At 44.0% G+C, this 112,660-nt stretch overlaps 3 protein-coding genes across 25 annotated transcripts; all 3 read left to right on the forward strand.

Moving 5' to 3' along the window:
* The first annotated feature begins 7,081 nt into the window (after positions 1–7,081).
* STIL (STIL centriolar assembly protein) lies at positions 7,082–52,645 on the forward strand. Of its 3 annotated transcripts, none has more exons than XM_010984716.3 (17): positions 7,082–7,602; positions 9,639–9,725; positions 12,732–12,839; positions 14,621–14,733; positions 15,036–15,223; positions 16,183–16,430; positions 18,796–18,879; positions 20,169–20,255; positions 24,048–24,198; positions 25,955–26,064; positions 28,819–28,933; positions 30,091–31,056; positions 36,352–36,517; positions 39,670–39,901; positions 42,978–43,191; positions 44,485–44,735; positions 51,142–52,645. In XM_010984716.3, the coding sequence occupies exons 2-17, from the start codon at positions 9,682–9,684 to the stop codon at positions 51,929–51,931; spliced, it is 3,867 nt and encodes a 1,288-aa protein (XP_010983018.3). In that variant the 5' UTR covers positions 7,082–7,602; positions 9,639–9,681; the 3' UTR covers positions 51,932–52,645. The 3 variants fall into 3 exon arrangements, with proteins under 3 accessions (XP_010983018.3, XP_010983020.3, XP_064349678.1); XM_010984718.3 differs by having other exon boundaries at positions 42,981–43,191; XM_064493608.1 differs by lacking the exon at positions 7,082–7,602 and having other exon boundaries at positions 9,592–9,725.
* A 7,928-nt stretch (positions 52,646–60,573) lies between these two features.
* Positions 60,574–81,374, forward strand: TAL1 (TAL bHLH transcription factor 1, erythroid differentiation factor). 20 transcript variants are annotated; one of them, XM_064493611.1, is made up of 8 exons: positions 60,574–60,716; positions 62,749–62,887; positions 63,256–63,342; positions 64,549–64,740; positions 69,380–69,538; positions 73,001–73,441; positions 74,758–74,852; positions 77,756–81,374. In XM_064493611.1, exons 6-8 carry the CDS (start codon positions 73,002–73,004, stop codon positions 78,208–78,210), a joined length of 990 nt encoding a protein of 329 aa, XP_064349681.1. In that variant the 5' UTR covers positions 60,574–60,716; positions 62,749–62,887; positions 63,256–63,342; positions 64,549–64,740; positions 69,380–69,538; position 73,001; the 3' UTR covers positions 78,211–81,374. The 20 variants fall into 20 exon arrangements, 7 of the variants coding, with proteins under 7 accessions (XP_064349681.1, XP_064349682.1, XP_064349680.1 ...); XR_010383852.1 differs by lacking the exons at positions 60,574–60,716; positions 62,749–62,887; positions 63,256–63,342; positions 64,549–64,740 and adding an exon at positions 66,710–67,782 and having other exon boundaries at positions 77,756–80,415; positions 80,605–80,691; positions 80,957–81,374; XR_010383851.1 differs by lacking the exons at positions 60,574–60,716; positions 62,749–62,887; positions 63,256–63,342; positions 64,549–64,740 and adding an exon at positions 66,710–67,782 and having other exon boundaries at positions 77,756–79,987; positions 80,365–80,415; positions 80,605–81,374.
* Positions 81,375–96,461: 15,087 nt separating this feature from the next.
* On the forward strand, positions 96,462–101,965 carry PDZK1IP1 (PDZK1 interacting protein 1). 2 transcript variants are annotated; one of them, XM_010984714.3, is made up of 5 exons: positions 96,462–96,614; positions 97,271–97,444; positions 99,449–99,557; positions 100,972–101,067; positions 101,600–101,965. In XM_010984714.3, the coding sequence occupies exons 2-5, from the start codon at positions 97,378–97,380 to the stop codon at positions 101,667–101,669; spliced, it is 342 nt and encodes a 113-aa protein (XP_010983016.2). In that variant the 5' UTR covers positions 96,462–96,614; positions 97,271–97,377; the 3' UTR covers positions 101,670–101,965. The 2 variants fall into 2 exon arrangements, with proteins under 2 accessions (XP_010983016.2, XP_010983015.2); XM_010984713.3 differs by lacking the exon at positions 96,462–96,614 and adding an exon at positions 96,921–97,043.
* Positions 101,966–112,660: the final 10,695 nt, after the last annotated feature.

Genomic DNA, 112,660 nt, shown 5'->3' on the forward strand with positions numbered 1-112,660 from the left:
TCACAACTTTGTTATTATAGTACGAAAGCAGCCTCAGACAATATGTAAACAAATGAACGTGATTATGTTCCAAAAAACCATTTCTATGGACACTGAAATTTGAATTTCACTTATTTTGCACATATCCCAAAATGTTACTCTTTCTTTTATTTTTTTTCATCCATTTAAAAATGCAAAAACCATTGTTGGCTTCTAGTTTGTACTAAAACAGGTGCCCACAGGCTACAGCTGCCCCTGCCTGGCAGAGTGCCTGATGTTAGAAGTCCAGTCTGAGCTCGGAGGAAGTCCTCAACCCTCCACCTGCCAGGGAGGAGGAGCTAGGACGTATGTCAGCTGAAAATAAGTACAACTGGTCATATTACTAAGAGGTAATAGGAGTACAAAAGAAGCCATATTAAAGCAAATATGCCTCTTTTCCTTTCTGTATGTTCTCTTAAGTGACTTTTATGTATCTCTTCTGGCATAATGGCTAGAGCTGAAAGGTGCTAAAGGTATGGGGTCTGTGAAAAAGGGTCTAGGAAGCAATTCTTTGACTTTTAATGAGGCCTTGTGCCCTATTCACATGGCTTAGGACAGAGACAAAAAGTCTTTTTGGTTACCATGATAGAGGCCACCAGAACTAAGGATTCCACACAGGAGTCTGGGTTCAGAACTTGTACACTTATAGCTACATGTGGTGACGGTCCTCTCTGTGATGCCCTGGACAACTTGACTACAGTGGGTTTAGTACTTATTACCCTGCACCTTGCCCATGTCCTGCCAACCATGCTAGGCAACTAAGGAAAATACTACGGAAGAAAGATTTTTAAAAAGTGCAACCTAGATACCCATCTCTGCCAAGGGTTTTCTGGGGGAATTATTTCCAGGAAGAACAAGGGTAGGCAAAAAGAATGTTATTTGTTGGCTTTTCGTGCATATTCTGGTTATCTATTGCTATGTAACAAACCAACCCCAAAACTTAATTGCTCACAATAACAAAAAATGTTTGATGTGAGATCCCCACCCCACCATCCCAAATGTCACACACATTTGGTGGCCAGAAGTGATCAGTGTGAGCAGTGATATGAGGAAAGAGAGGAGACACGTGTAAGAGTTTTTCCAAAGCACCTATTTTCCACACTAGGCAGTCACATGGAGCCAAGCCAAGGAGGCTAGGATTCATAAAAGACATCATGCACCTCTGATCTTCAAATATTTAACCCTGTGCTTGGCCACAGTGAAAGGTCTAACTCTTAGCACCTTGGTCCTGATTTGTCCCCAGAGAATTCATTTTGCATTAGCCTATATCAGTGCTTCTACTCCTTGGAGGTGGTAGAGAAGCAATGAGTTCCACTTAAGATGCAAACAATCAGACCCTCAATTATAATAAGTCCTAATAAGTATATATTGAATAAATGGCTGTCACCTAGTAAAAGACCATTCCCTATCTGAACCCACAGATTGACTCCATATATTAAATACATTTGATTAATACCTCTTGAATATCCACTGTGTGCCAAACACTTCACTTACATTACTTATTTTTTGAGTGATTTTCAAACTTTTAAATCATTGGTACAATCAGAATATTTGTAGAGATTTCTGTGCCAGGATTTGCTCTGCCAGAAGTAAGTCCTCTAATTGCTGGATCATGAGGTCCTGGGTCCTGGGTCCAGGGGAGGGGAAGGGAGGAGGGTGCTCCAAGTTCTCAGGGGAGTAGCTATATCCAACTTATATGAAAATAATTCAGTTTTAACCACGAACACAGTCTTACCAGTTGTGTGTTAGCTAAACATCAGCCTTGCCTTATAAAATCCTCATAGTGCTGTGAAGTGAGTATGGTCATTTTGCAGATGGAAAAACAGAGCCAGGAAGTGGAAGTACTTTGTTCAAGGCCACATAGGCAGTAGATAGCAAAGTCAAATTCAAACTCAGCCTGCGTAGCTTCAAAATATGCATTATTTCTATACAATACTGACCTTTTATGAGATAAAAATTTCCATACTGACAAAATCCCTTCAAAGTAAGTTCTGTTACAGATGAGAAGACTGATCTCAGAAAGATGCATAACAAGAGCTATCCTCAAAATCCACGCCTACCCATATGTGTTTATTTCTCAAGTACATTAGATCTTTGGGGCATGTATTCAATGTATGCATACTATTCCCAGAGTATAGCTATGTTCCTAGCGAACTCTCTAGGCACTTAAGAAATAGGGCCTTGTCACCATGTGTCCTATTTATCGTAATTGCCCTTTAGAGTTCCCATACTTCCATTTTCCCATTCTTGACCACACCTCTTTGCTGGGATGTGCTTTTCATTTTTCAGAATTCAGCTCAGATTTTCCCTCCTCCAGGAAGCTCTTAATTCCCAAGACTGGGTTAGGTACCCCTCTTTTGTGCTTCTACACTCGCAACCTCCCACCACACTTACTCTATCCCTTCTTTACTTCTGTTGTACTGTGCTGCATTGTGTATCTCCACACCAGATTTAGAGATCCTTGAAGGAAGGGACTATGTCTGATTACTCTTTGTGCAGCATAACAATGTGTTATTGTTACAATATGATTCACTCTCTTAAGGGGACACTAAGGTCCTTGAAAGATTTAGAGTACGTAACTTGGTTGCTGCTACGCAAGTTCCACCTACAGTGGTCTACCCAGAAATACCTTTCTTGAGTATACCTAGGATATACTCAAGAAACCTACTGATCCTAGGTTTCTAGGATCAGTCTGGGTGATGAAGCCAAGACAGGGCATGTGAGTGGCATAGGTGGGTGTGTAGCAAGCCATATTCAGTTTTAACCACCAACACAATCTTACCAGTTGTGTGTTTCGCTAAAAACCAGCCTTGCCTTTACATTCATGCCTTCATAGCCATCCATTATGCTGTGATCTATTTCCTGGAGGGATGCTTAGCCAATTACATTACCTTATGCTTAATGGAGTTTCTAAAATGAAGATTCCTGTTACTCACATTTACATGGTTTTTCCTGTAATGCTTTATCAAAGGACCTTTTATCAAAGATTCTGAGAGCATTGGTTAAAGGAAGCTGATGTGCCATATCTGACAACAGACAATATATCTACCGTCCTGGGAGTGACTTTGTCAGCTGAGTTCAGTCCATACTGCAGAATGGAAGGCTGACCAGTGAAGGGAGATTGTCTTTGGCAGATTTTACAGTAACTTTGCCTGTTAACTTTGCAAGCCTAGGTAGTTTCGTTATAACTACAGTTTCCTTGTCTGCAAAATCAGGATCACAGTAAAAAAAAAAAAAAAAAAAAATCAGCTAGCCGATACGTTCAGAGAATTTACTGACATGTGTTATTTGGTCATTCTAGTCTTTATTCCAAACAACCCAAGCTTTAAAAAATAAGTAAAACTAGTCAATGTTACTTGAGAAATAAATTGTTACTGTTACCTCCTCTCCCAAGAGGTTTGAGTCTCAAAGGAATTTTGCATAAATTGACAGATTAACAATCTCTCTTAAATATATGATGTTCCTTAAAAGCAAAGCTGCAGTTGTTTTTAAAAAGTAGTAGCCCATGCTGTACACCAGAAATTGACACAACATTGTAAACTGACTATACTTAAATTTTTAAAAATCTGAAGAAGAAAAAAAGCAGTAGTCCAGCTTATCTCAGAAGTGTAAATAGAGAAAGGGAAAGTTGGGTGTTTGGAGAAATTTAGTAAATAAGGGCTGAACTGGTAACTGATTCCAACTTCCCTGTTCCTGGTGATAACAATAGCTCTTTAATTCCCATGACTAGCCAGTTAGCAGGCACATCAGGGTTTATAACCCTGAACATTTACCAAGTCTAATCATAATGACCATGCCACATGGTTAGGGACTGAAAAGGAATAAGAAAAAATGAAAACAACTGATAAATTAGGATGTAGAATTTTGGTTTAATTTTTCCTTTTACATTTTTTTCTTTGTAGCATTGTTTGTGCAACAAATTCATAAATTTTGTTTAAAAGTATGACATACTGGAGATGGTTCTCTGTGAAGCAAATTAAAGTGCTTAGAAATTTGAAAAATAAGATTAGTAGCTTTTCTGTGTGAAGTCCAATAGCCATAGCAATTCCATGATGTCCTGAAATGACATAAATATATATATAAATGACATAAATATATATAAACATAAAATATATATAAACAAAGAATAGCACAGTATATATTCAGTCTATTTAAACTGGCCTGCAGTCTAACAATAATTCAGATTTGCTTTGGATAATTACCTCTTATTACCCCACCTATAAAACTGTGCCTTCCTTGTTCTGTGCTTGTCATGTCCTTCCATTTCCCCATGCCATCTAGTACAAAACTTAATGTGTAGTAGCTCTTCAGTATCGCATTTATAGATTTTATTGCACTAAGTTTATTCTCTTTCTAATTTAATAAATCCATTCCCTTAATCTCTATGTGTGTACAGCAATGCGTTGCTCACTTATTAACACTGTCAGTTGTCAGTACACCTGGACCAATACTATATGGGCAACCTTTTAATTAACTTTCACACTCATTATGCTTTAACTTTTTTTTTTATGATAATGTACCATATGCAAATGAGGAAAATCAGTCTAAGAGATTTTAAATGGCAAAACCGGGGCCAGATCTTCAAAGCCAATGCTTGTTACACTATACCATAATCCAAAAAAAATTTTAATGTCTAAGGAATAAGCCATTTATAAAGCTGAGTCATTCCAGTCCAAAAATGAAGTCAGTAATTACTTTCCATTCAATTCAGAAATTATCTACTCTATGAAGAGCATTTAATATATATCCTACTTAGAAGTCCAGTGGTAGTAAAATGTTTAGTTTAAGTCTTTGGTTTTTGAGTTATTATTAAGCAAAAAAGAAGGCATTTATCTTATTGTTGTTACTCAAAAAATTAGCATCTGCTTCAACTCTCCTCTTGCCCTTTCCTTTCTTCCTTTTAACAGACTTTATTTTTAAGAAGATTTTTAGATTAACAGGAAAGTTGGGAGCATCATACAGAGTCCCCTTATACCCCACACAGAGTTTCTCCTATTAGTAACATCTTATAGTTAGTATGGTGTATTTGTTACAATTAACTATCTAATACTGGTACATCATTATTAGTTAAAGTCCATGGTTTATTCAGATTTTCTTAGTTTTTAACCTAGAATCATTTTCTGTTCCGTGATCCCAACCGTGATACCACATTAGATTTCATTGTCATATCACTTTAGGCTCTTAGCCACTTTCTCAGGCTCTGCTTGCTTTGATAACCTTGACAGTTTGGAGAAGTACAGGTCAGGTATCTAATAGGATTCTCCACTATTAGAATGTGTCTGATGTTTCTCTCAGGATAAGTCTGGGTTTATAGGTTATTGGAAGGAAGACCACAGAGGGAAAGTGCCATTTTCATCACAGCATATCTGTCAAGTATACATACTCTCAGCATGACTGTTGATGTTGGCCTTGATCACCTGGCTAAAGCACTGTTGGTCAGATTCCTCCATGATGAGGTTACTCTTTCCCCTACTCCTTTATGTCCTGTGCACTTTGAAAGGATGTTACTATGCCCAGCCCACATCTAAGGAGTAGAGAATTATGTGTTATGCTTGCCCCTTTTTTTTGTCTAATTCATATCATCTTACACTTCTCTTTCACATATTTTAAAGCAGTTCTAAAAAAAATCATGAGAGGCTCACACAAAATCTTTTTCTTTTACATCCTAAATTCAATCTGTAATCAAATCCTATTGAGTCTACCTTCAAATACATATACAGAATCCAACAACCTCTCACCACCTCCATTGCTACCATTCTGGTTCAAGCCATCCACCTCTCCCTTAGGTTATTGCAGCAGCCTTCTAACTGGTCTCCTTCCTTCTGCCTTTGCCCCCTACAGTTTATTCTCTATGTGGCAACCATGGTGATCCTTTTAAAACCTAAAATCAGATCTTGTCAGTCCCCTATTTAAAAACTTCCAATTAACATCCTATCTAACTCAAGCGTGTAGCTAAGTCCTTGTAAGGCCCTATGTGATCTACCAACACTTCCTACCCCTTCAACTGTTTATATTCTCCTCACTCACTGTGTTCAGCACATACTGGCCTCCTGCTCTTCCTTGAAGATGCCAGTGAGCTCCCACCCCAGGGCCTTTGCACATAATGTAACCCATGGCAGCCGTCAAAGGGTGCCACTTGACTCTCTTTCCATTAAGAACTTGCCAGTTATCTGCAAAGAGTACACTTGGCTGACAGCTTCTTGTGGCTTTCAGGATCTGCCTTAGCTTTGGTGCTTGCTCTTTATGGGAAGCCCCAGGCAATGACTGAGCACAGCAAGGGTTCTAGTCATTTCTGCCTAATGTGGAACTCCTCTAATGGGCAACCTTTGCTCCAGAGTTCTCTACTGGGTCAGTTACATTATGTCAGACATGCATAGCTTTCTGAAGATCTTCCTAGTCTCACATCGGAGCTGAGGAACTCAGTCATTCCCCTTAAAATGTGTGCCCCAGATTCTAGGAATTTTTTCCAGGAAAGCAGAGAATGACAATCTGTGCAGCATATATTTCTTGGCTAGTTTGACACATTTTTCAGGATAGGGTTTTCACTCTCTCAAAAGGGTGGACACCTTTTCAGAAGACAGCCTATAATTGCAGCTCAGACTTCAAAGTACTCCCGTAATGCTCAGCAGACTAACAACAGTCTAGAGGAAAGGAAGTGACGTTTCGAATCCAGACTCTATACTAACTAGCTGTGTGATCTTTTACATTTCCTCACTTGCTAAATAGGGATAGTAATAACTACTTTGGCTGTTAGGACAATTGCATAAGATAATGGCAGAGAAGGCATAATTACCAATAACAGTTGTGGAAATAATTATAAATCATCACACTAATATTAATATTATATTCTGTATATGTTATATATATTATCTATATGTATAATACCAATACCATAATAATACCAGTATTTGTGGAGATAAATGTGAATGGCTTATAAATTTAAGTCACGTTCTTTTCTGCTCAACAGGAAGGAATTTTTTAAATTTTATGTTATTGAGAGGAGAGGACGCTTCTTATGAGAGAAACTGGAAGAAATATAACTTCCCTTCTCCTTTTGACAGCTCCTTTTGACAGTTCAATCAGTGTTTGGTTCGCTTCTAGTCGCCTAGCGACAATCACGTCAGGGAGCACTTCCGGCTGCTTCTGCCATCCTCTCACCAGCTAGGCTGGGCTTCTCATTGCGCGTGCGCAAGGCCCGCCCCACCCCGGAACTCAACCGTTGACGATATTGAAGCGTTTAAATCCTCCGGAACCTGATCCTAGAGCGCCGGTGGCGCTTTTATTTCTCCACGGAGGCTTGGGATTGGTCGGGCGCGGAACATACGGGGCACTGATTGGCTGGCGCACCAGGGCGTCTCGGCTACTGTGCATGACACCTCCTTCCCCCGCCCCTACTCCCTGACGGGTTGGATTTCTGACCAGTTAGCAGGCGTGGCGCGGGCTTCGGTTTCACGAGCTTGTGTTTGCCGCCTTGGTTCCCGCGACCCCAACGTCTCAGAGGCGGGGCGGAGTTGGCCGAGGCGCTGCTTGGAGCTGACCTCTGTTCCTGCCCAACAAACCAACCTTGGCTCCGCGGAGATTGCGGTGAGTGGGTCTTTGTGCTTCGGTTCCCCTGAGGGGCTACAGCCAGGCCTGGGGAAGGGGGTTGAGCAACACTCGGGGCCCTGTGGTGGGTTCTGCCCTCCAGGACCCTGGACTGATGACTTGAAGGGAAACTAGTAGGAGAAATTAATTAAGCGGACCACGAATTCCTTGGGAATCATTTGAAATAGGTATGGGAACGAGGTTTGCAGTCAATAACGCGCCATTTAAAGTTTTTACTGTGAAAATTTCTTGACTGAAGCCTTGTATGCTCGGACAGCTACGTAGTACCGGATTAGTTAACTTTTGAAGTTTGTTGTCTGTGGGAAGTAAAGTAAAAACAACAAAGTGTGAAAATGCTGTGTGTGTGAACACAGGCAGTAGTGGCAGTAGTAACATCACCATGGTGTCTAAGAGATGGAGAGGAAGTGACATTAGGGTTGGTTTGTGAAGGATGATGGGGGGTTACCAGGGCATTCCAAGTAAAGGGGACAGCCTGTGTGCAAAGATTCTCAAACTCGGAAACTGCAAGTAGTTCACTTTTATCGTGATGTAGGATGAGTGAATAAGGGATAAAGTTGGAATAATAGGATGGGGCCAGATTATTCCGTATAGAAAAGAAGTAGAGCCATTAACTCTAAGGAGGAAAATAACTTGATCAGATTTACTTAGAAATGCCTTTCTAGCAGCAGTGTGGAGACATTTCAGTAAATCTGGTGAGAGCTGATGAAGTGAGTAACTAAGGTAATGGAGATGGGAAGACAGAATTTATATGAGGAAGGAGGGAGAAAGGAGAGGTAAGGATGATTTGGTGGTTTCCATTTGATACACAATGATGCCATTATCCACGGAGAATATGTTTTGCTAGGTATAAGTCTTACGTGGTTTTTGGTTTCACTAGTTTTAATTGCTTGTGTGTTACTGCCAAAATAAACTGTCTCATGTGTATTTTCTTAAATGAGAAATAGATCGATTATCTTTTTACCCTAATGCATAAAGGAAGAAGAGACGAACAGAGTTTTAAGACTCGTTTAATGAAGAAAAAAAGGCACTTTACTACTTCCTAGAGTTACAGCTATCAATCTGAATATTGTCATCCATGACAACCAAATAGTGTAGAAGGGCTTTAGAGTTTAAAACATACATTCCATAGAAGCTGCATGAAGTCCGGATACTTCCAAGAGGGGCTTTTTAGTCAGCTTACAAGGCACTTTCAATAGGGTTTTGTTCTTGTAAATATTTCCAACTTCTGACTTTAAGTAAAAAATTCTTCTAAATGACTTCTGCACCAACATGAATAATTCTTTCCTTCCTTATCCTACTTCAATTCTTTTTTTTTTTTTTTTTTTGCTAGCAATGAAACTGAATGTACAAGCCCTAAAGCTTAACTCTAAGACTTAATAAAAACATAGGAAACAATGAACTGTAAAGAAAGGACCTTGAGGCCTGTATTTTGCTTAGATAATATTTAGATGGAGATATACAGTGGGCAATTAGAACTATGGGCTTGAAACTCAGAATAGAGGTGGAAACTGGAAGTTTGCTGTATACAGATATGTGTGGAAGCAATGAGAGTCGATGAGCTTACTCAGAGAGGGCATGTGGAGCCAAAAAAAAGACTATTGACTTTGCACTGATACAAGTCAGTTTATGGGGATGCAGTATTTGTCTTCCACTTCCACAAGATTGAAAATTTGTTGACTTTATTATAGATTTGATAAATATCTAGCCCAAGTTCTTCCTATTTGTTGCTTTGTGGTTTTCTGAATATTATGAGGCTTTTGGTCCTAGTTTCATATATTAAATCTTACCTGTGCTATCCAGCTTACTAAGTTAATACAATGATCTGGGGGCAGAATATGTGCTTTCATTAATGAATTGATATATTGGTGGGTTTTGCTGCCTAGCATAAATACTAACATTAATTTATAGGTCAAATGACTATAAAGTATGAAAATGATCAGAATCTACAAGCATTTTTATCTTGTTAATCTATGGATGAAGATGCTTCATTAGTAATATTCTCTTTACTTCTTTAGGATACTGAGCATGTGAAACTGAATAAAGCATTTACCAACTGTCATGCAGCCTACGTATCCTCTTACAGGGCCCCAGATGAATACCAGGTATAAAAACATTTTTACAAAATATTTTTTCACAGCTGCTCACATAACTTGGAAAGGCAGGTTGGAATAGAGGGAAAAAATAATTCCTAGAATCAGAAAATCTGGGTTCATATCCCAGCTCTACCACTTATTAGATGGGTGACCTTGATCAAATTAATTAACTTCTCTAAGCCTCAATTTCCTCACCTGTAAATCGGGCATAGTAATCTCTAACAGAAGATTATTGTGAAGGGTTAAATAATAAAATTCCTGAACCAAAGTGACTGAGACATAGTAGGCACTCTGTAAAAGTTTCATTTCCTCCTTCCCTTATTTTAGTTTCACAGAGGGTCTTCTTACTGATAAAAGATAGTACCTGAACTTTTGAGACTAAAAATCACATGCATATTTATTTACATTTTAGACAAATGGGAAACCCTAAACACTAATTCCATGATGGAAAAAAATTTGCATTGTATACACCAAGTTTCCTAAATGTCCCTAATCCTCTTCCCACTCATGTGGAGTAGGAAGGAGGAGCTAGCCACCTGTCTCCTAATTTTCTCAGTCTGTCAGTACTTTTGAGGACCAGGAAAATTAGTTTGTGTTATTTGGCTCTTTGGATGATTTATTGTTCTTTTTTCCCCCAGAGAAGAACAATTAATGCTGAGATGTGAATTTTTTCCTTCTAAACTAGAATTGTGTGCATGAGTTACCTTTATTTGCTCTATTATTTTCCTTTGTGCCAGATGTTCTTGATGAAGACAATGGGAAACATGACCCAGAGAGGCTATCATATTCCTTTTGCTTAATTTTAGCCCTTCTGTTCCTACTGCCACCTCTTATTCTTTGGAAATTTGTCAACCTCTATTCTCTTTTTAATTTTTTTATTGGGTCAAATCCATTCCTTACATTCTAGGTAAAATAACATACTCATGTGATCTAAACTGATTATTCCTGGTATATTCAACATTAGTTTTTAAAATTCATTTATTGAACTCTGGTTTTCACTAATCTATGGGCTTTAGGGCAGCAGTTTTGAATATTTCTGGCTAGAGCCCCCTTCGACTATCTGATAGGCATGAATCTCATTCCCTAAGGAAAATTACTTGTATACCTACATGCAAAATTTTGCACCCAATTTTGAGGTGTTGGGTCTCTCTTGCCTCCAAAGTCTACCTATATACCTTAGATTAAGAAAAAGACTGATAACAGCATTTATTGAAGTCTTGCTCTACCAGGTTCTATGCTAAGCACTTTGCATGCATTACTCTTCTTTAAACCTCATAACAAACCCATGAGGTGTAGGTACTATTATCATCCCCTTCATTTTTTTTTTAATGAGGAAACTAGCATAGAGGATTAACATTAACCAACCCAAAGTTATACAGTTGGTAAATGGTATAGCCAGGATTTAAACCCAAAATGATTTCTACTCTGTACTGCAAGGAAGTAAACATGAAGTAGTGTAGGTTGGGTTTTAAAAGTGCTATAGACTACTGAGAGCAAAAAGAAATAGCTAACATTGAGCTCTTACAATCAGCCAGGAAATTTTATAAGCATTTTATGTATATTGACTCATTTAGTATTCAGTATAACTACCAGGAGATACTGATATTATCCTTTTTAACAGATGAGGAAACTGAGGCACAGAGGGCATTAAGTAACTTGATCAAGGTCACATAGCTATCAAGTTTTGAAGCCATGTTTTAGACCTAAGCAGTTGATTTCCAGGCTTTGCTCTTAACCCCTATATTATACTGCTTCTCACCAATTGGTAAATAATAAATATATTAGATATAGAGACATAGATAAATGGACAGTTGTCACTTGCTAGCTTTTTGACCTTGAACAGATTTCTTGATCCCAGACTGTGTTCTCATTTCAAAAAAGGGAGTTTAAAAAATCCTTTTTATAGATATTATCAGCTCAGATCAGACAAGGATATGAAAGCATATAGCTAAGAACATGGTGGAGCCAGATGTTGAACCCAGACTCTAAAGCACTACGTCATTCAGTTTCTAGAACTATAAGTGTTGAAATCAGCCACATTTAGATTCAAATTCCAGCTCTGCTACTTATTGCTATATCAAGTTATAAAAGTTAATAAAGTGTTTCTGAAACAATTTTAGAAATATTGTATATGTAAAGTGCCCAGCAGGGTGCCTGGTACATAGTAGGTGATCAGTAAACTAGGGCTTATATTTTAGTTGAGAAGCTTTACCAGATGATACATGAAAGTAAGATCTGTGGTATGATGAATAATCTTTCAGTTTAATAGTCTACCACCATGCAAATGCACTTCTGCAGGAAGCTCACTGTTGGAGGATTCTTGCTTTAATTACATGGGACTTGAGCTGATATTTTCTCCCAGTCCTTTCTTTCCGTTGTCTCTTTCTTATTGTAGTTTTCTCATGTGACTCATTTATGTAAAATAAAACTTTGTGATGGTACCCTATATGATTTAGCTTTGAAACCTTGCTTTACGTTGCATGTATCATTTTTTTTGAGGAATTATTAAGGATGTACTTTTGATGCTTCAAAAATTAAACTTATGCAATAGAGCCCAAGGTACCAAATTTGGAAACACTGAAAAGTTTTTATGCTTTTCATAATTTTTAAAGGTATTTTCTAGCAGTTATCTATAAATCAGTTCAGAAGGACAGATTTTAATTTTAAATTTAAATGTAAATTCATGGCTTATACTCATTTTTCTATAAAATCTTGAAGAATTTATAGATTGACACTCCCAGTTCTTTTTCTAAAAGCTTATGTGTATATAAATTTATATATGCATAGGAAAAAAGGACAGGAAAAAGCCATACCTGAATTTTGAGCGCTTATTATCTTGATAGAGTTACAAGCTATTTTTATTTTCTTGGTACTTTTTACAAGTATTTTTCAAGTCTTCTAAAATTACGAAAGTCATCTGAAAAGCCATGTCATTTAGAGTTAAACTGTTTCTTATAAAATTTCTACTGTTTTCTTTTCATTGTGTTTTGATTTAAAAAAAAATTTTTTTTAAAGATTTTCTTCAAGCAGGATGGTGCCTTTCTGTTTTCCTCCATCAAAATGTGCACTTTGGAATCCAATGCCAATTGGAGATTTCATCTACTTACATCTCAATTACTACAGGTATGGGATGTTTTTCTTTTCAAGTCAAACCAGTATAAACAGGAGTCAAAAGAATGTGTAAGGCAAAGTTGATTACTAAGAACAATGACTAATTCTTTTTTTTTTTTTAACTTCTCCATTTAGAAGCTCCCCTCAGACAAAATATTCTTTCTGCTGCTTCTTAAATCTGTTCCTTGTGCTTTTGAGAAGTAATCTTAATTTCACAATTAAAACATTCTACAAATCTGAATTTCTAAGTATCATAGGAATTCAAAAGAAATAAAATACAATAAAAGCTGAAAGTTTTTCATCATGTTTCAGCATGGTGTCTTTGTAGAGCATTGAGAAGATTGAACTGATTTTGAGTGGACAGATCATATTAGAAGGAATATAAATTAAAGTTATGGCCAGGATCATGAAAGAAAGATATAGAAGCTTAGGGTTAAAGTAATAGAAAATAGAGATCCATTGAGATTTTATGTATAAGAGAGTTTCTTATTAAAAGCAAAGTTCTAAGAAGGATGGATCATAGTGGGGAGAGCCTAGAGTCAGCCCAGATGGGACATGGTTTTCTGTCATTAGATTTATACTGAAGTGATTTAAGACAGTATAACTGGAGTCAGTCTGCCTGGAGGGTCAAATCCTGATTTTTGACTTCAGTAAAATAGCCAAGATCAGTTTCTTATTTGTAAAATTGGGATAGTGATACTTGTTTCATATTACCCTTGTGAGGATTAAATGAGACAAAGTCTGTCAAGCAGCAGTTGACACAGTGCCAGGACACAGGCATTCAATACATGTTAGCTCTTGTAAGGGCTTAGAGCAGAGTAGCAGTATTGAGACCATGAGGAAAGAATGAAACAAGGTGTTTTGAAGAAACAGTTTATAGCATTTGATGATCAACTGTACAGAGAAACTGAAAAGATAAAAGTCAAAAAGTATTTAAGTTCTAAACCAGTTGGGAGAGAAGGATGGCATCACTGACAAAAACAGAGTGTCTTGTGGAAATTCAATTAAATATTTGTTAGACTTGTTCATTCTTTTCTCCTCTTTTCTATAGTTTCTTTTATATTTTCTCTTGTTATCTTTCTGTGCTACATTTTGAGTTATTTCTTTTGTTCTTCAACTCTTTCTCTTTAGCTGTGCTTAGTTGCCATCTAAACTGTTCATTTAGGTTTTTTAAATGTGGAGGTATACCATATCTGTGAAAGATTGTTTATAATATGTATGCACAGTTTATAGGATGATAAACATTTGTGTGCCTGTTCCCAGTTGATTATAATAATCCATTAAGATTTTAATTGTATTTTTATTTCTACAAGTTCTTTGTAGTTATTTTTCAAATTTGTCTGTTCTTTTTTGATAGTATCTTGTTCCTTGCTCATATTTTAGAGTCCATTTTATATTTCTTTAAACATTTTAGTTGTATTTATTTATATTCTGTATTCAGTAATGCTAGTGTCTGAAGTCCATAGACAATATGTAAACAAATAGATGTGATATTTCAGTCAGACTTTTATTTACAAAAACAGGAGGGCTCATAGTTTCTTGATCGTTGCTCTGGTTCATAAAATTAAGCAAATGCCTGGAGAACAACTATAACTTCAGAGTCTGCTTATTGCAGTTCTACTTTCCAGGCAGCCCTCCTTACCCCCTGCTTTTGACCCTAGGATTTCCCAACAGTGATCTTTCTGTGCATTTTAAAAGATGTGTATTATATTTTAGGTGGCATTTTATGGCAGTAGGGTTTTTTTAGGATATCAGATCCACCATGTTTGTAAAAGACTTTTGTTATTTTTCAGAAATCCAAAACTTGTGATAACTGAAAAGACTATCCGACTTGCTTGTCGTCATGCTAAGCAGAACAAAAAAAACTTGCCATGCTTTTTACTTGGTTCTCTCACAGTAGATGAAGGTAATACACTTTAAAAAATTATTTTTATGACTATAATAGAACTTGTGTTTGTTTCAGCCAATTATTGTAATATACTTTGTGCTGATTTTTATATACTAAGGTTATAAAGATGAGTAAAAGTTGATACTACTCATCACAGACTTTACTACAATCTGATTAGATGGATAAAGACATATGCAAGTCATTTTTTAAAATAAGAATTTAGTATGAACAAGATGTTTTCCTGTAATCTAGGCTTGCATGGTTGATTTCACATTTCGTAATTGGCATGCTATATAATAATTGCTATTTTTGTTCTTCAGATGAAGAAAGTGTGACATTGACAGTAGATCGTTTTGATCCTGGTCGAGAAGTACCTGAATGCTTAGAAAGAACCCCTACTGCTACTCTTCCAGGGGACTTTGTGATTCCATGCAAAATTCATACTCGAGGACCTTGTTCAAGAGAAATAATAGCTCACAATGCAGATGACTTTGATTCAGCTTTTAAGGTGAGATTTGTTGATAACGTGATTATTCTTAATTCAATACAAGAATCAAACTGTGTACTATGTTGTATTTTAATAAACCCATATTTAATAGGTATTCATAGTAGTTTCTGACTGAATGATTTTGACCTAAAATGCAATTAAATATAGTTTCGGAGAGCAGAAATCCTAGTAGGTAACATGAGTAGCATTCCAGAACAGGAAGCAATGTGACCAAGATAGCAAAATGTAAGATGTGTTCAGGGTGACATTAAGGGTGGAGATTTTTGCTGGATTTGTGGGCAATCAGACTTGAATAATAGTTTGTCTAGATTTATAGAGATCCTTGTCTGCCAGACAAAGGAATTTGAACTTTGTCAAATGGGCCATGTTTTTCATTGAAGACTTCTGGAAAGAGGAGATACTATGAAATCAGGGATAGTTAATGTGATAGGGCAGACTGACTGAAGTCAGAATAGTTAGGCCATTGTAGTAGAAAGTGTGTATTAGAGTGGGCTGTATTAGCCTATAGAGCGGTGGCAGTGCAACTGGAAAGGACACAGTGAGCATGAGCAACTACAGAGGAAGAACTAACTTGACAATCTGGGATAATAAGACTTTAGATTCTCTGAGACTAAGTCAAGTACATTTATGAGTTCATTTATGTCCATTTTCACCCATGTAATAAATATTTATTGAAAGGGACATTCTCCAGTAAGAATTTATGATGCTGCTGGAACATACAGGTTGGAGAAATGTGATGGAGCTTGGTACAGTAAATTTCGTTTGCTGTAATATAATTATTCATGTAACCTTTTGGTCACATGGAAGAAATAAGAGAATTGAAATGTTGCGAATCAGAAATCATTTAATTTTGTTAGTGCAAGATATATATGTGTATATGCACTAGTATGAAACAAAACCTTTAGGGATATGGACAAATTTCAAAGTTTAAAAATAACTGTATAATATTGATTTTTCAGGCTTTGCAGCACCATGTATGTAACAAAGAATCTTTGGATTGTGGTAAACTGCTTTCCCTAAGAGCTCATATCACTTCCAGGGAGAGTTTGGACAGTGTGGATTTTGACTTGGATTGGGCAGCCGTAACTCTAGCAAATACCTTTAAATGCACACCTGTGAAGCCCATCCCCATTATTCCAACAGCTCTGGCAAGGAACTTGAGCAGTAATCTGAGTATTTCTCAAGTTCAAGGTACCTATAAATATGGGTAAGTAAGAGATCTGTTCATCCACAGTTTTGAATATTGGTCACATTAGTATATTTTCATGATATTCACATAATATGAAGTAATTGTTCCGTCAGTTTACGTGCCCAAGAGCTATGGTGGCTAGATAACCAAGGAAGGTGAAAAATAAAATTGTTAATTTTTGCTGAATATAGTTTTCTTTCAAAGAAGTGTGCCTACCACCCTAAGAAAAATGAGTGGTAAAAATCATATTAAAATTGGTTGTATTTTGAGATTTGAAAATTTAAGGAGGGATTATTCTCTATATCATTTTGCCCTTTATATTTTGCCTAGGTTTTAGGTCATCATCTTTTTGCTTGTCCTTTTTTTTTTTTTTTTTTTTAACTGTAACCTGGCTGATAATGAGCCTAACAGAGACTGGAGAATTATTTATAATATGCAGTTTAATTGTGAATAATGAGCACTGCAGATAAAGGAGATAACTGAGTTAAAATTTATAGTACTCTTGTTTACCAAATTGTCAACCCCTTGAGGGTGGAGTTTCCTCACATTGCTGAAGCAGCACACTCTTCAGCTTCCTATCACCGTTCTTAGTTTCTTAGGAAATGTAAGCCAAATTGCTTGCTTTCTGATCCTTAGCAGGGCTGTGTGCCTGAATCCTTATCTGTTGTCTACTGAGCTAGGTCAGACAATGTAAGCACTCGCTGCTTTAAAGTCTAAGCAATTCGCTTCTGGCTTCCTTTCCCACTGACTCCACCCAGTTCCTGTTAGGTCTCTAGGGCTGAACATGTTTGCCAAGGTACACTCAACTCCAAGTCTTGTCTTCCAAACATGCCTCTTCAAAAGAGGATAAGAAAAAGGATTTTCTTTTCAGAGGGTCCCTGAAAGAAAGTTCCCACATGCTGATCAGAGCATCTTTCTGGTTGGATTGGCACAAAGGAAAAAGTGTTGTTATATTCCAAAATTACAGAATGGTCCAAGGTGATAGTGATCAAAAAATGTTTGAATTAAGTTGAACATTTAATTCTCTTGGACTAATAAAGTGCTTCTCAATTGGGAAATAGGAATTTGTGTTAAAATTAACCAAAAAATTAATCTATTTTCCTTAGTACCCATGTCTATCTAGTGGTGAAGCATGAATTTACCATTCTTTGAATTATTCCATTGTGACCCCTTAATATGCTAGTAATAACCCAGAATGTTTAATACTCTATCTAATTTCGTATTCCCTTTGCCCTTTTCTATGTAGAATTATTTAATTTGTGACGTTTGCCTTTTTCTTTGACTACATTCATTTGTTTACCCTAATATTTATTAGGACCCATCTGGAATAAGTATTGTGTTGGACACTGGCATTAAATAGATTAAAAAAAAACCATACTTACTGTTCATTAAGTATATTAACATGTAAACATGATGTGGATAAACATAGTGGGGGTTTATATACAGTGCAGGGAAAGCAGGAGGGTGTGTCCAAATTGCCTTGGAAACTCATGGAAAGCCTGAGCTGGTTCTTAAAGAATAAGAATTTATCAGGTGCTCAAGGCAGAAAAGCTCTCAAAGCAGGTGTAAGTGTCATTGTTGATACATAAATCTCCTGCCAACTCATGCTTAATCATCTTGTCACATGGCTTGATAAATTCATGATTTTTGTGTTCTAGGGTTATTATATCAATAAAATAAATCCTTAGTGGTACTGTCAAGACTTTATATCATGAGTGGCATTTTTACTTTTGTGTTTTAAAGCCACAACAATAAAATTAACTCTCCATAATTGTAGTTATTCATATCCTTAAAACTTATTGTTAGTAAGAAATATAATAAAGTATAAATGCAGTATAATATCCTTTTCGGGAAAAGTGAGCTTTGGGGTTCTATCATGATGGTTCCAAAATTCTTTGTGAGTGGTTGGAGGAGTATAGTACGTGGAAGGCTGAATATGCCTTACCTCATTCAGCCTCCTTCAGTGAGAAGTCACATCTGTTACAGTCTTGTCAGTCAGTGGGTACTTGAACACTTCCAGCAACAGGAAATTCACTTCTCCCAGGAAAACTTATTTGCTTCTGAAATTGTCAGCCTTGATATTAATACTTTTGATTTTAAAAGTTGACACTTTTAGAGCAAACTTTTTAAAGAAGTGTGTAATCTTAGTGATCATTTTAATAGATAGCAATGTTAGGACAGTAAATCTCTTCAGTCTTGTCCTCATAATTACTGGGATCTTTTTCTCCACCTTGAACTGTTTTCTTTGTGTGCATGTGTTGAAAGGAATTAATCATCTGAATTATCTCCCTTGCCTAAAATATGTTTCTTCAACACTCAGATTATCTCTTTTAGGTAAAAGTATATATTTCCAATTGTTTTTACATGAATGTCTTCTATTTAGATATCTTACCATGGATGAAACACGCAAATTGTTACTTTTGCTGGAATCTGATCCCAAGGTTTATTCTCTACCATTAGTGGGAATGTAAGTGTTGCATTATTTATGAAACCTTTCAGCCACATATGTATTCTAATGTATATGATAAGCATGTGACTCATTTGTACTATGAATATGTAATTACTACTTGGATATAACTGATAAAGCCATAAAGGCCAGTGATGCTAAAGCTTCTTATTTTAATAACAGAATCAGTTAAAACAAGATTGTATCCAATCTTAGGAAGAACTCCATTACAGAAAACGAAGCTGAATTCTTCTGGTTGAAGTTGAAGCCGTGGAGCCCTGTTTCTTTACCCTCCTTCACTACCCTCTGTCCTTAAGGCTACTTGAAGAACCCAGGACTCAGAATAACACTGTGTAAAATTCACTGCCAGGCAATTTTGTAGAAATTCTTTTTATCGTTAATGGCTTGCTTTTTGGAGTTAGTGGTTAATGACATTTAGACACATTATTCAGTCAGAAATTTATATTTATTCAGCATTTAATGAGTGCTTACCCTATGCATAGTATTATGTTTCATACTGTGTTGGGATTTAAAGCTCCTCAAGGAATTTATAATTAAGGTTAAAATATTCAAATATTCACACTTAGAAAGATAAATAATAAGGAAATACATGATTTACTATGAAATAAACAATTTAGACAGTGGGCACTATTACTATTTGTAAGAGAGATGATAGGGCACTTTTTCTTAGAGAAGGCAAACGAGCTGGACCTTTAAGTGTGTAGATGATAGAAGGGGGGATTGATGGGGAAGGGAACCCACATGTGGTAATGAATGGTGTGTGCAGAGTTAAAAAATGAGACTGCACAAATGAACTGTGGACCATGAAGTCTACTTACAGTCTATTTGCCATGGTCCTGGTAGTGACAATGTGTTACTGCTGCTAAGTGAGTATCTACTAAGAGCTCTCTGTGTTTCACGCTACTTGTATATGTTATAGAATGTAATCTCAATAACTATAGTTTTAGGCTACTAACTTCATTCTCCCCTTATTCAACCTATTCTTTCAAGTATGGGCTAATTGATTCCAGTTGATTTCTCTTTTCACCTCTGTTAACTATTTTCTCTCCCACCGTTTTACCATCATTTCAGGTGGAAGAGGACAGAAAGTAGCTCTCAATCTGTGTCTGTCTACAGTTGTAGCTATATTTCTATTCTCCCTCTTATCAGCAGGGTTTAATGTTCATAGATTTCTTACTAATGAGCCCTTCAGTTTATTCCTAGTGAATGCCAAGAATCCCTGCCATGTTACCATTTTAAGTACTGATTTATAAACGACTATAGTTTTTAATTTCTGTTTTTTGTTTTAGTTGGCTGTCTGGTATTATACATATCTACAGTCCTCAGGTATGGGCTTGCTGCTTGCGATACATGTTCAGTTCTTCTATTCAAGAAAGGCAAGTGATTTTTTTCACTAGGGTTTTATTTTTATCTTTTCCTCCATTCATATTTTGTTGGTCTCATTTAAAATTCGTGCAATGCCTTAATATCTACAAACTAGAAGAACAGGCACACTAAGGAAAACAAACTATATTGAATGGGAATAAAACTAGAGAAAAAAGGTGACATGCTGTACTTGGCGATATGAAGGAGCTCACTTGCCTTACAGCAGTACTGTAACACAAAAGATACACTTTTTAGGAGTGGGAAAAAAAACCTAGAGATAATCTACTCTAGCATCTTATTCTATAAAAAAAGAGATTAATTTTCAGTGAAGTGACTGAAAGTGAGTTTGAATTTGTTATCTTACAAGTGTTTTATTAAGTTATACAGTGCTATATCGATAATACCCTAAGAAACACTAGCGATGAGATGTTTAATATTCTTCTTGGAACTAAAGCACAAGCATTGGAACTAATAGGGAAATTTTATTTCTACCTTAACTCCTCATTTAATTTTGTTATTTTGTACATGATACTACTCTTTGCCTCTTTCCTTCTTTATTTATTAAATGAAAATTCCAGAGTCTGTTTCTGTTTGCCTTGGTGACTCTAATACACTTTTTACAAAAAAAAAAAAAAAATATTGAAAAGGCAGTCTAAGTACATGGCAATAAATCAGACATACATAAAGACACATAATATGTATATCCATGTATAACATTGTGCTGTACACCAGAAATTGATACAACATTGTAAACTGACTATATACCTCAATTAAAAAAAATAAAGATACATAATAAACGTAAGTCTCTTTCCACCCCATTTCCCCAGACCTTTTTCCTAGAGACAGTCACTGTTGAAGGGAGTATCTTGTGCTTCCTTCCTGAAATACCAATGCATAGACAAATGGCACCCTCCTCTACCCTGTAAAAATGAAATCACAAGTGGGAACATACTGTTCTCCCTTTTCTCTGTTGCTTTTTTCTTTATATCATTATACCTTGGAGATCATTACTAAATCTTGGCACCTACAGGTTTAATACACATATTTTATAACTGAAGAGTAAAATATACGATATTTTAAAAACTTCTTTTGTTTGCAGACAACTTTGTGTATACATCTTTGTGTGCATTTGCTAGTATGTTTGTAGAATAAATTTCTAAAAGTGGTTTTTCTGGGTCAAAAAGTATGTAATTTTAAATTTGGTAGATGTTGCTAATTTACCCTTCAAAGATTACCAGTTTATACATTGTGTGTTTAGCATGCCTGAGGTCCTAGGTTCGATCTCCAGTACCTCTATTAAAAATGAATAAATAAATAAATAATAAAACCTAATTACCTCCCCCAAAAAAGACAAAACAAACAAACAAATACAAAATTAGAGAATTCAGTAAGGTAGCTGCAAAGTTATTATGTAAAAATTCATTGCTTTTAGATTCCACATATAAGTGATATCATTTGATAATTTTTCTTTCTCTTTCTGGGTTACTTCACTATATAACTGAAGTATTGTGCTGTGTACCAGAAGTTGACACAACATTGTAAACTGATTATACGTCAATAAAAAAAATATATATATTGTTGCTTTATATATGCAACTACCAGTTAGAAGATACAGTTCAAGAAAAGGCCTCATTAAAAACAAAACAAATTTTAAAAGACTACCAGGTTTTAATCTTTCCAGCAGTTTTGAGAGTACCTGTTTTCTCCATCCCCTCACTAACACTGTGGAACAAGTGTTAGTGATGTAGGAAGTACACATGCAATGTACCAAGCACTATTCATGACACTGGGAGTAAGCAGTAAACAAAATAAGGACTCCACAGAGATAGGCAGTAAACAAAAAATAAGTAAAAAAGTAAAATAAATAGTATTTTACAAGGTGATAAGTGCTGTGAAGAAAAATAAACAGGAGGTGGATATTGTGTGTTGATGGTAGTGGCAGGTAGGGTTGCAGTTTTAAATAGGGCAGTCAGGCAGGCAAAGACTTGAGGTGAGGGATTAAGCTACATTGCTGTCTAGGGCAGTGTCCCAGGCAGAGGATAATAAGTGCAAATGCTGTGGGTGAAAGATCATCTTTCATCTTCAAGGAACAGCAAGGAGGCCAGTGTGGCTGGAAGGGAGTGAGGGAAGGGGAGAACAGCAAGACCTCAGAGAGGTAACAGGAAGGCCATTATTAGACTTTCAATCTTTGCAAATCCGGTAGATGAAAACTGACCTTTTTCAATGTTTTATAACTTCATCTTTTGGGAACTTCCTAATGAGAGACTTCCATGTCTTATTATTCTACTGAATCATGTGTCTTTTTTACATTGCTTTGTAATAGCTCTCTTTCTCTTTCTCATTCTCTGTATATTTACACAGATATTTATAATATATAAAGTATATAGAAAAATACATATTTATAAAAATACATGTGTTATATGCAGCAAAGATTTTATATATATACATATATATTATAAAAATGTGCTTGTGTGTATATATGTATATGTATAGATATATGGCAAAAATTTGTTTCCCTCAGATTGTCATTTCATTTAACTTCGGTTAATATTTTTCCCCAAGCAGACTCTTTTAAAGTCCAATTTATCAATCTGTTTTTTTCTGTCTTGCTTAGAAAGGATTTTTATGAAATGAAAATCTCTTACGTTTTCTTCAGACATTTTTACAGTTGTCCTTTTTACCTTTTATTTTAATTATGAAGTACAATTTTATTTGCAATAAAAGAAATCAAATATTCATTTTAGCATACAGTTAGCTTTTATTATCAATGACTGGTCTTACTTTAATTACTTATTGATAGTAAATGCTTGATACTAACTTATTGATAGTAAAAGTTAGTTTTGAAGCTCTCTGTGTTACTCTGAAGCATTAGGCAATTTCTTTGGTACCTGAACTCTTTAATTACTGCTAACCCTTTGAACCAGAGAGACATCAGCACCACTTGGCATTACCAGCTTAGGTTTATACTTTACAGTGTTCTGAGCAGTGATCTTGTCTGACTCTAGAGAGGAATTGAGCAGAATAGACATTCTGCCTTCTAAACCTCCACTGCTTTGTTCTATTAGTAGTGTAACATATCCCCCAATTATTTTTGATTCAACATTTTACAAAGTAGAGACAACTATTAAAAGTATTTTTAAATAGTTGAATTTGGTGTATATTTTAAGGACTCTTGATGACTTTATAAATATTTGTTGAGTCATGTAGTGAATAATAAAATGAATGTTCATTTCATCATTGTTTATAATAGTAAAATATTGTAAATTGTTGAAATACCCATTTTTATAAGTCTAAGTGAATCAATATTAGCACATCTATAAATTATACTGGATAGTCACTGAAAAAGAGTAAGGAGTTCTGAAGTATAATATAGAATAGTGACATGGAAAGAAATCCAAGATAGCCAAATAAGAAATACCAAACAGAAATAATATATATAGTATGGCCCTATTTTTGTTAAAGTGTATAAAATGTTTGCATATGCCTAGGGGAAAATTCTGGAAGTATATACACTAAACTGGAGAGTGGGGTGGGGTAGTCTTCATTTTCTATTTTATACATTCCTGTTTTTGTTTGAAGTATTATATATACAAGGAATATGTATTGCATAATAAAATGTATTTTAAAAATTTAAAAAATCAGTAACATTAAAAATAAGCATAAGCTTGCTCCCCAGTTTTCTTCTAAAAATTGGGTTGTTTAGTTAGTCTGTTAACTAGACCAAGAGACTCACATAGAATTCTTTTGAGTGTGTTGTTGTTATTGTCAGTAAATTTTCATTAAATGGCATTTTTTTTATCCAGGGTTTTTTCAGAATCTGGAAATTTCATTATAGTTCTCTACTCTGTGACACATAAGGATCCTGAGTTTTATGAATGCCTCCCTTGTGATGGCCGGTTACCTGACCTTCGATTCCAGCTACTAACCAGTAAGGAAACATTACATCTTTTCAAAGTAAGTGATTTGATTACCTAGCACATTAATGACCATTTGGTTACCTGTTGGCCTTTTAAACCCAATGATCTTTACCCTTAAAGACAGTAACTCAAACTATGAGGCTTTGTTTATTTATAATCAATCTTATTGAATATTAACTTTATTTATGGTTAATTTTGTTTTGTAAAATTTAGGCCATATGTCCAGAACCAAAGTCTAATACAGTATCAAAGGTTGTCCACAGAGTAACTTTCCCATGTTTTTCTAAAACTTTTGAAGAATATATCAAGAACTTATATGTTAAATTGTTAGTATATTAGCAATTAAAATGTTGTATCATTTTATGATATTGAGAGTCAATCTGTGACTTAGTGTTTTCTTTGCTCTATGTTATTTTTTAAGTGTGTGGATATAACAAATGGTTCCTCATACTTTAAAGTCAGTGACTATAATATATAACCTTAGGAATCAGAATAGTTTGTTGCTATATCTAATAAAATACATAAAAATACATCTAGGTAGATAGTCACAGAAAAAGTAGATCTTTGAAACCATGTCATTATGTAAAAACATTCTTAAGGCCACTTTTCAGTAAGACCAATAATAATTTTTAAAATTCTGTATTTTATCACAAAAATATTGAATACCTCTGAATAACTGTGTGTTTCCACTCAGGTCTTATTTTGTGCCTTTAATTTCATTTATAGGTTGTATCATTTCATGAATCAAGTTTTGTATTTTTATTATAAACATAACCATCTTAAATGATGTCTAATAATTTATTTCCATTTTAGAGACATATGTCATTCACTCATTTTATTCTTCAGATCATATCCTGAGTTTAAAGTTATTATTTTAACTACATCCCTGGTTATTGAGTAAGTTACATAGTAAAGGTAATTTAGGTTTTCATTTTCATTTATGTAGTAGGGAGATGGATAGTTTTTTTTTTTTTAAAGGTTACATAAAATTAGAATTACCATATGATTCAGCAGTTCCACTTTTGGGTATTTATCTAGAGGAAACAAACACATAAACTCCAAAAGATAGCTGCACCTCCATGTTAATTGCAGCACTTTTTATAATAGCCAAGACATTGAAGCAACCTAAGGGTCCATGGGTAGATGAATGGATAAAGAAAATGTGATATATATGTATAAAATGGAGTCATATTCAGCTATAAAAAGAAGAAAATCTTGCCATTTGTGACAATGTAGATGGACCTTGAGGGCATTATGCTAAGCAAAATAAGTCAGAGAAACATAAATACCATGTGATCTCACTTATATGTGGAATCTAAAAAAAAAAAATTTAAACATTGTTGAATTCATAAACATGAAGAACAAATTGGAAGATTGGTGGTTTGCAAGAGGCACAGGGGCTTAAGGGTGGCCGAAATGGACCAAGGTGATCAAAAGGCACAAACTTCCAGTTATAAATTAATTCAATCATGAGGATGTAATGTACAGCATGGTGACTATAGTTAATAATACTATATTATATATTTGAAATTTCTTAAATTGATGGGTGTACACTGGATTTATTGTGTATATTTCACAGTATATACAAGTATCAAATCATTATGTTGTACACCTGAAAGTAATATGTCATATGTCAATTATATCTCAATTTAAAAAGTGATTTTATAAAAAAGGGGTGACAGTTGTAGAAATCAGAAGTCCCCTTCCACACAGTGTTTCATAGCTACTTTTCATCTAAATAGAATTCTCTGTTGTTTAAGTCACATCTCACAGTATGACCTACTTTATTTCAGAATGTTGAACCTTCTGACAAAAACCCAGTCTATTTTGAACTGAGTACTGAAGCCCAAAATGCAGAAAGAGAGTTTTTCAACAAAGTTTCCAAGAATCTTCCAATTAAGAGGTAAAAGATATTTTTATTATCATGTATACTTTTTTTTTATTATATTCATTAATTTCTGATGAGTAAATGAAGTAACTCCTCAGTTATTTCTGAGGAAAGTATCTGTAAATCTCAGGTACAAGATGTCCTTGCTTTAAATTCATTCCTTCATACTCAGAAGTTGGAGAATAACTTAATGAAGTGACAACTCTAATGTGGTTCTCACTTGAGTTGATTTATCACATAAGGGAACAAAAATATTTGTCAGGAAATTATCTTGCTTAAGAAGCAGCATCCTGTTTTTGTTCAGTTTGCCTTATGTTCTTCTCTTCCTGTAGTTTTAAACCTAGGCCTATCAGATAAACTACTACAAAAAAATAACTCCTCTATCTAAAAAAGAAAACTTTTAAAGCAAATACACTTGGAGAATATTAAATAAAGGCTTATCAATTTGGGGGTTTGTATAAACCTTTTGTGGTAAAGGAGATATTCCCTTGTATTAGGGTTCTTCAGAGAAACAGGACCAACAGGATGTATATACAGAGAGAGAGAGTGAGAGAGAGAGATTTGTTTTAAGGAATTGACTTATGCAGTTTTGGGGGCTTGGCAAGTCCAAAATCCACAGGGTAGGCTGGCAGGCTAAGAAAAGTTAGAGTCCAAAGGTGATCTGCTGACAGAATTCCTTCTTTGTTCTATTTCTGTTCTATTTCTTTATTCTATTTCTGTTAAGTCTTTGTTCTATTTCTGTTAAGACCTTCAGCTGATTGGATGAGACCCATCCACATCATGGAGGATAATATGCTTTACTAGTGTCTATTGATTTAAATGTTAATCTCATCTTAAAAATATCTTCACAGAAACATCTAGAATAATGTTTGACCAAATATCTGGCTACTCTGATCTAGCCAAGTTGACACATAAAATTAACCCTTCATATCCCTATTTCAGCTTTCTCATCTATTCTACTATGTGCCATGTAGTGTGCTAAGATATAGCATCTCCAGCATGTGGGCTGGAGATACAGTGGCATTAAATACAGGTTTAGACATGATCCCTTCCCTCGTGAAATTTATAGTGCAGTAATGGAGTATTGAATATTCTCCATGTTATTCGAGAGGCCCATTAATTTAATATTTGTGAAGCATTTAATAACCTCATTTAAAGTTACTTTGAAATGCTAGTTTATTCTTTGATTCTGTGCTTCAGAAACTGTTGTTATTTTTAACTTACATTAACAACTGATTTGTCCTTTTCTTAACTTTTTGACTATAACCATAACCTGTCTTTGGGCCTCTTTAATACTACCTATTTTGTATCTTGCATGAGAAAGAAACAGGTATAAGGTTTGTTAGAGATTATGGCAATTATTGAGAAAATAGCTTGGCCTTTTTTTAATAGCATTCATTCATCTGTCCTTAACTTGATTCTATAGGTAGAAGTTAACTATGATACAATTTTAAAATAAATGCCAGCTACGCCATCTATTTAAAGAAGCCACATAACATACTTGTGAATTCATGTTATGGTATAAGACATATTTGTGTTCAAGTCCTGGTTGTAAACATCAGTATCCCATCTGTAAAATGGGAATTATGACTCTATCTGTATTAGTTTCCCATTACTGTTCTAACAAATTACCCCAATCTTGGTGACTTCAAACAATACAAATTTATTATCTCCTAGTTCTGGAGGTCAGAATTTTGAAATGGGTTTGGGGGGCTAAAATCAAAGTCATAGTAAGGCTGGCTGCATTCCTTCTGGAAGCTTTACTGGTGAATCCATTTTATTCCCTTTCCCACCTTCTAGAGGCCACTTGCATTCCTTGTCTGGTGGCCCCTTGATCCGTCCTCAAAGCTAGAAGCATAGCATCTTCAGATCTCTCTTTGACCTCTGCTTTTATCCTCACATCTTCTTGGACTCTGGCCCTCTTGCCTCCATCTTATAAGGACCCCTGTGATTATATTGAGCCTACCTGGATAATCTAAAATAATTTCTGTCTCAAGATCCTTATCTTAATCACATCTGCAAACTCCCTTTTCCCTTGTATACTAACATATTCACAGGTTCTGGGAATTAGAAAGATGTCTGAGGTATACTCTCTCCATCTTTGGGAATTTTAAGTTATCCTCGAAACAGATTAATTAGGTCACCAGGAAACTATATTCTTATAGATTTGCAGAACATCTTCATTGTCTTAACTTTTAAGGCTTTATTCAAGATTTTATTGAATGCTAATGGAAGAGAAATCCAGATTAAGGGGACACTTGGAATTTCCTTAATATTGTTGAAAAACCTTGTCTATTTTCAACTCTGACCAAAGCTTTCATAAGAATCAGTCATTTTTAGATTTTAGTAAAATTTTTGTTTCTTCTAGAGAACTAGTGTTAAGTTTTTTCTTTTTTCTTTGAGTGCTAAGATAGCTCTGAAATGGATTTTATTGCTCAGTGTCAGAAATTTTTTGTGTGTGTGTTTATCATAAGTAAGTATATAGCAAATATTCCTTGCCACAAACTCAGTTGTACAAAAAAATGTAACTTTTTTCTTTTTAAAAGTACTTGTGGTGTGGGGAAGGGTGTAGCTCAGTGGTAGAGTGCGTGCATGGCCCAGCTTTCCTGGTCAACTGATGCTTGAAAACTAATATAAAAATGAAATTATTTGTGGTTGTCAGATACTAAATAAAATGATCCAGATACTACCATGGCTTATTCAGTTTCATAAAGAAGGAACAAATGAATACTAGATTGCTGAAGACTTGCTTTTTTTCCTATTCTTTAGGGCTTCCCAGAAGTTATCGCCAGGGAAAATGCCAATAAATGATCATGACTCTGGTGTTGAAGATGAAGATGTTTCTCCAAGACCAATTCCTAGTCCTCATCCAGTGAGTCAGAAGGTATCACTGATCCTGTAAAGAACTCATCTCACCTTTATAGTTAGAAACCTAACAAGTCTCTTCATGTTAAAGCACTCAATAGTATTACCTAGAACTTAAGTTTCATTCTAAGGTGTATCTAGCTAGCTATAGCTATACAGTTATGTCTATATATATATAGGTATATATATTTCTCACAGGTACATATAACTATTATATGTATTAATATATATGCATATATACCTATATTATAATAAGTACATGTAATTATTATTCCCAGAGAAAACTGAGGCACAGATTGTTTAAGTTACCTGCCCAGGATTACACAACGAGTAAGTAGTAGTAGTAAAGCTGTAGTTCAGGAGGTTTAGAATTTAGTAGAGCTAGTAATTCAAGAGGGTTGGTTTCTGATGCTTTTAACCCATGTGGACTCTACATTCTATACCATCACCAGAGCTTGACATCAGTCCTTATTACCATATTCTGAGAAGTCATTCTACTTGCTTCTGGAAAGTACTAATAGCCCGTCATAATTGTTTTTATTGCAGCCAACCAGTGGGTTATTTTAGATTTGTTATGCCTTATTTGGACTACTTACTTACTAGAAGAAAAAGGAATGGGCAAGATTTCTTAAAATTAGTGTTACAACTAGATTTACCACAGTATTTTGTTTACTCTTTTCTGCTCTCTTCCAACTCTTAATTTGTATCGGTGAAAAGAGTAACAGTGAATAATTTCACTTAGTAGACAAATGTTCTGAAATGCTTATTTGAAGACCCTTTCTTATTTAAGGTGCAGAAGCATTTGTTACTAGATCTGTTACTCATCCTGTGATAGTTTTTCTGCAGGGAGAGGGTAAAGAAAACTCTGTTACAAAATAGTTTCCCATACTGTGTTCTACGATCTAAGTAACACTAATCAGCGTTTTAATGAAAGGAGTGTCATCATTAAATAAGTTTGTGAGGACAAGGACTTTGTTTATTTTGCTCATGATTGCATTCCTAGTACTAGCACATAGAATTTGCCCAGAAAATATTTGTCCCCTGTCTAAATAAAGATTAAGCACTTTTTAATAAGTAACTGGAAATAATTTGGGAAATACTAGTCTAAGGAAAATGAAGCATATATCATTCTCCTAAAAGGTACTTTCTCCTCTTTCATTTCTTTCCCATTTGTAGGTTTCTAAGATCCAGCCATCAGTTCCTGAACTTTCACTTGTGTTGGATGGCAACTTCATAGAATCAAACCCTGTGCCTAACCAATTGGAAATGGTGAATAATGAAAATCCTCCTTTGTTGATTAACCATTCTGAACACTTTGAGACATTGCAGCCCCAGCTTTATGATGAGAAACACAGCCCAGAAGCTGAAGCTGTGGAGTCTTCCTTGAGAGGGCTGCCAAGTCAGTTAAACCGGGACACTGCTCCCCTGAGACACTGCAAAGTAAGACAGCCATCTACCTGTAAGAAAGGGAACCCACATATCAAGAACACTGTTATACCATCTTCTCTTAATGGGCCATCTCCTGATACATCTGAAAAGCTTCAAACAGTTTCTGCTGGAAATGTACACAAAGAAGAGTATCCTATAAGGTCCTCCACATTTAATTCCAGGCAATCTTCTCTTGCTTCACAGTCCCACCCACACAATTTTGTTTCTTCACCTCATTCAGGAAGAGCAATGGAACTTCAGATTCCTACTCCCCCGCCACCGTCTTACTATTCCACAAATGTTTGCAGTTGTTGTCAGCATCATGGCCATGTTCAATATAGTCCAATAAATTCTTGGCAAGGAATGAATACAGTAGGATCTATTCAAGACCTCCAGTCTGAAGCCCTTCAGAAACATTCATTATTTCATCTGAATGGGTGTCCAGCTCAGTACCGTAATGCATTCTATTCTTCAAGTAGTCCTATAGCCTTGAGACCTCAGGGAAACATGGGGGGTTGTTCTCCCCACAGCAGTGTAGAACCATCACCTGTGGCAAGACTGCCTTCACATGTGGACTCATGTAACCCATGGCCTTGTGCAGTATGCATGCACACACCAAAGACTGGGTCAGATGATGGAATGATGGGACTGTCTCCGGATGCGTATAGATTCATCACAGAGCAGGACAGACAGCTGAGACAACTTCAGGCACAGGTTTGCTTGCTTTCTTAGTTCTGTTAAATTCTTGGTATTAATATGGTTTATTAAAAATAACTAGCAACTCTTCAGTAGTTACAGCTAATGGTATAGAATTGTAGACTGTCAGAACTAGAAGGGACCTTGGTATATTGTTTTATAGAGAAGAAAAATGAGGAGTAGAGAGAGAAAATGATTTACCCAATGACACATTGCTAGTTAGGAGTAGAAACAGGACTAGAAAGCAAGCCTTCTCTTCTCTGTCTTGTGGACATCTTTTTTTTATTTTTCAATATTTTTATTAGTGAAGTAAAAAAAATAGTGGAAAATAGTACACTCCTGAGAATTGGGAGCAGGCCAGTCCAGAGAGGAAAAATGGCCTCTGTCTTGTGGACATCTTAACCTACAACATGATTGTATTTTTCTTTCATTTTTTGCCTCTAATGAAATGTCTGTTATTTACTGCAACTTTATATACAACTAAATATGGAGCCTACACAGTAGATTCTGAGACACCTCTAGTTTGTCAACCCTATAGTATGTAAACTAATTTTTAGCCAGTGCACCTTTAGAGAATACTTCTAGAACCTCTTTTGTGTACTAAACGCCACTCATTTTATTCTGAAATGCTTCCTTTCTTTAGGCCTTTATGACAAAGTTCTTAGTCTCTTCATTATATCTTTGCAGTTTAGTTTTTAAGTATTATATTGTGTCTTTTTCTTTCCTTCCTGACATCCTTCTTCACATACTTACCCCAAACCCCCGACACCTTCCTTTTCCCCTAGTACCAATGGAAACAACTGAAATAGATTTTTTCATATTTTTTCCATGATCTTGTAACGTATACAAATACATGTATAATGAACATATATATACATGTGTGATTTTTTAAAATATCTTTTACAAAATCGGAGTCATAGTGTTTGCATTTTGCAAAAACAAAAAAAGACAATGACATTTTTCAAACTCTGCTTAACAATGCTTTATATAGGACATCTGAGAAAAATTGAGCTTTGCTGTTTTTTAAACCTAGATAAATGTTTTGAAATTATAAAATAAAAGTTAGATTTTAACACATCATTATAAACATTTGGCAAAAATTTTAATGTTGCTAAATATTTCACAATGAGAAGAAAGCTTTCTCATTTTTTGTCTTGTTTATAAAAAGATATAGAGGCTAAAAAGATCTTTTAGGTTATTTAGAAATCTTAGTTACTTGAGATTTATATATTTAAAATGTAAATTATAGACTACTGGCTCTGGTGTGGATTATCTGAATCATTATACTTGGAGAATACAAAGTGTGATAGAGAAAATGCTTCTATGGTAAATACATAGTATTTTGCTCATGTGAATTTTAAAAAAAAATTTTTTTGTCGGGGGGAAATTAGGTTTGTTCATTTATTTATTTATTTTTAAAGGCAGTCCTGGGGATTGAACCCAGGACCCTGTGTACATTAAGCATGCGCTCTACCACTTGAGCTATACCCTCCCCACGCGTGAATTTTTAAATACTTTTTTTCTAAGTATCTTCTTACTTAAATTTTTTAGAAAGTATAACACATTTTCTATGTATGTATATATACAACTATCTTATTCTGCATAGGATTCCATTATAACGTGGAACAAAAGTTCTAATTGGTGTCCTAGCATTATTTCAACAGTTTGAAGTTTCGACTGTTGAAAACAGTGCAGCAGTGAACACCCTTACACTTGCATCTTCCTGCATATGTGCATGTATCTCTGCAGCATAGATCCCTAGAAGTAAAATTGTGAAGCCAAAGAGAAAACACATTTTAAATGCTCAGAGATACCCAAACTAGCTCCTCTTCTAATAGTCAAAGTCTCATTTTGGTGTAGTGGTTAACACGTTGTTCACCATGGCACTCAAATCTGGGTAACAGTTATATTTCCCAGGGGCAACCCATCCACAGTGTTAAGGGAAGTAGGCTCTGGCACCAAGCTCCTTGGGTTCTAGTCCAGTTTCAGTGTGGGCTAAGTTACGCCATCTTGGGCAAGTTACTTTATCTCTCTGACTTAAATTTTCCCATCTACAAAATAAGAATACACATAAGTGTATGGAGTTCTAAGGACTGAATGAGTTACCAGGTAAGGGCTTAGAATAGTGCCTGGCATATAGTTAGTGCTCAGTAAATGTTAACTACTGTTATTTTGATGTCAGTTAAGACATCACTTCTTATCCTGTTGCTCAAGCCAAAATCCTAGGCATGAAAATTTCAGGCTTTTACTTTCTAGATGTATCCTGAACCTTAACTATGCTTTACCATCTTTCCTGCTACCACCCTAATTCAAACCATTGTTTTCTCTTATCCATACACGCTGCTTCCAATACTGTCCCCTCATGTCTCCTGCAGTTGGAAATGCCAGAGTCATATTTTTAAGGCTCAACTCAGAGCATAGGGAGCCTGCTTAAAGCTCAATGGTTTTCCATTGCAATTAGAATAAAATCGAAATTCCTTACCTTGACCCTCAAAACCCTTGGGTTTCTGTCTCCCTCTCCTAGCTCATCTCTTGCCACTGCTTTACGTGCTCACTGCGCTTCAGCTGCAGAGGTATGCTTTTTGTTCTTCAGAAACATGAACGTGTTTCCACTTTATGTGCTTAGGCTTTCAGTCCCCTCTACATGAAACATTCTTTTAATTCTTTTAATGACTAGCTCTTTTGCATCATTCAGGCCTTTAATTACATGTTTTTGGTTTTTGTCTCTAAGGAGTTCTAAGAAGGGAGCTTACAAGATTCATACTGTATTCTTTAGCACCTTGAATAATACTTCACTTAAAATAGTTGTTTAACACATATTTTGTAACTTGAATGAGTGAAATAGGCCACCAGAAAAGTTAAACCAAATTAATACTCCAAAACAGGTTTCCCACATCTCCAGTATTGGGCATCTTAACTCAAATTATTACCAATTTTAGTAATAGAAACTGTTTTAATTTGCATTGTATTTTAAGTTAGATTGATCAGTTTGTTATTTGTTGGCCACTTGTATCTTCTTTCCGTAAAGTCTCTATGTCACTTACCCATTTTTCTGTTAAGTCCTTTTTTAACCATTTTATAAGAGCTTGTTGTATATTAAGGAAATTGGTTCTTTATCATCTGTCTACATGTGGTATTTCTTAGTTTGCCTTGTGTTTTGTGTTTTAACCATTTGTTTTGTACAGGATAATCCAGTTTAGACATAATTAGATATATCAGTCATTTTTCTTTTTGTGTTTTGTATTATGTTTAGAAAGGCCTCTTCCCTTTAAGATTATAAAAAAATGTACTCTCCATCCTCTCTCCCCCTCCAGGATTATATTTGTTGCTTTGTTTTATTTTTGATATATGAAATGAGATTTTGTTCTTTCTAATCCTCAGATGACTGGCCCCATATATTTACTGAAAAATGTCTTTTCATTAATGATTTGGAAATGCATTTTTTTAATTGTATAATGAAAATATCTTGCATTTGCATCTTTTTCTGTACTGTATTCTCCATTGATCTACCTGTCTATTCCAGCACCGCTACCATTCAGTTTAATCACTATAGTTTTATAATAAATCTTTTATTAAGTATTTCCTATATGATCTCTCTAAACCTCACTTTTCTCATCTATAAATTGGGAGCAATGATTGGTCTTATATGTAGAGTCAAACGTTAAATGAATATGTGTGTGTGTGTATATATATATATATATATATATATATATACACACACACACACACATATATATATATATATATATATATATATATACACACACACACACACACATATAGTCCTTAGTGTAGGACAAAGCTATAGTAAACACTCAACAAATTAGAGCTATTTTATATATCTCAGTCCTCACAACTGCCTTAGTTTTAGGTAATAGTGAGGCTCATAGTGGTTAAATAGCTTTTCCAAAGGGTATCGGAGTAGGATTTAAACTTGATACTTAAAGCCCATGCTCCAGACCACTGTAAGTACACATGCCATTTTGTATTATCAATGCCAGTCATATCTCTACAGATCCCAACAATTCATTGATAATATTTATTTTCCCATATTAATAAAGTTAATCTGCTAAAACTAATGAGATGAGTTGAACACAGTAGTATAATTTATAGGGAAATAGAAGGGAGGCTTTTCAATTCCTAGGGGTATATCCAAGAAAAATGAAAAAATATGTTCACACAAAAACTTGTACACAAATATTCACAGCAACATTGTAACAGCCAAAAGTGAAACCAGTCAAAGTCCATAAACTGATGAACTGGTAAACACAATGTGACATAACTATACAATGGAATATTTCAGTCATCAAAAGGAATAAAGTACCAATGGATACTGCAGCACGGATGAAATTTGAAATATTATGCTAAGTGAAAGAAGCAAAATAATAAGACCACATATTGTTTGGTCCCATTTATATCAAAAGTCCATAATAGCAAGTCTATAGAGACAGAAAGTAGATTAGCTAGCGGCTAGGATCTGGGGCCTTGGAGAGTGACAGCTAGTAGGAACAGAGCTTTTTATGGGGGTTGATAAAAAATGTAGAATTAGATGGTGGTGATGGATGGAAACTTTGTGACTATACTAAAAACCACTGAATTGTATACTTTAAAGGGATAAATGTTACAGTGTGTGAATTATATCTCAATCAGAGGAAAGGAAGCTTTTGGTGTTTGAGCCTTAGCTTTGCCACTTCTTAGTTATGTAACCTGGGCAAGTAACTTTAATTTTAGTGCCTCAGGTTTTCTTCTCTGTAAAGTGTATTTAATAGTAGTAAGTTATTCGTGGGATTGTTATAAAAATCATACTCAAAAGCTCTTATTATAGTGTCTTATAAACAGGAAGCACTCAATATTACATACTGTTATTAATATTTCCAGTTTCAGCATGACCAAACATGGGCAATTCTAGTTAACCTTTATGAGAAGAATCTTGTTCAGATTTTGTATATGGAGTTAGAGTATACCTCCTGTCTTACTTTTGATGTGTAAGTGAAATAGGAATAAAATGTTGATTTAAAGTTTTAACAGTAAGGCTTTTCTACATGAGTGTCAATTTATGAATGCTAATATAAACACCTGTATGTTTTTACTTTCAAATTTATGCTTAGCTCACTTAAGTGTGTTTCTTAATAACTAATGAAAATGATTTTCTGCATTGAATAAGTTTTATGGTGTGATTCGTTGAAACATGAGAAAATATAGTTAAAAGTTAATTATTTATAACTGGGTACTTTGTGATTCATTTTTAATGTCTTCTGCCAATTTGGTTGAGTATTTCACTGCCAGTTGAAAGTATGTTTTTAATTGATACAGATTCAGCGTTTGTTGGAAGCACAGTCTCCACAGCCCTGCTCCCCTAAGGCGACCACTGGTGAAGACACAGTGCAAGCTGCGAGACAGACGGAGTCGGTTTCCATAGAAACACAGTCTCCCCCTGGTTTGCACATGAGAAAAAGTGTAAGCATTGCTGTGAGCACAGGTAATTTCTTTTTTTTTTTTCATTTGTGCATGGCACAAATAGAACCGAAACCAAGTTGATGAGAGTATAACTTGTTTAAGTCTTTGTGTAATTTTACTCTTTATGAAATAAAACTATACCTGAGAGCAGATATGAAACCACATAAATGTAATACATTGTTTTTGCTACTTTCCCAGGCTGGACCCCATTTTAATAAGAGAAGTCATCTGTGGTTTGAGGGATCAGGGAAAGTTTCATCCATGCTTGTTGTTGATCCTTGGCCTTGAAAGGAATGTAGATTTTAGTTGGTGGAATTGAGAGATGGCGAAACAGATTGGGTAGAGAAAATGTTACAGACTCAGTGAGGGTTCTGAATTGTCTAGTACTTTACACATCACTATCTTACGGAAAGCCTTAATTATCTCTTTCACAAAGGAATGTCTGCTTCATTTGGTAAGAAAAATTAAAGGCCTTTAAAAAAAAACCTATTAATAATGTAAATGACATACATTTTTTTACATGTTTACTCACCATCAGACCTTGGGATCTTCAAGAACATCTTTGTATCTTCAGGATCTAGCAAAATGTCTAGTACATAGGGTGGTGGTGATAAGAATGAAGAGGAAGAATCATGCAGGGTGTTGATCAGGTTTGAAAGCTAATTGGATATGACAGTTGGAAGAGGGATGATTCAAGTTACTTCAGCTAAATGCAATGTGATATTCTGGATTGGACCCTGGAACAGAAAAAGCATAGTGGAAAAATTGGTGAAATCCAAACAAAGTATGGAGTTTTAATTAATAGTAATGTACAATACTGATCTCTTGATTTTGAAAAATGTACCATGGTAATGTAAGATGTTAACATCAGGGAAAATAGAGTGAGGAGAATATGGTATCTCTGTATTATCTTCTCTATAAATCTAGAATTATTCCAAAATTATAAGTTTGTTAAAGATGAAAGTAAAATTTACTCCATGATCTTAAACCTGGATAACAGAAGAAGGCAAGTTAAAGAAGCAGAGGGGAGGTGATGGGTTCAGTCTAAATATCTATTGAAATTGAGCTACTTTTGGAAATATGGATAGTAATACTCAAATGTTAGAAGAGTGAAGGCAGATTAATGACATAAGACTTGCGAAAGTAACAGATGAGCCAAGAGAATAAAAATATAAGACGGAGAATAAAGAAGGAAGACAGATTTCTATATTGTCTATCTGAACCCATGTATTAAACTAAACTATTAATGTAGAGGAGAACAAGGAGGGAGGGTAGCAAGAACCTCATGCACATTTATAAGTCAAATCAGGTATTACTTGGTATTAGTTAAGATTCTTTGGCTGCAAGTAACATAAAACCACTTTGAATTAAGTCAAGCAAAGAAGGGGAATTTACTGTAAGGATAGGGGGATATTTCATGAAAACCAAGGCCAAGAATGGGGCTGGGCTTCAGGAAAAAACTAGAATTAGCAACTGGAAAATGATTAAACTATCCAATTATGCTGCATGGCTGTTTTATCACCTCTATCTGCAGTCTTCACTTCGTTTTATTTTAAAATATAGCTCATTCAGAGCTCCAAAGTTTATGTGTTGTATAGTTGTACTATGTACACAAACCATGCTGTTATCCTTCAGTCCCAGTTTCAAATTGCAGAGAACCAAAATGGCCTAGTTTGGATTAAGTTTTAATCCCTAGTTCAAGGGTAAGGGGGGTGAGAGGCACATGATAGGAATATATCTGCTGGAGTCCCATCTTTGTTAATTGCAGTGGTGACCGTTTCCTGAGAAAGTGTGTGTGTGTGTGTGTGTGTGTATTATAGAGGGATAGTGGTAAAGAAGCTGTGGTTATTGTGAGATAAACAGACCGAAAAATGCAGTTTCCTTCTATGTCCTCTTGTAAAATTTTGTACATTGCTTATCATCTGTATCTGTCACTAGACTGTAGGCTTTTGGGATCTGGAACACTGCCTTATTCACTATTGTATTTCATTACCTGACATAATGCCTAAATCATAATGTGTGCTAAATTATTATTGAATGAAATCATTCACATGTTTGAACTGATATTCTGAAATTATTTGAAACAAGTTTTCAAGCATGATGTATAGAATTCAAATATTTTGAAACCTCAGATTCATTATTTAGAGCTATTATATGCACAAAAATGAATTATTAATAATCTCTGGAACTAAATGACTTTTAAAAGGATGTTTATTCCAAACAATATCTCATTCCTAAACGTGTATACTGTTGTGTATTCAGGAAGAGTAGCAGCACTTGTGTAACTTTCTAAAATTGTCCTTTTTAAAAAAATTTTATTAAATGTTTAGTGAATACAAAACTAAGTCATGCTTTTATTAATTTATTTTTATAAAAGTCACCCAAATTGACACTCAGAGTAGAAACAATTTTGGCTTGTATTTAGTCTTTGGTTTTAACTCTGTCTTTAAATCATTGTGTATAGCAGTATTTCTCCAATTGAGGAAAGCATACCACGCAGATTCAAAAAGTGGAGTGGTATGCAGTTGATTATTTTATATTTTGTAAATATATTCTTATGAGTATTGAGGAAAATATAACTAGCACATAAAATCTATGATTTCACAGAAATTATGAAGCTAGATAAAAATAAAGTGAGTTGATTTAAAGAAAATCAATAAGCAAATAATACACACAGATAGTTCTGCAAATAATTGTGCAAGCAATCCATAAACTTTTGAAAACATTTGATTTTTAAATACTTGCCTGATACTATATATGTCTGATACATTCCTAACACAGTTTCATAAATATTGTATTTAAGGATCAAAATCAGAGAGCCTTGGGATTTGTATTTTATATATTTTCTCCTGTTTTTCAGAACAACAGTTTTCAAAACACATACACACCTCAAATTGTATTCAGAACCTTAATACATAAAACACATCATTTGAGAGCCACACCTCTTGAAGAGGCAGGGCCCAGAATGTCTTCTTTCCCTTTGTGCCTCAGTTTTCTCTCTTTTCACCTTTCACTTACCTCTTCATGGCATTTCTGAGAAAATATAATCTGAAAACAGTTCTAGGTAATTGTGTTAAAATAAATTAGCTAGCGTTCGTTAACAAAAGGTTGCCAGAGAATGATTTTTATAATTGAATATTTATTTCAGTATCTGTTACATCTTTTAACTCCCAGGTGCCAGCTTGTTTTGGAATGTGGCAGGTGATGATCAAGAGCCTGAATCTCAGCTGAGGCAAGATGATACCAAGATTTCCAGTGAGGACATGAATTTTTCTGTTGATATTAATAATGAAGTCACAAGCACTCCGGGTAGTGCCTCTTCATTAAAAGCGGTTGATATTCCCAGTTTTGAAGAGAGCAACATTGCTGTGGAAGAAGAATGTAATCAGCAACTTTCTATATCCAAGTAGGTCTATTCATCCTACTTTTTTTTTTTTCTTTTTAAATTCTAATATTCTTCTGGTGTTCTAACTTGGAAACTATTTGTTTTGTAAAAGTATTTTCGTTGATGTCTTTCCTAATATGATTCCTATGAAACAGACAATTCTGAGCCTTCTAGAACCATTTCCAGATGTCAGTCATTGGATGTGTGATAGTCTGGCTAAATCAGAACATCTGAAGAATACTTCCAAAATACATATGCTCAGGCCTCACTGTAGAGATTCTGGTGACACTAGGTCCCAGATAGAGCCGGGGCTCTGAATTTTGTAAATTTTTGAAGATTTCCCATATTGCAATTATATGTATGTGTGTGTGTGTGTATATATATATATATATAAATAAATAGAGTCTTTATTTCTGAGAGATACAACGTAAGTATTTATATGTAAAATGTTATCTGAGATTTACTTCAGAATAACCTGGCGGAGATGAAATGACTAGAAGTATAGTTGAAATAAGATAGACTATGAGTAGGTAATTATTTTAACTGATTGTATATAGTGGTTTGTTAAACTATTCTCTCATGTGTTTGAAATCTTTCATTATGAAATTTTCTATTAAAAAATAAAGATTCCAAAGCAATTTTAGATTCTAAGCAAATCTGAAAACAGATTCAACAAATATTCTTTGAGCTTCTGGTACGTGCTGCCACAGAACTAGGCCCTAGAGATTGAGCAGTAGGTTAGACAAAGCTCCTGACTTCATGGATGAATTTCCATGAGTTGTAAAGACAAACAAGCCACATCAGCAAGAAAGAGTATAATTTCATATAATGACAACTGCCCCCATATAATGAAAATAAGCCAGGGTGACCACGTGGAGGGTAATGGGGTAGTGGCAGGGGAAATAGTAAGTAGGGTGGTGAAGGACACCTTCCCTGAGGGGGTAGCATTTGATCAGTGGCTTGAATGATGAGAAGAAGCCAGCCATGATAATATCTGGCAAAGAGTGTTCCAGGTGGAGGACATGGCAAGTGTAGACCATAAGGTGTGCCTGAGCTTGAGAGTTCCAGAAAACAAGCAGGAAAGCCATCGAGGCTGAACATAGTGACTGAGAGAGAGAGCACAGGAAATGTGGTCAGAGGTATAGGCAAGAGCCAAATTATGTAGGACTTTGTAGGATATACAAAGGAGTTTTGAATTTATTCTGTGCTCTTTAAAGCCACGGAGGATTTTAGACAATGGAATGGTATGACCTGACTTTTCATTTTTTAAAGGCCATTCTAGCTGTTTTGTGGCAAAAGAGCTGAAGGGGATTGAGAGTGGAATTAGGGGAGACTGATTAGTCGACTAAAGACCAAGTGAGAGGAAGGTGCCTTGGACTTGTGGTGGAAGTGGTGGAAGGGATCAGATATAGAATAAATTTTGAAGCTAAAGAAATAATGTAGATGTAAAACACCACACAGTAAAATCACACGAAACTGTTTAAAAGAGGTGAATTTTCAGTGGTGAGGTGGCATGGGGCAGGGCAGTTGATTACTTTTTAAAATTATAAGCCTTGTGATAGTATTTGACATTTAAATTTTTCTGATTACAATAATGATTAAAACAACAAACACACCCCTCCAGAAAATTAGAAATATTTATCTACTTTGCTTCAGTATAGTATATGTTTAACTATACAATCCAGTTATGTATTCATAGTATGTATGTACCACATTCAATCTACTACCCAGTAGATTGAATTCCTACAGGATGGGAATCATTCATTTCTGTGTCTTTAGAACTTGACCCTCTGTGTGGTTCCCCAAGTTAGCTACTTCATAAATGTTCACTAATAGTAAGAGCAATTGGAGGTGAGCCCCAAGATAAGTCCACATTTTATCTGGAATAATTATAGAAACTGAGAACAGAGGAATGAACTGTGGTTATCTTTATTTATTCTCCTTGGTAAACTGTAAACTTGGTAAACTGTAGACTACTTTCTAGAATTTGGGAGTTTTCCCCCTAAAATAGTTTTTAAATTAGAACTTTAAAAATCTCCTATCTATTGTGGTTTTTAACTTCAGAAACAGATCTGTGTTATCTGATAGAATGCAGTTAATAATTGATAGAATGCAGTTAATTACTTTTTCAGGGCGATTAGCCAACTCTGTTGATTCCAACATATTACTAGATGTAAATCTGATCTTTGTTCAACATAAAATGTGATTTGAATTAAATACTACCATCAGTGGATTCTTCCTAGACATCTCACCCAATTCATACTGTGGTTCCCACTGTTAAGTATTCATATATGGCACCTGGCCACCTGGGTTCCCTGTCCCTTTTGGATGTCTTGCTAGATCATTCTTTCTGATGTTAAAGCAGTTTGTGAAAGATAAATTTACTTGTCTTGCAGCATATATGGTACTAATACAGGAAGAGCTGGTAGGGGTTAAAAGAGGCAAAAGAAAATATCCAGTTAGGGTTTTAGAACATAGAGGAAGCAGACTTTTAAAATATACCTTAAGCAGTGGATAGGATTTTGCCAAGACTTTGCCAATTTATTAGAACGGTAATTCTTGACCCCATAACATTTGAAAATTCAAGTGAATTTGCACCCTTTGCCATTTTAGAATCTCTGAAGAGAAAAGTCCAAATAGTTGTATTTATAAAAACAACTGGTGGTATGTAACTAAGATTGAGAATTGATGAGTTGCAGACAGGAAATTTATGGGCAGAATTCACAGTATTGTTAGTAATGCAGTTTGTTCAGAATGTAAAATAAAACGGGGCATTGAAAGAGATTGTCTGAAAAGCCAAGTTGACTACCAAATTTCAGAGAACCTTGATTGGCAGAATAAGAAATTGTTTGTTTTAATAAACCATTTAAGGCTTTTGTTAGGATTTTTGTTGTTGTGAAAAAGGTATAGAAGTTACCATCCTAATCATTTATATGTAGCCTATCAAGATGAGATGCTTATATAGCATCACTAAGAGCTGAAAATACAAACCAGAATGCTGCTCAGTCTTACCCCTTTCTTCCAAAGTTACTGCACCTCAAATATACATTAAAGATACCTTGATAACTAGCACTTACATTATCTATGTCATTTCAAGCAGCTCTTCTCCACTTGTGAGAAAAGAACCTGATGTGCCTGTATTCTTTCCGAATCCCCTGCTGGCAGAGAGCGTAAGCATGTGCTTCCAGAGTGGACCAACAGAGGGTGCCACTGATGGCTCTGTAACATCAGGGGAACCCAAAACTGAGCAAGTAATGCAACCCTTGCCTCATCAACCATCAGATAACCAGAAAGTATTCCAGGATGTATTGGTAAGAATGTAAAGCGTTTCATCTTTTGTGAGATGGTTATTTAGTGTAAAGTATGCAAGTTAAGTCTTTCCTATCTTTAAACTGATTGGGACCTTGATGTAAAAAGATTTTCCCCAAATTAATGATACATCATTTATTTCTTTTAGCTTTTCATAAATTGTGACAGTCTAAATTCATTAAGTCATAAGCATGCCAGTCATCAGATACTTAGATAGCCAGAAAAAAAAGTCTTATTTTAAAACTATGTTGACAATATGCCAGATTTAAACTTAAGTTAGTACCAGACAAAAACAAGAATTTGCAGGGAGTTTGAAAATTAGAAAGCAGTAGAGTGTTTATGATAATATTTATTGATTTCAGTGCAGGTAAGCAGATTTGAATTGACTACTTAGCTTAGACTAAGAAAATTGAACTAAGTAAAGTGGATAATATAAAAATGAATAATATAAAGATGAATATGACAATCTCTGCCCTTGGAAACCTGGGGGAAACAGTACCTGGATACCAGTAACAACCAGTCACAGGACAGGATGAGAAGTGCTGCAAGCAAAGGCAGCACACAGTAAAAAGTGGTAATTCTGTTTGGAGGAAATAGTCATCTTGGAAAAGGTAGAATATAAACTGGGACTTGAAGGTCGAATGACCATGGCTGTCACTTACAGTCAGATTGTAGACTAGGGAACGTTTGATTTCTCCGTTTATAATTGAAGGCTAATTAAACATGCTTCATAGGGCCCTAAGTCTTCATCACCTGATACGTATTATTTGCATGTTAGGTCCTAGACTGGTACTAGCAGCCACGTGCTCAGGGAATGAAATGTGCTCTAATGTCAGGCAGAGGTAGTAGCACAGGTCATTCTCATTCAGTGAGAAAAGAGAAGAGTCAAATTCTGAAAGTAACATAAGGATCTAATTTATAACTCTAAAACATTACAATTTTTCAAATGAGAGCATGATTTTAAACTTGTTCATAAAGAATTTACTATAAATCCTTGAAAACACTTGAAATATTACTCAAATGATTTTGTATCTGTTGGTTTTAAAATGAACAAGTCCTGAACAAACATCCCAAGTTTTCTCTAGGATCTGATTAAATCAGTCAGTCATTCATTAGGATGGGCTTCATTTATAAAAACAGTATAAAACTTGACAGATGTACTTGATACTTTGTAAAATTTAGCAAGGTAATATTTTGCTCTTCTCTGGCATTACTTAATGCTATTCATTGCATTTTTGTTTCCTAAGACTGTTAATAGCGGTTTTTCAAAAATGTCCTTTCTCCCTTTTCATCAGGGTCAAGGGAACCACCTATTGAATAATCCCCCCAAGGAAACTGAGCAGCCATCTACCAAAGCAGTAATTATCAGCCATGAATGCGCCACAACCCAGAATGTTTACCATACAAAGAAAAAAAAACATGATTCAGGACTGGTGGACAAAGACTGTGTTCTTAATGCAACCCTTAAGCAGCTAAGAAGCCTTGGAGTAAAAATTGATTCTCCCACTAAAGTGAAGAAAAATGCACATAAAGTGGATCATGCTAGGTAAGTTTAAACTTTGTTTTAAAAGATAAAAAAAAAAATATATTGCAGCAGTCTCATGAGAAAAGGTATAAGCTTGCCACTCAATTCAGTTGACTCATCATTTATTCAGGGCCTACTATGTATGTGATGAATAAAAGATTGTCTCTACGCTTTGGATTCTTTATTTTAGCAGAAGAGTGGGTTATATATATAGGTAATTTGAAACATAATTGGGAAATATCTCCTGGGTAAAGATGCCAACAAAATGCTCTGGGAGTCTTGGAGAAAGAGAGATGAGCTTTTACTCATTTTTGGTGTCTGGAAAGATTTTCCTGGAGGTAATAGTGTCTGCCCCACCTACTGGACGTATGGTTAATGCAGTTGTGCCATCTAAAAGGCAGAAACGTTCCTTTTTCTAGGAATATGTTTTGAAGAATATAGTTATATGACCCTTAATGCTCACCAGTCCCAGCTGGCCATGTTCCTCTGTTTAGATTCTTCATCATTAAGGATCACCTCAACACATACTTGTTTTTAAAGGGATAAAATCTGGAAATTATGTTATTAAGGATAGTATGTTTTCTGTTAATTATTTTTGATGTTATTTTCTAGTTACAAAAGTAACACAGTCTCATGATTTAAAAAGGTATCAAATAATACACAAGAATATCAGATAAAATGCAAAAGCACCCACTTCCCAAACTCCTCAGTCTGATTCCTCCTAGGCTGTTTCTTTGGTATTCTTCTAGAAATGCTCTCGGTACATTCAAGTATATATCTGTGTGATGAGTGTTACAATTTGGGGTTATTTCACTTAACATTATATCTTAGATACTTTATAGGTATAAACAAGTCTTTCTCATGCATTTAAATAGCTGTGTAATATTCTGTTTACCCATGTACTATAATATAGTGAACCCCAGTTCTCTATTAATGCACTTTTAGGCTGAATCTCTTATTTCTTATCTCAGACAATGCTAAGTGAACATCATTCTACAGGTACTTGTACAGGTATCTTTGTTGGATAGATTCCTGGAAGTAGGCAGGGTCAAAGGACATGTGCATCTGAAGTTTTGGTAGATGTTGCCATGCCTACCAAAGTAGTTGTACCAGTTTATATTCCTGCCACCAATGTGGAAGAGCGAAGCTAGCGTTTTTGAAGGTTTTATTTCAGTACTTTTGAAACAGAGGCTACATAATGTCTGTTGGAATGCATAAAGCACCCTGCTGTCTGTGTGGAACCCTTACATTTTAGTATGGTTGTCTGTGGCGAGTAGTGTTTAAGTAATTTTAATTCTTCATAGTGGCTATCCTGTTTTAATGTCTTAAGTGTGAAATGCTGAAATTAACAAATTTTCAGTATGTAATGAATTTAATTCAATTTTAAATGCCTAGAATTAAGTGGAAAGTAAAGCCTTTTTGATGTATCAGGGTGGGGTAGTCAGATTGTTTTAATCAAGATTGTTCTGCTCTTTATTTAAATGATAATTTACATTATAAATTAATGCTATAAAAATAATATATGCTCAGGGTTGGAATTTTAGAAAATTAAGAAAATATTATCTGAACTAATAATACCCAAAGAAAATTAGCTTTTTGGGAAACATAGTTGGACTTTTGTTATATATAATTTTGTTCATTTTTATTTATTTACCATTATAGAATAGACATTTTCATTGAATATTGTGGGTTCTTCCCATTTTTAAAATTTAATTATGTAGGTTGAAAAAAATCGTAGATATACATTCATAGGTAGGATTTTAGTTTCATATGAGATAATTTTCTCAAGGAACTGAAAGCCGATGTGAAAAAAATTATTGTCAGTTCAAAGCAATGTGTTAAATTAATTATTTCCATAGAGGAGTAAGCTGGCTAAAGTTTTACAATAACATAGTTTTATCTTCATATGAAAATCTTTTTTTAAGTTTTATTTTATGGTGTAAATTGTGTAACATATTGTAGAGCTTTGCAAATAGAGTTTGATATTTGTTTTGTTTCCATTGTCAAAGTAATATAAGTTTATTTTGGAAACGTTGGAAAATTTAGAAAAGTAGACAAGAAAAACCGCACGTTCATACCAACTAACTTCATTTATTATTAAAAATTTTGCTTTTCTATTTTTATTTTTCTAAAATAATTTTAACAGCAACCATTTATTTAGTGCTCATAATGTGTGAGGAACTGTGCTTAAGTTTTATGCAACATTATTTCGGTTAATCCTTGCAATAATCTATGTGGTAGATAGTATTATTATTCTTGTTTTATAGATAGGGAAATTAAGTACCCAATTTGCTCAAGGCCCCACACCTATGATTTTAAACCTACTCTTCTAACTCTGAAACCCATAGCTTTGTTTTTGTTTTGGTTTTTTACTGTTTTGCTCTATGCTTATTGCTTGTTTAATTTTTTGGTGGGGTCTTATGGTAATGTATATTTTGCTGCTTTGTGTTTTGACTATACTGTATATACCAAAAATATGTATATTGTTTTTGGCTTTTCATTCAAAAATAAGTATGTTTTCCAATTTGTTATAACCTTTTCTAAGCATCGTCTTTAATGAGGGAATAATAGACTAGTAAATGGAATATGGTATTTGTTTACTGGACCCCTCCCCTCATGTCAGAACTGAAAAGAACTTGTCAAGTTGTTTCTTACTATTTTTAATATTGCTGTGATGAACATCTTTTTGCAAAGATTGCATTTGTTAGGTATTTCACCAATACTTCCACTCATTTTACTTCAGTAAATATGTATTGAACTTCTATTGTGAGCCTGCCATGAGAAACATCATGGTATACAAGATAACCTAGCAAAGACATCTTTCCCCTCATAGAGCTTACAGCTCAGTGGAGAAGGCCCACAGATAAATAGTCAATTATAACATACTCTAATACTTGCTATGAAGAGGAAGGAGATAGTCTGCTGTGGAAGCACATAGGAGAGGTACCTAATATTAAGCAGTATTTTCATACTGTATTCTAATTACTGTATATTAAAACTGCCCATTTTAAAGATCTATGCTAATTTAGACCAAAAAATCTTAAATTATATTTAATCTATATGTTATTGATTATTAATGGGTTCTATATATTGTGATTTAAAATAAAACTGCACTGAAATTATTCCTCTAACACATAGAAGTCAGATTTTGTTTGTCTTCAGCTGAGAGGAGATTCCAAACATAAGACTATCCAAAGCCTACCTGATTAATTCACGTTGTTTCACAGTTTGTCTTGCACTTAGTTTTTTAAATCTCCTACCACTTGCTACTAAATTCCAGTTTACCCACCATTGGCATTTGCAGAGTTCCTTGCTGTCACTTTTACCTGGAATGCTCTTTTTCATCTTTCTGTTTGCCAGAGTCCTCCTTATGCTTCAGAGATGAACTCAGATGTTACCTCCTTTGTCAGTTTCCCTGGACCCCTCACCAGAATATTGATGTTTTGTAGTCTCAGAATACCTTATTTCTAATAGATTATATAGCATGTTCTTGTGATAGCCTTTCCAGCAAGACTGTAAGTTTTCTCTGTCTCTGAATCCTCATTGCCTCTACCACACTTAGTGGGTCTTCATGGATTGCTAAATGAATGAAATCTCACCTACTCAGGTCATCACTGCAGTGTACAATGAATGTATTATTTTTAGTACCTCTGTAATACTTACTGTCAGTATTTATGGCCTTGTGTTGTTATCTTTTAACACATGTTGGTACAATATAACCAGTGTGCTAAAAGTGTATAAGGCAGTTGTTTCGAATTTAAGATATATTTTCCTACAGAAGTAGTGTATAAGTTGTAGCTTAGTATTCCAGGAAAGTAATATTTATAATCCTTGTAATACCTGCTATTCTTCTAGTTTTGTAAACCAGCTAGCCTTTGTCATTGTGCCTATGTGAAACCTTATTTCACTTTCCAGTTCTGGACCCCAGGAGCATAGCATATCTCTCCACCAGAAGAGTAGCAGAGACAGGGGAAGATTTCCTTTCTGCCTTCCTGTTCCATAACACTGCAGAGATTAAGAAGGTCCAAAAGCAGGAAGACAATGAAAGAATGTCCCAGATATACCTAGAAATCATAGGGAAGATGGAGGACTGGCTGCAGCCTCTACAGGCATATTCTCAATTGAAGTAATTTTTTTTTAATTCAAAACAGATCTTAAGCAGTCTGTCTAGTTCCTTCCTTCTCTCTACTTGAAAACACTAGGTTTTCTCTACTGGAAAACCCTATGTAGGATAAGTAGGACATAACTAATCAGGATTCAAACAGGACAATAAGTCCAGGTTGGTTTTCATCTTTAAGTTGGAATAATTCCTTTAATTGTTGGCGTGTGACTCTCTAAACCTAAGTGGACTCTCATGATCCTTTTGTGACTGCACGTCTAATGTGATTCTAACATAGTATATCTGTGATCAAAGCTTTTAGGATTTGCTTAGTGGAATGCTCTCCTTTTGCTTTTCATCTTAATTACCATAGTGTTTATATGCATTGGTTCTGTGTAATATTGATTTGTTTTGTTTTCAAAGTAATTTTTCCCAGCCCCCAAATTGAAACTAGCTAGCTGTGTTAGACAGTGAAACTTGAAGAAACTTCTAGACTAATACTGATTGCTTTCATGGATTTTTATAGATCTTTTAACCATTCTATAAAAGAAAATCTAATTCAAATTAGATCTACTTTTTCTAAATATTTTTATTTTGATTTAGAAGGTTTTAGTTGCTTTTTCATATTATTTACATTAATATTATCTATAGATATTATACTTATATATTTAATATGTACATGTCTTCTGATTTAATAAGCAAATTGCTTATGATTCTGAGGAAATAGGCAAAGAAAGTAGAAAAAGACTTTATATTCAGAAGATATTACCACTATGAATATATCATAAAAGAATAATGTTTGGATAGATTGGTAGTGTCTCTTCCATCTTATTAAGACAGTCTTCAAAGTAGTAATACCAAGAGGGTTAAAGAAGAATTCCAAGGGAGTATAAAGACTAGCGTTATGGAGCACACTGTTCCGCTGTTTGGTGATGCCATCATTAGTTTCAGGGAATATTAATGGTTGAAAATAGTTTATTCAAAACTTCAGGTGCTTATGAGAATGAAAATACCTGATAATTTGGTTTTGGGGGTAGGGATGCAGGCAGTGGCTGGCATATATAAAATAGCTGGATTTCTTCATTGGATGATTTGGAAATAGCATATTCTTTGACTAGAATATAATAACAATATAAGTAACCTATATATAATATATTAGTACACAGAGGATTCTAATTTTTAGGGAACATAAAAACATTGATAGCAAAATACAAGTTGCTTCATACGGTATAGTGAGACAGTGGTGGTTATAAAGCCCAGAGAGTAAGACCTGGTCTCAGCTTGCTGGTTACTAGCAGTTCAACTTAGGGAAATTATTTTAAAAGTCTCTATTCCTTAGTTTTCTGAACTGTAAAATAAAGATAATAAAAATACCTATTTTATTCATTCAGTAAATATTTACTGAGTGCCTACCCTGTGCCAGGTACTGTTCCAGGCACCAAGGCTCCTGCAGTCATGGGGGAAATAGACAAAACCTTTGCCCTCATGCTTTCATGAGGGAGCCAGATGATAAGTAAGAAATGTGGGCTAAATATATAGATAGCCATAAGTGCCAAGGAGAAACAGAATAGGGAAAGGGAAATGTGAAGTATTGGAGTGGAGATTAAGGTTGAACTACCTGATAGGGACAACCCCCCCAGGGAAAGGTTACTGCGAGGATTGAATAAGGTACTGAATGTTTAGCAGAGTGCCTGGCACATAATGAAGCATCAATAAAAATTAGCAGCTATTATTGTATATGTGATATACAGGAAAAGGCAAGTCACTTAATTACTAATAATGAGATAATGCCAACCAAAGTGAGTTGAGGATTATATCTAACGAAAGAAAATTAGTATATATGCACAGATGTCCATGTCCAGAGACTGACTGATGTTTTTCATTCATTACAAATGGAATCTCTTCAACTATGAACAACTTAATATTCTGAGCTACTCACCAAAGCTTGTGATGTTATATTGTCAAGTGTGTTTTCTGTTTGACATTATTTTTATTTTACTTTATCAATATTGAAAAACTTTACATTTGGGGGGGTCTTGTATTTGGTCTTAAAACCATAACTTATGTATAAATTTAGGAAAATTAATTTGTGTTCCACTTTCATTCTTTGAATCATGGATTACCTTCTAGGTTATCGTATTTATCCCATGAATGTTTCTGGATCATCAAGATTTAGATGTGTGAGAACTGAGATAAAAGGCACTATCAGCCATAAAGCTGAAGATCTTTTGTTGCTTTGTTGCTTTCATAGAATGGAACATATTTACAATAACGCTGCTTAGTACTCAAAATGAGATAGATGATGGCTTGCTCTGTTCTGTCTTTCAGTGTGTTGGCATGCATCAGCCCTGAAGCAGTGATCTCTGGATTAAACTATATGTCATTTGCTAACGTTGGCATGAGTGGCTTAAGCCCCAACGGTGTGGATTTGAGCATGGAGGCAAATGCTATAGCTCTGAAATATTTAAATGAAAATCAGCTGTCACAACTGTCTCTCACTCGATCAAACCAAAATAACTGTGACTCATCTTTTAGCTTTCTACATATTAATACAGACAGAAGCACAGTGGGGCTTAGTTTAATTTCACCAAACAACATGTCATTTGCAACCAAAAAATATATGAAGAGATATGGACTCATACAAAGCAGCGACAATAGTGAAGATGAAGAGGAACCTCCAAACAATGTAGATAGGAAGAATGAGCATTTGGTGAATCAAAACCTTACGTGCATAGCCGAACAACTTGGTTATCAGAAAGAGCCTCCTAGGAATGCTTGTGAAATAACTAATTGTTATAACTGTGAATCCACGGGCACCCACACAGATATGCCAGTATTGAGAAATATTACAAATGAAGTTGTTCAGCCAAAAACAACACAGCAGTTGAATGAAAACCCAGCTTTCTTCTTAAAGAACCTTAAACCAAGTCCTGCAGTGAACCTCCGAACTGGAAAAGCAGAGTTTACCCAACATCCTGAGAAAGAAAATGTAAGGGACACCCCAGTTTTTCCTGAGAGTTTGAAGCCTTCTGAAACTTTAAAGCAAATGAATAGTATGAATTCAGTAGGCACCTTCTTAGATGTAAAGCGTCTCAGACAGTTGCCAAAATTATTTTAAACCTTTAGCTGCCCTCCTGATAATTAGGACAGGATGTCTCCTGAAGATACTTAGGGAATAGTTTTGGAATTCCTAATTATTCTAGGGATTGCTGTGTTTCTTGGTAGCAGCTTATGACAAAGAGCCAAACAGGTGACCTGATTGTCTTTGAGATGACTGGCCTGTACGAGGGCTGAGTGTTCTTTGTTAAAATAGAGCTGTTCAGCATCACTGGAACTTTAAAAAAAAAGAAAGAAACAAATCCTGAGATGAGTTATTTCAACAAATTTAGATAAGTAGGTACTATCCAACTCTGAATCTGAACTGTTCTTTTATGCTGTACATTTTGAAAAGTAAGTCTGTTTTCCCAGCATTTTGCACTTCTGCATCTACCCAGTGTCACCTAAAAGACCATAAGATGAAGTTATCATGACCTTGATTAAATTAGCCAAATCAACCCTTATTGAATTTAAGGGGAAAGTTTTATTTTTTTAAATTAGATATTTTATACAAGGAGTATATTTATCCTCTTAATTAAGAAGCATATTTGTTAAATTTTGTGGAAGTAAAACTTTTGTACTGTGGTGGGTTGATGTTAATGCAACATTTTCGACATATAGCACTAGCTATCACAATAAGACAACTATTGAGTATGAGTGTGTTCTATAAACTTGGTGAGTTTTTCAAATGTTTTAATTTTTTAATGGAACTTAATAAAACTGTCTAGATTGACTGCTTTCCTTTGTCATCTGTTATAGCACATCCTCTCTACTTTAAAAAACAAAAACAAAAAACTTTAGACTCCCCAGAATTTAAAAAATGATACAGAGAGTTTGGGTATAGCAACCCACAATGATAATATCTTACATAAACATAGTAAGTAAATGATCAAAACCAAGAAATTGACATTAGGTACAACAGTAGTAACTAAGCCACAGATCTTTCCAGTTTCACAAGTTGCTCCACTCATTTACTTTTTGATGTATGACTGTGAAATTTTATCACGTAGATTTGCATAACCACCACCACAATAGCATACAGAACTATTTCATCACAAAGAAATTCCCTAGTACTATTAAAATACAGCCTCCCTCCAACCCATTCCTGGCAACCAATGATCTGATCTCTATCACTGGAATTTTGTCATTTTGAGAATGCTAATATAAATGGAATCATAGTATGCATTGTCTTGATTGGTTTCCACTCAGCATAATGTCCTTGAGATCCAACCAACTTGTTGAGTATATTGATAGTTGCTTCCTTTTTTCCTCTACCTTCTTAAAAAATAAGTTTTAAATGGTGATTTCTGAATCTAAATGGAAAAAGTCCTCATTTACTTGAGAGAGAAAGGTCTTCTGTTGAAGTTAAATTAAGATGCCATTGCTATCAAAATGTGATGTGTAAACTGGAAAGAAATGGACCTTGGGTCTCTCAATACTTCCCAGCCCAGCTGGGGCCTTCTGAGGTAATAATCCAATGAAACAGTTTATAGTTAGCCACCTGAAGCGTGGTAGCACGGTGGCTTTCTGCTGTTCCCCACTGCAGTCAGGGACCAGCTGGCGTACGTTTCCCTGTGGCGTTGCTCTTTCAGGTTAAAATTAAGATGTGGGAATGGCACTGACAGTGATTCTGTGCTTACCTTTGTTCCCACAGGCACTGTCTGGGGTTTCAGTTTTTTAATAAGTTTGTGAAAATCCACTTACAGGTTTCACTGGAGTAAATTTTTAAGTAATGAAATTGTCAACACCACTTCAAGTATGGTCTTTAGTTTTAGCCCTCAGTATTTCACCCAAGAAGTGAAAGTACAATTTATATTGCATGTTATTAAAAAAAAAACCAGAATGCTAGCAAATTAGCTGACATCCTCATTAACTATCACTGGGAACCCTGTAATGTTCACATCAAACAAGAAGCTCTCTAAACAAAAACTGAACCTGAGGCTTTTTAGGCAAAACGTAATACCATCACTTCTGTTATAATATCTAATTTAAGGCCTCGGATAAGATGCTTAAGCAGTTTTGGAGACTGAATAATTCAACAAAACATGTCTCTTTCTACTAAATACACATCCAGAGAAGACAGACCATCACTGAAGCCTCTCTAGAAAGTTCTCTAAGAAGAATGTTTTACTGTGTAAGTTATTTGGCAAGTTAATAGCTATGATAGCTTTTTAGCATCTTTGGAAAAAGCATTAGTACTGGGAAAATTGGATTAAAAGACTGGAGGACTGGAGATGATTGCCTCTCAAGTGACATTTGTCTGAATTTTTTACTTTAATCCAGTCCCACAGCATATTGTTTATAGATATATGGCTGCTACTTCATATGAAGTAAGGAAACAATGGAGCTTCTATTACCCAGCTTCTGAAAAAGAAACCTATTAGTCTAGGTCCTGGCACCCCCATCCCCTTCACCAAACGTCCCTTCACTCAGCCTCTGGGCTGCTTGATGGTTAATTACTCTATGCTCACTTGGCCTCTGCCTTGCCCTGCCTGTGCTGTAACTCCACAGAAGTGAATATAGACACGTTAGACATAAGCCTTGCCTTTGCCAGCTAGCTGTAAAGACTAGGGAAAACGGATGCACACTGGAAACAGTCGCACAACAGTACGAGACAGTGTATGATGAAAAGCCAAAACGAGTGGTCCAGACTAAAAAGAGCCACAGCAGCATAATCACGATAGCTTCCATCTTTTTAAGACTTAACCACGTGCTCACAGGGCACTGTGCAGAGCACTTCACATGCCTTAGTTCATTTACGCCTCCTGGCTGACCCCAGCTGGTGATTGTCATCCTCATAGTTGAGGCACTGGCCTTAGGGAAGTAACTTACACAAGTAAGTTGTTAGTTACCAGAGATTGAAGCTCAAGCTTCTATTAGGTCATTGAGAAATGCAACTTCTCTGAGATCTGAGGAATTCAGGAAGAGCTTCCTACGAGACACAAATGAATGATTTTGAATACTATTGTCAATGCTCTTTCAAATATGTGCTGGCCTCCGAGCTGCCTGGCCTTATTTCCCCCCCAAGAAGTCCCCTTACCCTTTAGCCAAGACCAGAAACTACCGTTTATTTTAGTCAAGAGTCCTGAAGTAGGCAACCCCAGCTCTGTTAATGTTTAAGAGTTCACGTCAATGATTTCACATCATGGTAACTGCCTACTGAGTATTGCCAGGGTTCCAGGAGATCAGAGGAGAAAAAGATTTTTCTGTGCCCTTGTTTTCTAGACATAACTCTTGAGGACAGAACCTTTCCTAGCTCCTAGATTAACCGAGAAATCTTTATGCCTGCAAAATACTTTCAATAATAAGGTTTTAAGTTTGCAGACTGCTTCACACTTTTCAAAGTGCTTTCATACACCTTCCCTCATATAATCTTCACAATCAAAACCCAACTGAAGTATGAATAGCAGACATCATTAACTTCTTACTACAAATAATGAGACAGACACAAGGTATGACTATGCCGAGGTCACACATTTATAGTTAACAACCAGGACGTCAGCCTAGTCCTTCCATGGCATCGAGCCCAGCAGCAGCATTCCCTCCATCCTGCTTCTCCCCATCAGCACCTTTTTCACTCTGAGTCGTTCAGCAGGTGTCTAATGTTGATTCTGCTGGGCTCTGAGCTGGATACCAAGCACGAGATGATGAACAAGACCAACTTGTCCGATGGGCTCTCGATCCAATGGGGAAGACACATGCAAACATTAGCAAAACAGTGAAGTCAGGGCTTAGAATAAAACTATATGACATGTGAGGGTACGTTAAGAGAAGTTGGGAGGAAGGTTATTCTGAGAATGTTCCAGATTTTTCCAGAATCTTGCAGGAGCACTATGGAAGAGAAGGGGAAGGTATATTTCTGATAGAGAAAACAGCCTGTTGGATAGCATGGAGCTATGAATAGGTACAGCATTGGAGGAGGGGGCTGGGGGCAGGGAACCAAAGATAGGAAAGGGAAAAAAATGTGCAAGTAAAAAGAACACCAGGTTAAGAGTCAGCAACGATTGGGTTCCTCCTGTCCCACTGCTCCAAATTCTGTGACCTCATATCACTAGGGTTTAGTTTCCTAATCTTTGAGGTGAAGGGGCGAGCAGTGAATCTCAACATTCTGTGACTGTATGAAACAATGACGCAGAAATAGGGTGTGAGGAGTGGCTTACTAGTCCAGTGAGGGGAAATGCAGCTGCAAGAGATAACACTGATATTGGGACTTGAAGGATTTTGAAGGACTTCCACAGTCATAGCTGAGGAAAAGGAGATTTCACTACTTCTAATAATGCCTAATATATTTCACAACTTAAAAAGAAAAAGAATTCTGTTTTTACCACCAAAATGTTGAGTAATACTATCTGTTCAAAGGGGTACCAATATGTCTGTCTCCAGCTCTGAGTTACACATTTCCTGATTTTTAAGCTCAAACTCCAGTGTGGGAGAAAACATCAAACCCACAAAAAGGGGCTTAAGGGTGATGTTCCCTGTCTCCTCTCTGCTCCCCAAACCGGAACAGTTTGAGTCATCAAGAACATCCTCACAGGAAATCCGGCTTTCCCACCTCCTGGTAAGAGGCTGAACTCCAGGAAAAGGATGGATTTGGGGAGAGTCCTGTGTCCTGCCTCTTCACAGGGAGTCTGAGACCAGGGGGACAAGAGGAACTAATTAGAAACACAATGGAAAAGATGACGTCAGGTATTCAGAGCTGCAGGGCCCTCAGAAATCACTTGGTCCCGCTGCTGCCCAAAGAAGAGGGACTTGCTCAAGTTCATACAGCTCAGGAAGCACAGAGCTCGGGCTGGACCTCAAGACTCCAGCCTCCCAGACCATTCTGTCAATGCCATGGCATTTGAGTCAGTAAGTCAGGTCCCAAGCAATCGAACCTAGGCCCCCTGTTTCCCTGTATACCATAAAGGAAAGAAAAGGCTATGTAAACACACACACACACACACACACACACACACACTCCAGTTTCTCCCTTTGCCTCCGCACCCTCCATGGGTCCAAAGCCCTATGAACTCTTCAAAACAGAGCTCAAAGGCTTCCCTGCTCCACGACCCCTCCCACCCTGCAGGAAATCTTCCCAGGATCTTCTTGTGGAAGTGATTTTTTTCCTTTTTTGATTTTTCATTCCCTCTCTTCAGTCTTCTTTTTGTCCTCTTACAGATTATTACAGCCAACTTATGTGCTGGTTATGTGCACCCACAGCTGGGAGATTCTTGAGGGGCAAGGACCACGTAGGATCCCCCTGTCCAAGGAAGAGTCACAGGGACAAGGTCTGCTGAATGTCCCCTCTGTGTCTGGGGCCGTGGGCTAGACCCTTGGGAGCAAAACGAAGAAAGAAAAGGTACTGCTGTTGTGAAAATGCATTTCTGCTCTCACGGACTCCTACTCAGAGTTTCGTTAGACCTCACACAACCCTGCGAGGTAACAGCAACAAACGTGCAGGTTCACATGCAAACAGAGATGGTCACGACCACGGTGAACAGGGACAAAAGCGGAGGAAAAGGCTTGCAATGAGTGAAAAGACCCTGGTTCGGGGCTGTGGTATGAGCACGAGTTGGGGGAAAGGAAGACGAGATTATTCTCAGAGATCTTCTTGAAGATCAAAAACCGCCTGTTATGGAACCAGTACTTGCTGCCTCCCGGATGGTGAGGATCACAGGGGAAAACACGATCGCCTTTGTTTTCTCATCTAATCACCGTGAGGACTCAGTGACTTAAGAACAACAGCTAACATTTACTGAATATGTCTGCTTTGTTCTGAGACCTTTACGTTGTTAGCTTGCTTATTCCTCACGACAGCAGTGTGAGGTGGATACTTTTATGGTGGATACTCCTTTTAATGGAGTAGGACATAGGAACAGAGAGTTTAAGTAATTTTCCCCAAGGTCACACAGCCACTGGGAAGAACCAGGATTCAAACCCCCACAATCTTGCTCCAAAGCCCCTGCTCTTCACCTGAGCATTGTACTCTCCCTGAGAGGAAATGGAGACTCAGTGGTAAAGTGCTCTGCTCAAGGTCATGCTGGTGAAGTCAGGATTTGAACTCGGGCCTGTCAGGCTTCAGATCTCCTGCCTCTTCTCCTTTTTCTCCTCGTCCTTCTCCCTCAGGGTAGTGGGTTGAGGTAAACATGGGTTTCATTTCCCTAAAGCTCCCATTCCCACCTTGGTAAGGTGATACCAGATCATAGATGCTTGCTGGAAGGAGAGCAGGTCCATGGACCGTAGCTGAGTCACTCCTGATGAGTGACTGGCATCAAACCCCCAGAATCACCCCACAGGGGTGTGCTGTGACTCTCCCCTCTGCTTCCCTCCCCCCAGCAGAAACTACTGCAGACACAGGGAGAGTCCAGCCCCCGACTCCACCTGCGTTCCCTGGGCCACCAAGGAAGGACTGCGGCTCACAGCTTGTGTCGTCGTGGAACCATTTCTCTTCTCCAAGTGCCGTTCAAGATGAACTTGGCAGTTTCTCTGGGGCTGGTTTCTAGGACCAAAAGGGCTGGCCAGTTCTGCTTCCTCTAAGTTCATGGCCCAGGTTCCTGCTGGGTGGCGTCCTTCTCCTTCAATTTCTTTTTCCAGCTGTCTCTGTCACTCTTATTTCTCTAACATCCATTTGCAGTACCCCTGCCCTGCCTTTGTGATGGGCTGGGGCATGGTCCCTGTCTTCTAGGGATTCAGTGGGGTCCATATACACCCAGATACCTCTGGTTGGCATCACACTGGAGGGATGTTTAAGGGACACAGGAGAAGGAGCTGGATGCAGGAACTTCTGCTCTAGTGGAAGCCCCAGGCCAGCCAAAGTCCCCGGCTCCCTCTGTCTGCCTCAAGGAGATTTACTTGGAGTTCACCCTGTCCACTCCTCCCCTGCCACCCAGTATATCAGGGCCCCTGTGCACAGTCCTGGGGAAACAAGACAGTGGTGGGACTAACCCTGGAGAAGCAAGGTATCCAACCATGTGCTGCCAAAGGCCCTAGATCATGGATATGATTTCATCTGATTCCTCTCTGTTCTCCTAAGTGGGAGGTTCGGCCCCTCGAAGGCAGACCAGGTGGGCTCTGCATCCTCTCCCATCTCCCGCAGCCAGCACAGGGCCCTGAACCACCGCTCCAAAAGTGTTTGCATAAAATGAACAAACAAGCAGGGGTTGTGCCCACCAGGCAGATGAGGAAACAGAGTTCCAGACAAGGCAGGTGATTGCTCTTCCCCCCACAGCATTTGGTAACAGGATGAGAAAGAACCCAGGTTTCCTACCCTAGTGCAGGGCATGCGGTCCAAGAAAGAGGAGCATGCCTTATTGGTCTCTGTCACCCAGGCACCTAGGACACTGGCACCAACTAGATGCTTAGCAAACATGGAGTAAAATGAATGAATGGAGTTGCTGGCATGTGACGTGGAGAGCCCTGGCTCCCGATTCTCGCCACACCTACACAGAGTCCTGACGTGGGACTTGAGCCGTGACCACACTGAGCTTCTTGCCTCCCGACCTGTGCCCCTCACTTCCCACCGCTGGGCCTTTGTACTTACTATTGGTCTTCCCTGTCATCTGCTCTGTTCATCACGGTCCAAGACAGATGACACCACTTCTGGAAAGTCTAGTCTGTCTGATCCTTCCCAGCAGAAGAACCACACACACACACACACACACACACACACACACACACACGGCCGCGCGCGCACACACACACAGTCTCCTGGGTTCCCCATGAACTTTACACACCCCTCCCTAGTAGAGCATCTAGTAAGCTGCCCCATGACTCTTCGCTTCTGTGTCTGTCTCCTCCATCTCAGCACCCCCAGGCCTGAATACAGAGCTGGTGTCGGGTAGAGGCTCATAATAAAAAATAATAGCTTCTATGTATTAAATGGTGCTGGTCTCTGTGCTAAGCTCTTTCCATATGTCTCATAATTTTTCCAACCATCCTGTGAGTCATGTGTTATCTTTACCTCTACTTTAGAGATAAGAAAACTGAGGCCCTACTGAGTAGCTGTGGAAGAACTCTAGCCTAGGGAGGCCTGACAACCAGTTGATGTATTCCTGACCACACCATTAGGCTCCATCCCACGGGGTGGGTTCTGGGCTGGAAACACAGGACCCAGGCCCTGTGGACGAGAGGGCCTCCTGCCCTAGCTTTCCTTGGTGACAGAGCTGTGCGATGGAGTGCAGGAGACCCGTGTGTGTCTTCAAATGGTGCCTTTACAAAACTCTCCCCTTCCCTTTCTACTCTTTGTTTCATCACTCCCTTGCCCTGGCCCCATACAGCTGAGCTTCCAACTCTCTGTCAGGTCTGACTTGCTAAAAATGTGACAAGAGAACTGGGCTGTCTTGTTGCTACAGGTACCTGCAGGGGACTGGAGTTCTCACTGAGAGCCTGCGTGGAGACGGAAAAAAGAGGAAGACGGCAAAGATGAGAAGCAGATTAAATACAGAGGCAGAGAGTGAGGACCAGAAGCAGGAAAAAGAGCAGACCCAGAGAGAGAGATTGAGATGGCAGAGACAGAGAGGCAGAGTGAAAGAGATGATAAGAGATAAAACGGAGAGAGAGATCCTGTGGTTCCCTCACCCCATCACGTTCCCTATCACAGATGGGGAAACTGAGGGTCAGAGGAAATGACCCTACTTCCTGGCAGATGTCTCTGTCACTTTTCTAAACACATCAATTTAGTTCCTCTCACGTCCCCAGATATGTACTGATGCCCTGTGAGCACCAGGAGTTAGGCTGCAGTGGAGGGCTCTGGGGTGTGCTCATCAGAAGAGCAAGATGTGAAAGGAAATACTCAAGAAGGATTGACCAGGGAAGGCTTCCTGGACAAGGTAAGTGCAAAACTGGGCCACAAAAAAAGGTTTATAATCAACTGTATGGAGGCACGATTTATATACAATAAAATGCATCCGTTTTGAGTGTACAGTTTATTTAGTTTTGACATGCACACACTCATCTAACCACCACCACAATCAAGATTTAGAATGTTTTCATTGCCGAGAAAGTTCTCTTGTGCCACTTTGCTGTCATCTCCCTCTCCCATCTTTCCTGATCTGCACTCTGTCACCACAGGTCAGCTTTGCTTTTCCTAGAGTTTCCTGTAAATGGAATCGTGCACTAACATGCTCTTTTGTGTCTTATGTTCACCAAGCATATTTTTGAGATTATCCCATATTTTTGCATACATCTGTACATTTTCTTCTTTTTTATTGCTGACTAGTAGTCTACTACATGATGGACCACAATTTGTTTATCCATTCATCTGTTGCTAGGCATTTGGACTGTTTCTAGTTTTTAGATATTATGCATAAAGGCACTATGAAGACGTGTGTACAGGAGTTCCTATAGTTATGTATTTTTTAATTCTCCCACGTAAGTGTATGTTTATAAATTATATGTTTAAAAAGAACTGCCAAAGAATTCTCCAAAGTGGTTGAGTCACTTCTGCATTCCCTTCAACAATGTATGAGAATTCCAGTTACTCCATATCCTCACCAGTACTTGGGACTATCAACCTTTCAGATTTTAACCATTTCAGTGAGTATATCATGGTATCTCATTGAAGTTTTAATTTGCATTTCCCTAATGCACATTTGAGCATCTTTTCATGAGATTTTTGGCTATTTGTTTATCTTCTTCAGGGCCACAAGGGATTTAAACCAAGACATATCCACAAGATTTTGAAGTGGTTCTCCCAATGTAGCAAATATTTCCTAATAGCCAGTAGGAATGGAAAGGATATTGGGTCCAAGCTGACACAGGTGCTGACAAGCCAAATGACCTTAGGTAAGATGAGCCTGTTTCCTCATCTCTAAAGGTGGTCACACTAGCAGCCTTGCAGGGTTATTGTGGAGGATGAAAGAACAGAACAGAGGCAGAAGCAGGGAGTGGGGCAGGCACACACAGCAAGTGCTCAGCACATATAATTCTCATCACCAATTCAGGGGTCCCACCCACAAGTAGTTATGTTACACAAGGGCCAGGGCCCCATCTGGGTGACCACCAGCAACCATTTGCTGGCCAAAGGGTAGGTGGCTGCACTCATATTCTTCTGTCATTTTCTGGGAGCAAAACCATTGTTGGCAGGGCTGTGTGGACTTCTCTGCCTGTGAGGACAGCACCTAGGCTCTATTGGCGCCATAATTCAGGGGAGCAGCTCTGGTTTTCTGGGTGCTCTTGTAAGAAGGTTAGGGAAAGGGAAATGGCTTAAAAACCTTCGGAAGCACAAGGCTTTCTTTATACATTCAATTCCTCTACGTTGGCCTTTGTGACAGATGAGGGTTGTAAACCAGAGCAGGGGTTCTCAGATTTTTGTGCACATCAGAAATCACCTGGTCATTCTTTTAAAACACATATTTCTGAGCCTCACTCCCATGTTCCTGACTTAGCAAACTTGGGGTGAAGCCTGAGAATTTTCTAGCAAGTTCCCAGATGATGATGTGGTCCACTTTGAGAACTAGTGAATTAGAGTGAAGTCCTTTCCATCCCTGAGTGTTGTGATGGCACTGCTGGGGTTTGGAAGCACAGAGACGACTCTCCCCACGTCTCAGGCTTGGAATTCTGGGCTCAGGCATGTTTACTGATGGGGCAAGGGTTCTTCCAGGGCAAGGAATGGGGACAAAAATGGAGACAATGGCCATATGCAAGTAGGAGGGGGAAACAATGACATCTCCTCAAATTGGCGTTTTTACCATTCAAAATAATCCTAAGAACCATATGATGTCTGGACAATTAACATCTCCCTTCTACAGATGAGGAATGTGAATCTCAGATAGTAAGTAACTTTCCTAGAAACATACAGCTGGCAAGTGGGGGCACAGGGCGGGAACTCAGGACTGCCTGACTGTTGTACTTGTTCTGCAGCTCCTTGGAAGCAGCACAGCCTGAAGCCAGACTGTCCTTGGCAGCAGTGTGAAACCTGGCTCCACCACTTACCTGCTGTGTGGTCTCTGGAAGTCACTCACCCTCTCTGTGCCTCAATTGGCTTACCTACAAAATGGAGGTAACAGTGGTTCCTACTTCATTGGGTTGTTGTAAGGATAACTGAATTAATATTTATGCAGTGCTTAGAACAGCACCGGGCACATAGCACCACTATATAAATGCACTGAAAATAAACGTGGCTACTCACAGTGCACACATACATCGCATCCCTCCAGAGGACAAGCTCAGGGAGAAAGCTCAGAGATCATCTAGCACCCAAAGACAGGGCAGGCAGAAACACTTGAAAAAATTTTAAAGCCTCAAATTTAGGGGTTTAGGAAGAACTCGGCCTTTGGTGGGGTCAGGGACAGCTCAGAGTGGCGACAACCACGGACCCCTGGCCCAAAGCCCCAGAGTCCCCAAACCAGGCTATGCTCTTCTCTCCAGGCTGCTCCGCTTCAGGATCAGACTCCAGAGGACCAGTCTGGGTCCCCACGTCCCCTCCCGCTCGACATCCCAGCCCAGGCGCTCCAGGTTTCCTGCCCGCTCGAGGGCCCCCTTTGGTGCGGGCGGAGGAGGGGTGGCATTTCCTGGCGGGGCCGCGGGCAGCGTCACTTGCTCCTGGACACTCGGACAGCGCGCTGACCGACAGGCACCAGATGCTATTTCGGGCGGCGCCCCGCTCAGCGCGCAGTTTCCGTTTTTCCACCGACCGTCGGAAACCGCGAAGGGGGGAGGGTGTAGACGTCACGAGCCCCCATCCCCAGGCGGGGGGGGGGTGGAGGGGGGATGGGAGGGTTGGGAGACAGGTCAGGATAGCTGCCAGACTGTCAGTATCTGGAGCTTCGCTAATAGAGGGGGTTGGGGAATGTCACCTCTTCGCGCACTCCCTGCTGCAGTGCTGACAAAAGCCTTGCAGGTCTCTGTTCCTTCTCCACAGCCTTGGGGTGCCCGGCAGGTCATTTAATGTCCTGTAAAATAATCCAGCAGCCTGTTTGTGCCTCCAGGGCATCAGGGCACCTAAACTCAAGAAATTCAAAACCAAATGCAGAATCCCTCCCCATGCCAGTTGGCTTACAAGCTCCCATCTAGGCAAATACAGCCAGAAACCCAGAGGTTTCCTGGATTTCTGCTTCCTCCTCACCCCCCAAACTCAATTCTGACAAACCAGTTTTGTATCCTAAACACATGTCAACTGTATCTGCCTCTTGCCATCTCTCCTGCTAGCACCCTAGTCCGCACTCCAATCCGTCTTCCCTGGACCACAGCATTGGCCTCAGAACTGGTCTCCCCACATCATTCCTGCCCCCTCACACTCTTTCTCCACCTTTCAGCCAAAGGGCTTTCTAGAAAAGCAAATCTGATCCTGTATAAAACATTATACCCCCTAAACCAAATAAACAAAATGGTTCCCTCCACCCCAAATTATTTAAATTGTTCACAGCCTTGCTCCAGCCCATACTAGACTTCTCTGTTTCTTTCATGAACTTCAAGCCTTTCTGCTCCAGCCCTTGGCCCACCTGGAAAGTTCTCAATACTCACTCTTCTACCCACCCCTCAGAACCCACTCTCCGATATCAGTCCAGGCATCAGTTCTCAGAGAAGCATTCCCTGGCTGGGCTCTCCCTTTTTGCAGGGGCTCAGAGATGTGAAATGACTTGCCCAATGGTGCCACAGCCCAAGGGTGGCAGTGCTGGGCTTTAAACTCAGAGTTATATGACTTCCTCTCTTTCTATTAAGTGATGCAGCCAAGAAAAGGCAACAGGGACCAGAGGAGGGAGAGATGAAAGCCAACCACCCCCTCCACACCCCCAGCTCCTCCACCCTCCTTTGCAGAAAGACTTCAAGAAGGAAGGGGCAGAAAGGCTGGATCTTGAAGGACAGATGTGAGAGGTGGAGGACAGTAAGGCAGAAGCTGATACACAATGGAGGGTAAGTTGGATTTGATAACAGTGGGTGAAGTGGGGCTGGAGGCATGGGAAGAGAGTGAGAGATGGGGCTGAACACACCACAGAGGCCCATCCTCTGGGTCCCTGCTGAGCAGCTGGTGTGGCTGAGCCAGCAGAGGCCCTGTGGCAACTCCAGGAATTAGATACTTTTTCTCAAGACATGGGTAGCCCTTCTCCTATGAGATTTTGTAAAAGTTACTGGTATCCGCATGGTACCCTGACTTCCACCAAACCGCACAAGAGGAACAGAGGGGACAGGCTACACTGAATTAACTGTATCTTCACTGAGAGTCACCTAATGGTGAAGAGAGGCCAGGACTCAGACTTCGGCCACACTCTGGGCTCAGTCCTTGACTGGGGGACTCAGTCTGTGAATTCTCAGATTCCAAAAGGACCTCAAAACCAAAATGCTGGAAGAACAAAGCAGCCTTGCACGGTGGGGAGAGTTGTGGACTGGGAACTGGATGACTGAGTTTGGGTCTTGGCTTTTCCTCTAGATCACTGTAGCTTTGGCCAAGTCATATCTCCCTGTGACTTAATTTCCTTCTCTAAAATGATAACTAGAATGCCTGCACAAGTGCATACAATGTCACCCTGGGTTCTGGGCTGGGCAAGGTTCGATAGGTCATTGCCCTCCCCACCTTTTAAAGATCATCTTATATACCTCACATCAGCTCTCTGAGGTATGTGTTATCTCCCCATTTTAGAGATGAGGAAACTAAGGTTCAGAGCTAAGTGACTTGCAATATTTGAGCCTCCATCATAAAAGAATGAACACAGATACCCTCCATGACTGAACTGATTGCCCACCCCTCACTGAACCCAGATTTCTAGGCCACAGTACAGATCTTGGCTCCTGCAGTGAGTTGAGCCCAGATCCCTCCTCCAAGCCAGGGCTCTAGCTTCCCTTCTTCATCCGCTGGGCTCCAGAGAGGACCCTGGTGCCCAATTTGCTTTCAACCCAGGCTCCACCACTCACTAGATATGTAATGCTGGGGAAGTTACTTTTACTCTCTATGCCTCCATTTCCTCATCTGTAAATTGATAATAATAGCACCAACCTCTTAAGATCGTTTATGAGAACTAAATGAGTTAATATTTGTACAGTGCTTCAGTAGGAGATTAAAATGTTAAATTATGAGGGGAGGGATGTTCTTTGGCTCTGGGCTCAGCCTGAAACCCACTAGAATGGACATTTTAATCTGTCCGTTGACATCAGCCCTGTCTCCATACAGCCCCTGGATGTGACCTGTGTCCCATCATTCAGGCAAGCAGGCTCCATTTTAGAGCAGAAAAGAGCCCGGGTTGAAGGGGGAGGGCATCGGGAGATGGGGAGTTTTCTGGGATAAGAGGAACTGCCCATTGAAATCCTGGTAACCAGGACCCTACAATGAATGGATGCGGGGCAAGGAAGCGTTGAGAGTGATGGTTTTGGTGTTGTGGTCTTGCTGGGGTGAGAGTTTCTGAAGAAAGTTGTCGAGAAGGCCAGGGACTGAGGTTGTGGGGAACCCGGGTTTCCCAGAGGCCTCGGGATCCGTAATAAGGCTGGACCTGCTGGGTCCTAGACAGAGCGCCCAACTCTCTCTCCGCGGCGCATTCCGGAGCCGGTCCCAAAGCCGCGCAACCAGTCCCCACTCCCTCCGGTGAAATTGCCAAATTAAAATGAATCATTTGGCCCCATAATGGCCGAGGCGCTTATCGGGGCCGAGCGGACCCGCGGCAGCGCCTTATCTCCGCGGCGCACACGGCCCCCGCGCGCCTCGGCCCATGCTAACGAGGCCTAGAACGTGAGCGGGATTAGAGCACGGCGGTGGAGGAGCCGGGCGCGGCGCGGCGCGGCGCGGGCGGGGAACGGGGCGGGGGGAGGGCTCGGCACTAAGGACCAGGCCTCAAAATGGCCACACGCGTCCCCACGTAGCGGCAAAACGTGAGCATTCTGGCCTTTTTCTGGGGGAAGGCAACCTGCAACCTCCCACGGAATTCCCCATCGATTTCCTCCCTCTTTTTGCCCGCTCGCAGAGGAGATTTCGTTCCTTTTCCTTCGCTTTCTTTCGATGGGGGGCTTTTTCCACGGACGCCCTTGCGCTCGCCGCCGCTGCCCCTCCCGCCTTGGAGACTCTCTTCCTTCCTTCCCCTTTTCCTTACGCAATATACAGAAATGCGCGAGGCGGTGGTTGGTTTTCATTTCTTCTTGGTGGTTGTGTGCATGCGGTGGGATTGTGAGAGTGCGTGTGTGAGCTGTGGCGCAACGTTGACTTCTTCCGAGTGTGGTCTTCTTGGCGATAGGTTGTGTGTCCAAACTGTGATGGTGTCTGCGCTGTTTGATATGTAGATTTGGATTCTTTGAGGCTCTTCTGCGTTTTCATAGTTGTATATAATTATGCTCATTTGCCTTCTCGACATGGGTCTGGTTCTGTGTGTTGGGTTGCGTGACGTTTGCGATTGTGTTTAGGTGCTTTCGTTGTCGTGCTAGGCGTGTGTATTCCTGACTACGGTGGATTGTGCGTCCATGAGCGATTGCGTTTGACCGATTTCGTTGTGTCCCGCTGGACAATGTTAGGGCCTGACCCAGTCTGCTTGTGGGGCAGTGTTAGGCTGTGCTTAGTTTGCTTCCCTTCTATGGGGATGGACCTCCTGTGGCCCTGTCCGCACCGGGTTGTGTGCTTGTGTGCTAGTGTCCTCTGGAAGTGCATTTGTAAATCGCTGGGGGGTGGAAGGGAGGGCGAGCAAACAAGAGATGGAAGCGCTAGTTGAGGAGGCGGCATGGGGGCAGGGAGAGGGATTTCACATTTTATTCCAAATTATGATGTATTCGGAAGCCAGTATTGGCTTGAATGGGCAGACGGAGCCCGATCGGCGGCTGCTCTGTCTGGAGGTCAGTCTGTGCCTCGGTGTTGGAGGGGTCTGTTAGTTAGCGGGAGGCTCTTCCAGGCTGGAAGCTGAGCAGCGCTCGCGGAGGTCCGCGCCTTCAAGCCGGTAGCCGCCCGCTTCGGTTCCCGCGGCACTCAGGCTTCGTCCATTTCTGGTCAGTTTCACGGGTACAGCCGCCGGCGTCTGCGCGAGAGGCCTGGAAAAGACAATGAGCGCATTCTCCAGGCCTCGCGCCTTGGGTGGGGACCCTAGGGATCATCTCCAAGGAACATTTTCCCAACCCCTTCCCCGGTGAGCGACATTCCCGTGCGGGTCTGGTACCCGTCACATCGATGACCGGGGCCAGTCTTCATGGAGGGATGGGGTCAATGCTGCCTTAGCTCCGGAGGAAGAAAATATTTTGTTTTGCCAGTTACAGTGGTTGCTAATGTCATCATCATTATCATCATCTTTAATTAAAATCACCGTCCAGAAGCGAAACAGCTTGTCCCTTTTAGCTTCTTTGTAGCGGATAACAAAGCAGCACAGGTTTTTCGCCACCAGCACTGTTTTTTAAGTTGCTGGGTTTGAGGGTAGGGAGAGAAAATGGAGAGGGACGGACACAGAAGCTCCATCCTAAAGCAAAAATTAACCCCGACGTAAGACACCAGGAATGACCGATTCCTCCTTGTTCTCACCCCTCCCCCCATTTGGATTAAAAGAGGAGAAAGAAAATCTCCCTCATTGGATTGAAACCGCAGGGAAGAATTATCACTATATTTACACTAAAGCTGGGGCAAAAAGGAGGCAGCCTATGCAATTTATCCAAGACTTCGATGTGTGACTATAAACTGGACGATTTAGGCAAAACAAATTAAACAAAAACCTCCGGAGGAAAAAAAAGGCCACCTAAATTTCTCTATCGCTACATCCTGAGAAGTGGTATTGGCTTTATTTTTACCATCTCTCTTTTCCTTGTTTATTGCTGCAAGGAATTACTAGAATTCTCCCTTGCTTTGCCGATCTGAACCCCGAAAAATCGAAAATCTTTTGTAGGGATGGTTGAGGGAAAGGCGAGGGCTCTTTCTTTTCTATCCCCCCTTTTTTTCCTTAATAAGTATGAAGAAAAAAAGGGACATCGATAGATCAGAGATCCCTCCTGTCCCCCCAATTTTCTCAAACCTGCGCCGTTCAGACTGTATCCCTTCGGGAAAGTAGACTCTGGAATTGGGTTCTGGTTTCGCTTTGGGCTGGGGGGTCATGGACAATGGAGGCCTTGGAGACTCTGTCCCACCGACCAGGGTCTGAAGACTAGATTCCCCTTTTATGACAGGCATCCCCCTACCCACCAGGCTAGGTTGCGGACGACTCCGCGCTGTGGCCACAGCTCCAGCCTGACTCGGTTCCCGAGCCAAGCGAGTAGACGAGTCAGTGCTTAGAAACAAACAGCCACACTGAGCCAGACATCCCGGTTGGAGAGTGCGATAATGTTCCAGGCAGTGTGCGGCAGGGCTGTTGTTGTTGGACTAAACAGTTATTCCTGATTGGTCAGGTGTAGGGTTCTTTTTTATCGGGGTACAGGGTCGGGGAGGCTTCAAACACCTGCAGGTTGGGGGTGGAAAGCTGTTGGCATTGGTGATCCCCTGGGCTCGTTGGCAAGGACATGAGGTAATTCCCAGCCATTGATCCCCATTTCTCTCTCTCCCTCCCTCTCGCCCTCCCTCTTTCTCTCCACCCCCATCTTTCCTGGAAACTCGCTTTGGGCGCGGCAGACCGCCCAGGACCACACCGTGGCCTAACTGCCAGTCTTTCTGCGAGAGAGGGGGAAAGCAAGGACCCCCATCCACAACCTGGACCTCAGCTCCCATCCCTCTCCGCCGGAGGAGTGGAGATCCTATTTAGAGGGGCCAGTCTCTCTAAATATGCCCCAGGTGAGTTTGAGGGGAACCTATCGGTGGAAACAGTGACCAGGAAGGCCTTGGGGTCTGGCCTGGGGTGGGGAAGCTCAGGACAGAGGACAGTTCAGTCTCAGATTGGGGAGGGGGAGGGGAGGACGAACCCAGAGCTGTGAATCTGGCATCTGGCTCTGCCACTGACTGTGGCCTCTGTGCCACTGTGGCTTCCAGAAGAGCCCTTTCCTTTTTCGATCCTTAGTAAAAACAGCTAGTTTGACTTAGTTCCCCACGCCACTCCCATCTGTCTTGGTTCTGTGGACATTTCCCAAGGCTCATAACTTTGGGACAGCTATATCCGGGTAGTGCAGGCATAATGCAGGCTGCGCACGCTGGACTCCGGCAGGAAGAAGGCCGCAGCCATCCTGGCTAACGCCGTCCCAATTCGGGTGGGCCCTGACCGGGTCTAAGGTCTAGGGCGGGCCATGCAGGAACACCCCTCCACTCCAGCAGCAGTAGCAGCGGGCAAGTGGTTCTGTTCACTGGCGATTCTGGTTCTCTTGCAGACTTGTGAAGGCTTGGGGCTCCCCCAGGGGGTGGATGCGTTATGAGGGACAGGAGTCTGGGTCTAAGGCGGTGCCTTTGGCCGGGACATGGCAGAGGCTGTTTTCCTATAAGAAATTCTCCTAGCTGGGAATTGGAAGCTCCAGGAGACCAAGTGCCTGTCCCCTAGTAGCTCTTGGGTTCCCCTGTCTTGTTCAGGCACACACAGAAATGTTCTGACTGGCTGGCAACAGGAGATGGGGAGCCGGTGTAAGGGGCTGTGAGCTGCGTCTTGGCTGCACAAAGAGGAGATGTAATGGTCAAATTGTCTGGTGCTGTTGGGTTAGAAATTTTCTTCCCACTTCTCTCATTTTCCCCAATGAAAACAAATAAACAAAAATCACTCAGGCTTTCCTTTCAATAATCTTAACTGAAGCCATGTGATGGGGTTTAGTCACTGACCACCGAAAGTACTTGTGAATTCTCTACTGGCTTCCTTGGGAGCCTAGAACCCTGGCTTGGGTGATCCTGGTTGCAGAAGGAACCAGGTTTTCCTGAGGTCCTGGGAGGGGTGGGGCGAGGTTGGCCACAGACCCTGGGGACCAATCATAGGTTTCTCATGGGGAGCCTTAGACATATAGATATTTAAAAGCATCTGGAGAGGGCATTTGGGGCCAGAGTTAACTCATCTCCCCTTGCCCTATGGGGATCTGCTTCTACTCAAAGCCATGGAATTAATCAGAAGGTATAAATGTGTCCTAAGGAGAGCTTGAGCTCATTCTGGCAACTGCAGAGTGAACTGTTTGTCACTCAGTTACAAGCTGGGCCTGAAGCACATGTCACTGGGCGCACAACGGTATCGGTATCTGGGGACAGTAAGGTAGGGAGCCAGCCCCTTAAGGCCTGTATGTTTCACCAGAGGATGGTCTATTTCTAGTGCATTTCACTGTTGCAGCGGAGTCAAGAGGTCTCCACTGGTATACCGCTGGTGCATTTCTAGTGGCTGCAGTGTCTTGGCAGTCCCATTCTATGGATACAGATCTATTGTTTCCCCCATAATTGTAAACTCACTTCTAATGAAGTGTTGAGGACCCACTGCCTTTTGCAGCTTGGGTACACCAGGTCTGGGGGAATTTTGTTGTTTCCGGGAAGAGCCCATGGGGCTGGCAGACCCAGGGCAGGAGCATAATCTGAATGATGATTCTCTATCAGCTGTGTGTCTGGTAGCAATTGAGTAGCTCCGGAGGAGGTTTCAGAAGGTCCCGACTCTCTTCTGGGGTGGGAGGATGGTTCGCAGGCTGACTCCCTTTCAGAACGTGTACAGTGGCAGAATGGCTGCCATGAGTGATTAGATAGACTCTGCTTGGGGCTGAGTTGGATTTTTCTGTATTTGTTTTCTGCTACAAAATACCCCGATTATATAATTCCGACAGCAGAAACTATTTTGAACATTTTATGAAACCTGTCGAGTTGATTATATACATATATATATATTTTTTTTATTAAAACAACTCACAAGCATTTCCACATTTGGACCCAGAGGCTCTTAGTTTTTCCATTATCATTCTTGCCAGGTCGGGGGTGTGAGAGGAGGTTGGCTCCACCAGCACCAAGATAGGGTGATGGAAGAACTGGAGGGAGCAGTAGTGGGGAGTGGAGCCTCTGCCTGGGGTCACCCTGGAGTATGGTTATGGAGTAGAGGAGTGTCCTTGGGTTGAGGGGGTGGTATATATGGGAAGATGTATATGGGAAGGTAACAAAGACAGAGCAAGATGGGAGTTCTGGTCCCACTCTGTGGCAAACAGGCGAGTGTGACCTTGGTCAAGGCAGTCCCCTTGCTGGCCCAGTCTCTCTGTCAGTAATAATGTTTACTTGAGCATTTGCACAGTGCTTTTAAATGTATAAATGAAGTATTCCTCCTATTTCCCAGAGGACAACACGGAGGCAGGAGAGAGAGGGAAAGGAGAGTGCTGGAGGAGTTCAGGGGCCTTCATGACACCCTCCCCCCCCCCACTTGTGAGTGGGAGCCCAGACCGCAGTGTCTCAGGAGCACCCTTTGAATGTCCCGGCTCTACACGCCTCAACCAGTCTTCCCTTCTAGATCCCACCTCACTTCTGAGTCCAACTGAGCAGAAGGAGGTAGAGTGTGCAGGAAAGTAGGGCCTGGATCATCCTCCCTTCCTGTTGTTCCATCTCTGGTCCCTGGGGGAGTAAAGAGCCATTGGGGTTTCCAGTGGCTGCACAGACAGAATACAGGTCGATTTACTGAGTATAGACAGACCCCCCCCCCCCTCGGCAAGGCTGTTGAATATGTGTTAAAAGGGAGAGCTGGTTCCTCCCGATAATTTTCTGCCAGCTCTGATCCCTCTAGCACCCCTCACCAGGTTTCTGGGTGTATGTGTGTGATGGTAGGCTGGGGGCGGGTATCACTGAGAGGCAAGTAAGGTTCGAAAAGCACTCCACCTCTGCACAGCAGGTTCCCCCGCCAAAACCAAAAGGGGGGGTGGGGAGAACTTGGTGGGGGATTTGTTCCCTCCTCTTCTCTTGCGGCCTGAGAAGGGGCACGGGGTGATATTTCTTTCTCACCTCTTTCTACATTTCCTTCCTCCTTTTTTCCACTCTGTTTTTCTTTCGCCGGCTGTATTCCTTTTTCTTCCAATGTCTCTGTTGTCCTTCTCCATCTCTGTCCTTCCTGTCCTCAGTGCCTGTGTCTCCCAGGCACCCTCCCCTCTTCCTCCAAAGCAGAGACCCCATTTCCTTTTCGCCCCAGCATCGCGGGTGGATGGATGTGTGTCCACGTGGCGCTAAGTTTGTCAGCCTTTTCTCAGGGCTCGGCGGTGCGTGGGTTTCTCTCTCTGCCTTTCACCCACCCCCAAACCGTCCCGACCCCACCCTACGTGTGTGGGCTGGGGGCGGTGGTCAGAGCGGGCGTCCGCTTGTCTGTCTGTCTGCCCGCAGGATGACCGAGCGGCCGCCCAGCGAGGCGGCACGCAGTGACCCCTCGCTAGAGGGACGGGACGCGGCCGAGGCCCGCATGGCCCCCCCGCACCTGGTCCTGCTGAACGGCGTCGCCAAGGAGACGAGCCGCGCGGCCCCCGCGGAGCCCCCGACCATCGAGCTGGGCGCGCGCGGCGGCCCGGGGGGCGGCCCCGCCGGTGGGGGCGGCGCCGCGCGAGACTTAAAGGGCCGCGACGCGGCGGCGGCCGAAGCGCGCCATCGGGTGCCCACCACCGAGCTGTGCAGACCTCCCGGGCCCGCGCCTGCGCCCGCCTCGGCCCCCGCGGAGCTGCCCGGCGACGGCCGCATGGTGCAGCTGAGCCCGCCCGCGCTGGCGGCCCCCGCCGCCCCTGGCCGCGCGCTGCTCTACAGCCTCGGCCAGCCTCTGGCCTCGCTCGGCAGGTCAGGCCGGCGGGAGGGACGGCTGGGCGGGCGGCGCGGGCACCGGGGCTCCCTTGCTGTACTTCGGGAGCCGGCCGCCCTCCTCCCCGCCGGGCGGTGCGGCTGAGCGCGCGGAGAGAGGGGGAGGTTTTACACCCGCGGGCGGAAAAGCCTAGGCTGGAGCCCCCGTGTGAGTGAGGAAGGAGTCCTCTGCCAGTGTGAGTGTGTGTGCACGCGGGGGTCAGTGTGCGGGTGTGCCTTGTGACTGCGGCGTGCACGGTGTGTGGAAGCGGAGGAGGGGGAGTGCAGGCATGCGGCTGGGCGTGAGCAGAAGGGTTGGGGGTGCTGCTTGGTGGTGGTGGTGGCGAGAGCGGGGACAGGAGTCGTCTCGTGAGTGTGAGTAGGAGGCAAGAGTGTGTCTGAATGCGCTCCGCTGAGAAATTCTTCTGGAAGCTGCAGCCATTCGTGAACAGGTAAGAGATGTGCACCCCAGGGTGGTTGAGAGAGGGCTCCCTCCTCTGAATCTCCTCGCCAGGGAATTCCCGTTGCGGGGAATGGAGCCCTCCCTCCTCTCCTGAGCCCCTCTGCCCGTAACAGTGATCTCTGGCCTGGAGCCTGGACTCCCTGTGGTGTGAGGGTGTCCATTTCCCTGCTGGGGCCACTGAGATGGTGGAGAGTTGGAGGCAGGGTTGGGGTGGGGACAGGAAGATGAGGCAGAGAGAGACAATGTGGGGCAGTGGGTGAGTTGGAAGACTTGGTGAAAGAAGCTATGGAGAGTCAGTCCAGAGTGGGTGTTGAAGGGGGCATGTCTGTGGGGCTGAGTCAGGGTTTCCTGTCTGTTGCTGGTCCACCCGCCCCATGGGGCTGGTGGAGGTGAAGGTGGGGTGAGGTTATGTGGAGGGGACAGCATGCCTGCCCTGATGTGATGTAGGAATTGCACACCTGCAGGTGTGAAGGCCATGTCTTCCTGTGGGAGCACCTGTTTGGGAATGGAGGTATCTGTGGACTGTGTGCTTGTAGCGGGGAGAAGAGTATGTCTGTGGGCTGTGTGTTCATTTTTGTGTTTGCTCCATGTGTTCACCTCTGATGTGTGTGTGTGTGTGTGTGTGACTCCTCCCCTTGCTTGTCTCACCACACAGAAAGGGTGGGGACATTGTGTGTGTGTGTGTGTGTGTGTTTCATGTCCCTTCCAGGCACCAGTTCAGGTGTGAAGGGCCCAAAGTTGCCTCGTTTTTCCAGGGGACGGGGACTCAAGGGCATGGGGGAGGATGGGTATGGAGCCTCTCTCTGCCCTCCACCCACTTGTGATCTTGTGATCTGCCTGCTCCCTCCCACAGTGGGTTCTTTGGGGAGCCAGATGCCTTCCCTATGTTTGCGACCAACAACCGAGTGAAGAGGAGACCCTCCCCTTATGAGATGGAGATTGCTGACGGTGAGTCTGAGTCTACCTCCCCCACCATGTACTCACTCCCTTAAGCTGTTAGAGCCCCTGAAGGAAGGATCCTCAGGGACTACTCCCTAGGTATCTCGCTTAGATGGGCAAGCTCTCTTGACTCCGCAGCTGTCAAAGTCCTCACTCTGTTGACCTGGGACCAGGGGAGGTCATGGGTGGGGCTGGCGGTTGCCACACTCACAACCCTGGGGAGAGGGGACATGGGAGTAAGGGCATATTGTGGCACTTAGCCCAGACCTCCAGGGCCAGTTGTAGCCCCCACTTTAGCTCCCTCCCTACACTTGTCAAGGATCATGGAGGAAGGGCAGAAACACATGTAGTCCCCTGCCTCTGAGCAGCGGCCCTCAGGGATTCTTTGTACCTCTTCCCAAGTCCTCTTTGAAGTCCAGAGTCTGCTTCCTACCTGAAATTGCACCTTTAAGGATCTTGTCCCAGATCCCTACAAAGTGAGGCCCTCTTGTCCCCTTTACCAGAGGCTTGGAACTCCCTTCCTGACATCAGAGATTCTGCCTTGCTCCCTTCCTTCCCCCAGAAGGGCCTCAGCACTGCTAATGTGAACTACCAGAGTAGTCTTTGGCCCTGAATTTGGGGGAAGGAGTTCGAAGAGTGGGAAATCTGGGGGACTCCCTCCCGCTTCCCAGGGTTGAGCAGATGTAGTAATTGGGGCCCAGCACCAGGAGGCAGGAGAGAGGCTCTCCAGAGAAGAGGGACTTCCTGGAGCTCCCAGTGCTTCCGACCAGCTGGAGCCTGGCGCACCTGTAGGAAGGGCACCAAAAGCCTTGGAGCTAGACTGGGATTTCTGCAAACTGCTGGTGAGAGGGGTGTGGATCGAGCTGCAGCTTCTGGAGGGTGTTCTGGAGAGGAGGAGGGCTAGCACCTGGACAAGGAACAGACATCAAAAGACCTAACAGCCTGGGGCACAGGGGTGTAGGGCTGAGAGGGAAGGGTGTTGGAGTGTCAGTGCTGCTAGGTTAGAGACAAGAGGCAGGTGTACCAAACAGGAAGCAGGCAAGACCAACCCTGAAATTCTCCAGGGAAGAGGCAGAGACAAGAGAAATCAGGCACAGAGGAGGAGGAGGGGGAGCAAAGAGCAGGGGTTTGGGAGGAGTGCAGGAGTGTAGAGAGACCATTACCCATAAATGATGCCAATATTCACCAAGCACCTTTTCAGTGCCTGGCCAGAGAGAGACAGAGGACGTGGAGGGATGGACGGACTCAAGAAAGTGAAAAATGTGGAGAAGTAGGTAGTTTTCTGGGAAGGACCAGACAGGAATAGACAGGGAGGTGACAGGGAGGGTGGGGTGCAGGCTATGTCCACAGGACTTTGAAATCAAGAGATTTAACCAAAAAGAGTCCCTAAAAGTAGAACTAACACAAGGTCTAAAGTCAGGACTTCATATGGATTCCTGTGGCTAAACTTTTCTGGGCCTCAGTTTTCTCATTTGTAAAGTGGGGAGGATAACTGCTTCCTCCCAGATTGTGGAAGGAATATAGTCAGGTAGAGTGCTTTTAGGGCCTGGCTCGGGAAAGTCTGTCTCGCTCTTGCCGTGACAGCAGCTGTGATGCCCCTCTCCCCACACAGGCACCCCCTGAAGATCAGGCAGCAGCCATGGAGCAGGGACTGGTCCTCCCAGTGGCACAGCTGAGGGCCTCCCCTCTGTCTGGCCTGGAGCTGGGAGAACAGCAATTTACTTCCTTGGAGGTGCCTAGGGTAGGACTGCCCAGTGGGTGTGCTGTGCTTTTCCCGGCCTGGGTCTGGCCTTTAGCAAAAAGAGTCAGCTGGGCTGGGGCCTGCGGGGGTTTGAAAAGACTGTTTCTGAGGCACTGAGGGCAGAGGACGAGTGATCTTCCCTGGGGAAAACATGATGTGGTTATGTATATGGATATGAGTGTGTGTGTGTGTGTGTGTGTATAGGTGTGTGTGGACCTGTAAGACAGAGAAAGAGAGATGGTCAAGCAGCAAGTGGCAGCACAGATGAGCTGGGTCATGGGGGCAGTTTCCCTCCCACCTGGCCCCAGTCTCCTTGGCTGTGAAGTGAGTCCGTGGGTCTTAGGTGATGGCTTCTTGCCTACACAACTTTCCACGTTGGGTAGCTCCTTTCCATCTTTTATTTACCTTTTGCTTTTTTTTGTTTATGTGTTTCCTGCTTGTTCATCATCTCTTACCCCAGGAACATGTAAGCTCCATGAGGGCAAGAACTGTGTCCTGTCTACCTTTATTTCTTAGTGCCTAGCACAGTGCATGGTTGTCAGTAAATAACCGATGAATGGATAATAATAACTAACATTTTTTGAATGTTTAATCAGAGGCAATATTGCCTTAAGTACCTCTCCTGGGTTGGCTGTTATATCCACATGACAATCTTATGACTTGAGTCACTAGTATCATTTCCATTTTACAGATGATAAAACTAAGGCATGGAGAGTTTAAGGAATTTGCCCAGACTCACCATCTAGAGAGTAATAGTCAGGAATTGAGCCCAGAAAGTCTGGCTCCAGAGTTCGTCTTTCTAACTAGCACTGTATGGCCTCTTGGCACAAGTGAATGAATGAATGAATCAATGATATATGGTTCCTGTCCTCAAATGTCTCACAGCCCAGAGAAGGAGACAAGCATGGAAACAATCAACAGTGATGGGAATTAAGGGTTTATAGGGCCATAGTGATTGGTTAGATCTGTCCGGAGGGATTGATTCAAGTTCTCAGAGAGGAAGAAACATGAATGGGGTTTTGAAGGATGAGTAAGTTTTCTGAGTGAAAGGAAAGAAGGCACTCTAGGTTTCCCAAGTTTCCCGATGGATGGTTTCTCTTCTTCCCCACAGGAGAAGATGCCCTGGGGAATCTCGAGCCCCCTCTCCTAACCCTTGCCCTCATGCCCCCAGGTCCTCACACCAAAGTCGTGCGGCGTATCTTCACCAACAGCCGGGAACGATGGCGGCAGCAGAATGTGAATGGGGCCTTCGCAGAGCTCCGCAAGCTGATCCCCACGCATCCCCCGGACAAGAAGCTCAGCAAGAACGAGATCCTCCGCCTGGCCATGAAGTACATCAACTTCCTAGCCAAGCTGCTCAATGACCAGGAGGAGGAGGGCACCCAGCGGGCCAAGCCTGGCAAGGACCCTGTGGTGGGGGCTGGCGGAGGGGGTGCGGGGGGAGGGGGCAGTGCGCCTCCAGATGACCTCCTGCAGGACGTTCTCTCCCCGAACTCCAGCTGTGGCAGCTCCCTGGACGGGGCAGCCAGCCCGGACAGCTACACAGAAGAGCCGGCACCCAAGCACACGGCCCGCAGCCTCCATCCTGCCATGCTGCCCGCCGCTGATGGAGCCGGCCCTCGGTGATGGGTCTTCGACCACCCAGGACCAGCTGGGAGGTTGCCTTTGGGCCGCTGGGACCATGGGCTTCAGGGCAGGTGGGGTGAGGACTGGGCAGCTCTGAAGCAGGGTATGGACTTGATGAGCTTTCCCTGATGTCTGAACTTTGGAAAGTCCTAACCGCCCCTGGGGCTGGCTATCCTGTTTCCTGCCTCACTAGGAGAACAGAAAAATGGAGCAAAGTGGTAGGTACTTTTTATGAAGATGGCACGGTCTTCCCCCTTTTCCAAATCCCTGAGGCTTCTCAAGTAAGAGGCTCGAGTGGCGCTGCTTTTGGCCTGGAGCATGGGGGTCCTGCCCTCACTGAGACCTGGGTGGTCAGTTCCTTCCCGAGGCGTCTGGCAGCCTCTGCCTGCCTTTAACGCCTCCAAAGCTGGCTAGGGTGGCTTTTGTGGCCACACGGTCCAAATATAGGTACCCGATAGCTGCCCATTTCTTGAGCCCCATCTTTACCCAGGCCCACATTGGTCCATCCAGCTTGCCAGCTGCCGCAGAGGGCCACAAGCCTCGAGGTGCCTTCTTCAGGGCCTGGTTGAAGAAGACGGCCAATGGACAGCCTGCTCTCGACTAGCTGGGCCAGAGGGTCAGAAAACACAGTAGCCCTTACTTCTTTCCCTGGGGATTGAAGGTCTGCCTTCTCCCCACTGAGACTTGCTTCCTTATCCTTGTGGCTCTGGGGACCAAGTCTGCAACTGTGAGCGTGTCCTGTGGGCTTTGTGCGAAGGCAGAGACAGGAGATGTGCTGACAGTGAAATTGAGCACGACCTGTTTGGGACACGTGGGCTTCAAGTCGCCGTGGTGTCTCAGAGCTATCTGCCTGCGTTCTCAGCGACACATTGCTGTTCATGCAGGAGCAGATGCCAGTGCGCTGATGGGTGTGTGTTGGTGCAGAGTAGAGGTGCAGCCCCATCTCGAGTTCTCCTACTGCTCAGAGGGAGCTTCCTGCGGCAGGATGTCTGTTTGCGGATGGTCTGGTCTGTGTTGTGAAAATGAACCTGGCATGAACTCTGTCCTGTGAGTTCCTGGCATTTGGGATCTTGCTTGACTTCAGTTATTGGTGGGATCTTTAGGTCTTGATATGACCCAGGATCCAGCCCTACTTCTAGAGCCCAGGGAACCCAGTGAGAGACCAGGCCCTGGCAGAGATCCAAACACACGCAAATTCACTTAGCAGAACCTTCGACAGCCCTTGATTGTGCAGATTTCAGTCATCAAGGGTGTGTATGGGAGGCTGGCTTAATGCAGTTGGGGTGCTCCTCACCTCAAGTTGTACACCACATTTTTGTAAATCAAACCCTTATCCTTCATCTTTTAAAGAAGTACTAACGCAAGTCATTTGGTAAAGTGGAGAATCCTTTTGTAGAGTGGACCACTGCCCCTTCATTGATCCCCTCTGTCAATCCAGGTGGTGGGACGTAGTTTTCTTAAGGCGAGGCCTGCCTGTGACCCACATCCCATGCCCATGGAACAGACTGCACACAAGTCCAATACACCTGTCACCTGCCCTCCAGTCACCCCAGCTGGCTCTGACCAGGCTCTGCCTTGGAGATCAGAGGGAGAAGGATGCTCTGGCTCTGCCCTGCCCAAAGCAACGTGGAGGAACCGTCGCTGCTGCAGTCAGGAGAAGCCCTCGCACGTTGTGGGCTTCAGTCTGGTGGTCTGCCCTCACCGTGGCGGGGCCTCGGGAACAGCCACACGCACCCGGGGAGTGATCCCTGCTCCCCTGCCTACTTCCTTTTAAGTTGTGAGGTCTAGTCCGTGGGGATGGGAGCAACATGGGTAACCCTTGTAGCACTCTCTGTCCTACTTCAGCCTCCTCTCCATCATATTTTGATGAACATGAGGATTGGTTCCCTTCTAATTTTTGGAAGTTCCTGTGGGGAATCCCATCTGTTTAAAGACTGAGCACCTATTCTCAATCCTAAGGCTGCATTTGCTTCCTTGTGGATTAACTTGACCTGGGAGTGAAAAGTGGCCACAGTGAGCCGACATGGGTGGGATTTAGGAGATGGGTCACACATTCTCTCAGGGACTCCGCTCCCTCTTCTCTCAGACTTGCAGTATGACCTGGGAAAGTTCTGTCAGTTTCTCATAAATACCCTGGTTTGGCCTGTCTCCTAGGGCTGTGGTGTGGACTGGATGGAATCATGAAAGTAGAAGCATTTTGAGATGGTGAGGAACTCTGTTGCCCTCGGTGTCATTCCTGCAGTGGAGCTCCCTATCCCGAGTCCAGGAGCCGGGAGTGGGCCGGTCTGCCTGGGTGCACAGCATCGGGCCATTTCGGTTCTAAACCACTTTCGCCTGAATCATCTAGCTTATCCTCATTTCTCCAGCTTGACCTCATTTCTCTCTCATGCCAAGGCGAGGCACAGGAGTGAGACTGGGAAAGAGACGTGGGCACATGAGCAGAATATGGAAAAAGGAACACAACCACCCACGACAGGCTGGGTAGGGATGAACAAAGCTTCACGTCTCTGTTAAGAAGTAGACAAGGTCCATGATTTTAATTCTCGTTGCCAGCACCTCTCCCCTACCACACCCTTCTGCTTCCTCTGCCCCTTCTTCACCCACGAATATTCTCCATCCAAGAATAATATCTGTACAACAGGGAAACTATATAAAGATGGAAAAAACAGGAGGAGAACAAAAATGATTGTCAGTGACTGGAGGGAATCACATCTCTTAAGACAAATTCATATCCTTTTATTTGTAGTGGCAAACAACAAGATGGTACAACCTTTATCCTTTTCCGAAAGCAGAACAAAGGGCACAGCATCTCTGGTCAGCCGCCAGCTGTCTCGGCCTTTGGGGGTGGTCTCGTCGTACTTGTGGTTTGGATGGTACGTGGCCCCCGCCGAAGGCTTGCCCCCGGCCCGTGTACATAGCGCGTCGTCCCTGCGGGTGGGCCCAGCACTTTCCGTCGATGTTGTACTGTACGTGATGCGTGGCGTTGGTCTCTGCATTTTTCTGCAGAAGAGGAGTAACCACTCCAGGTACCTTGTCCTTTGTACAGCCCAGAGGCCAGCACTGTGGGCGTGTGACTCTTTAGCGACAAAACCCATGTGGTGGTGATGTGTGTATATATATAAGGATATATTGGGAAGATTTCTAAATAAAAGTTTTACAGAGGGGCCTGGACTCTTGCCTGCACGCCGCACCCCTAGGACTGGGAGTTAGGATACAGAAGGAGACACTGACCTGTCTTGCTGACATGGGAGCTCAAGCCTCAGCCGTCCTTCCAGGGTGAGGTCCCACCTCCTACCCGGAGGCTTCCCGCTTAGGGTTTCTGTTCTTTCCCCTCTGCCAGGACTCACGGAGGGGGCCTCTTCTCATCACTGTGTACCCACACTTTGGGCTCAGGATCTCAGGGCAGAGAGTCCCATCTGCATCCCCTTGGCAGGGGCCATGGCTTTTATTGTGGGCTCAGGACAGATCAAGGTCTCACCAGAGGAGGGTCCCAGGTCCCCCAGTGACTCAATGAAGGCTGCTGCTCTCCTGCCTGCTCTGGGAGATTGAGGGTGTGGGTCTGACACGGGCTTAGGGACAGAGGCTGAGGCTTTGGGAGTCGTGAGTAGAGACTCAGGAATGGGAACGCTGGTCAGAGGCAAGGACTCTGGTTCTGGGGAGGCCTCTGCCTACAGACTGTTGGATTTCAGGGACCTCAGTAGATCAGATAGGCATTTCCAACAAAATACCAATCCTTTCTTTCGTTCATTTAACAAATATTTATTGAGCCCCCACCTCGGGCGAGATATTACTTAAGTACTGGGGGTCTAGCAGTGAAGGAAACCAAGATCAATCCCTGTTCTTATGTCGCTTAAATTCTAACAGGGAGATAGTAGCCACACCGACACACGCAACCATGATGAATGTGTTGACTGTACAGTAACTTAGAAGGTGGTTAGTATTAAGGGGAAAAGATGTGCTGGTTGGGGGAGCTCCAGGGGCCCATGGATCACTTTGGGGAAGCCTTGCCCATCCTGCCAGGCTCTGATCTTGTCCTTCCCTGTCCTGGGGTGCTTCCCAACAGTAGCCAGTGGGGCAAAGGCATGCCAGTGCTTGAGGATGCTGCTCTGGCCTGGAGGGAAGCTCCTTGACTTTTGGGAGATGTGAAGTGTGCTTCTCACCAGCCCAGCACAAGGAGGTCCCCGGGCAGATAGATGGTGAGACTTAGTCCTCGGGTGGGGAGACCAGTGGGAGTGGATTGTGGGTCTTGGTGATGGTGGTGGGTGCAGCCACCCACCTGGGGAGTAGCATGGTGAGGGGACATGAGAGAGAGAGAGAGAGAGAGAGAGAGAGAGAGAGAGAGAGAGAGAGAGAGAGAGAGAGAGGGCTGGGCAGTCAGAGGCGTAGGAGAACCACTGGAGAGTGTGAGAGTGTGCTATTTCAGAGGCTAAGGCCAAAGAGGGTTTGGAGTGGAGGAAGTGGTTAGCTGAGCCCAAGGCAGCCAAGAGGGCAGGCAGAAAGGCCTGCAAGTGCCGACTGGATTTGGCAACGTGGAGGCCAACAATGACTTTGGTGAGAACGGCAGCAGGGGAGGGGTAGAGGCAGCAGCCTGACTGTCATAGACACAGAATCAGAAGGGAGGATCACCCATTTCCAGAAGGACATTTCCCCGAAGAGGGCGAGGCAGTCCACGTCCAGAGAGTTTAGGAACAGCTCGTCTGCCCGGTTGCCACCAGGCAGAGACTAGGAGGCGATTGACTCCCAGGCTAGCCGAGTCCTTGGGGATCGTCTGGGCTGGTGCCCAGTCTCCAGATGGGGAGACTGAGGCCAGAGAGGAAAGGAATCTTCCCAGGGCCACATGTCCCATGAACAGTGACAGCAGTGGCAGGCAGGTCATGGCTGGGCCTCCTGCCTCCCAGGTCATGGGGAAGGACTACTGTGGGGCCTAGCCTGAACAGCCTGCTAGTCTCTCCAGCCTCATTTCTCACCACCCCGCACTTCAATTTCTTTGCTCCTATCGTACTAGCCCTTCTGGTCCAGGGCGCAATGTTTTTTAACTGTCTGGTTTTTGCACTTTGGGTTTTAATCCATCCTCTGTTCCCATTCTCCATTCATCTGGTTAACTTGTCCTCAGCATCCAAGAGGCTGTCCTGACTCTGGGCTCAGCTGCCCCCTCCGTGTCTGTGCAGGCCTTCCTTCACTCTGCTGTCTGACGTTTGTCCTTTTGTCCACTTACCCTCTAAAACACATGCTCCTTGAGGGCAAGGCTATGCCTGATTTGTCTCTTCGCCTCCAGTGCCCTGTGTCAGACCCGGCACGGGTCCCTTTCTACCTTGGCTGCATGAAGAGGTTGCCCTGCATGGAATTTCCCAGCTCGGTGTTGAGGCCAGTGTGAAATGAAAGGGTGGATGGGTTGGATGGGTGGGAGGCTGGGTCATTCCTGCCAAGATGCCTAAAACCATAGTCCTAGGATGGCCAGGGGCAGACAGACAGCTCTGCCACTGGGCTGGCAGAGGGCCGTGGGCTGCTTTGGTTGGTGGGTGCAGAGGGGGATATGAGCTTCCTCAGGCTGGGCCCCTGCAGCCTGGTTATCATACTGGACCTGGGTGGGTGAGGAGGGGGTGATGACAATCAGGAGGCTGTTTATCTGGTCCACTCATAGCAGCCTTACCTCCTCATGCTGCCCATTCCCCTCGTCCCAGCTTGCAAAACAACTAACTGTTCTCCAGGAGCTAGCCCTCCCCCTCTGGTGCTTGTGACCAGCCTGCTGGGGACAGGCCATGGTGCTGGCACAGTGTCCAGCAGTAGAGGCTCAGCCGTCATGAGTCAGAGTAAGGAGAGGAGTCAGTCAAGATCACCCAGGCACCTTCTCTGTTGTCCAGGGAAGGAAATGAGACCTAAAGAGGGCATGGGCTTCACCAAGTTTACGCAGGATTTGAATTCAAGTCTGAGTCCAGAGCCAGTGCTCATGGCTGCTCAGGAGAGGAAGAAGAAACAGCCAACAGGTAATTATGCTCTCAGAGCAGACGGACCTGCACTATGCAAGGGGCAGACAGCAGGCTGGGCTTGAGGACAGGCTTGGGGACAGTAAGGACAGTCAATGTGGTGTCAGCTCAGGCACAGAGAGGCCAGGACATGGGAGGGATTGAACAGGAAAGGCAGCTAAGCCACAGAAAGCCCGGCCTTTGGGGTCAGAATTACCTTGGGTTCCAGGGCTGCCACTTATCATACCTGCTGTGTGACTTTGGGTAAGTCACTTAACCTCTCTGAGTCTCAGTTTCCTCATCTGTTAAATGAAGATATTAATACCCCTCTTATAAGGCTGTCATGGGATTTCAAAATAATATATGTAGAGTGCTTGTGTTTTGTAGAAAGAGCCATTATTGCTGGAAATGGAGTTGGGATAGGGCCATACTTGGAGTGGCAGAAGAGAGAAAGAGGGCAGAGAGGGAGGTGGGAACATTAATCCTTCACAGCAGCAGGAATCCCTCTAGACCTGCCCCATGCTGGGCAGTGCTGGGGAGGCAGCAAGGGATCTTCCCCGTCCCTGTCCTCAGGGGGCTTGCAGGCTGGGTGGAAGTGGGATGGAGGGGAACAGATATAGAACATTATAACCCTGGAGGCCAGTACTGTGAGAGAGAGGCCCCATGACTGTGGGAGACCTGGCTCTGGCAGTGGAGGCCTGGAGTACATGTTTGCTGAATTGAAGGAGCCTGAAGGGGAGGCTGGGGAAGGCTTCCTGGAGGAGGTGCCATTTCCTTCCTTCTAGGTGCCTTTGTGGGGAGGCACAGGCTGTCCTGAGCCCCAGCACCTTCTCTCAGTGGCAGATGGAAACTGCTCCAGGGATGCCGATCCTCCCTCCTGGGGGCCCAACTCCTGTCCAGGCCCCCTAGGGCAGAGCTGGGCTGCTAGAGCTACCCGGTGCCCACCATGACGTTCCCTCTGGCTCCTCCTTTCCCCTCTCGCTTGGTCCGAGCCCTGCCTCCCTCCCCAGCTCCTGGCCTTCTCTGTCCTCACAATAACAGGATGTGATCCGTTCGAGGAGCGGAAGTGGGGAGGACGGGCAGTGCTGATAGCGCAGTTCTGACTCTTCACTCTCCCCGCCTCCCCTCCCCTCCTCTATGGACCGGGCCCCGGAGTTTGCCTCCTCTCCAAGGCCCAGTCTAGGCCTTTCTCTGGGTTCAGGAGGGATGATTTTGGGGTCTTCAGGCTTGACTCAGGCCTTAAGCCCATGGAGAGATACACAATGGCCCTCTGCAGGGCCTGCTTTGCAGGCCTGGAGACAACTGTCTGAGACACTGAGACTCAGGGATCTGGCCTGACAATTTCTGGGCTCCAGACTGTCTTCTGGTGCTGCGGGAGCCTAGGGGTGGGCAGGTGGGTCCTCAGCCTCCATATGGGCAGGGCTCCACCCACCCACTGCCTGTTCCTATGTGGGCTTGATCCAAGGCAGCGGGGTGATAGAAATCACCCAAGAGGTCCTCGCCAGGCACTGACCTGGCTCTGCCTCACACAAAGTGTGGGATGGGCTGCCGGACGGGGAAACTGAGGCTCCGAGAGGCAAAGGGATTGTTTAAACTCAGCATGAACTAGGAGCTAGTTCAAGCTAGAACCAGCTATCCTGATTCCCAGCCTGGAGCTCTGCCCTCACCCCAAAGCAGGTAAACCCCCAAATACTGCCGAAATCGCTGAGAGGGGTGCTACCCAGTCCCAAACTGAGGCAATCAGAGGAGAGCTCCTGGCTATACACTGTGAAGGGGAGTTTTGGTTATGTGTTATTCTGTGAGTCCCTCAATATGGGGAAGACACAGTCTCTCCTGACTCAGTCTGTTATGCAGATGGTGATCTGGAGAACAGCCCCCCGCCCCACAATATGATCCTCACCCTCTTCTTATCCCATAGCCACACCCCCAATCTCCCCGCCCCCCAGCCCCCAGCCACGACCCTTGCCTTTCTGAGACCTGGTGGAGCTACGGGACCAGGGTGGAAAACCCTTTCCCACCCCATGCCTGGTGACAGCCCAACCAGCTGAGACCCGGGAGCCCAGGGTCCTCAGCCCTCCCCAGCTCCCCCTCCACAGCCTGGGACCTGCGGTGCTCCTGGGTCCCAGGCTCTGCAGGATCTCGGGGGGCCGGGCCTTCTGCCCTCTGGCCGTTCCCACACTGCCGCCCTGGTCCTCCTCTCCATGCTCCGCCCCCTCTCCAGCAACCCTCCCGGGAACTGCCACATTCAATGGGCTATCAGCCTTCCTCATCACTCTCACGCCCCCCCTCCACCACCCCTGAATAGGTGGGATCCAGACAGATACAGGCACTCCCAGCCCCAAGCCCCCAAGCAATCTCTCTCAGGACCTCCTGAGACCTCAGAGCTCTGACGCCCACTACCTGCCTTCCACGCTCAAGACTCTGGTCCTGAGGCTGCGATCCCATGTTCCACAATGGTGCGTTCTAGAGCAGCGGTCTAAACTAGGGGCGCCATGCCATGATGGTCCTGGTCTGCGCTAAGATTCGACCCTGTGAGTCTAATGACAGGTAGACGTTGAGGTCTGTGAGATCCTCAGATTCTGTCACCTAGGAGTTGTCATTCGGGGATTGCACGATTCTGCTTTGGATGATTCCTGGACTCCCTGTGGCTTTTTGGCAGCTGCAGTAGATTCTGAGGCACAATGCAAGGAAAGGCTTGTGAGACAGGCAGAGCAGGGCGAGGGTTGCCTGGCTTGGTTATTTTTTGAGGAGGGTGGGGGCAGGGTTGGCCACAGTGCCCTTCAGGGTCCACATCTGCTCGGTTGGGGCTCAGCCAAAGCTGGGCTGGTGGTCCAGTTGCCCGGCTGCGGCTGCGCGGAGCGGGGAGCCAGGCCGGCAGGCTTTCTGTATCATGCTAATGAGGGCAGTGGCAGGCGAGGAAGGGGAGGTACCGCTTTTGTCTTGCACTTGTCCTTGCTGGAGGGTCCTCAGAGAGAGACAAGGGGCCCTCCTCAGACCCGAGTGCCCGCGATTAGCCTGCCATCACTCACTTTGATGGCTCCCAGTGCTCTGGGGGTGTGGATAGAGTTTTGGGGAGGGAAGGGGGAGCAAGAGTGTTCGTGTGTGCCTCCCTGTGTTTTCCAGGGAGTGTCCTAAACAATCATGCTAATTTAAGATCCCAGGGAAAAATATGGCCCCACTATCTCTCCTCTATCCTCTCTTAAGGGCCTGTTGAGCACCCAAAGTGTTCCACATCCATCATCCCTTACTTTCCCACCTCTAGGTCTTTGTATAAACCTGAGATGCCCTCTCTGTAGTCTCTCACCCCTAGTAACAGTTCTCTGATGCACAAATGGATCATTACTTTCATTTTATTATTGGGATTTTCAAATATATATGAAAATTGACAAGATCATATAATAAATGGCACAAATCCATCACCAACTTCAATAATCATCCACGTGGGTAAATTTGTTTCATTTATACTGTCATCCCTCCCCACACTTCCTGTCCTTGAAATGGATTATTATGAAGCAAATCCCAAACATGTTATTTCATCTGTAAATCCAGTTAAAATCTTTATTAGTTGACTAAATTAAAAATATCTGCTGAACGTGCACTCTCTGGTTGAGTGCTACATTCTGGTAAAGTCCTACTCATCTGTCAAAGCTCAACTCAAATGTCACCTCTTTCTGGAAGTCTTCCCTGATTCTTTCCTTTCCCCAGGGAGGTGGGGTTCTAATTGTATACCTCCTTCACAGAATTCATTGCTTTTTAATAATTGTTTTGTTTAGTATGTGAGGAGGAAGTATAAGGCATATTTAAGAGATTTAGAATCAGATAGGTGTGGGTTCAAGTTCTGGATCCCTCTACTTTCCAAGTTTAACTTACTTGAACCTCAGTGTTCTTGTCAGTAAAATGGGGAGATAGCACTCACTCACTTCATATTGTGAGGATTAGATGAGCTATGAATCCCAAGTGCCCAGCACAGTGCCTGACTCACCGTAAGCATTTTTTCCAGAAGCGGTAGAATCACCAATGTGACATGTCTCTCTGTCACCGTGGACTGAGCTGGGGGGCAGGACCCAGGTGTTTCCTATGTGTGTCCTGGCCCCTGGGAGGCCTCTCTACAGGAGTATGGTAGGGGAAGCCTCTAATTAGCTAGAAAATAGGCAGACTGGGCTCTTCCACAGAGTCAATGGCCCTGCCTGGCCAAGGAAGGATTCTTTGGCAAAGAGGCTCTGGGTTAACTTTTGGGCTATTTAAGGGTATTAGTAAAAATCTGAAAAAGTAACAAGATTGATTTTGCCTTTTTAATGCACATTTACTTTGTTTATTTTTAAACTACAAGTTCTTTCCCTGCCCCACCCCCCAATAAAACATTTGTTGTTATAGAAAATCCGGAAAGAACATAAAGAGAAGGGAAAAAAATCACAAACTCAGCCCAGGTCACCAATAAACTTTTTGATGTATTTCCTCCCTTAAAAAAAAAAAAAAAAAAAAAAAAAAAAAAACAAACAAAAGAAAAAGAAAAAGCATGTTTTTAGTTTCCCAACGGTGAAATTGCATTTTGTTTAACTTCTGCTTGTAGCTCCAGCCTCTTAAAGTCATTTTCATTTTGAAAGTCTGAGTCTGACCTTTCGATAAAAGCTCCAAGAATGAAATGGTCGGATGGTTTGGGTGTGGCTCCTTTTAGACTGAGTTAGAGGTCGTGAACATGTAGCCAACAGAATGTCTCTCACCGCCCTGCTGGAGCTTCTGTTCTGAAAAAGGACTGGTTTGGGTCAGGGCAGTACAGCTCAAACACTTGCCACCCTGTTTAGATCTGGGTGCTCCTAACATTTACCAAGTATCTCAAACTACAAGATATTCAGATGCATTATCGTCCAACCAATCTGGTGCGGCATTACTGGGAAACAGAGGCTCAGAGAAGTGAAGAGCCATGCTCAGATGACACAGCTACTCAGGGGGTGAGGATCTTGACCCCCAGCTCATACTTCCTGGTCCCCAGGGACTCAATATTGTATCTATCCATTCCTCCCCTGCCCCTTGCTGTGTTCTGCTTCCCCCTGCAAGCTCACAGCTCCTGCTTGCACACCTCTAGTGATGGGGGGCTCACCACCTCTCAAGGTCATCTCTGCTATTATTAGACAGCTCTTTGAGACAGACTTTTCTCTCAAATCCAGCCTCTGTGTGACTCCTCTCATCACCCCCAGCTTTGTCCTCAGAGAAGAGGGCACAGAGCACAATTTCTCTCTCTGATCTGGGACAGCCCTGCCGATATGGAGACAGAGACCCCCAAAGCTGCTCCTTTTCAGGCTGAAAAGCCCAGCCTCTCAAAACATTTCGTAGACTAATGGTAAAATCAGTAACAAGGGAAGAAAAAAGTTTGAGACAGGATGAAATAAAATCAGTTACAAGACTCCAAAGGTTCTGAAATGTGAGGTATGCCTGATGCTTGTAGTTTGATCATACATAAAGACCATATGTGTTGCTTCTTTATTTTCCTTCAGTTCAGATGAGGATCTGCTCCCCATCCATTTAACTAGGCATCTCTTAGGGCTGGGTCCTCGCCTGACTTCTCACCCTTCCCTGTCCTGGCTGTATCATCCCTACCTAAGGCCTCCACCTCATTCATAAGCTGCTGAATTCTAAGCCTCTATTCCCAGCTCAGATCTCTCCCAGAAACGCCAGACTGACACTGCTAGCTGCATCCTGAGTCGTCCCCCAGGCACTGTCTGCACTGGAAGCCAGCATTTGCTTCATCGCTCATGGCTTGTCTCATCCATAACATGTGAGTTCCTCCAGGGCAAGGCTGCATAGCTACAGTGCCTAGAACTGCACTTGGTGCAGAACAGACACTTTGAAAGTTTTGTTAAAGGAATGAATGCATGCTCTCTCCTCATCCCCAACCTGCTGTTCTTCTAGTATTCTCTGGTTTAAAAAACAGCCCCAATATCCAAGTGTTGTCCAAGATGGGGAATTAGGTACCACCTTGACTCTCTTCCGAGGCCCTGGCTCCCTGCATCCTTGTGGTCACTGTAGCCTGCCAGTTGTATCCCTTAAATTGCTCTTTGATCCTCCTACTTCTCTGCATGCACGGTTCTGAGCCCAGCCACACCACCTCTCTCCTGGACCCCTCCCTCCCACCCACCAGCCTGCAACTGCTTACTCCTGCCTTATCTAACCCATTCTTCAAGCCGTGGTTGGTGAGATCTGGCTGAAATGCAAGACTGCCTATGTCACATCCTCACCTAAAACCCCATAGTGGCTCAGCATCATCTATAAGGTATGACCAAACCTCTTACAGGTCCTGCAAGGCCCTCAAGACCCCTTCCCTGACCACCCTCTGCTCTTTGTCCGGCCAGGCAGATCTCCCATCAGCCCCTCCTGCTTGGCCTCCTTCCCATTGGCCCTTGCCCAGCCTGGAAGGGCTCTTCCCTACCACTGTCCAAGCCCAGCCCTTCAGATCCCTCCCTGGGCCCCAGGGGAGCCCTGCATCGCTGCCCTGCATCTCCCAAATGTAAATCTCTAGCCTGGACCTCACCTCTTAATTCCGGACCTACATACCCATCCCCAAACCAAACACGAATCCTGCGCCTTCTGAGCAAGAATGGCCCAGTGCTCCTGAACCTTCCCCATCTCGGCCCACTGCAGCCGAGTAGACTCCAGACTCAAAACTCTCATGCCATCCTCAGCTTCTCTTCCCTCATATTCCAAGTCATGTTGCTTTATCCTCAAAATACACCTAGGTTCTGATCATGTTTCCCTGGCTGCTGCCTTGACCCAAGCCAGACATCTCTTGCCTGGGTAACTGGCCTTCCTGCTTCTGTTCTTCTGCGTTCTGTGGCCTTTTCTCAACACAGCTGCCCGATCACAGCTGTGCTCAAAGTCCTTGAAGATCTTCTCTTCTCTGTCTAAAAGCCAAAGTCCTTACAGTCTCTCACAAAGCCCCAGATCAGTAGCCTCGTGCAGCCTTTCAAACCTCCCCTCTTGCCCTCTCCCTGCATGTGCTTCCCTCAGCCACGCTGACACCTTCCTCTGTGCTCCTTCCCCAGGGCCTTTGCACTTGCTGTTGGCTCTCCTTGCCTGCAATCCTCTCTCCTCTGATGCTGAACATCTTGTTTCCTCACTTTCAGCTCTCTCCTCAAATGTCTCTTCTTAGAGGAGCCTCCCCTGACACATCTAAGTAAAAGAGCACACCCCTCCCTGCCAGGACCCCATCCCCCTGATCCTGTCTTGTCTTCCCTACTGCTGTGTGAAGGATTGTTCTATTTTTTGTTTGTTTCCTGGCTAACCCCTCTAGAATGTAAGCTCCATGAGGGCAGGGGCTTTGTTTTTTTCATTGCTATGTCCCTGCCATCTCAAAGAGTTCCTGGCCCACAGGAGGCATTTGTTGAATGAATGAATGAATGAATGAATTTTAGACTTAATACTACCTTTTCCACTTGATTTTGTATGGTAGAGGGCATCCTCATTTATATACTCTTAACACCCTTCCATCTCTTTTGAAACATTTGGTGCAGCAGTAGTTGAATAATTGTATAATGGAAGCGCTGTCTTGTTCACTACACTCTCTAGTCCACAGTAGACACTAAATGTGTGCTGAGTGAATGAACTCAAGCTGGAGTGCTGCTTGGGAAACTAACAAGAAGTAGGTTCTTCATGGAGGGACTGATCCCTGGGCGTAGGATTGCCTGGGACTTTTAGCCCTACCTCTCCTATTAATTTATTGTGTGATATTCAGTTAGTGACTGTCTCTTTCTGGGTCACAGTTTCCCCAGCTGAAAAATGAGGAACAAGATCACACTGCTAGGGTGTGCCTTTAGGCCAGGAGAGACTGTGATTCTAGAAATCAGCACCCGCAATGTGATTCTACTGCGGGCTACAGCCTACGGCAGGGGGGCAGGGCTGTGCTGGAACTACTGGGCAAAGATTTGGCCCTGAGACCTCTGCTGACAGGCTGGGCTCTTGGCATCAGGCCAGCCCTTTAGTTTCTTGGCAGAGTGAGTGGACAGCAGAAGGAGGTGATTGATCTTCACCCACTGGGGGGTCCTGGCCATAAATCTCACTGGCCCAGTGGGGTCGCCTAGGACCCAGGAGTCATAGCCAGGATGTTTCTTGGCTTGGCTGGCTCCAAGGAGTACTTTCTGCTTCTTTCAGCTCCTGGGCACTGGGGCCCTCTATGGGCCACCTGACCATCACCGCTAGCCCTGAGTCCCAGAAAGCTTCTGTCCAGAGTGTGCCAATCTTTGCTCCAGGTCTGACCCTGAGATCGTATGGCTTTGCTTTGTCCCTGGCTCGGTCAGGACTTCTTAACTCTTTTTGTGCCATGGGAACCTCGGGCAGCTTGGTGAAGCCTACGGACCCCTTCTCGGAGTAATGTTTTTAAACTCATAAAGTAAAATGTGTGGCATTGCAAAGGAAACCAACTACATTGAAATATAGTTATGAAAATATTAAAAATTCAAGTTTGTAATATAGTAACTTACGTGGACTTCAATGACAAGATCTAGTGGAAGTCTAGCCCCAATGACTGTTATGCTTCCAGAATTACGAGCATAAATGATACATCCAGATATCTGCAACAATTTTTTTTTAAGGGAGGTAGTGGGGATTGAACCTAGGACCTCCTGCATGCTGAGCATGCACTCTACCACTGAACAACACCCCAACCCCTACATCTGCAGCAATTGTATGGTGACAGGAAAATGTGACAGAGGAGCTATGGTTTGTCTTCATTCCTTATGCAAGAAAATGGTGAATTTCAGTTAGAGGTCAGTGAGATGCAGATGTCCCATGTTCCCCATGCACGTTCATGAACCTGAATTCTGCCCACCCGCCCTGGCGGAGGGATTGCCTAGTAAGCAGAGCCGCCTGAAGCAAACGCTGAGTCTGAGAGGAGAGAGACTCACCACAGTCTTAACCAGCCCACTTCCTCCAAACCTGATGAAAATACAAAAATCTATCATAGTCCACTAACGGAGACACAAAATCTCAGGCTTCCGTAGCTGGAAGGGCCAGAACTCCTGCAGAAGCTCCCGTTTGGGTGACCTGGCTCAGCCTCTGCCTGCATACCTCTAGGGCTGGGAGCTCACTCTCATCCGGGGGCTGGATGGCTCCAACTTCTCTCAACAATGGGGACCGTGTCTTGTCTTACACAGAGAGGAAGCAGATCCACAGCTAGAGGACAGATAAAGGTAAGGACCACTAGGGCTAACATACTTTATTCATTCAACAGTCATTTTCTGAGCTTCTGCTCCCTGCCAGGCCAGAGGTAGGCACTGGATATGCTGAAACTCACTTTCATAAAGTATTTCTTGGCTGTGTGCTCAGTACTAGCGTGCTGAAGTGAACGGACCTACTGCCTTCTCTCCACGGAGACAGATGTGAAATGAGTAAACACGTATATTAATATGTAATTGCAATTTGGGATAACAGCTATGAAGAGATGAATAGGAAGTGGGGACTCATGGAAGAAGTGACTTCAGATGAGGGAGAAGGGAGATCAAAGAAAGCCCTTTGGAGAAAGTGACATCTAAGCCAAGACTTGGAGGATTGGTTAGAGTCCTCCAGGCAAACAGAGGGAAGAGCGAGAGCTTGGCTACTCTTAAGAAATGACAAAAGGCACTGGGGCCAGATGAAGCTGGAAAGGAGGGTTAGGGCAGAGGGTGGGGTCTTCAAACCCAAGCTAGGAAGTTAGCACATTATCTGAAGAGTTGCTGGAATCCCTGAAGGTGTTTAAGGAGGATCTTTTTTGAATGAATTAAAAAGCCAGGAGCTCTCAGGCTTGCAGCAAAGACGTTAGTGAGATGAACTATAAGAAAGTTGAAAGAAAACGTTTTACTTCTGTGTTCTAAGCACCCTTCTTGAATGTGTCTCCCTGCTCTTCCTTGGGCTGAGCTCGCAGCCTGGACGCTTTTTCCAGGCTATCATTCTGCTAGGTCCAACAATTCAGCTAACTTTTTCCTAGCATCACCTCCGCCAGGATGCCTTCCTTAACGATTTAGACGTCATTGCTTCCCGTCAGCACAGCCCTGAGCTTGCCATGTGCGCCGTTCACAGCATCACTGTTTGTTCATCAGTGTCCACCCTCCCTTCCTCCAAAGTACCCATGGAAGGAGTCGGAAGTGGGGGGCTGGAGAGAGAGGAAGTTGCAGAACCTTCAACTGCAAGCTGCCCCCCCCCCACCGCCCTCCCCAATTAGTCTGGGATTGGAGCTGGGCACTGCCACCTGCTGGCAGTAACTGGAATGGCAGACTGGATAGGGTTGGGAGAAAGGAGACCCCTTACAAGCAGTGAAACCCACTTTGGCTTTTCTGAAGGCCAATCACACAAGATCTAACTGGATGGAGGGCCTAGGGGGGCCTGATGACCTCGGGTGGCAGAGCTGGGCTGGTAACAGGAGGGAGGAATGAGCATTGATGGAACAGTGGCTCAGAGATGAGGACACAGTGTCCAAACCCACAGGGCTGCTGAGGCCAGAGCCCAGATCTTGGCCCCAAGCCAGACCAGTGGGGTTGTTACCCCCACTGTTACCATGGGGACCCAGGGCTGTGTCCATACAGCTGGGGAGATGACCCTCCTCAGCTGGATGAGGACACCTAGAGAGCAGGGACCAGCCTCAAAGCCAAGTGTCCACCCAACCCCCCTTTTCCGGAACAACTTGTTTTGCTCTGAAGCTTGGGACTTTGACCTGGGAGGTGTTTTTCTCCTGTTGGTCACCTGATGTCCTTCCTGCTCTCCCCCCTCCCCCACCACCCCCAAAGCTTGGCCCAGGGAGTCCTTGTCCTTCCCTGTGTTCTATAGGGAAGGGGGGATGCTTGGATGAGAGAGGCGGGAGCTGGGACTTGGGGACTGATGCGAGAGGCTGGGCTGCTCTGGGGAGGCACTGGGTGAGGGGGGTCAGAACAGTCACTTCCCTGCCTATGTCTTCTTGGATCTCGCCTTCTTCCGTTTCTGGGACACCTCGCTCTCCTGGGATTTCTTTCTCCTGCTCCATCCTGACTCCTCTTCCTTTGAAAGACCCTATTTGTTTGGGCTATGTCCTGGTCCCTTACTGCCTCCCTCCTTTCCCTGGCTCTCCCCTCTCCACACACACACACATATGCACGCGCCCCCTCTGGGGAGACCATGCGCTCCCATGCCCCAGCTACCAACGCTCTGCTACAGGCAGTTCCCAGATCACACCTCTCTACTCCAGACCAAGATCCTGCTGCCTTCTGGATGTTTCCTTCTGGAGGGTCGACAAACACAATCCATCTAAGCCTGTAGCTCACCATTTCTCCCAGCCTCCTGAAACCTGCTCTGGCCTCTTCTGAGGCACCACCATCCACCAGCTGCCCAAGCAGAAACCCAGGAGTCACACTCAGTTCCTCTCCATCTCCTACTCTGCACTCTCAGATAGTCAGTGCTCCAGCAACCATGTTCTGTCCATTCAATCCTCAGTAGGGCTCAAATCCACCCCCTCTGCTCTGTCCTGCTGCAGCCTGTATCCCTGGCTGCATGGCTGTTGCCGCAGCTGCTCCATGACCCCCTTTATGTACCCCTTTCTTTCTCCGTTCTGTGTCCAGAAGTGTTTTCTTGAATGCATATCTGACCCTGTGACTCCCTTGCTTAAAAAAAGACATCAGTAGATGTTTGTTAAACTCAACCCCATTCCTTGCATTCTGATCAGTGATTCCCTGGCTGTTCATTAACACACATGGTGCCTACTCTAGCCCAACTTTATGCCAGAACACTCTGAAGACACCAAGTTGGGGTAGGGAGGGAGAACAGGACATACACGTACCGGAGGCATCACTAACCCCTGAGCCAAGTCTCCCAGATCACCTGGAGACCCATGGTAGTGGGTACTCACATCCACACACACAGGAAGCAGGGAAGAGGCATGACATCTGGGTGCTGCCCCTGGCAATAGCAAAGGCTGCCCAGGAGGTCCTATGAGCAGAGTCTGGTGGCTTCTGGGCAGGGAGACTATGCAGGGCCTTCCAGCTCATGCCCTGGCTGCTGGGGACCCTCTATCTTCGAGACTTTGCCCCAGTCTGCTGGCTCCTTCTTTCTTAGCATCTCTGAAGTCAAAGTCTCAGCATGCCTGGCTTCCTGTACTCCTGGGGGAGGGTAGGGGTAGGAAGGAAGGAGACCCAGCATGCCCCTTGGCACCAGGGCCTCGACAGATACATGGTCATTCTCAGCTCCTGGACTCAGAGGCCTGGTGGGCTCCATGGGATCTTGGGAGTTGAGGGCCAGGGGTTCAGGGCCCCAGATTGGACCTTCCAGCTGGGAGTGTCTTGCTTTTGTCCTCCAGAGCAAGGCTGTGTTCACCTGCTTCTCTCCCTGTGATGGGTGGAGAAAGATCAGAAGGGATCAGAACATGTGTGTCGAGGGTGTGGCCAAGCCCAGATCCTGTCCTAGCGTCCAAGGACCACATCTGGGGCAAGAAGAGGAGCTGAACTGGGTCAGGTCAGCTGGGCTGGGTGGGGAAGGCTGGGGACCAGGACCCTCAGGTCCTCTATTGGGATCCCCAGGGGAGAGGGTAGACTTAGAGGGCTACTGAGCTGGGCCAGGGGTGCAGGGACAGAAGCTAGGATGTCCCAGGACTGGGACCTGGGGGTCAGGCTTGGCTGAGTGGGGACAGCTGAGGAGGAGAACAGGAAATAGGCTAGGGTCTTGGGGAGGGGCAGCTCTGACCTTTCCCTAGCCCCTGGGGTTTTCCCCATGCTCCCAGAGCCAGCCAGCACATTTCTTAATCCCACTGTCAGCCTTCCAAGAGGCCCCGCCCTCTGGGCTCATTCAAGGCAGGAACAAAAACGAGTCAGTCCTTTCCTCAGAGCCCAGCCCCACTGCCGGGAAGGGGGAGCTGACACACAACTCCGGGAGGCCTGCTTGGAGGTGAGGCCTCAACTCTCCCCACATCTCCCAGGTCCTCAGCCCCACAGTCTCTGAAGGATGACCATGAATGTCAGCCGGAGTGGGCTGGGCGCCCAGGAACCCAGGCCGGCCTGGCAGCTCATTACCATGGGAGGGAGGGCAGTTTCCCTCCACCTGCCTTCCTCCCTCCTCCCTCCTCCCTCCTCCCTCTCCTTCTTCCATACGAGCTCTGAGCTCCTCTCTTCCAGGGTCAGACGGAGCAAGGCTGATCTCAGAGACACCGACAGAGCCCACAGCAGCTCCAGGAACCCGGATTCCCTTGGCCCAAGGGGAGGCCCAGGAGCTGCCTGCAGCCATGTCAGCCCTTGGCCTGGCCATTCTGGGCCTGCTGGCGACAGTGCCACCTGCCAGCTGTCAGCAAGGTAGCAAAGGCCGGGGCCAGCCTTGGGGGCTGTGGTGTGGAGAGGGCCAGGCTGGGTGCTGGGAACCCAGGGGTAGAAGGGGTGGTCTTCTGGTCCATCTCATCACCCTTGGCTGGGAGGGGGAGCAGGGACTGGGGTGGCCAAATGAACCTCCAAAGACAGACACCTCTGAGCCAGGTTTCTGTCTGTGACTTGCTTCCCACAAGTGAGAAGTGGGAGAAGCAGGGGGAGATGTTGGGTCTGGGTTGGGGAGGGGGTGGAATTGCCCAAGAGGTGGCTGGATCCTGAGGACAGAGGGTTGGAGACAACAAGGAGGGTGGGAGTAGGGCCTAAGCCACCCCACAAGGGTAGGCTTGTTTCAGGGACGGGCAGTGCTGTTGGGGGTTTGCCCATGGCTTTGGCCTAAGTCTTGGTTGTTTCAGCTTCCTACCCAGTAGACAATGCCCCAGTGTAGCCCCCTCCATGCGCCTGAGCTTTTTCTCCAGCTCCGCCTCTGTCTTGCTGTGTGGCCTTGAGCAAATCACTGCCCCTCTCTGAGACTCAGTTTTCTCATCCATAAAATGAAGATAATAAACCTGCCCTGCCCACCTCCCAGCGCAGCTGCCATGCAGGGGTGGGGGAGGGCTTCACACCGGTGAGGCACCACACCCACCATCTGGTGTCTGCCCTGCTCTGTGAGGCTGCATTTGCAGCCAAAGTCTGGGGACTCTGCAGGTGGGATTTAGGTCCAGAGGGGGTTGGCAGAGATGCTTTCAGAACACCCTCTTCTTTGTTTTTTGGGGGAAACAAGGAGTCTAAAATACTGCTTTTGGGCAAGTATGGAACTGACAGTAATCACACTGGATATCTCCTGTTTCCCAAAGAGATAAGTGAGGTCTGATCTGGCCACAGAGAGTTTCCAGAACCCTCCCTCCTTCCCAACACCTGCCAGGCTCAGAGAGAGCTCAGGGAAGAGGCAAGGCCTCACTGCAGCAGGAGAGCTTTTGGGTAGACTCAGGGAAGGACTTTTGAGTGGGAGTGAGGCCTAATGAGGTTTTGATGCCCAGCCTGGCCCCTCAAGATACAAAATGGCACTAGGGGTGCACATGTTTTGGCCGGGAGGCAGGACCCTTGAAAAGTCTCCTGTCTGCCTCTGTCCCCTCCTGAGACATCTGCCTGCTACTATGTGTCTCTCCAGGGCCAGGCTCCCCGGGCTCACAGAGCACAGTGATATCCAGGGAGAAGAGAGCCCACCAGTGGCCGGGGCAGAGACTTCTGGGAAATCTTGAGAGTTAGAGGTGGTGTCAAGGAGCAAAAGGCAGAGAAGGAGAGAGGATGAGGCCTGACCTGGTCTCTGGCCCAGTCCCATGGCACACAGCCAGAAAGGGGCTCGGGTTTTGAAGCTCATTTTCTGGCCCCCAAGACCTGGAAGAGGGCTCGCCACTTTGTCTTGCTTTTCCAAAGATGTTCTGTCCCACCCCTTTCTCTGGGCAACCCTGGCACCCGACGCTGAGCGGCCCTGCCTGCCCTGCGTTCCCACGTCTACCCAATGCCAGGAAAGCCTCTGTCACAGAACAGGCTCTTCCAGATGCCAGCCCAGTCCTATTAGTTCTGGGCCACCCCAGCCTGCTGGGAGCTGGGGAGGAGGGGAGCCGCCCTCCCAGGAAGGGCCTAGGCCAGCTGTCCAGGGGGCTGCCCTTTGGTCCCGGGGGCCTAGGTACTTCCTGGGGGCCCTGCATGTGACCCACAGCAGGGGGTGGGGGCTGGGGAGGGAGAGGAGACTCTCAGGCTTGTTCCCTCCTTGGCCTCTCTTTCCTTTTTCCAACTCCTGTCTTCCTCCAAACCACCATCCCTTCCGTAAGCCTGGTGGGGTCAGAAGGGTCCTTGCTCCCCAGAATGTCTCTGGGCCTGGCAGCAGGCTGATGGCCTCTAACACAGCCCCTGCTCCACGGTGTGAGGCCCCCTGCCCTGTTCTGCACGAGCAGTCCCCAGTGTGCCCAGCCTGCCCCAATGCCCCATTTCCAGGCCTGGGGAACCTGCAGCCCTGGATGCAGGGCCTGATTGCCGTGGCTGTGTTCCTGGTCCTGGTTGCGATCGCCTTTGCTGTCAACCACTTCTGGTGCCAGGAAGAGCCGTGAGTGCTGCCTGGGGGCCCTGGGGGCTGGGCCGGCACAGGCAGGGTGGGCCCGGGACCACGGCCATGGGTCTTACAGCAGAGAGAAGGGCCACGGAAACCCCAAGTCCAGTCCTCTCACGCTGTGGAAGGGACACTGAGGCCTGAGGTCTCAAGGAGCAGAGCTCAGGCATGTGGCACCCAGCCCTGTGAATGCACTCACTGTGAGCTTCGGGGAAATGTCTTCTCTTCTTGGGGTCCTGGTGTTTCCATCTGGATAGTGGGGACAGTGGCCCATCCTGTGACATGGGCTGTGAAAACCTCTGGAAAGGAAGGCTCTGCCCTTCTTCAGGGTCAGCTGCTGTACCACACGTGGAGGGTGCAGAGGGGCAACGGGCAGACACGACTCCTGTGTTCACAGATGCCCGGACAAGAGGGAAGGCAAACATGGAAGGGGCCATCCGAGTGCAGGTTCTGATGCTAAAGCAGCTTATGGAGCACAGTCCTGGCCTGACTGGGAGCTAGGGGGTGGTCTGGGGGTGGTCAGAGAAGGCTTCCTATTATGTGTTTGCCCTGAAGCCCTGTGAGGAGCAGCGCAGAGGGGGAAGAGCACTGCAGCTGAGGGAAGAGTCACTGGATGTCCTGAGTGCTGGGCGGAGTACAGAGGTGGAAGGGGCTGGGCTGAAATCCAAGCCCAGTTGGAGCAAGGCTGCACAGGCACCCAGCTCTGCACAGGTGGCCTGGGGCCTGGGTGCCAGCAGCGGCCCTACACTCTGCCCCGAGGGAGAACAAGCAGCTCACGGGTGGCGAGAGGGATGGGGAGGCCCCAGAAAGGCTGCTGAGGGACACAGAACACAAGAGATCTGGACATGAGATGGGGACATGTTAAATCTGAGGCGCCCATGGGCTGTCCAGGGAAAGATGAGCTGTGGGAAGGGTCCCCATGACCCTCGTGAGAGCAGTGTCTGGGGAAGTGGGCCAGAGGCCACACTGCAGGGAGTTTAAACTTGAGTAAGAGGTGAGGAGATTTTTGTCGGAATTTTTTTTTTTTCCCTCCACTGGTCTAGGCTCTGCCTTCAGCGGCTGCTCCTACCACCTGAGGAAAATCTTGTGGAAATCTGGGGCAGACATTGAGTCCTCCTGGGTCTGCTTTGGGGTGGGGCTGAGGCCAGAGGGAAAGAGCAGAGGGAGGCTGGGAGGCTGTGGTGTGAGGCCTGAGATACACTTTGAGAAAATCTCAGGCCGGGGCCCAAGGCCCCCACCACGGAGCAGAGTGAGAGGCCCCATGGAGTGAGAATCAGGCTGCTGACAGGGCCCGCTGGAGAGGGGCTTCTGCCCTAGGGCCTAGAGAACTGGGCCTGACTGGACAAGGAGGAGGAGGAGGCCCGGAGGAGGAAGGGACCCAGGGAGCCCTACTGATGAGCCCCATCCCCAGGGAGCCTGTGAACACGGTCATGCCTGTTGGAAACAAAGCAGATGGGATCCTGGTAGGAACAGACGGCAAGTACTCCTCGATGGCAGCCAGCTTCAGGTGAGATGCTGGTAAAGGGCTGACCACCCTGTGCTCCAGGGGCCCCAGGGACCTCAGGACCAGGCACTTCTGAGAAGGAGTGGGCAGGAAGGATGGGGACTCATGTGGGGAAGGACTCAGTGAAGAGAGGGGGTTCAGTGTGGGGGAATGGTGAGCCATAGGGCATTGAGAGGATTGCAGGGCCCCCTGAGGACATGCAGCCTCAATTTGGGGAAAGGGTCCAGTAAGGCGATGGGCACTTGAAGAGGGGAGGGGCCCCGTGGGTGGATGAGGACTCATAGGAAGGGGTACAGTTGGGAAAACGGGCTCAGTGGGGGAAGGGGACTCTGAAGGGATGAGTGGGGGACTTGGTGTGGGGGAGGGGCTCAATGGAGGAGGAAGATGGGGTTCAGGGAGGTGATGCTGAGAGGCCTCTGGCCTCAGGTACAGAAGATCAGCTGTGGTCAGGGGACAATGCCCTCCCAAGTGCAGGATGGGGCAAGGAGAAGGGGATGGGGTGGAAGGTGCAATGACCTCTGTCATCCTCTTTCAGGTCCAGTGAGCATGAGAATGCCTATGAGAACATCCTGGAGGAGGGCAGGGTCCGCAGCACCCCCATGTGACCCCTGCCCAGCTCACCACCCAGGGCCCTCCCTCTCTGTACAGGAATCTGCAGTAAAGGGCCAACTCCTCCAACCCCCACACCTGCCCTGCCCTCCAGCCAAGGTCAGAGCTCAGACTATCGGGGCTGGGACTCAACTCTGTCTCTGGGGTCGGAGGTCTCCTACCCAATTCAATTCAGAAGACCCTTCTGAAAAGGAAGCTCAGCTCGGCACCTCCATCCAGCCTCACTGCTCCTTCCCCCTAACTGTGGAAATGGCCCTTATTTCTGTGAAATAAAGACATTTTGTACTTCTGAGTCTGAGGCTCCTAGGGCTCAGAAACGGCCCCTCAGGCTGCCAGTGGGGCCTGATCTTGCTTTCTGAATCAGGACAATCACCTCCCCAAGCCACTATCATGGTGATTCTGGAGGATTTCCCAGGCAGCCCTCTCTGGGAGAATCCCTGGGCCAGGGAGCTCACCCCTTGTTTCAGGCAGAGACCCTCCTACAAGGCCCCCTCCCTTGACCTGCCCTTCACAACTGCAATTCTGGGCAATCCTGGGCTTTTCTTCATGCAGCCCAACACCCTGACACCCCTGCCTCCATGTCACCCGGCATCGTGGTGGTTCACTCATCTCTCACCCACCCAGCTCTGTCCTCCTTCCCACATCCCCTCTGGGCTGGGCATCGGGCACAGGAAGCACCAGCGAAGAGTCTTGGGCTAGGACAAGGAAGCCCACATTTGAGTCTGGGGTCCCCCACCAACTTGCTGTGTGACTCTGGGAGAGGCACTGTCCTTTCTGAGCTCAGTTAATCCTCTGTGGAGGATTGGCCAGTCTCACCACAGAGCTCAAGTAGAATCATCCTCACCAATGCCACTGACTCCCAGTCCTGGGTGGAGGTGGGGCCAAGGAACTGGGTCCCTGGGGGAAAGAAGCAGGAGGAGAGAGAGGACCAAGGAGGGAGAGGACTGAGGAGGCATGACTCAACCGGGCTTCTTGACCCTGGAGGCCCTTCACCTCTGTGACTGTCATTCTTATGAGAACAGCTTCTGTCCCCCTGTCTGGGGTGACAACATGAGGCAGGCTCCCCCAGGAGAACTCCCAGATCCAGAGGAGAAGGCCTGGAGGGTAGGAGGCAGCACACCTTGTCCCAAAGATCTCCCCCTACCCCCCTGCCACTTGTCTCAACCTGTCACAGCCCCTCGTTTCTCCATTACAGCCACTACTTTGCTATTCCAGAGCTTCACCCGTCTACCCCTGGGAGACCCTTCTGAATTCCAAAGCATCCTCTCACCTCACTGGGGCCCAGTCTGCAGCCTGCAGCAGAGGGAAGACCCCTGAGCAGAGGGCTGGCTGGGACTTTGCTCTGCTATATGACTTGGACCTGGTGGCTTCCCCTCTCTGGGCTTCAGCTTAGTGAATAGTGGCTGCGGCTTTTGGGATTCCCACTCTAGGCTTTTGCATGTGGGTGGATGCATTTTCACCCGCCTCTGCCAGTTTAAACTCTGCATATTCCTTTTTCTTGGCTCTGCCTAGGTTCCTTTTTCTCTAGAAGTCTTCCTTGGTTAGATCAGAGGGTGCAGTCAGGTGACCAGCCAGCCCTGACTCTTACTTATTGAAAGAGAGATGGAGGTTCCTAGAGCGCCCCTGCTAAAGGCACAAACACCCCCTTCTTCCTTTTCAGCCTCCTGGTCTGGACCTTTTGGCTGCCTGGATCTGATCCTCCTTGCATGAAACTACCTTCCCTCCACCTCTGCCCCGTGCTATCCCTGGGGGGTTCCAGTCTGACCCCTCAGTGGCCTGCCAGGTCCCTCTGTCTCCCTCCAGCCCCTCACACATGTTAGGTTTTACCACAGGGGCCTGTGGTAGCTGCCGTCCTGCCCTGGTGCCCAGGGCAGAATCCCCAGCACCCTACCTGGGCCTCTCTAGGAACCTCGGTAGCCCCCTCCCCATGGGCAGGACCAGGATGGTGGGAACTCTGGTGGTCCTTGTAGGTGCTGGGCTGGCACTGACCTTCCCCCCACCTCGTGTTCCTGCCTTGACAGGGGGCAGGGGGCATGGAGCTGCCGGCCGCACAACTGCCCAAGCCCCCAGTCCTTATCGCTAGTTCCCACCTGCCAGCCTGGCCAGATGAGGGAGGGAAAGGAGGCTGGGCCTGGGCCAGGGCGGTGCTTAATGACCCTCCGGGGGCCTAATCGCAGACTGGCAGCCACTGAGTGGCTCGGGCTGGCTCCTGGAGGAGGCTGATAACACACCAGCTGGGCCCCCCACCATCTATCGGGGCTGCACAGCCAGTCCCCAGGGGGCGGTGCTCAGGGGGCCTGGGAGGGGGAGCCTCTGGGCTGGGGCGAGGCGGCAGGGGAGGTGGGGATGCTCTCTGCGTGCCCCCCCAACAACCCTGCCTGGGGGAAGGGGATTCTGAGCTCCTTGATTGACAGACCCCTTCCTGCTCCTCCCCACCCTTTTATGCCCAGGCAGGACCTCCCTACCCAGACCTGGCCTCCCCTTTGGCTCTCCCAGCCTTTATCCATCTCTGTCTCTCTGCTTCTGTTTCTTTCTTTCTTTCTTTCTTTCTTTCTTTCTTTCTTTCTTTCTTTCTTTCTTTCTTTCTTTCTTTCTTTCTTTCTTTCTTTCTTTTCTTTCTTTCTTTCTTTCTTTCTTTCTTCCTTCCTTCCTTTTCTTTCTTTCTTCCTTTCTTTCTTCCTTTCTTTCTTCCTTTCTTCCTTTCTTTCTTTCTTTCTTTCTTTCTTTCTTTCTTTCTTTCTTTCTTTCTTTCTTTCTTTCTTTCTTTCTTTCTTTCTTTCTTCCGTCTTCTTTTTTCTTAATCTTTTTCTTCTTTTTTTGGTTTTTGTTTCTATTTTTTCCTCTTTTTTCTTTTTATGTATGTATGTACTTATGTTTTTGCTTCTATCTCTGAGTGCATCTCTCAGCCTGTTTTTCTCTCCATCTTCTTTTATCTCCTCTCTCCACCTGAACTCACTGCTCACTGGCCCTCACCTGGTATCCGCCCTCGGTTTCCAGCTGGCTCTCCCTGTTCCCCCTTCCCCACCCTCCCCACCCACCCATGCTCTTCTGATGCCGCAGCTTGGCCAGGAAGGCTGGTGCCTTCACTGGAGTCTCACTCTTTGTGTAGCACCATCTCCCGCTGACCCCTCCACCTGCTCTCTGGGTGGAATGCTCAGGCTGCCCGGGTCCTGGCTCTCAGCCCAGGAGGTTCTCTTAGTGCTTCAGGATATTCTTGCTCGTCCTGCTTTCTGGAATAGGGCTTGCACCTTCTTCATCTGCCTAACTCGTGTGGATTTCACAGGGTGGCATTATTGGTTACACCCAACCCCCCCCCCCACTAAAAGCTCCACCCAGGAACTGCAAAGTTTAATGTAGATTGCAGCACTGCTTACTTCAGTTAGATCTGAAGAGGAACTTCCAGCCTGGAGTTGGTTTTGAAAAAAGGCTGTGGAATTCTAGCTTGAATTTCACCAGTTATTGAGACAGAGTGGCAGGTGGTTGGGATGATTTTCAAAACTACTTCCCTCATGCTCAGAGTGACATGAGCAGAAATACTGCTGGCTTATTGTGCTTTAAAGAGCCATCAGTTCAAGGCTACTGCTGGGCAGAGTCTCTTCCCCCAGCCCAGGGCAGAGGAGTTGGGGGTGGGGGGAGACATGTGTCACCCCTTCAGATCTGGCCTTGAGCCTGGATCCCCAGCTGTGCTCTCTTCCCAGTTTTCAGTCCCCAGCAGTACCCACAGTGGCCAAGAGCTTGAGCTTAAGAATCGTGCAGACTCTGGTTCAAATTCCAGCTCTGCTCCTCACTGCTTGCGGGGCCATGTGGCCTTTTAGATGCTCCATTCACTTGCCAGTAAAATTGGTTCTGTCGTGGCTTCTCTGTGGGGCCGCTGGGAAGACTCATAGGTGATGTATGTGTTATTATCGCACCTGAGACTCGCCAGAAGGCCCTCCAGGCTCAGCTTAGAAGTCACTTCTTCTGGGAAGATCGTTCCTGACCCCGGGGTTAGGGGCCTTCCCTGGGCTCCTCCGCGCTCACCGCCGCCTGTTGTCTGTTTACTCGTCTGTGTCCAGCTCCAGGCCCAGGTCTGGGAGCTCCTCAAAGACAGGAACAGGGTCGCTTCCCTCTCTGCCACCAGCACCCAGGACAAGCCTGGGCCCAGGGAAGGGAAACTTGGGGGGTGGAGTGGTGAAGAGACCCAGAGGAAGGGACTAAGGCCCCAGTCGTCTGTCCAGCTGTCTGTCTGTCCATACCCCTCAGCCCACACGGGCGCAGACACACACCTGCATGCGCTTTCTCAAGCTGTCTCTGGCTGGAGGTCCTGGGGTCAGTGAACATCGATGCTCCATCTGGTCTTCAGTTGGGAGGGAGGGGCTGCTCTCCCCTGTCTGCCTGTAGCCTCGGCTGCCACCTGGTGGTGCACACTCAGTGGGACAGGCAGATGCAGCAGAGCCTTGGAACTCAATTTTCAGGGGGCTTGTCCCCCTTAAGCACTGGGACCAGGGGCCTTCCCATGGCCCGGTCCCAGGGACCCCATAGGTTGTGCCAGCACCTTGCAACATGGGCTTCAAGGGCAGCTGGGCCTCCAGTGCCCTCTCCATTTGTCGCCAAAGGCAAACTCCATGTCGCCAGAGGCCAATTCCGTGAATATCTCAGGTTCCATGCACTGCTGGCAGGGCCAGGCTCTGGGAGACTTAGCATCCTGGTCCTGATAACACACCTCTCTTTCTCTCAGAAGTGGTCTGAGAGCCTGGTGGCCTCTGCTCTAGGGGATTATTCCAGAGAATAAAGAATGACAGTGTTTCTGGCACCCTGCTCCCTAGAGACCCTAGGCCCCTGGAGAAGCAGAATAGAGAGAGCTTGATGTGAGAGAGAGAGGGAGAGAGGAGGAGAGAGAGAAAAAAGTCAAGGATGAGTTGCAGTACTGTGCTGAGCAGGGTGGAAGATGGTGTCGCTACACCGCATTGGGTTGTGCAGACTACGCCTCTGCCCGCAGCTTGGGGGGCCTGCACCCGCCCGCAGGGAGGGGCGCCTTTTTCTGATTCTCATGAAGGAGCCATACAGGCTAGTGGATGGCATCAGGAGCTTCAGGTGCCAGGGGACAAGCAGGAGCGTGAAGGGTGAGGATGAATTTGGACACGTGGAGCTTAGGAGATTGTGGGACAGCTGCAGGGAATGGACTGGGGGCCACTGGGTGCACAGTATGGGTCTGAAGCTCAGCTGAGCCAGACCGAGTTAGTAGTTAAGCCAGAGACTTTGCCTTCTAGCTGGATGCCCACCAGGAGGTTAAGAGACCAGGTCAGAGCCAGGCAGCCTGGACACAGCCCCGCTCTGACTCTGATACCATGTGACCTTGGATAAATCAGCTCAGTGGGCTGAGCGCATCTATAAATTGGGGGCAGTACATGGCGTCTATCTGATCAGAGATGTTGTGAAGATTAAAAGAAACAATGTGCACAAACACATAGAACAGTGCCCAGGAGTTAATGCACACACGTGTAAGCTGTCGGTTTTTTATTACCACTGTTCTTATTACAGGATGAGCTCAGTTGGATGGCAGACCATGCTGTGTTAAAGCCAACAGAACCCTTAGAATCATTTGCCCATTTAACTAATTAACTAATACTGCACTGCGAATCTGAAGCCCAAGGAAGGGATGGCAGCTGCCCAAGGTCATGGAACAAGTTGGAGTGTGGGGCAGGCTAGAGGCTCTGCATGGCTGGGCGGGTACAGAACATGCTGGGCCTTGCTGCCATCCTGACCTCTGGAAGCACCAACATAATGGGGCTGGTTCATTCTGCTTCGCTGAGGCTGGTCTGGTGCTATATGTGGACCCTGCTGATGAGTGACCAGGCTCCTGACTGGCTCTGGCTGTGAGATGTGGGTGCAGGATGAGGGTGGTGAGGATGCCTGCTGGCAAAGTGGGGAAAGGATCAAGAAGGAGAAGCAGCTCTAGTGAGCAGAGGAGAAAGAGAGAGAGAGGGATGGGGAGAAGCTGAAGGAAGAAGCTTCCAGGTGCCAAGAGATGGGAAGGGCCACTGCTCAAACCCAAACACAGTGGTGGTGGTGGTGGTGGTGATTTTCCTGTTGAAGCTGAGGGCCACCATATGACGTGTAGGATGCTTTCTGATGGGAGCTTCGTTCTGATCAAATCAAGTGTGTATAACAAGGTCCATTTTCGAGGAGAAACTGCAGACTCAGAGAGGGAGGTGACTTGCTCAAGGTCACACAGCCTGTTAGTGTTATTGGACCCTGCTCTTTTGACTTTAAATCCATTGCCAATTCTACCCCAGCTTAGAGTTCCCTATGAGGGAGTGTGTTTGAGAAATGGGGAACTGAAGAGGAAAAGAGAGTATTTGCCACTGCAGCTTTCACAGTCTGTTTGGAAGGAGGTGTATGGGGAAAGGGGAGAGTGGTCCCTTAAGCATCTAAGCAGAAGGGTTGGCATTTGCTGCTTCTGCCTCCATCCTTCCCACTCAGTCCTCAACGTCTTCCGCTCACCACGCTCTGCTGAGACTGCTCTTACCCAGGGCACCATGGTCCTGTCTTCTTGTCACAAGATCCGGTGGCTATCTGATCCTTCTGCTCTCAACATAACAGAGTAGGGGCCATTTTCTCTGGGGAGCTGCTCCTGACCACCCACCCTCAGCTCACCAGGCTCCTACAGGCCCGTGGACTCACGGGTTCCTGTTGGTCATGGCATTGCTCTTGGAACCAGACTGTGAACACTGAACTCTGTGAGGCAGAGACCATGGCTGTCTTATTGATTGTTGAACAACCGAGTGGACTACTGTTTGAATGAATGACAGGGACCTCATCCACTCCACTCATTTACATCACTTCCCATGAAGTATCAACTTTCAAATCAGCACCTTCAGCCCCATTCCCTCCAGACCCAGGTGCCTCCTGCACAACTCCACAGGCATCTCTGGGCCAAAACAGAATGTCTCATCTTCCACCAACCCGAGTCCTGTGTGCTGTTAGTAGCACCACCATGTATCCACCCGGACCAGAGGTGGGATACACCCCATCTGCCCCCCACTTCCCCCACTCCCAGTCTGCAGCTGTTTGTAGGTGTGCAGCAACCCTCCACTCTTCTTGTTTCCACTCTCGCTGCGTGCCCAAACCATCCTCCACACAGCCCCTAGAGAGACCTTTCCCAAACCCAGAGGCCACCAGGACCCAGCCCTTCACACTTGTGAGATAAGCCTCACTCCTCCAGGCAGGTGTAGCATAGTGGCTGCAGGCTTGAAATCAGACTTCCCTGAGCGAATCCCACCCTACCAATTTTATATCAGTGTGATGTTGGGCAAGTTAGTAACAAAGGTGCCACACTACCTGAATCTGAAAATTAGGGGTAAAATGATGACGATCTTATTGGGTTGCAGTAAAGAGTAAAAGAGTTAATATAGGTAGAGGAATCACAGAGTAAATAAATGCTCAGTGAGTGTTAGCAACAGTCATTATAATGTCTTTCTGTTTAGCCTGCAATATCTTGAGTAGCCACTAGATGGCCACACTGCAGGCTCTCTGTGACTCTTCCTACTCCAAACTCTGCCCTCTCCCCTACAAGGCTGTTGTACATCTGGGTGCTGATGTTGTCAAGTTCACGGCTCAAGTTTTCCCTTCTGCCAGCCTCACTTCCTTCAGGACAGCTTCCTCCCACCCCATACTCACAAAATGGGCTATAATCTATGTCTGCGAGCTCCTGGAGGGCAGGTCATCTCCAGGACATCAGGCAGAGTCCCTACATAGAACAAGCACTCAGTATTTGTTGGATGAATGAATCTGTTTCCATCAGTCCCAGCTCAGCCACTTAAATAATTTGTGTGATCCTGGACAACTCACTTGACCTCTCCGGGTCTCAGGTTTTTGTGGGGTTTTTTCTAAATGGACATTAAAAAGAAGCTCAACTTCATATTTGTAGTAAGAGTCTAGTGGTTTCCTTAAGAGTTGAATCCATTTACCCTTAGTCAATTCACTGTAACCAATGGGAGTGGTAGGGGAAGATTCCGGTTTGCTTTGCGGTCACCTTCTACAGGTCGTTCACAAAGTACAGCACTTTCTTTTTGTGGAATGTTTGTTCTGTCCTTTACCCTTTCTCCCTATTGCTTGCAATATCTTAAATAGCATTAGATAGCAGAGGTCACACAGTCTTTGAGAAGATCAATGCTGGACCAGCAAACCCCTTTGCCTGTACATAGAGGGGAGTCTGCCCAGGCTGGGGTCTTCATAATGGCATTCTGGGTCATTATGAAACATGTTCAGAGAGGTTCAGATGTGGTTCCCAGGTCATGAATCTCTCCCATTTGTCCTGGAAAGAGAGATGAAGATCCCATCCTACAAAATGTTCATCTGTGTCTAACAGCCCCTGCCCTTACCTGTCCCTGACTTTCAAACCTTTCTTTTAGAGCTTCTTTTGGGTCTGTAGTTGAAAGAAATGGCACAAAATAGACATACAGTGTAATTACAACTACAAGAAGGCAAAGCAACCTGCAAGCACCAAATTGCCTGCCTCCCCTCAGTGACATCGTGAGTTACATCATGCCAGTACTCTGTGTGACTACCAGAGGATAATTTAACCTTCTTTAACTAAAGATAACATCAACCAGACCTGCTACAATTCATTATACACCATGTACAGCATTTAATAAAAACTCGGCAGGCATGCCAAGAAATAAGACCAACTGACCGAAAAAGCAAAAGCAGAAACGAACAAAAAAAACCCAGATGATCGAAATAGTCCCACAGTGATCCAGATATCGGCTACCAGACAAAGACATTAAAATAACTACGGTCAATGTGTTTCAGAATACAGAGGAAAAGATGGAGAATTTCATCAAATAATTTAATCTTTAAAAAAAGTGTAAAATAAAAATTCTGGAATTACTTAGCAAAGTTTTATAGTTTAGTGGGATGTCCTCCCTCCTTGGCTTTTGGATAAGCAAATTCTGTCCCCAGTGCATCTGAGGAAGTGTTCTCTAGAGCATGGAACCTCAACACGGAGTAAGGTAGCCATGGGGTGTTTAGGCAGAGACAGGATTCTGAATTGCATGGTGTGCCTGGCATAAGTGGAAATTCTCTCTGCAAGAAGTTTACGTCATCCTAAGCCTGCAGTCAGTTTGGTCAACAGTCTGTCAGTCTACACGGTAAAAAGTAGCCAGGTAGTAAATTAGCCCAAGCAACATGAAGAAAAAACAAACAAACAAACAAACAAACCAACCCGGAAGAAATGACACACAGCAAATACACATCTACAGGAGTTCCAGACATTAGAATTAGGAGACTCAATTTTAAATAATTTAAAAATAATTTTTCTTAGTAAGTAGGTGGTAAAAGATTGAAAATTTCAGCAGGTAACTGGAAATTATAAAATACATGAAACAGAAGGGAGAGGGTATAGCTCAGTGGTAAAGTGTGTGCTTAGCATGCACGAGGTCCTGGGTCAATCCCCAGTACAGCCATTAAATGAATAAATAAATAAAATACATGAAATAGAAATTCTATAACTAACATTATTAGTAGCAAAGCAATAAGATCTCAGTAGTTGCACTGACATCAGGTTTCACTCAGCTGCAAAGAGGATTAGAGAATAGTAAATTACATCAGATCAGTATATTCAGATTGAAGCTCAGAGAGATAAGATAGGAAGATACAGGGAAAAGAGTAATAGAAATATTGGGGATAGGTAAAAGGGTCTAATACACATGCCTGGCATCTAACGGGTGACGAGTAAAGACCATAACTGTTGTTTTCTCAGTGTTTGCACCCTATAGGTTGTGCCAAACAACATGAAGGCTAGAAAGCTTCACTGGAGCCAGCCTAGAGGTCACAGAGTCCAGCCTTCTGAAACCACAGGATCCTTTCCGGGAGTAAAGTGAGTTTTCTTGTTTCTCTGAACTACCTGAGACATTTATAATTTGTAAATCACTTAGGCTTTAAGTTCTCACAATTACTTCATTCAGGACATCTAAGCAGATCCAAACTCCAAGAGGATGGGTCTGGAGACTGAAAACTGTGTCTTTCCTATGAGTTCCAAATGATCTGGCGAGAGCCCCTGGTCCGTCCCCGCCCCCACCGAGGCTAAGGCTCTCCTTCCTCCGCCGCCCAGAGGGCTGTCTTCCGTCTGACACCCCGTGTCTACAGGTCCTGCCCATCCTCCAGCCCTAGCTGCAGAGGCTTCAGAAGCCGTTCTTGATTGCTGCTGAGCAGGGAGTCTCCCCCGGGTGGGCACCCCCACTCCTCTCGTCTGAGCCACAGGACATAATGCTTTGCTCCTCGGCTTTGTTTTCTCCCAGCGCAGTGAGTCTACTGGACTCAGCCATTCATTCAGGTAGCTCTTACTGAGCACCTACCCTGGGATAGGTGCTGGGTGTATACACATGGTAAGGCAGGGTCCTTGCCTTCATGATGCTCATGGCCCAAGGATCAGATAATCCCACACGAATGGCTGTGAACATAGCTCCGAGGGAGCTCAGAGTCTCCTGTACCATGCGCCTGGTAGCACCTCACTTCAGAGGCCTGGTAGGGGTGCTCTCCCCTCCTCTTACCAGCATCACCTGTACTTTCTCAGGTATCATGGTGATGAAAATTTTCAGAAGGTTGATATTGAAGCCGGGTTTTACAATCTGGCAGTGCTATAGCCACTTAGACCCATGCAGGGTCACCAGTCCTTGACCTTATGAAAGAAGAAGGGCAAATACTCATAGTTTAGGCCAGGGAAATGAGAAGAGACTGGTGCACAGGCAGCAATCCTCTGGAGGGGAGAAGTCCAAGTGAACAGAGCTCTGGAAGAATGAATGAGTGTGAGTAGACCTAAGACTTTGGGAGTTAAGTGCAAACCATGCTCAATTAACTGGTAATTTCGCACGTGAGTTGTTTTATCCAGCTGGACTCTGAGCTGCTGGTCAAAACCAGGGTGGCATCTCCTTCTCTAATGCCCCACGGTACCGAGAACAGTGGTGTTTCTCCACAGAAGTTTGTTCATTGAACAACCTGGTTTTAT

This window comes from Camelus dromedarius, chromosome 14 (genome assembly GCF_036321535.1).
Source record: "Camelus dromedarius isolate mCamDro1 chromosome 14, mCamDro1.pat, whole genome shotgun sequence".
Taxonomy (NCBI): Eukaryota; Metazoa; Chordata; class Mammalia; order Artiodactyla; family Camelidae; genus Camelus; species Camelus dromedarius.

Coding starts and splice junctions, on each gene's coding strand:
- STIL (XM_010984716.3), top strand. CDS start 9,682: ATGCAGCCTACGTATCCTCTTACAGGGCCCCAGATGAATACCAG. Junction 16,431..18,795: donor CAAGGTACCTATAAATATGG/GTAAGTAAGAGA, acceptor TCTTCTATTTAG/ATATCTTACCATGGATGAAA. Junction 43,192..44,484: donor AAGTATTCCAGGATGTATTG/GTAAGAATGTAA, acceptor CCTTTTCATCAG/GGTCAAGGGAACCACCTATT.
- TAL1 (XM_064493611.1), top strand. CDS start 73,002: ATGACCGAGCGGCCGCCCAGCGAGGCGGCACGCAGTGACCCCTCGCTA. Junction 73,442..74,757: donor CCTCTGGCCTCGCTCGGCAG/GTCAGGCCGGCG, acceptor TCCCTCCCACAG/TGGGTTCTTTGGGGAGCCAG. Junction 74,853..77,755: donor TGAGATGGAGATTGCTGACG/GTGAGTCTGAGT, acceptor TCATGCCCCCAG/GTCCTCACACCAAAGTCGTG.
- PDZK1IP1 (XM_010984714.3), top strand. CDS start 97,378: ATGTCAGCCCTTGGCCTGGCCATTCTGGGCCTGCTGGCGACAGTGCCA. Junction 99,558..100,971: donor TTCTGGTGCCAGGAAGAGCC/GTGAGTGCTGCC, acceptor CCCCATCCCCAG/GGAGCCTGTGAACACGGTCA. Junction 101,068..101,599: donor TCGATGGCAGCCAGCTTCAG/GTGAGATGCTGG, acceptor ATCCTCTTTCAG/GTCCAGTGAGCATGAGAATG.